Here is a 144,179-nt window from a genome sequence, read left to right on the forward strand (position 1 = left end):
CGCGCGCGCTTTCAAATCGCCAGTCCATGCACGCATTTTGCAGCAAGTGCAATGAAGCGCCCGGAAACTTTCCCGAACGGCGTTCACCGTTCACCGAACAGCACCAACCCCCGGGATAAATACGCTTTCCTCGATCTCCACCCCCCCCCCCATTGGATTCTGCCTTCTCTTTTTTTTTTAAAGTGGGAAATGGGAAGTAGATCTGAACTTGTGCGCTCTCCCCCCCCCCCCCCCAGCCAATATCTCATTGAAAAACCGGGAGATTCCTGCTTCCTCATTTATTCCCGTTCTGGATCGGATTTTTTTCCCGCTTGGCCATGCAAAATATATTTTTTAAAAAAAAATGCTGGCTGGCTGCTGCAATGCAATGCAAAGACCCTCTGGCCACGGGAGCCCCTTTTGCAAACGGGCCGGAGCCCGAGCTCCGCGCGCAGCTTCCCGGGCGCGCTCGCGCTTGCTCTCTCCTGCAAACTCCGCCGCGCACCAGCCGCTCCGGCTCCTTTATATAGCCCTCTAAAAATAGCTCCCCTTACACTGCCTTATAAGGCGGACGTCGGATCCAGCCCTCGGCCCAATCGCCGCGGCTCTTCCGTGCCCAGCCCCGCCTCCGCCGCCTCGCTCCGGGCCCCCATTGGGCGCCAGTGACTTCATGAGCGGCCCCGGCGGCCCGCCTCCCTCTTGCCTTACATGGTCACGCGCTGCCTTAATGGACAGTTTCCTCTGAAGATCCCACGGCTGCGCGCAGGGAGGAGGGAGGGAGGGAGAGAGGGAAGTATGGGAGCGCGCCTGGCTCCCGGAGCGCGCGCGCGCGCGCAAGGCGGAAAATGCAACCTCCCCAAAATAAAGAGCAAAGATTGCATTCAGCAGCGAGCAGCAATGCAGAAATAGATGGCAGTCTCGTGTCAGTGAGTTTGCATCCCCACCCCCCCTTCCCCGCCGGTGCAAGAGCTGGAGTCAGCATCAGAGCCCCGGAAGGCAATTGCTTTTTTACTACAAGTGGAGAAGAAGTGTGTCCCCCCCCCTCCTCCTCCTCTCTGGCTGCCTGGCTGACGGCTTGCACTGTACACGTTCGGGAGCATTTATCCCTTCTCTCTTTCTCTCTCTCCCTCTCTCTCTCTCTCTGGGTCGTTGATGGGGCTCCTTCCTCCCCCCGCTTTCCTCCGCTCCTGTTCCTGCTTTGGGTCCGTCCCTGAAAGTGTGACTACAAACAGCATATGCATATATATAGCAAACAAAAGCAAAACAGAGGACAAGGACAGCTGGATTGATTGCTCTTAACGGTCCTTCTCTCCCACCCCCCTTCTCCTCCTCCTCCTCCTCTTCCCCCTTTCCCTTTTTAATGAACAGAACTAAAAGCCCACCGCAAAATTGCAAACACAAACCTAAAAGGAAAGGGTCGGGGTTTGTTGTTTTCAGCAGAAGCAGCAGCAGCAGAAGCAGCAGCAACAGCAACATGGATGTTTTGGCTAGTTATAGTATATTCCAGGAACTGCAGCTTGTCCACGACACCGGTTACTTCTCGGCTTTGCCATCCTTGGAGGAGAACTGGCAGCAGGTGAACCATTTACCTTACTCCTGTGAAATCTCTTAAATGCAGGCGCTGGTGAATCAGAGCGGCTTTTCTGATTTTGTTTCTCGTTTTCTGTGATCTTGTCGCGTCCCCCCCCCCTTTAAAAAATAATCCACACTGTCATAAATGTTATCAATAGCCATGCAGTCCTGTTGAAAGCTGCTTGCATTAAATCCTAGATCATATAGTAATCAGGGAGCACCTGAGGTCTGGTGGAAGTTGTTCTTTTGAGTGTGGTTTTTTCATATTACATTGTGGTTCTGTTAATTTTTTCAAAATAAAAAAGTTGCTTCTCCTTTCATTGCTGTTCCCTTTAAAATAAAACGGGGGGGGGGGGGCGATTGCTTTCAACCAGTGTTAACAATTAACAGCTGGTGGAAGCTGAATAGATTTTTCAGATTTTTTGCAAGGTAATTGGTGTGTTCGGGGCAAGTCAGTTCCTTTATTGGAGAGACTTGATTGCAGAAGCCAAGGCGCACACTGCGATAATTTTTTAAAAAAGAAAATCCTTTGTGTTACTTGGCTTCCATTAAAAAAGAAAGCTTGTTTTCGCTTAGAACAATGACAGTTCAAGCACACGCAGAAGAGAGTTTAGACAGCAAAGGGGTTTAGAAATACAACCAGAGATGGAAATTGGGTAATGAGGTTAAACCGAACTGATTGACAATACGGTGGAGAGATGGGGAATCCAGAGAGAGATAGCGGACTGGGTGTGAAATCTCTGATTAGCCTAAATATGTACAAAGATGGGGAGAGGAAATGACTAGAAGATCGTTCGATGCAGCTGGAAGGGTTTTTTTCATTAGGGCAAAATATTACCTAAAGTCATGCTGCTATGAGTTGCCCTGCTGGGTTTGGTTACAAGTCTAAGATTATTTAGCCATTGTACAAACTACTGTGTCTTCATTTGGGGGGGGGGGGGGAGCCTGGCCTGTGTAGTTTAGGAGATAGATGTAGTTGAAGAAGCATGTGGCTGCAAATGTAACTTGCATACTGCACTCCCCCCCCCCCATGACAGCTGTAGAGTGAGTGAGATAATGAGGTGCCGGATTTTATCTTCCAGTTGTCCAAATGATATTGATTAGCATGATTCTACCATGTACTTTTAAAGGTGTGTTTTGTGTGTGTTTAAGGAGACCGCACACGTGCTCTAGCTGTCTGCATCTATTGTTGGATATTATTGCCGTGGAATTGTTAACCACTTTGATAGTTGACCGGCATTATTGTAGGGGTTTCTCAGCCTTGAGTTTCTGCTTTCTTCCTGGCAAAATACAGCGCTGGCAGGCAACGGGGGACAGTTCAGGTCTGCTTTATTCTTAAAGGAAGAGCAGCCTTTTGTTTGCCTGCTTCCTAGGCATAGTCACTGATGAGTCACATCTGGTTTTCTCCATGTTTCTCCTTTAAGGGACTGATTCAGTTGGAGAGGCGAATAATGCCCCACTTAACAGTTCTTCCAGTTTGCTTCCAACAGCAGTGCCCTTGCTGTTGAATCAGTTGCATATTAATAACAGTCTAGACAGTTCAATGCGAGATAATCTGTTGACATAGCCAGCATGCCTCAGGCAGATACTGTATGCTACACTTTGTGAGGTTGTCCTAGCGCACTGAAAGGAAGCTGACTCTCTTCTGCCACACGACTGCCAAATGCTACATTTAAAGGAGCAAGGCTTGTTCTTTGTATTTTAAGATCTCAGGTGTTTGACCTACATCTTTGTTTTATAATCACACGAACCTTTCACTCAAACCATTTTTGTTCCTTACATGAGCTCATCACGCTGTATCGTATTCTTTTGAGTTTTCCAAGTGCCCCATGTACATTATCTCATTAAACGTCACGGAAAGAAACAGAACCCGAGAGGCAGGGCCAGTGCACAATATGGGGTGTCTTGGGAGGGAGGCAAGTTAGAGAATAGTGGCTCCTCTAAAGCCTCAATAAAGCTGAAGAGAGATTCGAATTCAGGACACCACATTTCATGCCATTGAACATGTAGTCCCAGGCACGTCTACTTAGAAGTAAGTTGCATTGAATTCAGTGAGGTGTTCTCCCAGGTAAGTGGGTACTGGATTGCAGCCAAAGGCACTAAAAATAAAAAATAGGATGGGTACAGATAGGATGGGTATAGTGATTCAGCTGCACAGAAATAATTTGTAGACATTGGTGCCATGGTGGCAGGATTTGGGGAATGGGGTGGCAGATGTCCAGTGGCCCATTCAGCAGCCTGGGCCCCAATGCAGCAGGTCAGGCTTATTGTCACATTTTGCAGTAAGTGAGCATTGTCATCTAAAGAAGAGGGAGACATGAGAGAAGCATGTCCACAGCCTGAGATCACCAAATGGACCCATTCTTGTCTAGGCACGTGCTTTGCTTTCTCACTTTCCCCCAGGCACCATGATTTCCAGACATGTGTCCACAAAAATCACGACAAACAAGTTTCTAAGGTTTTTTTAACAGAGCAGGGCTATCGGCCATCAGCGACTCACTGCAAATTATGGGCTCTTAGCTAAGATCTCTTAGTAGGGTGACTTGTATGAATCTGTTCTTCTGTGGGGGGGGGGTTGGTGGGTGGAGAGCTTGAATGTTATTGTTCTGTATAATACCAGTAAAAGATAAATAAACAGTTTGAAAAAGATAATTATAGCTTTGTTTTTAAAGGGAGCGCCGCCATGGAATCCTCATACGCTTATGAAAACTGGGTTTTGGGGGGTTGGAGTGCAGCCAAATTGCCACAGTTGCTTTCAGTTTTACTGAAATTTATTCTAGGACAACCGTTATTCATTTTATATCTCTGTGCTTCTGGCCCACCCTTTCTGCCCAGTTAGGGCAGCTAACAATGCAGTAGAAAACCCCAACATTCAATAAAACTACCTTGGTAGGAGGTGGCAGAGGGGGCGAAGGAGAGAAGCAGGTGGGGGCGTGTCTCTGATTCCTTTTCCCTTCCTGCTGTCCTCAGCATGGCCAGATCTCAGCAGCATTTGAGGATGGTCCTCCAGGGATTAGAATGACAGCATTCATCCTCTACCACTCTATTCAGAAGTGAGCCCTATGGAGTCCCAGGTATATGGGTCTAGGATTGCAGTTCAAGTGATGTTTGCAATTGATTCCAGACATGGATTCCCAAAGCGCAACTCTTTCAAAAAAAATCCCCCACCATCCTTAGTTTGGTCCACTTCTTCCATCTTGGAGTTCCTAAATGGTGGAAGGTTACAGTTCTGTTATTGAAGGGCTGTGGTTTTTTATTCAGCTGTACGAAGCTTCTTGCTAAAATGAAATCTTCAACCTTCAGCAGGTAATAGAATGAGGGAAGACTCTGGTTTGAACCTTGAGGTCTTAAAATCAAAAGAAGAGCGTGGATCAGGCCAGAGGCCCATCTGAACCAGCATCCAGCTGATAGGCAGTTCTTAGGCAAGCCACAGCTTCTGTCTGCAACATAGACATGGAAACATGAAGTCCAATTACAGAGATGTTGTAAGCATGACTGAGAGAGTGTGCATGAAATTGCTTCTAGACTACCCAGGAAAAGCACTGTGTAAATACTAAAGGCACACTCTTGGCAAAGGTGAAGTTGAGGACTTGCTTAAATCTCTCCCACTGAAATCCATGGGACTTCAAAATACTTACATCTGTGTAAGTTGCATTCAATAAAATATGCTTAGAGGTGCAGCTTTTGTGCCCCAGTAGACATTTGGTTGTGATTGACAGCTGTGGAGAACTGTATCTTTCTTCTGCCTCTCTGCTTGCCTGCCTACTGCTTTGCAACAACTTTGTGAATACAGAACAGAAAAAGTTGCATGTAGTGTAGCTGTCATGTGTCATAACCTAAAACCCCTATAGTACTGTGTCTGCAGCAATAACCCAAGACAGTTGCTAAATAATCGCTGGCTGTCACCCATCCTCCTTTCTCTCACACACACACACACACACACACACTGCCGTTCCCTGTAGCTGAAGGAAGAGGAAGTTCTTAGGTCTCTGCTTCTGAGAATGTACAGTAGTTGCATGGAAAGTTACAATGAGGCAATTTCTGAATGACTTGTTAAATGTGGAGCAGGCAGACTCCTTTCGGTGGAAGAGAATTGATGTCCCTTGCACGCTGGTTTTAAGCCAAATTACTTTGGCAGGGGCTGTTGGTGCATACCTGATAGCAAAAGGTGCGACATAGATTGGACTGATGGCTTTATTTCAGCAGGATTCGGCCGAGCAGAATTCCTTATGGAGCGGAATGAAAAATGTGAATTCTTAGCCCTTGCAGAGTGAGCAAGTTTGGGGGTTTTGTTGTCGGAAGGATCATTTCGGCTGTTTCCAAATGCTCAAGGAGCCAGAGTAAGAGATTAGAGTAGCCCCTCGGACTTTGGCTGGGAAGAGCTAAGTTTAAATAGAATCCTAGAGTTGGAAGAGACCACAAGGGCCATCGAGTCCAACCCCCTGCCAAGCAGGAAACACCATCAGAGCACTCCTGACATATGGTTGTCAAGCCTCTGCTTAAAGACCTCCAAAGAAGGAGACTCCACCACACTCCTTGGCAGCAAATTCCACTGTCAAACAGCTCTTACTGTCAGGAAGTTCTTCCTAATGTTTAGGTGGAATCTTCTTTCTTGTAGTTTGGATCCATTGCTCCGTGTCCGCTTCTCTGGAGCAGCAGAAAACAACCTTTCTCCCTCCTCTATGTGACATCCGTTTATATATTTGAACATGGCTATCATATCACCCCTTAACCTCCTCTTCTCCAGGCTAAACTTGCCCAGCTCCCTTAGCCGTTCCTCATAAGGCATCGTTTCCAGGCCTTTGACCATTTTGGTTGCCCTCCTCTGGACACATTCCAGTTTGTCAGTGTCCTTCTTGAACTGTGGTGCCCAGAACTGGACACAGTCCTCCAGGTGAGGTCTGACCAGAGCAGAATACAGTGGCACTATTACTTCCCTTGATCTAGATGCTATACTCCTATGGATGCAGCCCAGAATTGCATTGGCTTTTTTAGCTGCTTTTTAGAGCTTTGCTGGTTCAGGTTGAAAGGCCCGTCTAGTCCAGCCTCCTGTTCTTACAGCAGCCTGGACGGAGACCTCTGGGAAGCCCACAATCTAGATTCTAGACCCAAGCCCAATAGTTCTCAAGTCTCTCCTCTTGGTTGCTCTGAGCAGGTCATATTGTCTCCTCGCCCACCCCACCCCCCGCCACCTTAGTCTGTCTGTCCTCAGATTTGTTGAAAAGAGCCAGCATCCTTGTTCGTGCAGATGTTCCCAAGGGAGATTGTCAAAGTCTTGTGCAAGACTGAAGCATCTCATTGCAACAGAAACAAGAGTGGGGCAAAGAGCAAATGGCTGTGCTGGGCAGGATACTCGGCTCAAATGTTATCTCTTGAATGAAATTAAATATAGACTTCTAAGATCTTGAATGAACCTACGTAGAAGAATATTTCACGGACAGGAAACAGCTGGTTATCTGCAGCTATCCTGTGGCTGTGTGTTCTGTTGGGCTCTCCACATGCCTCGATCATGCTTTTTAAAATTGGTTGGTGGGTTCAGAAAGCAAGCTTGGAATGTTTATAAAAGAGCGTGTGTGTATGTGTGAACTTTTGGCTGGAGTGTGAGATTGTTGCCTGTGATGTGGAATAATATGTTGGGTGCAGCTTGCAATTTGTTCATTTAAATTCCTTATTTGCTCCAACTCCTGGTCTCAGCGCAGATCTTTAATAGCTCCGTGATGTGGGTGAGACTCATAGCACAACACCTGAAAATTGGTTGCATTGGTTATATCATTGATCTGCTATCTGTTTAATGATCAGCTCATCTCCCACTAGCAAGCCCCTCGACTTTAATTTTAATGACACGTGTGCATCCTATGTCTACAGACACTTATTGGTGTTTAGGATCCTTGCTCATAGAATCATAGGATTGGAAGGGACCCTGAGGATCCTCTAGATCCCTTCCAATCCCATTCACCCTCTGCTTAAGAACCTCCAGTGATGGAGAACCCACCACCTTTTAAGGGAGTCCCTTCCACTGTTTTACTGTCAGAAAGTCCTTCCTGATGTTTAGTTGGAACCTCCTGCCTTGCAACTTGAAGCCATTGGTTCGGGTTCTGCCCTCCAGAGCAGGAGAAAACAAGCTTGCTCCATCTTCCATACGACAGCCCTTTAGAGACTTGAAGATGGCTATCGTATCTCCTCTCAAGGATGTTTAAAACAATACCGTTCTTCCTGTTCTGCACTGTTATGTTTGGTATGTTCTGAAAGGGTGGGAAGAGGATCTCTTGTGATAATGGAATTTCACAAACACAAGAGATGGCTTTTGCACAGCAGCCTTCCCTCCCTCCCCTTTCAGGCATGCAAAGGATAACCAGATATAACCTGCATGCTACACATGGGAACATGCTGTTTCTCTGCTCCTTGACACTTTGGTGAGTGGCACTTGGTCATGCTTACTCCAATGGGCAGCAGCTGTAAGGTCTTTCCCTGTCCCTGCTACCTGAGAGCCTTTCCAGCTGGTGAGGCCAGGGATTGATCCCGGAACCTTTTCACATTCAAAGTGTGTGATCTGTCACTGAGCCAGGTTCATACCTGGCTAAGGGAGCTGGGCATGTTTAGCCTGGAGAAGAGGAGGTTAAGGGGTGATATGATAGCCATGTTCAAATATATAAAAGGATGTCACATGGAGAAGGGAGAAAGGTTGTTTTCTGCTGCTCCAGAGAAGCGGACACGGAGCAATGGATCCAAACTACAAGAAAGAAGATTCCACCTAAACATTAGGAAGAACTTCCTGACAGTAAGAGCTGTTCGACAGTGGAATTTGCTGCCAAGGAGTGTGGTGGAGTCTCCTTCTTTGGAGGTCTTTAAGCAGAGGCTTGACAACCATATGTCAGGAGTGCTCTGATGGTGTTTCCTGCTTGGCAGGGGGTTGGACTCGATGGCCCTTGTGGTCTCTTCCAGCTCTATGATTCTATGATTCTATACGATGGGGCATCAGTGCTCTGTGTCCCTCACCAGGCTGAGCAGGAACAGAATAAATCATGCAAAACAATCCCAATATATGCTCATTTGCTGCCTGCATATTTTACACAGGTTAAAGGTAAAGGTACCCCTGCCCGTACGGGCCAGTCTTGACAGACTCTAGGGTTGTGCGCCCATCTCACTCAAGAGGCCGGGGGCCAGCGCTGCCCGGAGACACTTCCGGGTCACGTGGCCAGCGTGACATCGCTGCTCTGGCGAGCCAGAGCCGCACACGGAAACGCCATTTACCTTCCCGCTAGTAAGCGGTCCCTATTTATCTACTTGCCCCCCGGGGGTGCTTTCGAACTGCTAGGTTGGCAGGCGCTGGGACCGAGCAACGGGAGCGCACCCCGCCGCGGGGATTCGAACCGCCGACCTTTCGATTGGCAAGCCCTAGGCGCTGAGGCTTTTAACCACAGCGCCACCCGCGTCCCTTTACACAGGTTACTGAATTCCAAATTCAGCTACTCTTGGCACAGAATTTCGGCAGTACTGGTGTGCAACTGCAAGTTTGTCTGTTTGTTTTCCTCCTGGGGTCAGAGGGTATGTTTAATGCACAATTGTGTGGTTCCAGTGGACACTTGGCAACAATTTTGCACCATGTGCAAATGGGCAGCTACATGCCTTGCATAATACAGGTATTTGCGGTGTATCTTGCAACTTGCAGCAGCCATAGTTATGTGCATTATTCTACATGGCATGATGACTCGCAGTCAAGCACTGATCCCCTGTGAGATGTGCAAGTGGTCAAAAACAGAAAAAAAGATACAATGTGCACATTATAGGCAACATCAGGATGTGCACAGTTAGTAATACAGGTGTGTAAGTGATAATTTCTGGGTGTGTGAAAAGACTGTCTGTGTTGAGAAGCACATTGGGCTGGCTTGAGGTGGCATGATCTTTCCTTGGGTCTCTTCAAAACCACTGGACCTCCAGCATGAGGAATGAGGGACAGTATGAATGGACCAAGCTAATTCCAGGTGGTTGCTGCTCTTAAGGCAGATGATTTTTCAGACATTGTGCTGGAAGGCCTGTTAAGTAAAAAAAATGTTTGTTGGAAGGGAGGAGAGACCATTTGCATTGGCCAGGCTTAGTTTTGATTTGTATGCAGTGGCGTAGCGTGGGTTGTCAGCACCCGGGGCAAGGCAAGTAATTTGCGCCCCCTAACCCATGGATTTGCGCCCCCTAACCCTAACCCCCAGATGTTGTGCCCGGTGCGGCCGGCCCCCCCTGCACCCCCCACGCTACGCCACTGTTTGTATATGATAGGCCAGGAATGGTTGGACCTGTGTCTCTTTCAGATCTTACTGTACCACAGTCACCCTGGAGAGTATTCAGGAGTGATGAGGGATGCAGGCCAGTGGCTCCTGGAGAACCAAAAGTTTCCTAGCCCATGGATGGACCTTCATTTTAGAGAGCGTTTTTTTTATCTCCTGATTGTTTCTGTTTTTATGCACACACATTTCCCAAATAACTAGGTGTACGTCAAGTTAGCTAAGCGCTGACTTCATTCACATGACACGTCGTACTTTTGCAGAGCTCTCCCTGAGTTCAGTGAGGCTTGCTTGAGAAAACGCCACACTAGATTGCGTTGGTGGTTTTTTGTTTAAAATGGTCTGCTTAGTAGGTTCTCTGTGTTAAGGAAAAACAACGCGAGGATCATCCTATCTACACACACTGGGCCATATTAACACACTCTCTTTGGCAATACTCACTCACTTAGGGGAAGGGAGAGAGAGAGGTCAAGAAAGTGCCTCTGTTCTACCTTACCTTCAGAAGGCTAACCTTTGCCCTTTGAAACAAGAAATCTCAAAATATGCTTTTTCACGTGTCATGCAGGCTGCAGGTTCTAAGCACACTTCCTTGAGAGCAAGCCTTATTGAGCACAGTGGGACTTGCTTCTGAGTTAAGGGGCAAAGGTTTTTTCCTGTCAGTCCTATTGGCTGTTTGGGAGTGGCAGTCATAATTTTAGGGCAGCTCGTATTTCCCCCTCTTGAGGTGTTTCTGTAAAGTGATGGGAGAGGCTGTGAGGTCGTCTGGGGCTATGGAAGTATCACAATGGCAGGTCTAATCTAGCACAACTCTGTTAGCCATTAAGCTGACTTATATTTGGCAGACGGGGCCATTTTGCTGGCCGGTCGAAAATTTTCCGCTGCTACTGGAAAGGAATAAATCACGTGGCGGAACATTCCTTCCTTCATGCCATTCCCCATTGTTCTAGAATAATGGCATACTTGGCCACTCCATAAACGAAACTCATCTCCTTTAATATTGCTATTTCATCTTGGTTCCAGTCACAGCAAAACACATTTCTAAGTGCTTATTGTACATCACGCCCCGCGAGAATAGCTTGCAGGAAGAGTTGACTTCCAAGAACAAGCAGCCACCTGTGAGCTACGGAGGATTGGAAATGGCTGTTGAATAAGCTAAAGCACTTCCTGTCACACTTGCACACAATGCAGGATGTAAAGTAAAAGGGTTTAAGGTGATTTGTCTTTGACGTGTGTTTTGGCTGCAGAAACCCTGGTTACAAATTATGGTTTCTCTATGTTACAAGTCTCCAGGCCACCATGAGGGCACAAAGAAGGCAACTCCATATACTAACAGAGCTATAGATTGCTGAAATGTTGTTGTTGTTTAGTCGTGCCCGACTCTTCGTGACCCCATGGACTAGAGCACACCAGGCACTCCTGTCTTCCACTGCCTCCCGCAGTTTGGTCAAACTCATGTTGGTAGCATCGAGAACACTGTCCCACCATCTCGTCCTCTGTTGTCCCCTTCTCCTTGTGCCCTCCATCTTTCCCAACATCAGGGTCTTTTCCAGGGAGTCTTCTCTTCTCATGAGGTGGCCAAAGTATTGGAGCCTCAGCTTCATGATCTGTCCTTCCAGTGAGCACTCAGGGCTGATTTCCTTCAGAATGGAGAGGTCTGACCTTCTTGCAGTCCATGGGACTCTCAAGAGTCTCCTCCAGCACCATAATTCAAAAGCATCAATTCTTCGGCAATCAGCCTTCTTTATGGTCCAGCTCTCACTTCCAATTGCTGAAATCCATTTGCTAAAAGACCTGTGGGAGAATCTTCCATGTGAGCCTGCCTGAACTGTGGGATCCACAGGAGGGGGCTTCTTGTGCACCATTCAATCTTTTTAGAAATCTTATTAGATCTTGTAGATCAGAGCTGGGTGAAAGGTAGGTCAGGATGTACTGGTAGATCTCATGGTTGTTTGCAGTAGATCAGTGAGGGTTTCTGCCTCCCAATGATTTAACAGTGCCAAGTAAAATTGCAAGAAAGGAAAAAGAAAGCAATGCTGGCCTTGTGGGAATTACTTACTTGACTCTGTGGTCCTCTCCAGTGAAATATGAATATTAGTTGGTTGCCTTTGACTAGGTCTCTCTGCTGGTCTGCTCGCCTGTTTCAGGATTTGTGTTCGAACTGTAAATTTGAAGTAACTAAACTATGGATTTGTATTTGTATATGTTTATTGGACAAAGAAGATTGTCAGCTCAGGGGTAGTGTTAGAAACTCAGATATATAAGCTAGGCACTAAATGGCTCTTTAAACCAAGGTTACAGTGACCAAAATGGAATGTCTAGTTGCCATTGTCTAGTTGTATGGAAGTGAGAGCTGGACCATAAAGAAGGCTGATCACCGAAGAATTGGTGCTTTTGAATTATGGTGCTGAAGGAGACTCTTGAGAGTCCCATGGACTGCAAGAAGATCAGACCTATCCATTCTGAAGGAAATCAGCCCTGAGTGCTCACTGGAAGGACAGATCCTGAAGCTGAGGCTCCAATACTTTGGCCACCTCATGAGAAGAGAAGACTCCCTGAAAAAGACCCTGGTGTTGAGAAAGATGGAGGGCACAAGGAGAAGGGGACGACAGAGGACGAGATGGTTGGACAGTGTTCTCGAAGCTACCAGCAGGAGTTTGACCAAACTGCGGGAGGCAGTGGAAGACAGGAGTGCCTGGCATGCTCTGGTCCATGGGGTCACGAAGAGTTGGACACGACTAAATAACTAAACAACAACAGCAAAGTGCCATTTTGGGGCCAGACAACTCTAAAGTCTTATTTTTCACATGACAGACTGACTGTGATTATCAGTTGAACATCTGGCTAGTTCAGATGACAACCTTGAGCTGAGTGAAGAGCTTTGAGAAGAAAAGTCACTTGATTCCGGTGCAGTCTACACATAAACTGGCCTATTCTGACCTCCTTTTCTTAAGGGTGATACAGACCATTCATAATGTAGGGATACCCTTCACAACTGTGGGCAGGGCAGTGGGGTGGTCAAAGTGATGGCAAGCTCCAACAATTGACTATTAATGTTGTTCACCATTCCTGCTCAGGCTGCACAGAAAAAGCATTTTGGTTCCTGAAATTCGTTCCGATTGTGCAGATTATATATAATTGATTGAATTCTACATGATGTGGGATTGGTGTGTGAAAACAGTCTAGATCCAATGATCCCCAGGCATGCAGCTTCAGATGGTGGAGACGTCAGGCACCTTCCTGGCGCCCAGGCATCTTCTCTTGGTTGCAAGTGGCTCGTTGTTGTTGTTTAGTCGTTTAGTCATGTCCGACTCTTCGTGACCCCCATTGTCCAGAGCACGCCAGGCCCTCCTGTCTTCCACTGCCTCCTGCAGTTTGGTCAAACTCATGCTGGTAGCTTCGAGAACACTGTCCAACCATCTCGTCCTCTGTCGTCCCCTTCTCCTTGTGCCCTCCATCTTTCCCAACATCAGGGTCTTTTCCAGGGAGTCTTCTCTTCTCATGAGGTGGCCAAAGTATTGGAGCCTCGGCTTCTGGATCTGTCCTTCCAGTGAGCACTCAGGGCTGATTTCCTTCAGAATGGATAGGTTTGATCTTCTTGCAGTCCATGGGACTCTCAAGAGTCTCCTCCAGCACCAGAATTCAATTGGCTGATAGTCAGGTGCAAAATGTGCCTGGCCACCTGGCTAATTTTGAAGACTCTTCAGGGGGTGCAGGCAATATTTTGCATCTTGCTCTGGTCAATGGATATTGGGAGTTCTATGAAAAACACTAAGTCTGTGGTGTCGTGCTCAGGACAGAGCCTCCTCGGGGTTGGTGCTGTACTTACAAAGTTGCCACCCAGGTGAGTCTGCTCAGGCTCACCTGGGGCCCACCCTATTCCCCCTGACTTTAATTTGTGTTAATTGTTTTTAATTTCTTACTTTTAAATTGTACCCTGCTCTGGGGCTTGCTGTTGAAGGGTGGGTTATACATTTGATTATGATAATACTCCTGATTAATTTGAAATGCAAAAAAACCTGCCATATATTCCCTGTTTGTTATGTTTTCTTTGTTCCTGGTTTTTTAATAAGAATGATGAGCTAATGTGTTTTAACTTAAATAATAATAAAAAAATTCAACGGCTAGGATATTGGACTTGCACAACAAATGTCAGCATGGCCTCTAGCAAAACATCCTATATTGGTGTTTCCAGGCATACAGGGCTTGCTTTGTTGTTCAGCTTTTGTCAGGATTTCATGCTTCTTCCCTTGAGGCAAAGTTTCTGCCGCTAGAAAATCACGTTCTTCCTGTATTCAAACCTCAACGTTTTTGTCACTGTTGAAAGTGTGATTCCTCCCTTTTTTTCCTCCAGAGCAATAATTCTGAGCTGTGGCAGAATGTGGGAATTATTGTACAGTTCTAGCACATTTTGTGCCGTTTGCTTTACCTGAGTGTCACATTTTAAATATGTTTAATTATGACTACAGCATAGGCAGGGACTGCTTTTATTGTGCATCGTGATTATGTTCCCCACGCCACCGTTCTGGGCTTGCCTTTCCTGAAATTGTGGGACAGCTCCCACTCTGCAAACTGCAGGCATTGCAAAAAAGGTTTTTACCTGGAGTGAGAGAGGATCTCTCAGATGGAGGAGGTGCGATCTTCTCCTGTCTTGCTCCTTCTCTGCCTCGCAAATTGTACATGACTGCTTGGTTTGCGATTGCTGAGTGTAAACAAGTAGCTGGAATTGATTTAACCTCAGTAGCTAAAAGTGGCAGAAATGGAGGGGCGTTGGGCCAAGGTGGTTAATGAGGTATAGCAAGCTGTTAAATGCATGCCAGTTCCTAGGGCTGGTGGCGATGGCAGAAGCAAGTTTGCCTGCATTGGCAAGTCCTGGTGCTCAGTCCCTTATCTTCCCAAGCAGAACAGAACAGATTGCAGGGATGTGTAAGTGATTGGCATGGGATTCTTGCTCTGTCTTCACAATCCACAGTTGCCACAGGGCTGTGGATTCTATGACGTGACGTGTCTTCATTCCCACATACTGTAATCAGTATTTGAAACTCGGATCTATAAACCAGGCACCAAAGCGTTACCAAGGTTACAGTCACAAAAACGAAATGTCTAGTAGTTGTTTTGGGGCCAGGCGGCTCTAAGGCCTTGTTTTTCAAATGACGGACAGGCTGTGATTGATTATCAGTTCAACGTCTGGATAGTTCGCATGACAACCTTGAGCTAGATTAAGAACTTTGAGAACTTAAAGAAGAAAAGTCACTTGATCCGGGGATAGTCCACATATATATTGGCCCATTCTGACCTCTTTTTCTTAATGGTGACATGAAACATTCATAATGTAGGGATATTCTCTGCAACTGTGGGCAGGACAATGGGGTGGGCTAACTGAAGACAATCGATTATAACTTTGTTCACTGCTTCTGCTCAGGCTGCACAGAAAAAGCATTGAGGGTCCTGAAATTCATTCCGATTGTGCAGATGAAATATATCTGATAGAATTCTGCAGGAGGTGTTGCTAGCATGTGAAAACAGTCCAGATCCAATGATCCCCAGGCATGCAGCTCCAGAGGGCTGCAGCTAGTAGGGCTGTTTCCCATACTATTTGGTACCATGGGTCAATTTCTAACACTGTTGATCACCCTCTCCTCCTCCATGAATCTGTCTGATCCGCTTCTAAAGCCATTCAAGTTGGTGTCCATCACTGCTTCCTTGGGGAACAAGTTCCATAGTTTGACTCTGCTGTCCTGCGTGAAGGACTTTCTTTTCTCCCTCCTGAATCTTCCAACATTCAGCTTGGTTGGGTGTGCATGAGTTCTAGTGTTGCTCCAACATATACCGTATTTTTTGCTCTATAAGACTCACTTTTCCCCTCCTAAAAAGTAAGGGGAAATGTGTGTGCGTCTTATGGAGCAAATGCAGGCTGCACAGCTATCCCAGAAGCCAGAACAGCAAGAGGGATTGCTGCTTTCACTGCGCAGTGATCCCTCTTGCTGTTCTGGCTTCTGAGATTCAGAATATTTTTTTTCCTTGTTTTCCTCCTCCAAAAACTAGGTGCGTCTTGTGGTCTGGTGCGTCTTATAGAGCGAAAAATACGGTAATACATCCCTGCAGAGGCAGCAGGAAATCCCTGGCTTACTCAAACCTTTGTTACCTTCTGAGTTTTTTGGGCTCTCTTTTGTGCTGTGCCACTGCCAGTTGTGTTCCCTATGGCCAAGCGAAGGTGCAGGTCACTCCATGAAACCAGATGAAGATTTGTGTTGTAGGAGAAACAGGTTGTTGCTTCTAAATCTGGAGGCCTGAGACCCCAAGCTCTCCTTCCCGTCTGGAAGCTTCCCCCCTGCCAAATCCCAGAAGTCTGGGAGCTAACTAGTACAGTGGTACCTCGGGTTAAGAACTTAATTCGTTCCGGAGGTCCGTTCTTAACCTGAAGCACCACTTTAGCTAATGGGGCCTCCTCCATTAGCTGCTGTGCCACCGGAGCACGATTTCTGTTCTCACCTTGAAGCAAAGTTCTTAACCCAAGGTACTATTTCTGGGTTAGTGGAGTCTGCAACCTGAAGCGTATGTAACTTGAGGTATTAGAAAAGAGGATGGGAAAAGGCAGTCTCATTCCAAGGCTGCAGCTGCCCATTAAAAGCCGGTGTCAGACTGAACCCCTCCTCAGAACAAATGGTATGAGAACTCTTAGACTCAAGTTGCAAATTTTTCTTCAACTGTAGAATGCGCTGTGCCTACTGGGCGCAAAATGATAATGAAGCACAGTCGTACCTTGGTTGTTGAATGGATTCCGACTTCTGAAAACATTTGACAGCCAAGGCAGGCTTCTGATTGGCTGCAGGAGCTTCCATTTGCAAACCGGAACACTCACTTCCGGGTTTGCGGCATTTGGGAGTCAAAACGTTCGAGACGCAAGGCGTTTCGGATCAAAGGTACGACTGTACAGCTTCTTTGGGTGGTAGGAAAAGTAGCAACATTGGACATGTTGAAGGTTTTCTGCCTGCATAAGGAGCTGTCCCTTAGTTTGGAACTTCAGCCTTTACCGGATGAGAGCGAGAGCCGGTGAAACATTTGATAGTGGAATGAGGTTGCTAATGTGCTTTTTATGCAGCTGTGCCTGTAGGATCAAGCTCATGGCTTGGAGATGCCCACGGGTTCCGCCTGGTCACTGGGTTGCGCTGCAGCACCCGCAAAGCTGTGGCAGTAACCATTGTTGTTGTTTAGTTGTTTAGTCATGTCCGACTCTTCGTGACCCCATGGACCAGAGCACGCCAGGCACTCCTGTCTTCCACTGCCTCCCGCAGTTTGGTCAAACTCATGCTGGTAGCTTCGAGAACACTGTCCAACCATCTCGTCCTCTGTCGTCCCCTTCTCCTTGTGCCCTCCATCTTTCCCAACATCAGGGTCTTTTCCAGTGAGTCTTCTCTTCTCATGAGGTGGCCAAAGTATTGGAGCCTCAGCTTCACGATCTGTCCTTCCAGTGAGCACTCAGGGCTGATTTCCTTCAGAAAGGATAGGTTTGATCTTCTTGCAGTCCATGGGACTCTCAAGAGTCTCCTCCAGCACCATAATTCAAAAGCATCCATTCTTCGGCGATCAGCCTTCCTTATGGTCCAGCTCATTATGGTCCAGCTGGACCATAAATAAGGCAGTGACCATAGGTTCTGGCAAAATCGTACGAGAATTTGCCAAAATCGTGTGAGATCTTGTGCGCTGTGCCGGTGGCAGAGGTGGTGCGCCTCCTCCTCTAGGGCTTCCACAGCCCAAGGTGGCTGCCTCACCTTGTCTCAAGTGTGGGCCGGCCCTGTGCTTTGCTTTTCAATACATTGGACGCGGGCTGCCTGAAGGATTGCTTACCAGCTCGGCTTCTTGGGATGGCCGTATTCTGGGTGCCATCTGGAACTGGAAGTGAAGGCCTTCTCGGTGGTAGTGCCCTGGCTATACCTTGTTGATAGGAAGCAAACTCCATTTTGTTTCTCAGGCGTTTTCAGTCCATGATGAACTTGGTTGTGGTTCTGTTTTCTCAAGCTGCTTTACTGTTAGCTGAGCTACTGTGGTGCTTCTGTTGACTTGTATTTTGCTTTTGTGTGTCGCAAATCTTTCTTTAACTCAAGAAACAAACAATGGGCTTTGTGGGATAAATGTGACTCTTTGTAGACGGGCAGCTTATGGGGGGGGGGGAGAAGCACTAGGATCCTTCAACATTTCATTTTATCAGCTCTGCTCTTTAAAATCCGTAACTCAAGGACATCCTTAATTATTCCAGAGAAAGTGAAACAAAAGTGATTACAGAATGGAAAAACCTCCATGATGTGAATTTTGAAACATTTGCTAACTTTTTTTTTAAACATTCCCTCCTCCCCGCAATACCTGAGGAATGTAGGAGTTTGTTTTTGTCTTACATAAAATGTTTTTGAAAGGAAAGGAAATTCCCAAAGTGCAGAATCTCTGGCACTCTAAACCCCCACACACTCTGCAGACATGATGTGCTCTCCTAAAGACCCATGAATCCAAGATCTTCATACAGACAGGGCTTTAAATCGTAATTCCTAGTAAGATTTTAAAAGTCTAAAAATAAAATAAAATAAAAGGACTGCAAGACCTGAGAGATAATGTTGCAGAGTTCCTTCCACAAGTTGTCCTTACGTGTAGTTTTAAAAAAAGGGTTTCATGTACGTGGCTTTATTTTTTTGAGTATCACATAATTGTCAGGCAAATATTGAATGTTTTAGTTCATTAGATGTGCTTCTATAGGTCCAATATATTGTGGATGGTTGCACTATTGCATGAGTAGGCAAACTAAGGCCCGCGGGCCGGATCCGGCCCAATCGCCTTCTAAATCCGGCTCACGGATGGTCCAGGAATCAGCGTGTTTTTACATGAGTAGAATGTGTGCTTTTATTTAAAATGCATCTCTGGGTTATTTGTGGGGCATAGGAATTTGTTCACCCCCCCCCCCAATATAGTCTGCCCCCCCACAAGGTCAGAGGGACAGTGGACCAGGGCCCTGCTGAAAAAGTTTGCTGGCCCCTGCACTATGAGGTCTGCCTATGTGTGTGGTCTCACTGAAGTTGAGATACTTTTTCGGCAGCAGCATGGAAACTGCAACCAGGGGCAAATTTTGCAAACATGACGTCCAGTTCAGAGCCATAAAAACCAATGAGAGTTTAGTCATTGACTTCAATGAGGTGTGGATTGGACTCAGGGAATATCTGCTAGTCCTAACCATGGCAACCACTTTGGCTTGTATTTGCCTTGTTTCGAAACCAGCTTTTTCTTCGAAGGGCTCATGGCTAGTCATATGTCTTTTGCAGTGGCGTAGCGTGTGTTGTCAGCACCCGGGGCAAGGCAAGTAATTTGCGCCCCCTAACCCGTGAATTTTAGTAGGGGCAGAGAGCTGCGAGCGCGCCCCCCCCCCCAGATGTTGCGCCCGGTGCGCCCGGCCCCCCTGCACCCCCCACACTACGCCACTAGTCTTTTGTGCGCTCGCTCTCTCTCTCTCTCTGTGTGTGTGTGTAGCCATTTAATCTCGGAGTTGCTCTGGAAAATTTACATTGCCCTGAAAAGATTCCAGTCGCTAAGAGCTGCTAAATCGAACTCGTTGGTACAGCGAAGCAAGAAGGGGAGAGTGCAAAGGAGCATTTGATGCAAAAAAAACACCCCAGCATCTTTCAAATATTGCTTTGTCTTTGACATATAGCTGCTAGAAAAGTGGTGCTAACTGTCTAATGGAAGCCTGGATGAGTGCCACCTAGGACAAATTTTGCACGTTACTGAGCAGATTGGAATGGCGATGAAAAAACCTCCCGTCAGGCTTTCTTGGTCCTTTTTTGAAAAAACGCTGCATTTGAACATTAAATAATTATGGATGCTGTGTGCACTTGCAGACTCGCGCATTATTACTGTTTGTTTCAGGATTACTATCTGGGCAAGGCTGTTCCACTCCAGTGTCCTTGCTAAGGCTCTGAAAGACAGCCGGGAGTGTGTTCAAGGCTCTGTGCCAGCCTCTTCTGCCAGAGTCTCCATGTTGTGTGACGAGAATGAGGAAACGGGAAGACGTCAAGTCTCCAGGGGCTGGCGGCAGTGGCTGCTCTCGCTGTACAAGGTTGGGAGACTGGATGTCTGATATTCACTGGGCTGTGCTTACTGGAGAACATAAGGCAGGGGCCGGATCACTCCCACAGAGATCCTCTGTAGGCTGGACCGCCACAGTGCGACGCTGGAAATTGAGTTTGTGCATCTCCGCAGCGCCGGAAATCGCTTCCGCGCATGCCCAGACCCCGAAAACCGCGCCTGTGCAGAAGCGATTTCCAGCGTCTGGGCATGCGCAGAAGCGATTTATGGAGCCGAGGAAGAGAGTCCCGGCTGTACCGGTTTAGCGCAGCGCACGGGGACTCGCCAAGTGGTTCAGGGGTGGCTCGTGGACTGGTTCAACGGCCTCAGTGGGCTGCTTCTGGCCCATGGGCCTTAGGTTGCCAACTCCTGACATGAGGTTTCTGGGATGTTCACATGATTGTCTGCCCCCCCCCCATTAGATTAACCATGGAGACATTTTGGTTTGCTTGCTCGTTTGTCATTGTCAACCAAAATGGAAGAAGCAGTTGGTGATTTTGTGTGCGTAGGTGTGCAAATCTTGCCTGGTCGACAGCTTGTCTTTATTCTCACAGGTGGTCACCCAAAGGACTGTTTATAGGTACGATCTGTGGTTGATGTATGTTTGAAAGGAAGACCACATCCACGCCAATTCAGCATCGCACCAGTGCAACCTTCTGCTTTCCTGGTGGAACAATCTCCCCTTTCCCCACCCTTCGTTGGTTGTTCTGGGGGTTCTCTTGAGCCTCCAGAGCAGATTTGGGAAAGGCGCAAAGGATGTGCCAGGGGAGGAGAGTAGCGGGAAAGCCCTGTCGCCCTAGCCTAGCGGGAGTCCGTCTGCTGGTTTCTCCTAGCACCCCGGGTTGGTTGAATCCAGCCCTGTATGTTTAAAGCACTCTTATACCACTTTTAACAGTCATGCCTTCCCCCCAAGAACCCAGGGAACCAGTGTTAGAAACTGAGATATGAAAGCTAGGAGCTAAATGGCACCTTAAACAGAGGTTATGGGCGCAACAGCATAATGTCTCGGCGCACTTTTTTTATATAACAAAGAATACAAAGCTGAAAATGAATGAACTGCAGCTAAAATATTATGTTCATTTTTCATATGGTCTAGTCCTGCCCCTAAAAGGGACGCGGGTGGCACTGTGGGTTAAACCACAGAGCCTAGGGCTTGCCGATCAGAAGGTCAGCGGTTCGAATCCCCTCAACGGGGTGAGCTCCTATTGCTTGGCCCCTGCTCCTGCCCACCTAGCAGTTTGAAAGCACCTCAAAGTGCAAGTAGATAAATAGGTGCTGCTCCAGCGGGAAGGTAAACAGTGTTTCTGTGCGCTGCTCTGGTTCGCCAGAAGCGGCTTAGTCATGCTGGCCACATGATCTGGAAGCTGTACGCCAGCTCCCTCGGCCAATAAAGCGAGATGAGTGCCACAGCCCCAGAGTCTGTCACGAGTGGACCTAATGGTCAGGAGTCCCTTTACCTTTACCTAGTCCTTCCACTGCCCACCCCCCTAATATTCTTAAAAGGGTCTCTTATCTAGTCTTCAGAGAGTAACTGGAAGTGGGGAGGCAGAAAAGGGTTTTCCTTTCCTTCCACTCTGCAGTTTTAAACTGAAATCTTAGGTACAGTACTGCACCCAGAGCTCAGAAGCTGCTCGCGCTCACAAAATTCCCCGTCGCAAAATGCGCCTAGAACAATGGGGGTTTCAAACACTGCAGGGAACTGTAGTTTATTAATGTTCTAACGACTCTCCGAATCCCTTACAAACTATGGACTCCAGGGTTCTTTGGAGGAAGCAATGACTGCTAAAGGGGCATAAGACTAACATCCTTTACCTGCATGGTGCAGGTGGGACCCAGGTATCCTTGAATTCAACCAGGTGTGCAAGGAAATGCACAAAGGATCAGGCTGTTCGTCTCTAAGGTGCCATAGTAAATGTTGTTTTTTACAGGGAGTTGGGTCATGCCAGTTAATAGTCAGAATAGAAATATTTCTCATCCATAATTCCCTACTTATCAGAGACAGCTTTGTGACTACTGTGTTGACTGATCCTCTGTGATGGTAGATATGATGTTTCAGGCCTCCTTGCGAAAATATTTGTTGCTGCTAGATGTTCCTGTTTGCAGATAATCTTGATGTTTTAGGTTTTGTTCTGTTGTTTGAACGCAAGCAAAATAAAATGCTTACTATCTTATCATATAAAGGGACGCGGGTGGCGCTCTGGGTTAAACCACAGAGCCTAGGACTTGCCGATCAGAAGGTCGGCGGTTTAAATCCCCGCGACGGGGTGAGCTCCCGTTGCTCGGTCCCTGCTCCTGCCAACCTAGCAGTTTGAAAGCACGTCAAAGTGCAAGTAGATAAATAGGTACCGCTCCGGCGGGAAGGTAAACGGCGTTTCCGTGCGCTGCTCTGGTTTGCCAGAAGCAGCTTAGTCATGCTGGCCACATGACCCGGAAGCTGTACACCGGCTCCCTCGGCCAATAAAGCAAGATGAGCGCCGCAACCCCAGAGTCATCCGCGACTGGACCTAATGGTTAGGGGTCCCTTTACCTTTATCTTATCATATATAATATGAGAGAGAGAGAGAGAGAGGTGGAGAGGAGAGAGCAAGATACGGGTGCAATACATTGTGACTTGGAAGAATAGACACCTGAAAGCCAACTGATAATTTAATTGTTTTTGGTGTGTATGTGTGTTTGTGTGTTTTTGTAATGTGTGGGTTGAGAAGCATATGTAGGCACCTTGGTTCTTTAAAGAAAGCCTTGATTGTGGCTTCTTTATTTGAGACTCAATTTACACATCACCTGAGCATATGATGGTCACCCCAAAACTCTGCATATCAGCATTTGTAAGGGGCATTCGCACAAGTCCCCAGCATTACATGTTCAGTTGCATATAGAGGCATGGCACAGTGACCATGTGCCATTGATTTTTCAGCTGCTCTCGCATGGCAGGTGGCTTTTCAGCAGCTACCATGCTGCCTGGGTATCCTCATAGAATCATAGAGTTGGAAGAGACCACAAGGGCCATCGAGTCCAACCCCCTGCCAAGCAGGAAACACCATCAGAGCACTCCTGACATATGGTTGTCAAGCCTCGGCTTAAAGACCTCCAAAGAAGGAGACTCCACCACACTCCTTGGCAGCAAATTCCACTGTCAAACAGCTCTTACTGTCAGGAAGTTCTTCCTCATGTTTAGGTGGAATCTTCTTTCTTGTAGTTTGGATCCATTGCTCCGTGTCCACATCTCTGGAGCAGCAGAAAACAACCTTCCTCTATGTGACATCCTTTTATATATTTGAACATGGCTATCATATCACCCCTTAACCTCCTCTTCTCCAGGCTAAACATGCCCAGCCTCAAGGCTGTAGTTCTGGGACACGGAGGTGAGCCTCCTTAAGAAGGTGTAAGACGGTATTGAAAAGACATGAGCTGCTTCTGTTTCCCTCCTACCTCTTACTTTACATAAATTGATATAAAATGGATCTGGGAAAAGTAAGGATACCTATTAACTGGACCTGGATGTAGAATGCCAATTCTCTCTTCTGAATTTGTACCTCGGAGCCCTTGTGTCAACTGAGGAGTCTCGAAGTTACAACACGCTTTACTTTTTCTTTGCAAATTGTGCATGGCAGGGAAGGTGGTGGCGGATTGTCAACACAGTAACCTTCAGCGTCTCCTTAGTGGCCTTCGAAGACATTATCTTGACAAGGAAGAGGTCAATAGTGAAGATCAGGGAGTCCAAGCTCATGTCTTCCTATCGCTTGCCGGCATGTGACGTTATGAGGCACTTTTGCACATTTGCTTTGGCTGGCCTTCTTAGGCGTCAGTGGCGTAGCATGGGGGGTGCAGGGGGGCCGGCCACACCAGGCACAACATCTGGGGGGGGCGCTCGCACTCGCAGCTCTCTGCCCCTACCTGGCTCACTCACTCTCTCTCACTGCAGTGCTGGCTGTGCGAATCCGATCCGAGCCGCCGGGTCGCCGCCCACTGTGGAGGGGAGGGTGCCAGGCGTGTGGTGCGGTGCAGAGAGAGAGAGAGGGACTATCTGGGGGAGGGACAGTGCAGCAGGGGGGGGGCGCAAATTACTTGCCTTGCCCCGGGTTAGGGGGCGCAAATTACTTGCCTTGCCCCGGGTGCTGACAACCCACGCTACGCCACTGTTAGGCGTTTATTAAAACCACCAGTAACTTAAATCAGTGCTTATGTATTCAATTACGGCTGCAAGAATACCGATAGCCAGAAGTTGGAAATGTGAAACAACACCTACAATAACAGATTGGCAATCACTCATGCTAGAGTACTTTCAGTTAGTGAAGCTGACCGGAAAAATCAGAGGAGCCCCAAATCAAAAAATATTCAGAGAATGGAGACTATTCAAAGAATATATTATCCTAGCAGAACTGAATGATACTTGTATACAGTGGTACCTCAGGTTACATACGCTTCAGGTTACATACACTTCAGGTTACAGACACTGCTAACCCAGAAATAGTGCTTCAGGTTAAGAACTTTGCTTCAGGATGAGAACAGAAATCGTGCTCCGGCGGCGCGGCGGCAGCGGGAGGCCCCATTAGCTAAAGTGGTGCTTCAGGTTAAGAACAGTTTCAGGTTAAGAACGGATCTCCGGAATGAATTAAATACTTAACCCGAGGTACCACTGTATAATAAACAAATGGAATAAATATACTAGATGAATATACAGGAAAAGTTATAAAACAAACTGTGCGATAAAATTAAGACAATAGAAAAAGTACAATGAGAACGATTCTTTCTTTCAGAAGACTTTATTAGAAAAGGCAGGATGTTATAACCAATATTCATTTTTTATTAACTCTTTATTGCTTTTTATTTTTATTTTCTTTATCTTTTTCCTATTATATTTTTGTGTTTAATTTTGATGTAACTGTCTGTAATATATATGTAAGATGATATTTTAAATCAATAAAGATGAATTTTTCAAAAGAGTAACTTAAATCAGTTTTGGCTTTGCCTTGGTTACATTTGGAGAGATTCCAGGCAGTTTTTTATTTCTTAAATCGAGGGGTGCTGCCCTTCCACTGCCACAGCCTCCCACATCTGGTGGGAGGAGCACCCATGGGGGGCACCATCTCTTGGCTTTATGCTGCCTGAGTTGGCTGCCTTGAGCTTGGGAACCTTAAAACTGAGAATTGATGAACACCGCCTGCCCACCAGCTATAAAATCCGTGAACGGAATAATCTTGGAAAGCTACCAGCGGCCTCAGACATAGAAATTATCTTTACATAACTTCAAGGTGACACAGTACAAGTTCTTCTTTCGCTGACCTCCACCTTGATTTGCAAGATCGTTTACTCAGAACTTTGCCGGCTAATCTATATTCTCTCTTGAATGCATCCAGACCATAAATCTGCCTAGTTACGCAGGCAACGCTGCTTTTCCCCAAAGAAGATAATAAAACATGAATCCGCCGCCTTCAGTTTTGAACCAGACCATTGTAAAACCGCTCTTTAATACCCGGTTAGTTTCTCAGTCTTTCACTTTGAAATCTGTGTAAATATGGGTGTTCTGCTTTGATTAAAGATGGCTGGGATTCTTGCATAAGTATCCCGTGCTCAAGAAGACACGGAAGGCTCTTCTTGTCTGTAAGAGTTTCGTGAAGTTGGCCCAAACTGGCTGAGATAAGTACTCCTGTCGTCAAGAATGCATTTCTGAGCTCAAGATGGTGCCCTAAGAATGTGACCTTTTAAAAACGCGATGGTGCATAGCAGGAGAGCTTTGAAATGGCCTATCCTGACAAGCATCAGAATATTTAGCAAGAGTGGTAAATAAAGTCGTACCTTGGATCCGAAACGCCTTGGTACTCGGATGTTTTTGCTCCTGAAAGTTGCAAACCCAGAAGTGGGTGTTCCAGTTTGCAAACGTTCTTTGGAACCTGAACGTCCGATGGGGCTTCTGCAACTTCTGATTGGCTGTAGGAAGTTCCTGCAGCCAATCAGAAGCCGCACTTTGTTTTCCGAACGTTTTGGTAATTCATAGAATCATAGAATCATAGAGTTGGAAGAGACCACAAGGGCCATCGAGTCCAACCCCCTGCCAAGCAGGAAACACCATCAGAGCACTCCTGACATATGGTTGTCAAGCCTCTGCTTAAAGACCTCCAAAGAAGGAGACTCCACCACACTCCTTGGCAGCCCATTCCACTGTCAAACAGCTCTTACTGTCAGGAAGTTCTTCCTAATGTTTAGGTGGAATCTTCTTTCTTGTAGTTTGGATCCATTGCTCCGTGTCCGCTTCTCTGGAGCAGCAGAAAACAACCTTTCTCCCTCCTCTATGTGACATCCTTTTATATATTTGAACATGGCTATCATATCCCCCCTTAACCTCCTCTTCTCCAGGCTAAACATGCCCAGCTCCCTTAGCCGTTCCTCATAAGGCATCGTTTCCAGGCCTTTGACCATTTTGGTTGCCCTCCTCTGGACACGTTCCAGTTTGTCAGTGTCCTTCTTGAACTGTGGTGCCCAGAACTGGACACAGTACTCCAGGTGAGGTCTGAGCAGAGCAGAATACAGTGGCACTATTACTTCCCTTGATCTAGATGCTATACTCCTATTGATGCAGCCCAGAATTGCATTGGCTTTTTTAGCTGCACGCGTCAAGTTTGTGGTCATCAGGGATTGGCAAACTCGAATGTTGGTTCATACTATATCTCTTACTTCATAGTATGAAAACATCTACGGCAACATTTGTCTTGTTAAAAGGGCAATGATTTCATTTCTGAGCATTAAACAGACTGGATGGAATCTATTGCGTTGATGAACCTGAAACTCTGATTTCAAGATCAGCTGGGGGGGGGGGGATGTTATTGGCGGAATACTGCAGGTTAGTGGTGCTGGTACTGCTTCACTGGAATCTTCTAAAGTGTTCCTTGGCACAAGATTTAAAGAAATGCTGGTTAGTCCTCTTGGCTATTAGGGATTGGGGGTTTTCCTTCTCCCTACTATGTTGCACAGGGTCTTTGTGAAAAGACCCTCTAGTCCACTGCTAATCTGTCCTTAAAAGGAGGACTTGAAACTTGTCTGCTTATAGCAGGAACACTAATAGTGGTGTGTTTGTGTGTGTGTGTGTGTGTGTGTGTGTGTGTGTAGAAAGCCAATACAGTGGTGCCTCGGGTTAAGTACTTAATTCGTTCCAGAGGTTCGTTCTTAACCTGAAACTGTTCTTAACCTGAGGTACCACTTTAGCTAATGGGGCCTTCTGCTGCCGCCACGCCGCCGGAGCACGATTTCTGTTCTCATCCTGAAGCAAAGTTCTTAACCTGAAGCACTATTTCTGGGTTAGCGGAGTCTGTAACCTGAAGCGTATGTAACCTGAAGCGTATGTAACCTGAGGTACCACTGTATATTTTATACCTGGCAACCAATGCACCCCTTTGGCTTCAGATGGTACCTGGGTAGACGAGTCTGAAAAGCCGGGGACACAAATTTTCACAGTCCTCTAGTGGCTATGGAGGCTCATTCACCAAAAGTAATGTAAAGGTAAGGTAAAGGGACCCCTGACCATTAGGTCCAATCGTGGCTGACTCTGGGGTTGCGGTGCTCATCTCACTTTATTGGCTGAGGGAGCCGGCGTACAGCTTCCAGGTCATGTGCCCAGCATGACTAAGCCGCTTCTGGCGAACCAGAGCAGCGCACGGAAACACCGTTTACCTTCCTGCCGGAGTGGTACCTATTTATCTACTTGCACTTTGACGTGCTTTCGAACTGCTAGGTTGGCATGAGCAGGGACCGAGCAACGGGAGCTCACCCCGTCGCGGGGATTCAAACCGCCGACCTTCTGATCGGCAAGCGGTTTAACTGTGGTTTAACTCACAGCGCCACCCGCGTCCCTATTTAGTGTTAACTCTAAAGGTGTATACTCAGCTCTGACCAAACTAAATCTCCTAGAGCAAAATATATATCAAAAGTTTGGTCAGATTGTGTCCCAGTCTTTTTTGACTCTTCTGCTTATGTACCTTCTGAAGCCATAGGGGTGGTTAACAGGGGTGGATTTTTTTCCAGCTCTCCACTACTAAAAAGTGAGGTTTTGGTGAAAAAATACCAGCCTGTTGCTTTTTAAAGACAGGTAACTGTGATGAGCAACAAAGCCCAGGCTGAAAAGCTCCCATTATCTGTGGGCCGCAGATAATGGCATAACTTACACCTAAGTACATATAATTGTCGCATTGGTAATTGTTTGTTTTTCCTTCTTTTGCCTCCTTTTCTGTGATGGCTCTTCCACTCTCGCAAGTCCCTTTTAGCAGGGTTCCTGTCCTTGTTATGCTTAACTATTAAAAACGTGTACATTGGCCCAATGTATTGTCTGAATAGTAGGAGTTAATTAATAATAATAATAATAATAATAATAATAATAATTAAAAATAATAAGTGAACTCTGGGAGCAGGATGAAACAAGTGGGGATGAGAAATGGAAAGATGCAGCCTCAAATAAAGTACCGTATTTTTTGCTCTATAAGACTCACTTTTCCCCTCCTAAAAAGTAAGGGGAAATGTGTGTGCGTCTTATGGAGCGAATGCAGGCTGTGCAGCTATCCCAGAAGCCAGAACAGCAAGAGGGATCGCTGCTTTCACTGCGCAGCGATCCCTCTTGCTGTTCTGGCTTCTGAGATTCAGAATATTTTTTTCCTGTTTCCCTCCTCCAAAAACTAGGTGCGAGTTGTGGTCTGGTGCGTCTTATAGAGCAAAAAATATGGTACTTGTTTCTCTTCTTTCTTCTCCATCTCAACAACTGTAAAAAGCTGCAACATCATCTAGACTGAGATCCAAATGGGGTTCATTAATCACCAGCAGCAGCCAGGCTGAAACGGAATTAACAAAATCATGTGGTCTATGTAATTTTTCCAAACGGAAGAATTAATACTGACTATAACCAACCCCTCCCCCCCTTTGAAGTAAATAAGTAAATGCACTTAATGATTGGGGATAGGATAGCCCAAGGTTGTATATATTTATTTATATTTTTGTCCTGCTCTTCCTCTGAGGAATTCAAGGTGGTCGGCTCCCCCCACCCCATGGATACTCACAACAGCCCTGCTGTATAAGGTAAAGGTAAAGGTACCCCTGCCTGTATGGGCCAGTCTTGACAGACTCTAGGGTTGTGCACCCATCTCACTCAAGAGGCCGGGGGCCAGCGCTGTCCGGAGACACTTCCGGGTCACGTGGCCAGCGTGACATCGCTGCTCTGGCGAGCCAGAGCCGCACACGGAAACGCCGTTTACCTTCCTGCTAGTAAGCGGTCCCTATTTATCTACTTGCACCCGGGGTGCTTTCGAACTGCTAGGTTGGCAGGCGCTGGGACCGAACAACGGGAGCGCACCCCGCCGCGGGGATTCGAACCGCCGACCTTTCGATCGGCAAGCCCTAGGCGCTGAGGCTTTTACCCACAGCGCCACCCGCGTCCCTAGCCCTGCTGTATAGGTTTAGGTGTAAAACTAGCAAGATTACCCAGTGAACTTTGTGGCGGAGTGGGGATTTGAACCTCTCTTGTTAGTCTGATATTCTAACTTCTATGACCCCCTGGCTATTCCTGTTTGGTTAGGTAACTTGTGTATATCTATTGCACTCTTCTTCACTTTTCTAGATATTTCTCTTATTGTATCTGAGTTTGAGGAGCAACTTGGGGAGAAATTAAGTTTGGCTAATCCGTCGGGCTTCTGAAAACATCTAACATGGTCAAGATTTGATCTGTGGCTGGGTCTCTAGGCATTGCCACAGGATGAATATTGAACACTTTTGTGTTTTTTAAAATTTATTTTAGCCTATAAATAGCTGTTTTCTTTACCTCAGCAATTTCTGTTGATCTTTCCTGGAGGTTTGCCAGCTTGTCAAGATCTTTGCTCTGCAATGAGGTGCACAAATCTAAGTATAGTATGGCAGGGAAAGGCAGGTAGAGGAGGACCTAATTTATACTGCTATTATCGATGGCCATTTTGCCTAGTATAGTGTGGTATCAGTTTCCATTGCCTTCAGTATTATTATATTATCTAAGGTTCTGCTTTTTCCATTGCTCTTGAATTTGTTGTTTAGTCGTTTAGTCGTGTCCGACTCTTCATGACCCCATGGACCAGAGCACACCAGGCGCTCCTGTCTTCCACTGCCTCCCGCAGTTTGGTCAGACTCATGCTGGTAGCTTCGAGAACACTGTCCAACCATCTCGTCCTCTGCCATCGCCTTCTCTCTGTGCCCTCAATCTTTCCCAACATCAGGGTCTTTTCCAGGGAGTCTTCTCTTCTCATGAGGTGGCCAAAGTATTGGAGCCTCAGCTTCAGGATCTGTCCTTCCAGTGACCACTCAGGGCTGATTTCCTTCAGAATGGATCGGTTTGATCTTCTTGCAGTCCATGGGACTCTCAAGAGTCTCCTTCAGCACCATAATTCAAAAGCATCCATTCTTTGGCGATCAGCCTTCTTTATGGTCCAGCTCTCACTTCCATACATTACTACTGGGAAAACCATAGCTTTAACTATACGGACCTTTCTTGGCAAGGTGATTTCTGTGCTTTGCTTTGCTCTTGAATTGGGAATGGACAAAAGTGTTAACTTCCGTTTCTCTGTCATTTTTTCAGTCTTAAATTCACCATGCCCCAGTTCTGTCTATATTTGTGAATTCTCTCTCATACACACACAAGCATCCCTGAATTTCATGGGGTTGGACTAGATGACCCTTGGGACGTCACTTCCAACTTCTACAATTGTCTGTTGCCTAGTATATTTATTTCTGCACCACAAAATTCAGGAAAGGTTTTTTGTTTTGTTTTTTGGGGGGCGATACATTTCATTTTTTCCCATTTCCTCTTTCTTGAGTTTGGAACCTACTTGCAGTAAGACCATCTTTGGAATACAGTGGTACTTCTGGTTGCAAACGGGGTCCGTTCCGGAGGCCCGTTCACAACCTGAAAGGAACGCAACCCGTGTCTGTGTGGGTCGCGATTTTCCACTTCTGCGTATGCGTGTGACGTCATTTTAAGCGTCTGCGCATGCGCGAGTGGCGAAACCCGGAAGTAACCCTTCCCAGTACTTCCGGGTCGCCACAGGACGCAACCTGAAAAAAACGTATCATGAAGCAAACGCAACACGAGGTATGGCTGTAATGTTTGATTTGAATGCGTGCTTGATTTATAAAGGAGATAACTCCAACTTGAAGTATTCACAAGTGGTGCATTCCACACCCAAAAGATGTTCTTGGCCACAACCTCACCATACATTTTAGAGCGCTGTGATGCTCTAAAGCAGTTGTGACTTCCCCCAAAGAATTCTGGGAGCCGTGGTTTGTTAAGCGTGCTGTGAGTTCTTAGGAGACCCCTCTTTCCTTCACAGAATTGGAATTGTCAGAGTAGTTTAACAGCAAATCCCTTTTCCCGGGGAACTCTGGGAATTGTAGCTGTGTGCAGGGAATGGGGTCTCCTAACAGCTCTAAACACCCTTAGCAAACTATAGCTCCCAGAATTATATGGGGAAAGCCATGGTACTTAAAAATGGGGTCCTAGTGCTTTTAAATGTATTAATGTGGCCCTTGTCACTAATTATTATCATTATTATTATTAATAATAATAATATTACCACACCCATCTGGCTTGGTTTCCCAGCTACTCTTGGAGGCTCTCAACTGAATATTAAAAACACAATACAATATTAAACATTAAAAAAAAACACCTTGCACATAAACTGTAGGAATGGCATTAAAGGTAAGGGGACCCCTGACCATTAGGTCCAGTCGTAGCCGAATGTGGGGTTTCGGCGCTCATCTCGCTTTATTGGCCGAGGGAGCCAGCGTGCAGCTTCCGGGTCATGTGGCCATCATGACTAAGCTGCTTCTGGCGAACCAGAGCAGCACACGGAAACGCCATTTACCTTCCTGCCAGAGTGGTACCTATTTATCTACTTGCACTTTGACGTGCTTTCGAACTGCTAGGTTGGCAGGAGCAGGGACCGAGCAACGGGAGCTCACCCTGTCGCGGGGATTCGAACCGCCAACCTTCTGATCAGCAAGTCCAAGGCTCTGTGGTTTAACCCACAGCGCCACGTGCGTCCCTAAGGAATGGCATTACTGAGCCTTAAAAAACACCGCAAGGCATTGTTATCTATAGAAAAACTATTAGAACGGGTGGAACAAACTTGATTCTTTATGCTCCGACCATCTGGAACTGTCTAAAGCAGCTCTGTTAGCCTGGTGGCCTCCAGACATTTTGGACTACCACTCTCTCAGAGGCCTCGGACAACATGTCCATCTGTTGTAGTCCAAAACATCTGGAGGGCACCAGATTGGTTTGGTTCCTCCGGTCTAGGTCTAGGTCCAGTTCTTCAGGAATTCCCTCTAGACATTGCTCTGTACGAGAAATGACCTCTCTGCGGGAGCTACCTGTCAGACGTGACGATCCCGGCAGCGGTCAGGCCATCGCTAACTCCAACTGCGAAATAAGCAGCACTTAACGGGGATATATAAACCGAGAGAGTGCTGAAAGCACATGAGCTGCTCACATGACTTAACAACACCCCTTCCCTAATCCACACTGATTTCCATTTAATATCTGGCGGGAGGAGCAGAGAGCCTAAGGGGATTGTAAATAACTATAACACCAGCCAGCTGCTAATGACCAGAGAGGGATATCCAAGCTAGATGTGAAATGCAGTGTGAATAATTGTCTTTAGAAGTTTGACTGCACAGTTTTCTGTTGAGCTTACTACAGTGAAGACGCCTGGCCAGTCGGACGAGGGGGTTTTGGTCCTCCGACTCTGCACATTTCAAAATTGCTGTGATTAGGGAAAGACCCCAGGCTTCAAGTTTGGGAGGTTTTAAAAGGGATAGCAATATAATTAGTAGAGTTGGTGTAAGGGAACCCTGAATCCAGTGAATGCTACAGGGAGTGCTGCATTCTTTAAATTTTTATTTTAAATATATTTGTATAATTCTCAGCATAAGATGGGACTGTCACTCATTAGGGTGTCTGGAGATTGTCTGTTTGCTGAAGGCAGAAAATCGGAATGGTGCTGTCCTTCAGCATGGAGGTAAATGCCATAAAAATATGCCTATTATTATTATTATTATTATTATTATTATTATTATTAACATAGAATAGAATAGAATAGAATAGAATCATAGAGTTGGAAGAGACCACAAGGGCCATCGAGTCCAACCCCCTGCCAAGCAGGAAACACCATCAGAGCACTCCTGACATATGGTTGTCAAGCCTCTGCTTAAAGACCTCCAAAGAAGGAGACTCCACCACACTCCTTGGCAGCAAATCCCACTGTCGAACAGCTCTTACTGTCAGGAAGTTCTTCCTAATGCTTAGGTGGAATCTTCTTTCTTGTAGTTTGGATCCATTGCTCCGTGTCCGCTTCTCTGGAGCAGCAGAAAACAACCTTTCCCCTCCTCTGTGTGACATCCTTTTATATATTTGAACATGGCTATCATATCACCCCTTAACCTCCTCTTCTCCAGGCTAAACATGCCCAGCTCCCTGAGCCGTTCCTCATAAGGCATTGTTTCCAGGCCTTTGACCATTTTGGTTGCCCTCCTCTGGACACGTTCCAGTTTGTCAGTGTCCTTCTTGAACTGTGGTGCCCAGAACTGGACACAGTACTCCAGGTGAGGTCTGACCAGAGCAGAATACAGTGGCACTATTACTTCCCTTGATCTAGATGCTATACTCCTACCACCCTGCACCCCACGGTCCCAGGGCAGCTTACAACAATTAAGACACAGTATTAAAAATGGTTTAAAACAACTTAAAATTTCAGAAATAGGGTGGGTCCTAAAAAAAAGGCACCTCAGGTGTCAGAAGCCCAGGTACAGAGATGCCTTAACATCTGATGCCTGAGGCAACACTGTCTCAACTGCCTAATGGTAGGGCTTGTTCTGATTATGATTCTTAGGCTCCTTGGAACTCTATGTGTGGAAGGGCGCTGAACCAGACATTAATAAAATAAAAAGGAAATCCTTTTAAACCTTTCATAAACTATACCGCTCTACTGTAACTCCATGTTCAAATGTATAATTCCATGCAAAGTCAGGGACCTACATTACAACATAGCTTGCAAACATTATATAAACCTTTAAAAGACACAACATTGTCATTTCTGTTTAGTTCCCTGTAATCCAGAAATGCAGACTGTATTTCATTATAATCCCTTTATCTTATTTCCTCCATTCATTTTCCTGCCTGCTCAGCAACCTGAGCGCAGCCGCACAGAAACTCCTGGGGTATTTTTATCCTTCCTTCCATACCTGAAATAGCATTCTCCTTCCAAGCGAAAAGGCTTGCCACAACGAGGGCTCTCTGGAAGCTGGTCGGAGAACCCACACTGGAAAACTCGCCTGAAATGGCACCCTTAAATTGGAACTCATAGTCTATTCGTACGAAAAAGAACCTTATTAAAACCCACAGTCTCTTTTCCAATAGAGAATCGTATGTGTAAGTTTTGCCTGGCTCTTTCCATATGACTGGCAATTAGCAGTTCTGAATAAGCCTCTCTCTAAGCCAGAGGTTTCCAACCTTTTTGGGTCTACGGCTCCCTTGACCAACTACGTTCTTTCTGCAGCACCCCTGTGGGGCTCAGGAGCCCAGTTATATCACCCCTTGCCTGCAGAGCTGGCAGCCCCTCACCCTTTTCTGAACACCCTCCCTAGTGGAGTTTTCCCTCGGCCTCCTCTCTTCTCCCCTCTCCTTGGGAGTCCTCGGGGCAGCCGCAGCTGCCCCTGGTCTCTGAGCTGCTCCCCACCTGCCCCAAAGAGAGGTGCCTCTTCACACTGCCCCATAGAGGCCTGGGAAGCACCCCCTGACCAGCCTCAGAGGCACCATTCCCCTGCGGAGCTTGTAGCCAGGGCTGCTGCAACAAACAGCTGTGCAAGCCTTTGGGAGGCAGAGATGCAAGAGACCGGAAGAGGGACAGAGGTCAGTGTCGCCAGCGGCACCCCTGAACATCATTCAAGGCACCCCAGGGTGCCACGGCACACTGGTGGAAAACCACTACTCTAAGCAATAGAGCCTATAAAGAATGCAATGGGTTTTTCTTCTTTTTATAATCCATTGATACCCAAGGCAAGATTTTGAGGATTGCTGGTCACTGTAGCAGAGCAACTTAATCATCTTCTTTTGTCTTCCTTTCCATACGTAACAAATCTAAATCTAAATCGGATGTTTGTATTTTCATCATTTCATATCGTGCAATAACAAATAACTTTCTCTAAACAATGAATGTTTGGCTCGTTAGATGCTGCAAAGTCATTTGGTCTAAACAACCTATCAGTTGATGGTTTCAGCAACTGTGGGTATATTGCCAAAGAAGGTCTGGAGGCAGTAAATATTTCCAGCTCCATCTTTTACGTCAACTCAGAAATAAGTTCCACTGAGTTCACTGGGTACTCCTAGGTCAGTGGTTATAGGGCTGTTGTAGCCTAAATCTGCAGTCATTTTAGGTGATCACAAGCAATCCTGTTTATAATTCACATCTTCAGTACTTGATTCTCTAAGTTATTTTATGTATCGAAAGAGTTTGCCCCCAATTTCTAATTTAGGGTTACACTATAACTCTCTTTCTCTTTGTATGTGTTACTTAATCAATAGTACATTTTTGCTACTTATTTTCTGGTCATGCATGCTACATCAATTGTAGCTGAGATTTCATGTTAAAAGTATCTGCCGTAAAAATGCTTACTCATAAGTTCATGTCAGAGAAGATGCCAGAAATCAGTGTTTGAGCAAAAGTTGCATACAGTGGTGCCTCGCAAGACGAAATTAATTCGTTCTGCGAGTTTTTTCATTCTACGAGTTTTTTCGTCTTGCGAAGCACCGCTGTGTATTGACGGTTTCCCATAGGAAATGCATTGGCGGCTTTAAAAAAAAGGCGCAAGACGTTCCGTCTTGCGAAGCAAGCCCATAGGGAAATCCGTCTTGCGAAGCAACTCAGAAAATGGAAAACTCTTTCATCTTGCGAGTTTTTCGTCTTCCGAGGCATTCGTCTTGCGAGGTACCACTGTATTGTGGTCTGTTGAAGCAATGATCTGCTCCAAGGAGGCTGAGCTGGAATCCTAGCTGCAGACTGATTGTTCTTCTCAAGATCTAGGATCTGGCCACTTAATCCCTTGGAGCGTACAGGGCACATACTCAACATACATGCATTCTAGATTTATTTCAATTTATTTCAATTTATTATCTTTGCTTCTGTACTTGAAGGGAAAGATTTTTCAGGACTTGTTCAACCTTCCACCAGCTATTCAAAAGCACATTTGCAGGGGGTGTTTGACAAGCAGTGCATATATTGGCGGCGAGGTGACGAAACAGAGTTGTGCAACCTCTTGCCTGTTACGGTTACTATGGATGCTCTCCTCCTTCCCTGTGGCCTTGTAGATTCTAGCTTCATTTCCTGGAATCTAATTGCCCTGGACCAGCAGTAGATGTTTCTCCCCCTCTGGGGAACGCATCTACCTTTAGAGATTGCTGTAATTCAGCACCCTGGGCCTGATGGCATGCCCATGCTTCCTTTCAACTGGTGTTTATCTGCACCGTTTTCCTAAGCCTTTAAACGTGTATTTCTAATAATTAAGGAAACGTTTATGAGGTGGGAGGTTGGCTGGAGAGAGGTAGCCTTGCTTTATGGTCTTGCACTAATAGTGTGTGGCAGAGCTTGTAATGAGAGACCCTCTGGTGAGCAGCTTTGATTCAGCTGTTGAAACTTCAGTGTTTGATTTTATGGGCTTTTATGGGACCAGATGCTGAAAATGCCATAAACTGACACAGCTTCTCAGACTTCAGTGGACCTTTCTCGTAAATCTGGGTGGTTATTGGTTTGTTGTTGTTGTTTTTGAGGGGGGGGGGGCGTTGCTTCTGACTAAACAGTTTGGAAGCACCTGCTATGAAAATGGGATGGGGCAAGAAGCTGCATAAAGGCACCAGAGAAAGTTGCTGAACAGCAAAATCACACAAGATATTGTGTGATAGCAGGCAAGATGCAGGAGGCTTTTTTATTTTTAAAAAAGGGGGGTGCAACTATCTCGTCTTGTGTACTATAGGCTGTATTGAGAAAGTGTATCTGCTTTAGTCTCTAATCCCCCAGTATGAGTCAATATTTAAATTGTAGGCAAAATCTTACTGAGAGCAAAGTCGTAGTCTCATTGCTACTTAGGTTTCAGCGGGGGGATAAAAAAGGCAGGCAGGCAATCAGTAGCTTAGACGAGATGGTTGGACAGTGTTCTCGAAGCTACTAACATGAGTTTGACCAAACTGCGGGAGGCAGTGGAAGACAGGAGGGCCTGGCGTGCTCTGGTCCATGGGGTCACGAAGAGTCGGACACGACTAAACGACTAAACAACAACAACAGTTCAGAATACAGTGGTGCCTCGCAAGACGAAAAGAATCCGTTCCGCGAGTCTCTTCGTCTTGCGGTTTTTTTCGTCTTGCGAAGCAAACCCATTAGCGGATTAGCGCTATTAGCGCTATTAGCGGTTTAGCGGCTATTAGCGGCTATTAAAGGCTTAAGGGATTAGCAGATTAGCTGCTAAAAGGCTATTAGCGGCTATTAAAGCCTTAAGGGATTAGCAGATTAGCTGCTAAAAGGCTATTAGCGGCTTAGATCAGCTGATAAGAGGCTTAGATCAGCTGTTAAGCGGCTTAGCAGTCAGCTGTTAAGCGGCTCAGGGGCTTGGGAAAAAGGGGGGGGGGGAGGGGAAAAAAACCCCAGGAATCGCAAGACATTTTCGTCTTGTGAAGCAAGCCCATAGCAAATTTGTTTTGCGAAGCACCTCCAAAACGGAAAACCCTTTCGTCTAGTGGGTTTTCCGTCTTGCGAGGCATTCGTCTTGCGGGGCACCACTGTACAGCAGCTGGATTAATAACCAGGACTGGGTGTTATGATCATAACACAGTAGTGCTGCACCAATTGGGTTTTGAGAAAGTGCCTTTTAAACCACCTTGCTTTGACTTTAATGCCCTTTATGGCTTTGGCATGCCTGAAGTGCCCCTTTCTCCATATGTGGCTACCCATAGAACCCCTGGACGCTTAAGTCCAGTCAACGGCGACTGTGGGGTGCAGCGCTCATCTCCGCTTTCAGGCCAAGGGAGCTGGCATTTGTCCACAGACAGCTTTTCCAAGCCAGCATAACTAAACCACATCTGGTGCACTGTGACAGAAGCCACAGCACATGGAAACACTGTTTACCTTCCCACTGCAGCAGTACCTATTTATCTACTTGCACTGGCGTGCTTTTGAATTGATAGGTTGGCAGGAGCTAGGACAGAGTAACCGGAGCTCACCCTGTTGTAGGGATTCGAACCGCTGACCTTCTGATTAGCAAGTCCAAGAGGCTTGGTGGTTTAGACCACAGCGCCACCCGCATCCCTGGCTACCCATATGTTAAGCTCTTCATAAGGGATCTGCAGGTGCCCCCATTATCCACGCCAGGGACGGGGCCTTCTCAGTGGGGGCACCCAGCTAATGGAATGCCCTCCCCAGAGAGGTCCACTGAGTGCCTACTTCATTTTTAACAATGGGAAATGAGTTTTTGAATATGTGTTCAGGACTCTTAGGCTTAATCTTTGCTCTTCTGATGGTCACCACTTGGCTTGAAATGATAAAATGGTTACTGTTTCCTGTTAAGTGGGAATCAGCCTGAGTAAATCGGGAGAGGACGTTACTGTGGGAGTGTCTGTTTATGTAAACAGGGATTGTTGCAGCAGAAGAAATATTCTGAATAAGCCACCTTGAAATAACCTTGAGTATGCCAGGTGGTGGGTACAAATTGTCCAAGCTATTAACACTTTCATTTCATGGTTTTTAATTTCTAAAGACTGACCAGGGCAACAGATACAGATTTCTTCCTTTCTTATCATTCTTTCTCCCCAACCCCAGCAGGATATGTGTTTTTTTCTGGCAGGATTCTTCTCCCTTTGGATATTTCTGCATTTCTCATGCTGTTCATAAAGTGTCACCATTTTAAGTGATCCTCTATATTAACTAAGCTTCAACTTGCTGATATTGGCTGTTTGGAGTTTTTCCTAGTCTCTGACTCGTGCTTTCTTATTTGTTCATCCTTAGGTTTCTTTCATATTAACTTCCAGTGTGTCAGGGAAAATGTCTCTGATGAAACAGTTTCTGCAGAGACAATTATTTCTAACCCCCAACCCCTCAGGCAAATTCTTAGCGGTAGGGGGTGGGGTGGAGGTAGAGAGAGATGCACTTTTTTTCTCTACCTCTCAGGCTCAGCAAAGCTTATAAAGTGGTTTCCCTCCTTTTCTCTATAATACAGTATTGATTTCAGCTAGGCTTTCAGGCAGTAGGTGTAGTTCCCTCTAGTTTAAATGCTTGTGCAGTTTTAAAATGCGTTTTCCATTTACCTTTAAAACAAAGGATGTTGGGTTAAAATGCGCAGTCCTTTTATAAGAATTCAGGTGTCCAGCTTTGCTCCTCTGAGAACTTCCTGCTTTGAATTCCTTTAAGAGCTCCTCCGAACATTCGGAAAAAGTGCATGGCTGGTACAGTTCTCCCAGCCGCATTCTGAAATGGAGCGGTTCTGTGAGGACTGTACCACGTGCTTTCTCTGTACTTCCGAACTGGAATTAAGTCAAGCATCAAGGTTAACAGATGATTATAACAAGATCTGATTCCGTGCCCTTGAGAAGCTCCTCAAGGAGGCAGTTAGTGAGTGCTTTCTGCTTCTGGAATGTGGATAAACATGCCCTTACGGGAACAGGAGACGTGAGCAGAACAACAGGAGCAGAATGGTGTGAGAGAAAATGTTCAAGGTATTTTATTTTAAAAGCTGCTTCTCATGACCTTGCTTGGCAGATTACTCTACCTGAGAAGCTGCGCTAATAACAAAATTGTGGATAAAACTTGTTCATATGACTGTCTGCCTATTGACAGCTTTCTTCAGTCAGGGACAGGACCAACGTTTTTGGTGGCTTTTTAAAGTTTTGTGTATGGAACATGAACTAAAAACAAAGGGCTTTAATTTCAGTATTGCCAAGCCCTTGCTGAAACGGTTGACCTGGCAGTTAAGATGCATTCTGCGTGGACCGTGAGAAGCAGTAGCCATCATGAAAATATATATTGAGGCAATTTTCACAATGGTTGTCCTGCAGGATATTCTTCGAGGGCCAGTTCAGACATTCAGCTGCAGCTGGACTCCTCTGAAATTAAAGCACACATGCGACTAACAGTGTGACGCGGCAGCTAAAAAAGGCAATGCAATTCTGGGCTGCAGCAATAGGAGTATAGTATCTAGGTCAAGGGAAGTAATAGTGCCACTGTATTCTGCTCTGGTCAGACCTCACCTGGAGTACTGTGTCCGGTTCTGGGCACCACAGTTCAAGAAGGACACTGACGGGGGGCGCGCGTGGCTGGGGGGGGGGAGATAAAAAAAAAAAAAAAAAAAAAAAAGAAGGACACTGACAAACTGGAACGTGTCCAGAGGAGGGCAACCAAAATGGTCAAAGGCCTGGAAACGATGCCTTATGAGGAACGGCTAAGGGAGCTGGGCATGTTTAGCCTGGAGAAGAGGAGGTTAAGGGGTGATATGATAGCCATGTTCAAATATATAAAAGGATGTCACCTAGAGGAGGGAGAAAGGTTGTTTTCTGCTGCTCCAGAGAAGCGGACACGGAGCAATGGATCCAAACTACAAGAAAGAAGATTCCACCTAAACATTAGGAAGAACTTCCTGACAGTAAGAGCTGTTTGACAGTGGAATTTGCTGCCAAGGAGTGTGGTGGAGTCTCCTTCTTTGGAGGTCTTTAAGCAGAGGCTTGACGACCATATGTCAGGAGTGCTCTGATGGTGTTTCCTGCTTGGCAGGGGGTTGGACTCGATGGCCCTTGTGGTCTCTTCCAACTCTATGATTCTATGATTCTATGACTACCTGATCTGCTCCTACACAGAAGCTTGTTTTGTGGCCTAAGAGAGAGGCCATGTTTATAAAGGTTTCCTGCGCAGCTGCTTTGAGCCGATTCTTCCTTATCTCAGGTGTGCCCAGGCAAATAATTTTACAAGCCTGGTTTAAGCAGAGGGCGCCAACAAAAGCCATGGGAGACAACTTGAAATTAACGTAATCTTCATCATGCTTGAGATACCTAAAATAATATTGAGGCTTCAAACCTGAAAAGGCCCTGCCTGCTGGTTCCCTTTTAAGACTTCCTTGGTAGATTAAAGCAGATTTTGTCAATGCCTGTATGGAAGATGCTCTCTGAGACATTGCAAATGGAGGCGCCGTGTTATCTACCTCCATAATTAATGACTCTGTGGCATTTCTCATAAGAGCAAATGTTCATGCTGTTATTCATTGGCCTAAGTGTTTTCCTTAGTCAAACTATTAGCTCTGGAAATAAAAAGCAGAGACTGGGGGTGGAGAAAGGGGAAAAGAGAGAGCATTTATTTTATGCATTCAGACTCTAATTTGGGTGGGCATGTGCAAAGGCATCTGAGTGTTTACCTTTTTTTAATAGGTTGTTATGATGCTTTTTAATTCAGATATATGTTCAAATCATTCTCCGTTCTTTCTAGGTTCATTCGTTCCTCCCCACTGGTTAACTCAGTGGGAATACCATCAGATCTCTCCATGGAATTGTTTCTTGTATTTGCTTTACTACTTGTAGAGTCCAGTGGGTAGGAACTGTAGACTGAGAATGGTGGAAACTCTTGACTTGGTCCTCCACCGTTCCTTGTTGCGGGATCATCTGGGCTTGACACTGGAAGGATCAAAAATGATGTTGTATCGAGCCTTTATTGTGGTATTTTGAAGCCTACAGAGGTGGGGCATGAGAGAGGTCTTGAGAAATGGAAAAGGATTGAAAAGCAAGAGATCTGGGTTGATTGTGAGCACCAGCAGCTTCTGAATCTTCCTACTGATGTTGGGGATCTGAAACAGGTTTCCTTTCCCTGTCCTGACAAGGTTAACATGGCTGGCTATGACTGAAGTATTGGCACACGCCGGTTCCTCAAAAGACACATTGAGTGAATTTAGAGTACACATTTTGCAGCTGTCCAAGGTGCTCAACTGCCTGAATGTGAAGGGAAACAGCCTCACAGCTCCATTCATATACAGTCGTACCTTGGAAGTCGAAAACCTAGTTCTCGAAACGTTTTGGCTCCCGAACGATCGAAACCCGGAAGTGAGTGTTCCAGTTTTTGAACGTTCTTTTGGAAGCCGAACATCCGATGGGGCTTCCGTGGCTTCTGACTGGCTGCAGGAACTCCTTGCAGCCAATCAGAAGCCGCCCTTCAGTTTTCGAACTTTTTGGAAGTCAAATGGACTTCCAGAACGGATTCCGTTCAATTTCCAAGGTACAACTGTATAATATAGATACTTTTCTTTTGTTCCTTAGTAATGTTAAGAATGAATACATGCAATGGAAGAATGTGCTGTAATTGGCACAGTTCTAGTGAAATGCACAGACGTATTTGATTGGAATGTGGTGAATCCAATGCAGTTTTTCCCAACACTGGGACGCCAAATATCCCCAGCTTGCTTGGCCAGTGATGATGGGAGATGTAGTTGAATAACCTATGGGAACCCAAGTCTGGGGAAATTGTGTGAAGGGGCTGCTATGCTAGTACCGGGAATGTTTTTTTTTCTTTGCAGAAGACCTTGCTAGCATAAGGAAATCTAGAGGCAGGGCCGATCCTGGCAATGTGGGCTAGGAGCACAGCCCTGCTCCTCAGGGTACCCTGCAAGACAAATGCCTCGGAAGACAAAAAACTCGCTAGACGAAAGGGTTTTTCGTTTTCTGAGGTGCTTCGCAAGACGGATTTTCCTAAGGGCTTGCTTCACTAGACGAAACAGCCCTGCCTCTCCTGTCATGGCGACGGTCACTGCACGCACGCACGCTCGCTTCCCCGCTCCTCCGGCTCCCTCCCACCTTCCCGCTGATGGCCGACCTTCCGGCTGCCTCGCGCCGCTGCCCACCGCCCTCACGCGCTCCTCTGAGAGAGCCGTTGCCACCAGCGTTGCAGCCGGAGTCGCGCTCCTGAGCCCCGCCGCCCTCCAGCAGCTGCGTCGCGCAGTGGCCACAATGCGCGGGTGAGTCCGAGGTACCGGCTGTGGCAGCTGCCCTGCTTCTCCCCGCCCCTCCCCGCCGTTGTTAGTGTTTAAATGCAGTGGTGCTTCGCAAGACGAAAAAACTCGCTCAACGAAAAACGAATTAATTTCGTCTTGCAAGGCACCACTGTACTCCTCTGTTGCCCCTTTCATACCTGTTCACAAACAGCTGCTTTTACAGAAGCTTCCATGCAACCAGAATACCCAGTTACGTTGGCATCCAGGTACCAATGGTTTGTGCTGCCTGTTGGTCAGTCTCTCCCTTTCTCTCTCTCCCCCTGCAGATGGCCACACTGACACATGGGTACCCCTAGATCAGGGCCAATTGCGGGCTGTGTGCCAGGAGCTTTCCAGACCATGTCGCGACATGTTAGTGTGTCGGCTGCAGTGTGTAGGTGTGTCGTGCAAACGCTCCCTCCACTCCTCCCGGGGCTGCAAAAGGGTTAGTTTAACCTCCGGTTTGCTAGTAAAACTGAATTACTGCCTCGCAAAATGATGCATGTCTAAATAGTGTGTCATCAACATGAATGCCTGGAGGCGGTTGGAGGATGGATGGCGGCTAACAGATTGAGGTTGAATCCTGACAAGACAGAAGTACTGTTTTTGGGGGACAGGGGGCGGGTGGGTGTGGGGGACTCCCTGGCCCTGAATGGGGCAACTGTGCTCCTGAAGGACCAGGTGAGCAGCATGGAAGTCATTCTGGACTCACAGCTGTCTATGGAGGCACAGGTTAATTCTGTGTCCAGGGTGGCTGTCTACCAGCTCCACCTGGTATGCAGGCTAAGACCCTACCTGCCTGCAGACTGTCTCGCCAGAGTGGTGTATGCTCTAGTTCTCTCCTGCTTGGACTACTGCAATGCACTCTACGTGGGGCTACCTTTGAAGGTGACCCGGAAACTGCAATTAATCCAGAATGCGGCAGCTAGACTGGTGACTGGGACTGGCCGCCAGGGCCACATAACACCGGTCCTGAGAGATCTGCATTGGCTCCCAGTACATTTCCGAGCACAATTGAAAGTGTTGGTGCTGACCTTTAAAGCCCTAAACGGCCTCGGTCCTGTATACCTGAAGGAGCGTCTCCACCCCCATCGTTCTGCCCAGACACTGAGATCCAGCGCCGAGGGCCTTCTGGTGGTTCCCTCATTGTGAGAAGCGAGGTTACAGGGAACCAGACAGAGGGCCTTCTCAGTAGTGGTGCCCACCCTGTGGAACACCCTCCCTTCAGATGTGAAGGAAATAAGCAGCTATCCTATCTTTAAAAGACATCTGAAGGCCTGTTCAGGGAAGTTTTTAATATTTTATGCTGTACTGTTTTTAACATTTGATTGGGAGCTGCCCAGAGTGGCTGGGGAGACTCAGCCAGATGGGTGTGGTATAAATAATAAATTATTATTATTATTATTATTATTATTATTATTATTATTATTAAGCTCTGCCTTAGGGCATCCCTGCCCCTTCCTGCCCCTAACACATGACTTTGCGGTTCAGGCATGTCATTTGAATGGGGTGTGCAGATGTAAAGCATACAGTAAAATTGGGCATCCTCTGCAGTATGTAGGAATTTCATGGGAAATGTTTGGGGATTTCTCATGAAATGAACTGAGGATTTCTCACCCAACCAACTGATGAATCAAGTTTTCCCTGTAGAAAGTTTGATTCATTCTTCATGCAGCATCCAAAAAGGGTTGACATTGGAAACTGTGTCTACAGTATAACGTGGTCATTTCACATAACAGATCTGGGGCACTTTTGCCCTTTGCAAATCACAAATGTGTTTCCTGTGTGTAAACTCTATTGCACATCATAAAGCATGAGCAAACAGGTCACCCACTTTTGCAAGGCCAAATCTGCATAACAGGATTTCAACAGGTGCTGTCATGAACAAGGATCCAGCCGCGTAAATTGGGTTCTTCTCCTCCCCACCCCCCAATTTTCTTTGTCACTTTACTGAGATATTTAGTGTGGCCAAAGCCCAGTCATTTATAATTTCACAGTTTTCAGGATGCTGATGCGAAAGTAAGCAATCATTTCAACAGAGCCGTATACTCTAAATTCAGCCTTTTAGATTTCTGCTGAGAGGTTTTTTAACTTTGTATTTCTGCTAAGAGTTCAGTTCTTTACTGGATCACTATGGACATAATTGGAGAATGCGCATGATGTGAAGAAGAATTTGAATTAGCAATCACTAATAGTTTAAACTATCTGATGCCTTCCTAAGGAATCACATTTGGCCACAGAAAAACATTGCTTAGTTTCCTTGACCTCATCTGCTAACTTTTGTTTTCATCTCACCTTCTTCCTGTCTGCATAGTCTCTTTGTCTTTTGAAGTTTTGATCTTTCAATTTTCCCTGAAACATTCCCAATTTTGGGATATGTGTGTGTCATATATGCTTCTTAAAGGAATTCAGTGCTCTTTTTAATTGCTTCCGTGCTCCCAAACCTTGGGGAATCGTGTTTTTCAGACATTCTCTTGTAACCTGAAGAGCTAGAATGTAACTTTTTTTTTTTAATGAAAGCTGAGGTTCTTTTCTAATTGCCTGCCTGGTGCCTGGGGCATTAATAAAAACAGCAGATATTGCAATAGAAGTGATAATATTGCAGCACTGATTCCTAGGGCTTTGTATTATGCTTCTTGGTGCTCATGTGGTCTCTGCCTTCAACATCCACAAGGGTAAGGCAAATCTCTCATTGGCTTCTTAAAAGCTGCAATTGGAAGTTATCACCTGGGATTTTTGCAGTGATTGGTGTGACAGTCACATGAAGCACATGGCTGTCTGGCTTTCCTTTCTTAGAATCATAGAATCATAGAGTTGGAAGAGACCACAAGGGTCATCGAGTCCAACCCCCTGCCAAGCAGGAAACACCATCAGAGCACTCCTGACATATGGTTGTCAAGCCTCTGCTTAAAGACCTCCAAAGAAGGAGACTCCACCACACTCCTTGGCAGCAAATTCCACTGTCGAACAGCTCTTACTGTCAGGAAGTTCTTCCTAATGTTTAGGTGGAATCTTCTTTCTTGTAGTTTGGATCCATTGCTCCGTGTCCGCTTGCCCTTGTGTGTTTCACTTGAAGGCCACCTCCTACTCAGCGAAGAGCACCGATAACCACTTGAAAATGGGATATAAAACACGCACGATTGGTTTGCACCATTTAAATTTCTGTAGCTATAATAATTTAATAATAATAATAATTTATTATTTATACCCCACCCATCTGGCTGGGTTTCCCCAGCCACTCTGGGCGGCTCCCAACAGAATATTAAAAACACGATAAAACCTCGAACAGTAAAAAATTCCCTAAACAGCTTGCTAAAAACATTAGGGGCCAGATTCCACGAAGTAGTTCCAACTAAGGTCTCCTGCTAGTGGAATGGGACTTGCTACCCTCCTTGCTTTCTTTTCTGGGGGGACGCAGGGGGATGCACACCCCTAAACATTTTGTGAATCTAAGTTTGGCCTCATTGAGGGGCAGTATTTCAATATGAGGAGGAAAATGAGAGTACCCCTAAACATGCAGGGGGAGGGGAGGAGAGGTTGTTCTGTTAGACAAGCAGAAATTCTTGCTCAACTATAACGTTTGTTTTAGTGCAATACAGTCATACCTCGGGATAAATGTGCTTCAAGTTAAGTATTTCCGGGTTGCGCTCTGCGGCGATCCAGAAGTAACGGAGTGCATTACTTCTGGGTTTTGCTGCGTGCTCATGCACCGACGGTCAAAATGATGTCACACACATGCACAGAAGCGGCTAAATGCGACCCGCACACGCGCAGACGCGGGTTGCGTTCGCTTCAGGATGCGAACGAGGCTCCAGAACGGATCCCATTCGCATCCCGAGGTACCACTGTACTAAATTCCTTGCTAGGTGTGTACCCAAGATGTGCTAAGCATGCTGCAAAAATGGATGGATGTGGAATGGGTGGATGTGACCAGCACCTGTTTCCAGACATCATGTGTATCATACTAATAGACTTACAAGGAGACAGCAAGTGGTTGTGGATCCCTATAAATGGTACTCTTCAAGCCAGGCCTAAGTTTACAGCTGCTTATATGTGTCTAGACTACCTGTGTTTCTTCCTTCGGTTTGGGCTCCATAAGAAAGATTTAAGAGAGTGCTTTTATTGCAGCTGGTTTTAAGCAGCAGTTTGAGGCCTGATGTGAAACTGACACTCCCTCCCCCAAAAAGGCCAATGTGTTACCATCTTTGGGTTGCTTCTTTGCATGAGGCCAAGAAAAGCTCCTCCTGATGCTCTTAACCATGAATCTTCCTCCCTTCCCCCAGTACTAGGAAACTCAGGTGCTTGACTGGAGATAAAAATGATGGGCAATACTGAATGGGGCTGCTGGGAAACGAGAGAGGAAGCGTAAGAATGCTCAGATGAACCTTGAGTTATGCAGAAGTAAAAACAGCAACACATTTCTTTCACACCTAAAGGGGCAACCCTTGCAAAGAAAAGCCCAGTGCAGATTAAGCAGGCTGAGTCCATGGAATGTCAAATCACATCAACCCTGCCCATTGGCAGTCTGGCTGGGGCGCTGAAGTTCAGTGGCGTAGCATGAGGGGTGCAGGGGGGGCTGGCCACACCGGGCGCAACATCTGGGGGGAGCGCACGCTCGCACTCGCAGCTCTCTGCCCCTACCTGGCTCACTCACTCTCTCTCACTGCAGTGCTGGCTGTGCGAATCCGATCCGAGCCGCCGGGTCGCCGCCCACTGTGGAGGGGAGGGTGCCAGGCGTGCGGTGCGGTGTGAAGAGAGAGCGAGGGACTCTCTGGGGGAGGGACAGTGCAGCGGGGGGGGGGGGCGCAAATTACTTGCCTTGCCCCGGGTGCTGACAACCCACGCTACGCCACTGCTGAAGTTCAACACCTTGGGAGAGGCACCAGTTCCCCAACCCTGTCTTAGACTTCACCACTGTCGATCACACTCCACCCCCTGCTCTGTGAGGTTCCACCCCAGCCATCTCAGGATCTGAGCCTCAGAAGGCCTACATACTGGCGGTGGGGGTGGGGGGGGTGGAGGCAGAAGATGCTAAGGTTGGTAAGGACCTTCCTCAAAGACAAGGTAAAGGTAAAGGGACCCCTGACCATTAGATCCAGTTGTGACCGACTCTGGGGTTGCGGCGCTCATCTCGCTTTATTGGCCGATGGAGGCGGTGTACAGCTTCCGGGTCATGTGGCCAGCATGACTAAGTCGCTTCTGGCGAACCAGAGCAGCGCACGGAAACGCCGTTTACCTTCCCGCCGGAGCGGTACCTATTTATCTACTTGCACTTTGACGTGCTTTCAAACTGCTAGGTTGGCAGGAGCAGGGACCGAGCAACGGGAGCTCACCCTGTTGCGGGGATTCGAACCACCGACCTTCTGATCGGCAAGTTCTAGGCTCTGTGGTTTAACCCACAGCGCACTGAGCTTTAACTTCTGGGAAGAGGGGGCATTGGGCGAGGGTTCTCACCCATGCCCCCAGAATGGTAGTTCCCACAGAGAGATAGGATCTCTACCCACCCCCCGCAAGCTGGAACAATCAGGCGCCTAGGGTTTCTTCTTCAAACCCTGTCCATCACGCCATGCAGTGACTCTGGCAACGAACAACATCTATCAACTTCTCTTTATCTTGTAGCAGCTGTGCCACGTCATTTATCTTTAGGTGTCTTTTGTTCGGTATCAATCTTCACAGTACAAATCTGTCTCCTCTTTCAGCTTGCTGCGTGCTAGTGTAACGTGGAGCTATGGTTTGGATTTTGGTTTTTTACTAGAGGCTGTAGGTGCTCCTTCCCCACCATATAACGGGTCTTTGGTATGATGCACCAGTGATACAGTGGTACCTCGGGTTACAGACGCTTCAGGTTACAGACGCTTCAAGTTACAGACTCCGCTAACCCAGAAATAGTACCTCAGGTTAAGAACTTTGCTTCAGGATGAGAACAGAAATCACATGGCGGCAGCGGGAGGCCCTGTTAGCTAAAGTGGTACCTCAGGTTAAGAACAGTTTCAGGTTAAGAATGGACCTCCAGAACGAATTAAGTTCTTAACCCGAGGTACTACTGTATTTGCCAAGGCTCAAGTTGGATTTAGTGTACAGTGGAAATAGTACCTGTTCTTAACCTGAGGTACCACTTTAGCTAATGGGGCCTCCCGCTGCGCAGCCGCCACACAATTTCTATTCTCATCCTGAAGCAAAGTTCTTAACCTGAGGTACTATTTCTGGGTTAGTGGAGTCTGTAACCTGAAGCATCTGTAACCTGAAGCATCTGTGACCCAAGGTACTACTGTATTTTTAAGTAAGGCTTTTGTTTTGAAGCACTGAGCCGCAAAACCTTCTCCAAAAATATGGCTAATCTCTTAACTATCTTTGGTGTTGCTGCTGCCAACAATTCCAAGTAGATTGCAGAAATTGGTGTAATAGAGATCTGCAAGAAAATTGACAGAGAACTTTGTGCCATTCCAGGTTACTTTGTGCAGATCACTGGCATACATTAGCGCTTTCGAGCCCATTCCAGACACAGTGAATATCTGTTAGGCATAACGTATCCTTGTATTCCATCACCAGGACTTCTCTGTTTTCGGAGCCTCCTATGTTGGTTCTAGTATCTAGCACGGAATATACCGTATTTTTTGCTCTATAAGACTCACTTTTTCCCTCCTAAAAAGTCAGGGGAAATGTGTGTGCGTCTTATGGAGCGAATGCAGGCTGCACAGCTATCCCAGAAGCCAGAACAGCAAGAGGGATTGCTGCTTTCACTGTGCAGAGATCCCTCTTGCTGTTCTGGCTTCTGAAATTCAGAATTTTTTTTTTCTTGTTTTCCTCCTCCAAAAACAAGGCGCGTCTTATGGTCTGGTGCGTCTTATAGAGCGAAAAATACGGTACATTTCCTGAGAATATCACCAGCTTCCCTACTCATAACAGGCTTATAGCTTTGGTGGTTATGGAGGAAATATGGCCCGTAACACTAGCAAGTTTCCTAGGAAAATGGGATTTGGAAAATTTTCCTATACAAATTAGGATACTTTGCATTGGAAAACTTTCTGGGGCCCAAGAGTGCTTTAATTTGTTGTGTTCGGTTTACATGTATTTAGCAAGCAGAGCTAGAATGTTGAAGCTTGTCTAATGTTATAGTTTCAGTTGGCATGCATTCATTGTGACTAACGAATTTACGAAATAAAATTTCCCACGAAGAAACAGATAAAGCACGTTTTACAAGTAATGTTTTCTGGGGGGGGGGGGGAATAATCACCCCACGTTGCTAACTAGCACACCCCAAAAGGTGGGCCTCTTGAACAGCGCAGTGAAATGCAACAGAAAAAGCCAAGTGGGTACGAGTAGAATTGGACAGATGAGTCTTAATGCATTTCTGAATGTTTTGTGCAATAAAAGTTTCTATAGCAGAATAGAAAGTTTCTAGTGCAGAATATGGCAGCAAGGCTGCTCAAGAAGGTGACTAACACTTGTTCTGAAAGAACTTCACTGGCTGCCAGCATGCTGGTGTATCGTGTGTGTGTGAGGGAGAGATTTTTTTAATACTAATAATAGCATAAAGCACTGTAAACACCAAATAATGAGTAGCAATCACCAGGAATAAAGCAAAATACAGTCATTTTACATACACCTCAGAAAATAATAGCAGCATGTTAAATTAAATCACCAAGCCAAAAAGATGCATGAGTCCCACAGGGTCTGGGTAAGATGGTGCGTCAGGTTTAAGGTCTTCCACCTAGCAGTTCAAAAACACATCAAAGCGCAAGTAGATAAATAGGTACCACTACAGCAGGAAGGGAAACAGCATTTCCGTGCGCTGCTTAGTCATTCTGGCCACATGACCCGGAAGCTGTCTGCGGACAAACTCCGGCTCCCTCGGCCTATAGAGCGAGATGAGTGTGCAACCCCAGAGTCGTTCGCGACTGGACTTAACTGTCAGGGGTCCCTTTACCTTTACCTATTAGCATATTTGGGACTCTGAACAACTTGGGACCGGATTACCTTCAGGGAGGCCTTACACTTTTTTATACCCCTGTGTGGTCACTTCTGCCCTTGCAAGAGGCCCTCTTAGTAGTTCTGTTTTCTCCCGAAGTTCACCTCACGCCTACTAAGAGCAGGGTCTTTCGTGTGGTAGCACCTGCCTTTGAGAATATGCTTCCAATAAACAGCAGACCATGCACCTTCCATCCTGGCATTTATGCTCACCTGTTTACTCAAGGCTTTCACTGCAAGGTGATCCATCTATGTTGATACAGTAATTTGATACTCCAATTTGCAATGTATTTTGAATTTGTTTTATGGACGCAACTGTTTTATGGTGTTCACCACCATGGTGGTTTTCGTAAGGTTGACGGTAATTTTTGCAAACAGATAAATAATAAAATAACAACACCTCCTTCTCATGCCCCATTTGGGGGCCAGGGTGGTGGTGTTATGCCAACAAATTTGTTTTATAACATAAGCTTGGCAACTGGAGATCTTGTTTTTTTGTGTGTGTGTTTTTTACTTGTGATGTCGGACTGAGAAGGAAGAAGGTTATGCAAGGTATTTGATGTTTTCCGGAGCAGCAAAATTGCATGTGAAGAAAGAATCTCTGTAATGCATGAAAAAGCGTCAACTTGTAGCAAAGAGCAGGTGGATGAGAATTGGGGTTCAAAGGAGGACAGCCCTTCCTCATTTTGTTTTGCAGATATTTTATCTGTAGTTCTTCTCTAATGGCACAGACGAAATGTTAAAGACAGAAGAATTCTGTGAACTGGAAGGCTAAAGATAACAATGCATATTTGGCTTCATATAATTAATTTGCAGAGGACCCCTGGGAATGTAGCAGGCAGGTTGTGCTGCTTTCACAACAGTCTTCCAGCACAATCCCACACAGGTTTACTCAGAATTTTGTCTTGCTGTGTTCAGCGGGTTAGTAAGTGTGCAGCCTAATTCAGTAGCAGCCACCGGCAGCACCTGGGGAAAAATACTGATATCTGAACTTCGAAATCATAGCAATCAAAATGCAACAAATTGTTTCATTCGTTCCCACCTCCACTTGATAAGCATTGTGCTTTAAAACGTAAGCAATCTCTTAAAAACTTCTTTTTTTTAATGGATACTTTCTGTATCCTGAAAATAAACCCAGCCTTATCAGAACCTTGTCTAGCCATGGAGTGTGTTGGGGTTTTGTTCCTGTTGTTGAAAGCTGTATCTTTTCCACTCTGCCCCGTTCTTTTTCCCTCCCCACCCATCCAACCTTTTGAGTTTTCTCCCCCTCGCCACCACCCCATTTTTTTATTTTTTAAGGGAGATGGCCTTGAGGAGGTGGTTTTGTGTTTCAGAAGCAGAAGGCAAGGCTTGACCAGCTGGTATCTTGAACGGACACAGGTGCAAGGACCACAGGGGGTGGGATACAAGAATAATTATAGGTTTCTGAAGCATCAGGCCTTGCCTCGAAGGGGGCTTGCGGAGAACTGTTCTTTATGGAAAATTAATGACAAGGCTCGAAGTCTGTCAGGACCACTATGGTTGTCATAAGAGGAGTAATGCCTTAAAGGGACAGCTCCCCCCCTTGCCCTCTCCACAGGACGTTCAAAGACCAAACCCAGCATTTTAATGTCCAGGCAGTGGAGAATTCAAATGACTGGCGTTAGACATAGCCTCCACACTTGCTAACCTAGGGATTACGTGCTCTTAAGAGTTTTCTGTGCAGCAGAGAGTAAACTGACGCCAGGAAAAGAGAGGGGGGGGCAAATATTTCAGCCCTGTGATAGAAAGAAGGAACATCCTAATACAGTAAGCCCTCAACTTACACAGAGGCAGCGTTCCAGGGATAGCGCCTGAAGCCAAAATCAAGTGTAGTCAAACCGTATTGAGTGCAATGGCGGGTGGGGTTGCCAAAGAGTTTTTTTCTCCTCTGCTCAGTCCCGCTTTTTATTTTTTGTTTTGTTTGTTTGCCAGGCATGTAAAGCTGAATGCACACACATTAAATGTGCATAGAATACTTACTGAATTCTACCGGGGGGGCGGGGGAGTGGACCTTACACTGGTTTGTATGTTATAGCAACTCCTATTTTCTGGGTGTTTTTTCCTTGACTACTTAGCATTGCGTGGAAAGGCTAAAATGTAAAAGGCTGGACTATATAAATGGACTGTTACAGCACTTTAGATACCCCACTTTTCTGTCCCGGTGGCCTGGCATTTACACCAACAGCCAGCGGTTCCGAGCAGAGCCTCAAGGAGCTTTCCCTGCTGTTTCCTCTTGCCCTGCTGAAAGGAGCTATGAGCCACTGGGCCGAAAGCAACCTGGTTTGCACTGCAGAGGAGCCCTTCCTGTGCCTCCCACCCCACAGAAACTAAAGCTTCCCCTGTTTGGCACAGAGGTATTTGTGCCAGGACCCCAGAGAAGATGCAACTGCAGCCTGCGAATAGTCTGCTTGTGTGCTAAGCAAACATTTTGGGTGGATTGGGGAGGGGAAGGAATTTGACTGATTGTGGCGCAGCCTCCTAACGTTTGGGGGTTGGTTCACAAGTGGTTGCTCCTGGGGTTGCTAGGCAACTGGAAAGGGCCTCTGCTGTCCTCCATCTTCCTCCCAGAATGGAGAAGTGGCACTTGCAGCTGTTATTCTGTAGGGAAATTCATAGAATTGTGGAATTGGAAGGGATCTTGAAGGGTCATCGCGTCCAACTCTCTGCAATGCAAGAATCTCTTACCCAACATGGGTCTTTGAACCAACCACCCTGAAACGAAAAGTCTTGTGCTATACCGACTGAGCTATAGCACAGCAGATAATTTATTTCTCCTTCCTTTTCTTATGACTGTTTTGGCCTATCCATATGCTTCCGCCAATTAGGGAAGGGATGGGGCAGCTGTGGCCCTCCAGATATTGCTGAGCTACACTTCCCATCATTCCCTTTGGCCTTGCCAATGATGGGAATCGAGTGGTACCTGGAGGGCCATGGGTTCCTTATTCCTGTGTCTGTCTTCTGTTTCAAGGCAGTGGCAACTGTTGGGTTGGTTGAACTAATGACGTCTTCCTTCTCTGTCTGCAGACATGCCTTGAGCTGGAACGCTACCTTCAGACGGAGCCCAGGAAGATATCGGAGAGCTTTGGTGATGATTTGGACTGTTTCCTCCACACTGCCTCCGCTCAAGACACAGAAGACACCATCCAACAGCTAGACCCCCTCTTGTTACCTGTAGACATGAGTCCTTGCGACAAGAATTCCAACATGGACGTTATCGTCTCGCGGGACAAACTCTTGTCCGAGACTTGCCTCAGCTTGCAGCCTACCAGCTCCTCCACAGAGGGCTATACTGCCGTTAACCAGGCCCAACTCAACGCAGTGACCTCACTAACGCCTCCCTCCTCCCCTGAGCTCAGTCGCCATCTTGTAAAAACCTCACAGACTGTCTCCGCGGCGGATGGCACAGTTACGCTGAAGTTAGTTGCAAAGAAGACCGCCCTCAGCTCTATCAAAGTCGGTGTGGTAGCACCGGCCAGCACAACAAAGTGTGCGCTTAGCGATAGCGAGCAAGGAGGGACGGGGGCAGATGCTTTGCCGGAAAACAAGAAGAGGGTTCATCGCTGTCAGTTTAATGGGTGCCGGAAGGTTTATACAAAGAGCTCGCACTTAAAAGCGCACCAGAGGACTCACACAGGTACTTACGTTGGGTGCTTGGGTCTCGTGCTTGCTTGTTTGTTTGTTTGTTACTTTCAGAGTTGGAAGTCCCTAGATGAGAGTTGTCTATTGGAAGATGGTTTGGAGCAATGTGTTCCATGTGTTTCTGAAGTGCGGGGTGGGAATTTGCTATCTGAGTATGACCTTGCTTGCGTGGAGGACCCATGAAAGAGTCTCGGGTTTCGCTGCATTTGGTACACGTTTCAGAATTCCCCCAAAACACTGGGGATTCAAAGCCTGTGTTCACATGTAATGCTCTGCCACATCTTCTGGTTTACTGTGAGCAAGCAGCATTTGCAAAACACGATCTCCAAGCGAACAAAGCAACCAGGGCTTCAACCATGATCGTGAGTTTTTAGGTAATGGAAAGCCAAGGTTTACTGGTTTGTTCACCCCACACATGCCAGGGGAGGAGCAAAGTGAGAGCATGTTGGGAGCACATTGTTTGTGGAATCTGGATTACTGTTTCATGCAAACACAGCCAATGTGGTGCACAGGTCATCGGATGTGAAAAGCTTTTTGCTATTTGAACCATCTAGATTTCCATATCTTGGTCACAGAAAGCACCTCCAAGTATAGCATATATTCTCTCCGTGAATGATGCGGATTAATGTAGTAGGATTAATGCACTGTCAATGCTGTTAGCTTGAGGGGGTGAGTGAATTGGCTTTATTTCACACCTGGTTTATGAGTCTGGCAGTTCTTTGATGGAATGAGTTGAGGACAGAAGAGTGGGCTGGATTCTAATCAGTTTAGCTTTGTAATGGTCGCATGCATTTCAAGTGGTGAAGTCTGTGAACTAATAGGATTCTGTAAAAAACCTTGAGGGAAACGGCTTTAGTCCCATTGTCAAGAGAAATGTAAACTTCGAAAGACCTGCACCCTGGTTCCCATCCCACAAACAGTTGACGTCTGGACAGCAGACTTGGCAAACACACAGGTCACAGACTGGGCTGAGACATACTGTATTTCTGTTTAAACTATAGTGATTATTTATAAAGGTGCATATATATGCTTAGGCTGGTAGTTGAAATGACACTGCTCAGTGTGCTTAGAAATGTCACTTGTGCCGGGATCAAGGAATTTTTCTGTGCGGTGGTGTTTCTATGCCTTTGAGCTGGGGCTTCCTCTCAGTATCTTAAGAGTACTTTTTTTAAAAAAAGGTTTCAAATAATTGCAAAGAAACACCCCAAAACTTGAGATGTGCCCTTTCCTAGGAATAATTTTGTGCTGTTGATTTTGCATCATCATCATTACCATGCCATCACACTTGTAAAACACCCAGTGGCGTAGCGTGGGGGGTGCAGGGGGGCCGGCCGCACCGGGCACAACATCTGGGGGGGGGGGCGCTCGCACTCGCAGCTCTCTGCCCCTACCTGGCTCACTCACTCTCTCTCACTGCAGTGCTGGCTGTGCGAATCCGATCCGAGCCGCCGGGTCGCCGGCCACTGTGGAGGGGAGGGTGCCAGGCATGCGGTGCGGTGCAGAGAGAGAGCGAGGGACTATCTGGGGGAGGGACAGTGCAGCGGGGGGGGCGCAAATTACTTGCCTTGCCCCGGGTGCTGACAACCCACGCTACGCCACTGAAAACACCACCCCCTTAATTCTTTCCAGAGTAATCTTGCAAGGTCATTGCTTCTTCCCATGCTCAGATATGGCAGCTGCCATAGAGTGTTTTGCCCAAGGCCACAGATACCTATGGCTGACCACAGGTTTGAATCCAGGTGTCCCAGTCAGAGTTTAGTTTTTTGTCTAGCAAATTGTATCCTCTTCATGTAGAGCTTTTCGCTGTGTGAGCTACGTCACATTAGAAATGATTTTAGACATTCGAGGAGGCCCAAGGTATAAACCTCTAGCTGAACTCTACAGTCTTAGTATGCACAATGTGGATTGCAAAAGAATTTCTCAGTGGAAGAAGGGAGAAAATGACATATTGAAATGAGTGAGCTTTTAAACACCCAGTTCTCCATCAGTTCTTTCCCCTCTAAATATTCAGATTACATGAGTTGAGCTATCCCGTCTTCTTTCTCTACACTCTCTCTACTCTCAGAACATTTCTCAAAATAATTACCGTATTTTTTGCTCTATAAGACTCACTTTTTCCCTCCTAAAAAGTAAGGGGAAATGTGTGCGCGTCTTATGGGACGAATGCAGGCTGCGCAGCTATCCCAGAAGCCAGAACAACAAGAGGGATCGCTGCTTTCGCTGCGCAGTGATCCCTCTTGCTGTTCTGGCTTCTGGGATGCAGAATATTTTTTTTCTTGTTTTCCTCCTCCAAAAACTAGGTGCGTCTAGTGGTCTGGTGCGTCTTATAGAGCGAAAAATACGGTACTCTGCAATTGATTAATGTCTCTGCTCTCTTTCTCAGCTTTCCTCATGAGGATGATACAGTTCCATGACTGCTGTGCTATTTTTTGCTTCTATCGGAACCGCTGAGTCAGTTTCCTCAATTTTGCTGTTGAACATGCAGTCTTTGATGATAATGCCACCATGCCATTAACATGTCTTTATACAAGAGAGTTCCTAGAGATAGGTTTCCACCCTTATAAAGATAAATTTCCTGGACTAGTAGAAATTAATATTATGCAGAGGGTTTTCAAAGACTGAACTATTCGCTGTGCCGTAGAGTTTCTGCATTGTAGTGGCTTAAAATCATCTCTTGTTCAAGGACCACCTTGGCCACATGCTTTCCATGTGGTGCTGGGGAAACTGTGGGTTCCTTTCCAGCAGCACACCAAACCATGGTTTGCTCTAATAATAATTTAAAATCCAAACTATTAGCAAAATGATGCTCATAACTATGTTTTGTCAGTTTGGACATCACACACCAAAGTGCTCATCATGGAGCTGGCAGTTGATGGCATGATGGGAGTTGTAGCCCAACAGCATCTGAGGGCTAGTGGTTCCTCAACCCTGGTGTAGATGACTGAACTAGATGGACCGATGGTCTGAATCCATAAAAGGCAGATTCTTGTGTTCCTAACGTAAAGTGAAGTTCTCTGAACTCCCTAAAGTGCTATATAATCCATGTTTAGTATTAGTGCTTCTCATGCCACAGGAGGTAATAATTTCAGTTTACTCATAAGTTGTAGATGAGCACTGTTATCTGATTGTGGCACACTTTGGTCCATCATCTTAGGTTGATATTTGAATGGTCTGGTGTGAGAAGAGCAAGGGGGTTGGGTTTCATGGACATTTGGTGAGTCTAGTTTTCAAACCTGATACTGGTCAGATCGAGACTTCCTGGCAGCAGTCAACTAGCAGCGGAAAGCTGTGTCGTGTTCTAGGTCATCGGGAGGCAGGCTTCAGACATGCAGGAGTAGAACTTCTTTGAACAAAAGGTGAAACCAGGTGTAAAAGAATGACTTCGGGGAGTGGACACACCCTTGAAATTAAGGTTCTGGCATGATTCCTACTGAGCTTGTACTCAGAAGTAGAATCAGTATTTAGTTTCAGAACTGAACTCCGTCTTTCCTGGCCCTGTTCTAAGCTTTGTTCATTTCATTTAGTGAGGCGAGATGCTTTTTGTAGCTTTCAGTTGGGAATTTCCCTTGCCATTCAAATGCAAATCACCCAGATCTCTACCAGTGAATCCCAATCTACCTTCTGGCTCCCCCAGCTCTGGGCCACACCTTTCAGCCTTGAACAAATTCATCGGAAAGAGAAAGAAGGTCAGTGGCTATGTGCAGGATATAGCCCTCCTATACGTGTTGTCCCTGACACCTTCACATGCTAGATACATAGAATGAAGCACCCTCTCACCTCACTTGTGTAGTTACATTTCTGGACCTATTGCAAATGAGATACTGGGCTGGGTAGGCCCACAAGTCTGACCCAGAACAGCTGTGCTTATGTTTACATGGCTTGCCTTTCTCAATCTGCACCGTCTGATCCCTCTCGACAATAAAGCTAGCATTACTTATGCAGGAAGAGAGCTAAATTGCCTCCAAAACCAAAATAGGAAGTATTAAAGGGGTGTGGTTTGGAAATTTTGGGGTGTATTGTCAGGATCCCAAGCACACGTACCCAAGATTACAGCCACGGAGCAGTTATTTTGCTGGCTCCTTTGTCTTTCCACGCAGCCGTAGCTTCTTGGAACCATCATCAGCGTAATACACTGTCAATTGTGAACATGCTTGGCAGTGCCAATGGCTGCCAGCCACTTGGCTCAGTTGACAGCTGAACTGAAGGTCTGAAAAGATTGTGAGATATTATTTTTCCCTTTGGCTGCTGGTAGCGCTCTCATGTGCAGGAGAAGAGGAGGCTCTGTGTGGCTTAATTGCTCCGCATCTCTACAATAAAGCGGAAAGACAAAGGCTTCTCTCTCCTTGAACATAAGTGGATGGGTTTCTTCTGCCATGCAGTGTCTCAAGCAATCATCTTGCAAACTCTGGTGGACGGATGAGATTTGCTGTAGGGCGGCCTTGGGGGTGACCACAGAATGCACCCTTGATTTTGCCTGTGAAGATCCATATGCATTCCACCGACTGCAAAGTTGACAATCTCTGTGCAGGGGGAAGAAAGCAAAGCACAAAACACCTGGTCCCTTGCTGTCAAGGGGACTGAAGCAGGCAGAAGGAGACGGGAGAGGACAGAGAGAAGGGGAGGATTTTCCCACTTGATTTGATTTATTATATTTCTGTGCTGCTTTTCATTCAAATGAACCTCAAAGCGGCTTACTGACAGCAAAGAACGAGAACCCAACGGAACACAGTAAAACATCACAAATACAGCTTAAACCATATAGAATGAAACAATGACAATCTATAAAACACTGTCAACAATTTTAAAAAGTAAGCTGAACGTCACAATTAAAGCAAAAGTCATATGATTAACAGATCAACACAGCATTTATAATCTATAAAGCAATGCTAACATTCAGAATATAGCAATCAGAAAATAAGCTTAAGCGCTGTTAAGTTCATACACACCCTCTCCACACCCCTATGACTCGTAGTCTTCCGCTCTGTTAAAACGCAGACACACATAGCTCAACGGTAGATCATGTTGTGCAAACCAAGGGTCCAAGGTCCAAGGCAGGGCTCTCAAGTGACTCACATCTGAAACTGGTGTGCCACTACCAATCACTATGGGCCAGATGGATCCATGGTCTGACTTTGGCACGAGGCACAGGGACGCGGGTGGCGCTGTGGGTTAAAGCCTCACCGCCTAGGGCTTGCCGATCAAGAGGTCGGTGGTTCGAATCCCCGTGGCGGGGTGCGCTCCCGCTGTTCGGTCCCAGTGCCTGCCAACCTAGCAGTTCGAAAGCACCCCTGGGTGCAAGTAGATAAATAGGGACCGCTTACTAGCGGGAAGGCAAACGGCGTTTCCGTGTGCGGCACTGGCTCGCCAGAGCAGCGATGTCACGCTGGCCACGTGACCCAGAAGTGTCTCCGGACAGCACTGGCCCCCGGCCTCTTGAGTGAGATGGGCGCACAACCCTAGCGTCTGTCAAGACTGGCCCGTACGGGCAGGGGTACCTTTACCTTTACCTTTACAGTTGTAATATTGTAATTTCTGAATATTGTAATTTCTGGCAAATGAAGAGTTTGGGATGCAACTGTTTGGTGGAGCCACTGTGTTGTAGGGAAAGGAGTTTAATTCAGCTGAGCAGAACAAGAAGCAGATCCTTCTTTTTAATTATTTTGTTGGTCTCAGTTAACTGAAGGGGTTGTTTTTTTAAAGTGGTGGTGCTAATTTATGTTGCGCCAAGGAGACGTTGCTAAGGACGAACGTGCAAAAAGGTGGGACCAGATTTTGGCCCGGAGTAAAATGGAGAAGTCGCTTGTCATATGGGAAGAGATGTGCGAAAGAGCACTCTAGGTGGCAGAGGAAAGTGAGGTCTGCAGTCGGGAGGAAAAGCACCTATTTCGTGGGTGTGAGGAACTGAAATAGAACTGGTACTTAATTGACTGGGGGCATAAATCTAGCTTTAACACATTTGCCCCCTGTTTTAATTGCATGGCAGATACTTCTGCAAGCAGTGACAGTTTGGCTTCTTGGGGGGGGGGGTGGAAGAGAATTTTCCAGCCCCATCTCAGCAAATGCCACTGAATCAAGTGACAGAAGGAGAGCTAATTTAGGTTGAACAAAAGCAAAAAAAAAATAATGTAATTCACAGAGTATAAATGTGTCATTGTCTAAGAAGGGAAGCAAGATATTTTGATGGGGAAATGTGCCTTAAAAATTAAATGAAGACCCTTCTATGGAAGGGTTAATTTGGCTCGAGCCTCAATTTGAATCCGAAATGATGCTTAGAGCAGCACCTTGTAGAGACTTGCAGTGCTTTTGTTGCAGAAACAAAATGGAATGGGGAGGCAGCTTGGGGTCTGGGCTTCGTCTATTCAGAAGCAGCAACGTGATGGAAGAGTGGGGTGACTGATGCAACAGGGAAGCAACACTGGTTCAAGAAAGAGTTAATGGCAGCAAGGAGGGGGCAGGCAGGGGGGAGCAGTCAGCTGAGCCCCAGGTGAGGCAGGCCTGTCAAGATGGTTGATGAGGAGCCTTATCCTGTTGGGATCTGGAATCCAGAGTGACCACCTAGGGAGTCCTAGCAGGGGATGGGCGCCTGAAGATGTAAAAAAGAGAGAGAGAGAATGGAGAGTAAAGGGGAGGTAACGAACATTAATGGCGTTTGTTAAAATGGCATAAATTATGCAAAGGAACCAGGCCTTGGGCTCAGTTGCCAACATCTATGATTCCTTGAAGATGAAAGGGACTTGGGGTGGGTTTTTTTGCTTCATTTTAACTCACACGGCGGCTCAAGCAGCATAACTAATTCCAATAAACTTTGGTGCAAACGCAATGCACTTTTGAAATGGCTGTGCGGAAAAGGAATCCTTGATGGGATGCAGAAAAATGACTCAGAATCGTTGTGCGGATTTTTGTTGTTGTTGTTGTAATATTTTTATTAGGGTTTTTACATAGAAAGAGAAAACAAAAAAAGAAAATACAAAAATACAAAAATACAAGAACAACAACACAGAAAAAACAAATAAAAACTATTCCTTGCATTTACTTATTTCCCAGACTTCCCCACACCTCCCCTCACTGTATTCCAGTTCAAATATTTAGTCAGCAAATTCCTTCCCTCTATCTTAACTTAGTCTTTATCTTAATATCTTAATGTGTCTTAATCTTTTCTTAATATCTTAATATATTAAACCTTTTAATTTTACACCTTTTAACCTTCGAATTTTCCATAGTCCTTCACCACTTATTGCTAATAACCTTTTAACCTCCATCCGATGTCATTCTAACATTTATTAATCTTATAATATTTCTGTAAATAGTCTTTAAATTTCTTCCAATCTTCTTCCACCGTCTCTTCTCCCTGGTCTCTGATTCTGCCGGTCATTTTTGCCAATTCCATGTAGTCCATCACCTTCATCTGCCATTCTTCCAGAGTGGGTAATTCTTGTGTCTTCCAATGCTGCGCGATAAGTATTCTTGCTGCTGTTGTGGCATACATAAAGAAAGTTCTATCCTTCTTCAACACCAAATGGCCGACCATGCCCAAGAGAAAGGCCTCTGGATTCTTCGGGAAGATGTATTTAAACACCTTTTTCATTTCATTATAGATCATTTCCCAGAAGCGTTGTGCGGATTTTATGCCCTGCAAACCCGTATCTTTGCACTAGGGCACTTGCCTCCTTAAGCGCTCAGAGAGGCATGTGTTGATGGTCACACCAACAAAATGTCCATTAAAAATGGGGCGTTGGGGTGAAGGGGCCGTTGTTGGTAGGGCTTACCTTCCATGTGCATAAGGCCTCACATTAAATTCTTGGCATCCCCAGTTTTTTAAAGGCACACAGAGCCGAGGGTGGGAGAGCGTTCTCTCTGCCCAAGACCCTAGAGAGCTGCGTAAACAAGAAAGACAACTAGGACTCAGCTACACAGCTTCCAATAAAACATTTAAAGTGTGTTTTGAATGCAATATACAATGTGACGCTAGATAGCAATGGTGAGTCTTATGGGAAAATTCAGTGTGGGTTTTTTTAAAAAACAATAACGCTTAAAAAGAAGAAACATTTTCAGAGCGGTTTTTATTTGTGTGTAGATTGCACCCTACTCTGACCGTGTTAGGCAAATAAAACTGATCAAGAGTTTTGGATTGGGGAGAATATATTCATGGGGCCGAAACCATCTCTTTGGGAGTACCAGTGGCTGCCAAGAATGTGCCGTAATGGGGCAAAGATTCTGAACTGCAGTGCGTCAGATGCCTCCGGTGAGCAGCGCACAGTTGCTTCATGTTTTAGGGAAGCCACATTTGAACAAGTTTCCTGCTATGTGTATTATTCTGTGCATCAATCTAGCGTGTTCAATATGGGGCAGTGGATACTGGTAACCCTGCGTAGCAACCTCGCCACATTGGTAATATTTAGTCTTTTGTGTTCGGTCTGATGATTGCATTTTTTCAGACACAGATCCACAAAATATTGGTATCTGCTTTTAATGCTGAGCACTGCTTGCTAACAGACAAGGTCATAAATAGACTTTTGTTGGATAAAATGAAAAGAAAAATGCAAAATCATATAAAAATCTATATTCTGGCTTTTTTTTGTGCCTACGTGCTACTCAGGGCAGTTAACAATTGAAACCCATCACAACATACCATAAAATTCCTCCTAAAATGCATTATAATAAAGGCAATTGCAGTGAATAAGATGGACATCAGATAAAAAGCATATCTATCCAATAAAACAGACGCTTGCCTAAACAGGAAGGTTTCTGCCGTGTGGTGAAATAATGTAAGAGTGGTGGTCCAAGCTAGCGGTTACCATATTGTGAATGATATTCTAAGAAAAGCTTATACATTGGGCTGAAATACTGACATCTCGCTGCTCCTTATTTGCTGGTTTTGCAGCTGTTGGCTTGTCATATATCCAGAGCTCTTAGTGCTAAAGCGATGTTGAAACTAAAAGCTCTTATTCCTTTTTTTTTCCTTCTTAAGTTCTCCTAACCTCTCCAGGGACAAAAAAATAATAATGGCAATTTAAAGCAGCAGAGAGTTGTCAATTAGGGCAAAAGAAAAGAAAGTAATGGTTTGAATGAGGGATGGGGGGGGGGAGAAATGTGAGGGAAGAGTGTGTCGCAGACAGACTTTTGCATCCTGTTGCTAGGAAACCACATCAGCATTAAATACAGTGTGCTAATTGGCTAGCTTGTCAGTGCCTGGGTACCAGCCTGGGCCTGCTACACAGCTGCTTCTGCTGTCTGGTTGCTAGGCAACTGCATCTTCTCTCCCCCCCCCTTTTCTTCTGGCACCTAATTGTCTACTTTTGCTGCTGGTGTTGCTGCTGGGTACCAGTCTGGGCCTGCTGCTCTGCTGTTCTCCCGAGGGGCTGAGTTGGAGGGGGGGGGAAGGATATGTCAGCAATTAATGGAGCAGAAGGGCACATTCTGCAGAAGGCCTGGCACCTGTGTCTCCTAATTCTCTCTCCACCCCCAACAAAATCCTTCTGTTCTTAACGCACATCAGGTGCCTCAAGCTTCTTTTTCTGCTAAGCTTACAAGAACGGGCTTTAAAAAGGAATTGGAATTGAGGAAGCTTTGTCCCTTTCATGAAGTGACTAGCAGGAGAGGATAATGTACCTTTTCTCAGTGTGCGTTGTGTCAGTGGGCTAGGCGCGATGAATCGTTGCTTTCCTGCGTATGGGCTTGTGAGGGGGTGTGATAATTGAGTGCGGGTAGCTTAAGCCCTCTGAGACATTTTACTCTTTCTAAGAAGCCTTCTTTGCCCATATCGAGGGAGAGTCTATTTTTCCTTATTTCGTTCTCCTTTTCATGCTTCACATTATATGCAGAATGACATGTGAAGGTTGTCACGGACACTTAAGTGACAGAGCCACTTAGGATGTTGATGTAGGTAAATTGATTGAAGCAGCTCCTTTTCATTCCTTAAATGGGAACGACCGGTAGCTGCCACACAAGGGGCCGCCTGTCTCCACTCAGACGTGCGCATTGACCATTCCATGGCTGCAGCATGAAGCAGTGACTGGTGTTTGCGAGCTCTCACAAATCCAATTCCCACAGAAAGGATAGCATTCTGTCCCCTTATGTAGAGTTTTTCAGTGGAGTCGATTCATTCAAATGTTGAGTAATCAAGTACAGTGGTACCCCGCAAGACGAATGCCTCGGAAGATGAAAAACTCGCTAGACGAAAGGGTTTTTCGTTTTCTGAGGTGCTTCGCAAGACAGATTTTCCTAAGGGCTTGCTTCGCTAGACGAAACAGCCCTGCCTCTCGTGTCATGGCGACGGTCACTGCACGCACGCACGCTCGCTTCCCCGCTCCTCCGGCTCCCTCCCACCTTCCTGCTAACGGCTCCTCCGGCTCCCTCCCACCTTCCGGCCGACCTTCCGACCTTCCGGCTGCCTCACGATGCTGCCCACCGCCCTCGCATGCTCCCCTCAGGAGCCGTTGCTGCCAGCAGCCAGCGTTGCAGCCGGAGTCACGCTCCTGAGCCCCGCCGCCCTCCAGCAGCCGCGTTGCGTGGTGTCCACAAGGTGCGGGTGAGTCCAGGGACCGGCTGCGGCAGCTGCCCTGCTTCTCCCCACCCCTCCCCGCTGTGGTGCTTCGCAAGACGAAAAAACTCGCTCTACGAAAAAACTCGCGGAACGAATTAATTTCGTCTTGCGAGGCACCACTGTAATGTGTGAATTAACCCCAAACGACAAAGCGAAATTGGCTGCAGCAAGGCTTTATACCCGTGCTGAAGGGCTCAGAGAAGGTGATGTATAGGTATCCTGCCCCCATCCCCAGAAGGAGTCCTGGCTTTCTATGGTTACAATCTTCCTGCCACATGTATAAATCGCAAGATCCCACAAAGTAGCATGCTTGAAAGGAGAGAAGGCATTTTCTGGAGCAGAATTCCGGGGGCTCGATTCATAATACGGGTTACCAGCAGGATGATGCAGAGTTCTTGCCATTCCTGTTTTGTAGTCAATCATACTATTCATTTGTTGTTGTTTAGTCGTTCAGTCGTGTCCGACTCTTCGTGACCCCATGGAGCAGAGCACTCCAGGCACTCCTGTCTTCCACTGCCACCCGCAGTTTGGTCAGATTCATGTTTGTAGCTTCGAGAACGCTGCCCAACCAACTCGTCCTCTGCCGTTCCCTTCTCCTTGTGCCCTCCATTTTTCCCAACATCAGGGTCTTTTCCAGTGAGTCTTCTCTTCTCATGAGGTGGCCAAAGTATTGGAGCCTCAGCTTCACGATCTGTCCTTCCAGTGAGCACTCAGGGCTGATTTCCTTCAGAATGGATAGGTTTGATCTTCTTGCAGTCCATGGGACTCTCAAGAGTCTCCTCCAGCACCATAATTCAAAAGCGTCAATTCTTTGGCGATCAGCCTTCTTTATGGTCCAGCTCTCACTTCCATACATCACTACTGGGAAAACCATAGCTTTTACTATACGGACCTTTGTTAGGAACTTTGAATTCAGAACAGCCTTTCAGGCCAGTGTTAAGCATGGGATGTTGCTGCTAAATCTGCCTTCAATGGGCATTTTTGTGGCTTTAGGTGCCATTGATCTGCCTGTCAAGTCTCTCAACTACAGGCTGTGTGATATTCCATCTCAGGTAGGCGTTTTGATTCTACAAAACTGTGTGGGAGCAAATACGTTGACGGAAAAGATGGCCGCAGTGGTGGTGTGCTGCTTTTCCTCTCACACGTCTGCCATGTTTCTCGTCTTCATTTTTCAGATTAATGTGCATGCGTGAATTGCTGTTGATGGTGTTTGCCAAAATGGTACCGTACACCATTTCTCTCTCTAAATAGGAATGGTACAGTACCCCAGCCACCTTTGTAAAGAATTGCACTTTTTCTTACCTGATGAAATCAACTAGAGGCACATTCAACAATGAAAGAATCTCAAAAGAAACCGAAACAGATTTTTCTATTAGTTTCACTGTGATTGGTTCAAGAATGACACACATACCTTATGCTCGGGTTATATTTTTTATCTCCAAATCTATCTCTCTTTTAAACAGCTGAATTTGTTTGTTTGTTTGTTTGTTTGTTTGCTCTTTCTCTCTTTGTCAAAAAAACAACAATTTGTTCCATCTATGAATCCTACTTTTACATAATGTGTTTTAAGATTAAATGCAAGTCCCGGGGGATTTCACATCCAGGATATTAGAGGGAATGATTGCATCGTCAATCATTAACTTACTAGTACTTTGAAAAGGTGAAATTATTTCCATTTCTAGCTTTTGGAAATGGAAAACACTAAGGTTATAACATAAAACTGCATACCTTCAGATTTTTAAAACTCAGCTGTTTGTTGAATTTGTTTATAAATCCATTTATGGCAAAAACTCACTTCAGAGGGTTTGGGCCAAGATATAAATCTGTCATGAGTATGAATGTTAAATATATTCTGGGGCACACCAAACTAGAATAACCTTAATACTTCAAGATAATTTGGAGCAATTTTAATTTATAGAGCTTCCATTTTGGTACATTTGAAAGACTGTCTTCCCTCCACCCCTATGTTGGCACGTATATGCTTCAAACAAGCCATAGTTTGGCTTGTTGTGTCATCCAAAAGTGGACTTTGGTTTACTTCAAAACCTAGAAAGCCAGAAATAAACGAAGAATTCTAAGGACTGTGCAGGCAGTCACATTCATGATTAAACTATGGTTTATTACAAACTTTGGTTTATTGCTACATATGAACACGACTCTTACCGATAAGGCAGGTGAGTATTATTTCTGCGTTGCAGGTAGAGGGTCTGTGCTGGGCTCTTGAGTGAAGCAGAGATTCAAACTGAGATTGCCTTAGCTGGCTGAGTATCTTAGCTGTTACACTACGCCATGTGATGATCGGCTGAGATCACAGTGAATCACGAGGGGTGTTCTATATCTCTGGTGCTACTTTATCTCTTCTTTAATGCCTCCTTTTAATTGATTGTTTGTATACGTATTAGAGGGACGCGGGTGGCGCTGTGGGTTAAAGCCTCAGCGCCTAGGGCTTGCCGATCGAAAGGTCGGCGGTTCGAATCCCCGCGGCGGGGTGCGCTCCCGCTGTTCGGTCCCAGCGCCTGCCAACCTAGCAGTTCGAAAGCACCCCTGGGTGCAAGTAGATAAATAGGGACCGCTTACTAGTGGGAAGGTAAACGGCGTTTCCGTGTGCGGCTCTGGCTCGCCAGAGAAGCGATGTCACGCTGGCCACGTGACCCGGAAGTGTCTCCGGACAGCGCTGGCCCCCGGTCTCTTAAGTGAGATGGGCGCACAACCCTAGAGTCTGTCAAGACTGGCCCGTACGGGCAGGGGTACCTTTACCTTTACCTTTACCTATACGTATTAGCTGTTTTTGTGACCTTCGTTGGTTTATTTTTTTCATTATCTTGAACAAAAGCAGTAGCAAATAAATGGCTCAATAGTGGGGGTTTTTTAGGTCTTTGATCTGAAAAGTGCCCTTGTTTTGGCACCAAATAGAGTCTGGTCTGGTGAGTGGAGGAGGAAGAAGAGCTGTCTAACAGAGTCTCCATGGCACTTTACTGTCTGCTAGAAAAAAGCAGCATTAATCTTGAATTTTGAACAAATGGAGCTGCCTTATACAGAACCAGACCATCAAATTCAGTATTTTTCACACTGGCAGTAGCTGTACAAGAAATCTAGTTGAGGGTCTCTCCTCACAGTCCTCCTACCTACAGACTAACTGGAGATAAAAAGGTAAAGGGTAAAGGGACCCCTGACCATTAGGTCCAGTCGTGGGCGACTCTGGGGTTGCGGCACTCATCTCGTTTTATTGGCCGAGGGAGCCGGCGTACAGCTTCCGGGTCATGTGGCCAGCATGACTAAGCCGCTTCTGGCGAACCAGAGCAGCACACGGAAATGCTGTTTACCTTCCCGATGGAGTGGTACCTATTTATCTACTTGCATTTTGACGTGCTTTCGAACTGCTAGGTTGGCAGGAGCAGGAACCGAGCAACGGGAGCTCACCCCGTTGCAGGAATCCGAACCGCCGACCTTCTGATCGGCAAGCCCTAGGCTCTGTGGTTTAACCCACAGCGCCTCCCGCATCCGCGTCTCAGGTATCTGGAGATACCTGAGATTAAATCTAGGCATATGCTCTGAACTTAATGTTCTTCTTTTACCAGAAAGCTACAGATTGTGTATGGATGTGGATAGAAAACAACTGCGTAGAGGGTTCCCCCATTTTTAAATAAATTGTTTAATTTTGTTAAATATATACCTGAAGAGCCTTGCATTTTGGAAACTTGTGTCCTTGCTTGTCCTGCTGTGCTCATGCAGAGGTGGACAGCTGGGCAGGCGAAGTTAGTTAGAAAAAAAATATCTGTAGAATAGCAGTAATGATGAGCTTGCTTCTACAGAGTTGTTGGGATGGCAAACACAATCTTCAAAGCTCTTTTTCAATTGAAAGCACAGAAATTATAAATAGATCAGAGCCGCTTCAGTTCTAAACAGGTGGGTGTAGGTGGATATTATATGAAAGTAACTTGCCCTCTTTTAGCTTCCTGATTTTATCCCGCAACAGCTCAGAAAAGTAGTACAGTATGTGAGAAAGCAAGAATAGATGTTGAATGTTCAGCTCCTAGGCCCTTCATGAAAGCAACTGCTTCTTTTTCAAGATGCTACAGAATGGGACGTGGGTGGCGCTGTGGGTTGAACCACAGAGCCTAGGACTTGCCGATCAGATGGTTGGCGGTTCAAATCCCCGCGACGGGGTGAGCTCCCGTTGCTCGGTCCCTGCTCCTGTCAACCTAGCAGTTTGAAAGCACGTCAAAATGCAAGTAGATAAATAGGTACCGCTCCGGCGGGAAGGTAAACGGCGTTTCTGTGCTCTGCTCTGGTTCGCCAGAAGCAGCTTAGTCATGCTGGCCACATGACCCGGAAGCTGTACGCCGGCTCCCTCGGCCAATAAAGCGAGATGAGCCCTACAACCCCAGAGTTGCCCATGACTGGACCTAATGGTCAGGGGTCCCTTTACCTTTACAGAATGGCTATATTGTGACTACAATAAAGCAACCTCTCAGAATCCATTTTCTGCACTCGTTCCTTAAATGTTTATTTCTTCTGCTCCTTTTCTGTAAAACACAGCACAACAGTACACAACGTGACAAGATACGAGAAGGTCCCAAAGATTTAGCACTTATGAAACCCAGATTGCAATCTGTGGGATGCACTCCTTGCCATAAGAAATTTAAATTTAGATTATTATTTTCCTGAAGGCCATTGCACTTATCAGAGGGTGAGATAACCAAGTGATGCTTTCTTTAATTGTTTTCAGGGAAAGGAAAGCATTAATGAGATATTATGTAATGAGATGGTCACTGTTCCTTTTCCTTGCATTTTGCTTTGAAGTTTTGACGAGCTGTCAAGGGGGGCAGGGAGCAGCAAAATCTTGGCTGAGGTCTGAGGGTCAAGGATTCCTTTAGACAGCGGCTTTTAAAGGTCACATTTTCCTTTGTCTTTCTGTTTTGTCCTCTGCACTGCATACAGTATGCAAGCGTGCAGCGCCGGGGAACACAAGAGACACTGTCTGACATTTGGCAGCAAGGCAGCTCCTGTTACAAAAGAAAAGAATCTGAAAAGAAGGCTAGTCTCAGTGCTTGGCAAAGCTACTCTGGAATGCCCCGGGAGCTCAGCTATCATAGATGTTGGAGGGATATCTGACGCTCAAATAAGTCAGAATACACTCCAGAAGGCTTTAACAGCGTCCGTGCAATGGGTTTCATGCAGCACTGCTGTCAAGATTATCCATCTTGGGTCCTATTTTTCAGCTGGTATCGCTGAAGGCCACCCCAATTAGTGGCAGCAAGATATTTTGTTTGTTACGTTAGATCTTGGATCGTTGAATTGGATACCAAGGGAATTATTCACTTCCATGGCAAATCAGTGTTGGAAAATCTCAAGCCGCTGTAGAAAACGATGGATCCTTTATCCTAGAAGGAAGATGGCTAGGAGCTGGGTTGCTTCAGTTTCTGGACTAGATGGGGTCTGATAAGCTAGCCTGGTCAGGAACTACACAATGCTGTCTCCAGCGCCTTCCCTTTATGAAAGTTGATGCTTTTATTCATGTCTTCATGAGAATAGGTGTGCATTCTCCTTAGCGAGATATATCTGGCAGGGAAAAAGACCGCGAATAAAAATGAAAATATTGGTAGATAATAAAGAGAGAGGGGGCTTTTCCCTACTGGATTTAAGCATATACTATGAAGCGACGTGTTTATTGTGGCTCAAAGATTGGATAAGATTGGAAAATAGAGACATCTTGGACTTGGAGGGCTTCGACAGTAGGTTCGGGTGGCACGCGTACTTATGGTACGGAAAGGTGAAGGCCCATAGAGGCTTCCTGAACCATGTCTTTAGAGGACCAATATTCCAAGCATGGGAGAGAAATAAAAACCTGCTGGAAAGGAAGACACCTTGGTGGATTTCGCCAATAGAGGTCCTAACTGTTAAAAAAAACCAATATGGAAGGGAAGAATGCCACCTACGAAGAACTTATACGGAAAACTGATCAAGGCATAAAACTCAGACCATATGAAGAGATAAAAAATTGATTTACTGGGTGGATTCAATACCACCAGGTAAATGATTTGTTAAAAGAAGACAAAAAGAACGTAGGGTTTGAAGATAAAAAAAATCTAAATTTAGTATAGAAATCATAGAAGGTAAAAATAAAATACTGGCCAAGCTTTATGATATCCTACTGGAGTGGTACACAAAAGACGAGGAGGTGAAGGAGGCTATGACTAAATGGGCAGTGGATATTGGGTATAATATTGAATTTGAGAAGTGGCTGGAATTGTGGAATATTAATATGAAGTTCACGGCGTGTATGGTACTAAAGGAAAATTTATGGAAAATGATATATAGATGGTACCATACGCCAGTGAAGTTAGCCAAAATCTATAGGTTGAAGAACAAGAGGTGTTCATGAGAATAGGTGTGCATTCTGTTATTTTGACTGATGACCTGTCCTCAATCCCAACAGGTCAGGGAGCAGTAGGGTATAAAACCATGCATCTCCCTGCTTCAGTAGGTTGGCAGTTGAAAGGCAAGTCCGTGCTTCATGTAGCTGATGCTGTTCCTGGATACATGGTGTTAAGCAGTTATTTTCTGCATAAGATATAGTTTACATAATAGGTGCATCTTTTATAAACCAGTGTCAGAGAGCCACCTCCCAGGTCATTTGTTGCACAAGGCACTGGAGTAAATAACGTGTTGCTGGAGCAGTTGTGTGCAAGGTGTATAATATACAATTTCTGCCCCGCTTCGACATTATTCTGCTTTTTTAAAATTATTCAACCCATATGAAAGTTGGCATTTTTATGTGTACTTTTAAACTTATTTTAAAATACTGGAAACCCAGCCAGATGGGTGCGGTAATAATAATAATAATAATAATAATAATAATAATAATAATAATAATAATGATGTCTTAAAACATGCATTTCAAAGTGTGTTTTGAGCCGGAAACTGTGTTACAACATTTGGGAAGGCGTGAGGTCTGGCCTAAAAATGAGCAATCTGTTTGTCCTCGCTGTTCTGCTTTATTTTAAATTGCATTAAGACACATACCTTTTACTGTACATAGGGGAGGGCATTCTTCTCATGCTCAAAGGCACTCATGAGCACATATGTATTGACATGTATTTTTAAAAATATATATATAAATTTTTATTAGTTTTTTAACATAGCATTTTCAACAGTAATTAAACATACTTTTATATCTTATTCAATTTTTTTGACTTTCATCAATCCTGCCTGAAAATTTTCCAGTCTAATCTCTTAGTATGCATTTCTTATCTTCCCTATTACATTTCAAACACATAACCAATATCTCTTTGTCTACTTTGTAACACTTCATATATTTCTCCTTACAAAACTTCTTGTAGTCCTACTAGCATAATTTGTTGATTACAGTTGCTCTTCAAATAATTCATATACTTCTTCCAATCTTCTATAAATCTCTGGTCCCGCAGGTTTCGAATCCTTCCTTTCATTTTGTCCAATTCTGCATAGTCCATTAATTCCGTCTGCCATTCTTCTTTCGTCGGAATTTCTTCTTGTTTCCATTTCTGGGCTAACAATACTCTTGCCGCAGTTGTTGCATATAAAAACAACTTAACATCTTGCCTATTAATGTCCTGACCTATAATACCAAGTAAAAATGCTTCTGGTTTTTATAAAAATGTATATTTCAGCATATTTTTCATCTCATTATATATCATTTCCCAGAAGTTCTTTACTTTTTTACATTCCCACCACATATGATAAAATGTTCCTTCTTTTTCTTTACATTTCCAACATTGTATGTATTGACATGTCTTAGCAGTTTTGAGCCATTGAGAACTCAAACAACAACCTAGAACTCTACCCCCCCACACTTCCCCCCTCACTTTCCCCTAAGGTTGTTGTTGTTTAGTCGTTTAGTCGTGTCCGACTCTTCGTGACCCCATGGACCAGAGCACGCCAGGCACTCCTGTCTTCCACTGCCTCCTGCAGTTTGGTCAGACTCATGCTGGTAGCTTCAAGAACACTATCCAACCATCTCGTCCTCTGGCGTCCCCCTTCTCCTTGTGCCCTCCATCTTTCCCAACATCAGGGTTTTTTCCAAGGAGTCTTCTCTGGTGGCCAAAGTATTGGAGCCTCAGCTTCACGATCTGTCCTTCCAGTGAGCACTCAGGGCTGATTTCCTTCAGAATGGATACGTTTGATCTTCTTGCAATCCATGGGACTCTCAAGAGTCTCCTCCAGCACCACAATTCAAAAGCATCAATTCTTTGGCGATCAGCCTTCTTTATGGTCCAGCTCTCACTTCCATACATCACTACTGGGATGCAAAATGGAACAGGGTTGCTGCATCTTCACCTGTTGTGTGGAAGGGTGAGGATTTCAGCAGGTGTAGATGGAGTCACAAGCTACACCTGCTGAAATCCCCTCGTCCCCCATAACTTTAAAGGCACAGGAACCTCTTCGCATGATCCGGCTACCCTGCTTTCTCATTTATTGCCTTGAGAGACGAGATCACTTGACTGATGGGCTGGTGGATCAATGGGTGTTTGGCTTTGCTACACCTGCTTCAATTTTGTATAGAGTTTCCTTTCTGCATTGCTCTGCCTTTCAGTTTTAGATCACTCTCTCCCCCTTTCATTTGGAAACCCATCTGAGCTGAGGATAAAAGGCTCCGGTTGCTGAACTGTAGGAGATATCTCTGCCCATTCTCTTCATCTGCCTGTGCCAGATTTCCACTTTATCTTTGGAGTAGCAGAGCCTAGCTTGCAATCAGTAATGTTTCGTAAATGACTAACCACAGAAAAGCCTCTCTCTTTTTGCCTTCCTTGGGCCCTGATGAGAGATGCTTATGTTAGCTTCATTATAATTGGGGGGCTTAAACTGGAGATTAATTTGGGCCTGTTTCTCCCGTCTTCATTTGCCCACTCCTTGGACATGTGGTTTCTCTTAGATTTGGGCTATAAAGCAATCAGATCTCCCATTTCTCTCCTTGCTCTTGCTAATAATAAATAACATCAGTGTTTAGGATTCAAGAAGCCTGTCACTTGAAGGCAGTGGCTGTGAATGAGCTTTAAAGGGCATCTTTAAGGTGATTTCCAGTATTTAAAAAAATATTTTCCTCTTCCCTGGTGCTGACAGTTCCTTATTAAGGAAGCAACAATGAAGACTGTTCTTCTTTTACTGTGTACTCTCTTTTGCTATTGGGCCCACCTTTGTTCTTGCTGAGCTGCATACTGAACGTATAGCTGTGTATTGAATACTGTGTGTGTTTGGTTTCAATATCAGGATTCTTTCTCATGTTAAAATACGCAGATATTGGAGCCGTCCACTGTCTGCAGCTAGGTGCTGTCTGAATGACAACTAGATTGGAGAAAGGAGATCTAAGCTGAAAGGATGCTGTACCATTCGCGGGTCGTCCTCCCTCTGGTTTGGATTAACACCATCTTTCAAAGAGCAGAATGCTTTGTCAGTTGTGATGGTGACAAGCACCTTGGCAGACTTTTGCAAGAGCAGGGGAGCAAACATGAAATGACAGTATCTCTCTGAAATATCTCTGTGGTACACCTGGTTTCATCCCACAGAAGAAGCATCATTGCCTGCTGTTAAAATCATTTGCTTCTGTTGCAAATCAGGTCTCATTTACCGTATTTTTCGCTCTGTAGGACGCACCGGACCATAGGACGCACCTTGTTTTAGAGGGGGAGAACAAGGGGAATTCTCCCCCTCTCTGCTCAGCGCCCCTTCAGCGAAGCTGCAGGAGAAACAGAGCCCCTTCCATTTCTCCTGCCGCTTGGCTGAAGGGGCGCTGCGCAGCTCTCCCTCTCTGCTGAAGCCAGGAGAGTCTTGCTCTCGTGGCTTCAGCGAAAGGAACCCGAACGCTGCGGAGCGCAGCGGGAACTCGCACTGTGCTCCGAAGGCTTCAGGCAGCTATCCCTGAAGCCTGGAGAGTGAGAGGGGTCGGTGCGCACTGACCCCTCTCGCTCTCCAGGCTTCAGCGAAAGCAATGCGAAGCCTCTGGAGCGCAGGGGGAGTGCTCCCTCTGCGCTTCGGAGGCTCTGCATTGCATTGCTATCGCTGAAGCCAAGGAGCCTGCATTCGCTCCATAGGACGCACAAACATTTCCCCTTAATTTTTGGAGGGGGGAAAGTGTGTCCTATAGAGCGAAAAATACGGTAGCTGGGGTTAAAACATAACTGCACCATCACCTAGCACCAGTTCACACATACATATTTCGAACCTAGACCTAAACTACTAGATGAATGCAATTTTCATGTGTGAATGGGCCCATCCGGAATAGATGAAACTGGGCTGTTGGTCAGATTTTATTTTTTGATATTTTTTTTGTAAAAAAATAAGAAATCAATTACAGTGCTAATCATTGAAAATAGAACCAGTGCTTCCTGTAATAAATGAGCCACTTTCATAAGTGTCATAAGAGTGTCACAGTCTCAGATTTCAAAGGCAGCTTTAAGGGTCTGCTACAGAATATCTTGGTTCCTGCACTAGTTTCTTATTACAGGCCTATTTAAGCATGGGTTATCTTCTGAGGCACTGTGCATTTAAGTGAAATTGCGTATATTGGGAACGCCATTGAAAAAGCCCTCAAATACCCTCTAAACTTCTGGAAGCCCTTGAAGAACCCTTTAAAAAAAAACACCCAAAAAAATCCGCCAAACTCCACCACAATCTTGACCCCGCCCCCAATCCCTTGATTTCAGAAGGAGAGATGATATCAGGAGGGCTTGGAAATTGAAATCTCCTGCTTTGTTCAGGGTACATAGACAACTTGGAGAGGCCATGATGCTCTGGCAGCAATACAACCTTCTTCTTTAGCGTGTAAAATGTTGGTGACCACACACTCCAGCTTTTGGTTGACACTGACTATTAAGTTGTGGGTGAACATATCAGACGACACAGCGATTCTTCAAACAGCTCTTGTTTATTCACAGGCCAGAACAGAACTGAACTGAAGGGCTCAGCCAGCCTGCTTATATAGAGCTCCAGTACAACGTAACTGTAACAACTTTCTGTAACTATCCAATCACTGAACGTCACTTTTGATCCCTTATTTGCATATGTGGACCTGAACTGTTTACAGTATCCCCCTGCTGGCCCAGGGTGAGAACTTCAGTACGTAACACTGACAAAACTTCTTCCGTCTTCTTTGCAGGTGAGAAGCCTTACAAGTGTTCGTGGGAAGGGTGCGAGTGGCGTTTTGCACGAAGCGACGAGCTCACGCGACACTACAGGAAACACACGGGGGCGAAACCCTTCAAGTGCAACCACTGCGACAGGTAACTTGCATCCCACCTATTGGTTCAAGAGCTGCCCTCGAGGCAACTTGGAGGAAAATCTTTTTTTAAAAAAGAAACGTTTAATGCAACAATGGCTGCTTATTTTGGAGGAAGGGGAATCAGTCACACAAGAGCCCCCGTGATTGAGCTATAGGGTTACCTTTCAGCCATGCACCTCCAAACATTTCAAGGTTGATTCCACTTCCTTGGACAGAAAGGGAAACAGGCCCTGCCCAGTAACCAAACAAGGTTTCCAGTTCAGTGCCTGGAATCTCCAGTTAAAACAGTCTCAGATATTAACAGCTGGGAAAATCTCTCTTCCGGAGACATTCAAAAGTTGTTTCCAATCCTCGCAGGCAATACTGGCTTAGACAGTGGTGGGGCTTGGCTTGTTCGTTGCCGATACATTAACAGAGTGCTCATTTCAAAAGCCCATAATTCTGTTGCAGATATAAATATTTTACTCGCGCAGATGTGAATATTTTATTTCTTTCCCTATTAAGCAAGACTGGCTTACCCCACTGGGTAGAGTGAGCATTTGTCCGGAGTCCAGGAAAGTGGAGCACGCTTTCATTTACAGGAATTGCATGCTAGGAAATTTCTTGGTATTTGCACCAGACCATCAGCAAAATGCACAGGTACAGATGAAATGCTATGGTGCCGGCCGGCCCTCTTTCATAAACAAACAAGGAAGTTTGGTGAGGGTGGCCGTGTGTGGTTTTTCCCCTTTCCCCTTCCTCGTTCATGTCTAAAGCTGGAGCCTGGGGTAATATTTGCAAAAGAACGCATATGCTGTAAGGGAAATGAAACTTTCCCCCGTCTTCCTCTCTGCTTGCTATCACTTGACATCCTTTTCTTCCCAGAAGAGAAGAGTTTGGATTTGATACCCCGCCTTTCACTCCCTTTAAGGAGTCTCAAAGCGGCTAACATTCTCCTTTCCCTTCCTCCCCCACAACAAACACTCTGTGAGGTGAGAGGGGCTGAGAGACTTCAGAGAAGTGTGACTGGCCCAGGGTCACCCAGCAGCTGCATGTGGAGGAGCGGGGAAGCGAACCCGGTTCACCAGATTATGAGACTACCGCTCTTAACCACTACACCACACTGGCTCTCCTAGTGGCTGATCCCAGCTCAGATCGCTTCCATTATGAGAGACAGACTGGAAGCAAAAACAAACAAACGGGAGCAGTGGGAGGAAAGGGGAGATATTGGGGGGGGGAGTTGGCCTTCACCCCCAATCTGAGCACATCTTTTGTTTAAAAACACTCTTTGAGTTGGGCAGGCTTGCTTGGTTGTTTGAATTTGTTACCTGCCCTCCACCGCAAGGTTCCAAATTGGCCGCTTGCCCGGTCACGGGGCGGGCGACAATTGCGTGTCGTGGTCCCCAGGGCCACCCCAATAACTCACACATCACACAGAATTTTTGTTTAAGGTTTTTGGCATAATTTTGGCCACAACTTTATTAAAATACAAAAATGTGAGTGGTTGCTTAGGCATTGGTTGCGACTATCTGCCCCCACCGTGGGGGACAGACTGACATTCCGCACAATGCGAAAGTCAGAAAAGGGGAACACACTTGGGGGTAGCGACGGAGCAGGGAAGCTGCCCTCAGCCCTCCCCAAATGCAACCAGGGCTTCATTGCTATGGCCAGAGCCCCCTTGACAGAGTGGACAAGCAATAGTTAGCCCCTGATTCCTTTAACAGAATCCCTTGCAGCAGCAGCATTAGAGGGGCAGGCACAGCCAATTCATGCCCCTCAACCAACCAAACCATAAACCAATGCCTAACTGCAACCTTACAAGTTGTGACGCTTTGCTACGCAGTAGGCAAAAACCAAATGGCCCCAGCCAATCAGCCAGATGGACAAAATTCCTACCAGGCCCCTGCCCCAAGAGCAGGCGACCCCATGGCAGGCATAGCAAGGTCAAAGCGAACAACCCTAATTCTAGGGAGGGGGGGACGGGCAATCTGATGCACGGGCGAAAAGAGGAAGCCCTAGCCTCATGCAAGGAGTTTTAGCATTTCTGGCTGTCAATCAATAAATGGCAACATTAACTTCCTCCCAACAACAAGTGAAGCCCCAATCGCATCAGTGGCCAACCATCAATTAGCCCGCCCCCAACTTTGGAGTGTCCTGGCAGCCCCCACCGCAACACGTGCTCTCCATGAAGGAGAACACGCGTTGCGGCTTGTCGCACCAAAATCCTACCGCTGGGAAGCAACACCACAGCTAGGCGATCGTCTGTTGGGGAATTCCTAGGCCGGCCACTGGGCTTGACCACCATGTGTTTATTTGAATCCTGGACAGCCAGGCCAAGTGGGCAGGGCTTGGGACCCGGGCAGGTGTGGAGGATTCCCTGGTCCTGAATGGGGTAACTGTGCCCCTGAAGGACCAGGTGCGCAGCCTGGGAGTCATTTTGGACTCACAGCTGTCCATGGAGGCACAGGTCAAATCTGTATCCAGGGCAGCTGTTTACCAGCTCCATCCGGTACGTAGGCTGAGACCCTATCTGCCTGCAGACTGTCTCACCAGAGTGGTGCATGCTCTGGTTATCTCCCGCTTGGACTACTGCAATGCGCTCTAAGTGGGGCGACCTTTGAAGGTGACCCGGAAACTACAACTAATCCAGAATGCGGCAGCTAGACTGGTGACTGGGAGCGGCTGCCGAGGCCATATAACACTGGTCTTGAAAGACCTACATTGGCTCCCAGTACGTTTCCGAGCACAATTCAAAGTGTTGGTGCTGACCTTTAAAGCCCTAAACGGCCTCGGTCCAGTATATCTGAAGGAGCATCTCCACCCCCATCGTTCTGCCCGGACACTGAGGTCCAGCTCCGAGGGCCTTCTGGCAGTTCCCTCACTGCGAGAGGCCAAGTTACAGGGAACCAGGCAGAGGGCCTTCACGGTAGTGGCGCCCGCCCTGTGGAACGCCCTCCTATCAGATGTCAAAGCAATAAACAACTACCTGACATTCAGACGATATCTGAAGGCAGCCCTGTTCAGGGAAGTTTTTAATAGGTGACATTTTAGTGTATTTTTCATCTTTGTTGGAAGCCGCCCAGAGTGGCTGGGGAAACCCAGCCAGATGAGCGGGGCACAAATAATAAATTATTATTATTATTATTATTATTATTATTATTATTATTATTATTATTAAAGACCGGGTGCTGTCAGACAAAGAACCATTTCAGGGAACCTACATTCAATGAAACACATTAAATAACATTAAAACCAAAAGTACAAAGTTTACTGGGAGCCAGTGTGGTGTAGTGGTTAAGAGTGGTAGTCTCGTAATCTGGGGAACCGGGTTCGCTTCCCCGCTCCTCCACATGCAGCTGCTGGGTGACCTTGGGCCAGTCACACTTCTCTGAAGTCTCTCAGCCCCACTCACCTCACAGGGTGTTTGTTGTGGGGGAGGAAGGGAAAGGAGAATGTTAGCCGCTTTGAGACTCCTTAAAGGGAGTGAAAGGCGGGGTATCAAATCCAAACTCTTCTTCTTCTTCTATTACTGCGCAGAAGCAGGGAAGGACCAGTCCAGTCTTAAATAACTCGGCTGCTCCCTAAAGCCTGCGCAAAGAAGTGTATCTTGGCTACCTGGGGGGGGGGGGAATACGACGACTGTGCCAGAAGCAACTCTGAGGAGAGGGAGGTCCATAATTGAGGCCCACCGGACAGAACAAACATGGTTCCCCTGTCATATATATATAGTATGACCCTGAGAAGGTGACATGAGAGGGTCTTTGGAAAGTCAGCAAAGAAAAAAAAGAAAAAGGAGGGAGAGAGAGAAAGAAAGAAAGAGAGAGAGAGAGAGAGAGAGAGAGAGAGAAAAGCCAAGCCTCTAAACAGTGTTAAGATAAGTCAGTTTAATTAGACATCTAAGGACGTGGGTGGTGCTGTGGGTTAAACCACAGAGCCTAGGACTTGCCGATCAGAAGGTCGGCAGTTCGAATCCCCACCACAGGGTGAGCTCCTGTTGCTCGGTGCCAGCTCCTGCCAATCTAGCAGTTCGAAAGCACATCAAAGTGCAAGTAGATAAATAGGTAGCACTCCAGTGGGAAGGTAAACGGCGTTTCCGTGCGCTGCTCTGGTTCGCCAGAAGCGGCTTAGTCATGCTGGCCACATGACCCGGAAGCTGTACGCCGGCTCCCTTGGCCAATAAAGCGAGATGAGCACCGCAACCCCAGAGTCGGTCACGAGAAAAAAGAGCAAACCACATTTCAAACTATTTGGCATAAAATTATTTATATCCCCATTCGCAATCACAAAAATAAAAGCAGGAATGGAAACAAATCTAATCCATTAATACAAAATAACGGCTTGAAGAACGTAAAGCATGCCTAAATTGAATAGTTAAGTCACAAAGCATCCACATCTAATAAATAAAACGTAAAAAAATAAAACACAACAGAGAGGACTGCAGGCGTATTGTGCTTATGAAGATTTCTGTAGCCGCCACAGCCTTAAAGGAAGCACAGCTAAAAATGCACTTTCAAGCTATTTAGCCTTCTTACAGTGTATTTATATAAAGGCAGATAACTGCACAGTCACTTTTTACCTTTATAGGCAGCTGTTATTTGTGGTTGCCTTTTACGCTCAGTTTCCTTAGAAGCTATGGAGCTCTTGGTTACTTTTGAAAACTTGCTGTAAGATTTAACAGATCTTACAGACTGGAATACTTGGCTCAGTGTACTTTAGGCTATCTGACTGTTAGCATAGCATTGGCAAAATAAAATCAGACTTCCCAGTAATAAAACCAACTAGCACTGTCATTGCCAAGCAGTAAACCACCTAATTTGAGAGACTGGCCATGCGCAGTCTAAAGCTGAGATCTTGCCGAGGCAATAATCAAATAATATCTTACATCTGGCCATGCCATCTTCTGAAATCCTATTTATATATGTAACTTTGAGAGCAGGTTTTGGAAAATTACCCGTCCTTTTAAAGCAGCCCTCAAGACTTCTTTTGCAATGAGGAAATGCTTTTAATACAATCAAATCTCTCTTTAGTTCCTGAACACATTTAGATTGCTGGGGTTCACGTATAGAGAAGAGGACGTAAACAGATACCTGCTCTCTAACAGGGGAAGAAATATTATCATTTTTCACATTCTGTCTGTTGGCTGCGCCCATTCATCCCACCAAGTTATATAATAATAATAATTTATTATTTATACCCCGCCCATCTGGCTGAGTTTCCCCAGCCACTCTGGGCGGCTCCCAATCAAGTATTAAAAACAATACAGCATTAAATATTAAAAACTTCCCTGAACAGGGCTGCCTTCAGATGTCTTTTAAAGATAGGATGGCTACTTATTTCCTTCACATCTGAAGGGAGGGTGTTCCACAGGGTGGGCGCCACTACCAAGAAGGCCCTCTGTCTGGTCCCCTGTAACCTTACTTCTTGCAATGAGGGAACCGCCAGAAGGCCCTCGACGCTGGACCTCAGTGTCCGGGCTGAACGATGGAGGTGGAGACGCTCCTTCAGGTATACAGGACTGAGGCCGTTTAGGGCTTTAAAGGTCAGCACCAACACTTTGAATTTTGCTCAGAAACGTACTGGGAGCCAATGCAGATCTCTCAGGACCGGTGTTATGTGGTCCCGGCGGCCACTCCCAGTCACCAGTCTAGCTGCCGCATTCTGGATTAATTGCAGTTTCTGGGTCAACTTCAAAGGTAGCCCCACGTAGAGCACGTTGCAGTAGTCCAAGCGGGAGATAACTAGAGCATGCACCACTCTGGTGAGACAGTCCACGGGCAGGTAGGGTCTTAGCCTGCATACCAGATGGAGCTGGTAGACAGCTGCCCTGGATACAGAATTAACCTGCGCCTTCCTGGACAGCTGTGAGTCCAAAATGACTCCCAGGCTGCTCACCTGGTCCTTCGGGGCACAGTTACCCCATTCAGGACCAGGGAATCCCCCACACCCGCCCGCCCCCTGTCCTCCAAAAACAGTACTTCTGTCTTGTCAGGATTCAACCTCAATCTGTTAGCTGCCATCCATCCTCCAACCGCCTCCAGGCACTCACACAGGACCTTCACCGCCTTCACTGGTTCTGATTTAAAGGAGAGGTAGAGCTGGGTATCATCTGCATACTGATGAACACCCAGCCCAACCCCCCTGGTTTTTCCTCTGACAAAGCTGCCTTCCTTTTTATTTCTGGACATTTGGCCGTGCTTTAGTTTGTTCAGAATGCGGGATAACATAACTTAGAGGGAGATCTCTGCAGCCTTGTGTGATGGTTCTAGGGGTTGCTTGTGCGTAAGTTGCCGTTACTCCTGGCTAGGTTGCCTGGTTGAACCCTTTCTGTCTGGACAGCCTCAAGTTCCGTGGCTGCCTCAGTCGCTGGCAGAATCCGTCAGTGGGCGTTTCTTAAACCTTTTCCAGCATAGAAGCTGTTTGACGCCCAGTCTCCTCCTACTCTGCCTGCGCGGACGTCTTCTGCACAAAGTGGGTGTGGGCAGCGGAGTACTCGTGCCCTCTCCGCTGGTCTCCGGCGAAGAGTCCTGGAGCCACCTCTCCGATTCCCCCATCTGCCCCCCTTCTCCACTGGTGTTACGCTGATTTCCTTCCCCAGCAGATGGGCTACCTCTCTCCCTACTGGGACCCTCTTCGCCATCCCTCTGGAGCCTCCTCTCTGCTTCCAGCTCCGATGGCAGTTCCCTGACACCTTGCTTTTCTTTGCATGCCTTTTGTCAACCCAAGGAAAATGTGTTGTCTTTGTTGGCAGTGAGAGACTCCTTAAACAATTGTTGTTCTATTGTTGTCACTGGAACTAGCTTAGTTCTTCGCAGTTGGGGGAATTGTCTTCTTGGAGTGAGACCGCTGCTTTCTTGTAATCTTTTAAGGAGAAGCTGACAAGTTTCTGACCTTGGGCTGAAACCGTTCGTTTCATTTCAGCGTTGCGTTTCGTGCTCTACAGCAGTTTAACTCCCTTTCCCCCAACCTTAGTTATTTATCTTGGTTAGAGTTGTGCCCTTAAAAACCACCTGCCCTGTTTGTGGGTAGAGAAGTTGGGAGGAACCGTTTCACAAGATCTCCCCAGGGGCAGGAAGAATTTTCCAATGGTTTCTCAGGGGTGAGGCTCATCATTAGCAGCGGAAGTAGCAGAACCAACATGTTCCTTTCCCCCTAAGAGTGTGTGTAAGTGTGTACAGCTTGCAGCAGCAGCCTGTCCATCATTTAGCATCATCTAACTAGCATTGGGTGGCTAGGACTTGCTGATCAGAAGGTCAGAGCCTAGGACTTGCTGATCAGAAGGTCAGCGGCTCAAATCCCCGCAACAGGGTGAGCTCCCGTTGCTCGGTCCCTGCTCCTGCCAACCTAGCAGTTCGAAAGGACATCAAAGTGCAAGTAGATAAAGAGGTACCACTCTGGCGGGAAGGTAAACGACGTTTCCGTGCGCTGCTCTGGTTCGCCAGAAGCGGCTTAGTCATGCTGGCCACATGACCCGGAAGCTGTAAGCCGGCTCCCTCAGCCAATAAAGCGAGATGAGCGCTGCAACCCCAGAGTCGGCCACGACTGGACCTAATGGTCAGGGGTCCCTTTACCTTAACTCGCATTGTTCCATGACATTGTGAAGGGGAAATGGTAGCCCACTACCAAAAAACCCCAGAAAATGTTGGGGAAAATTCTTCAAAGTGGCCTCCTCCTAAGAGGGTGAAGGAAAAGGCCTCATATTTTCAGAAGAAAAGTGTCCTGATAAATTTCAGCTTGGCTCTTGTTGTAATATTATTCAGCCCATTGAACAGGCTGATGTCTCTGTTTTCTCCTGGCTTGTTTCCAAAGACAAACGCAACTAGTCCTTCATGCCCAAGGCAGATACAGGGTTGTCTTTCCTGAGCAGAAGTCCTTCCGTGGCTTGTGGCAAGTTGCATTTGAAACTGAGGGGACATGATACAGAGCGGGTGTGTGAGCTTTCCACAGTTGCCTTGGGCTTGCCTAAAGTCGCTTTTTGGGTAGTGGTCTTTTGGGATTTGGGTGTCAGAAGTACTCAGCCTGATGTATGTGAGGGATGGGGGGGGAGTTGCTTCTGTCTCTCTCCCTTTTTCTTTCTCTTTCTCACCCACACCCATACACCACACACACACACACACACACACACACACACACAATACCCTGTTTCCAGGGCAGCTGTTTACCAGCTCCACCTAGTACACAGGCTGAGACCCTACCTGCCCGTGGACTGTCTCGCCAGAGTGGTGCATACTCTGGTTATCTCCCACTTGAACTACTGTTAAGTTGTGGGTGAACATATCAGACGACACAGCAATTCTTCAAACAGCTCTTGTTTATTCACAGGCCAGAACAGAACGGAACTGAAGCCTGCTTATATAGAGCTCCACTAGAACGCAACAGTAACCATTTTCTGTAACTATCCAATCACTGAACGTCACTTTCAATCCCTTATTTGCATATGTGGAAACTATCTACAGTAGATAGTGAAAACTATCTACAGTATCCCCCTGCTGGCCCAGGGTGAGAACTTCAGTACATAACAGTCTCTCCTGATTCAGATGTGGTGGAGAAATAGAGCTGCGTGTTATCAGCACTCTTTAAGTAAACACTTGATCTCCAAATGCACAGGGGGTGAGAGGGTGTAATGTAGAGAAACCTTGCCATATGGATAATCATACAGTGGTACCTCTAGTTGTGGACTTAATTCATTCTGGGGTGCCATTCGCCCCCCAAAAAGTTCACAACTAGAGCGCCTCTTCTGCGCATGTGCGTTTCCGTGCGTGCGTGAAGCGTGCAGATCGCTTCTGCGCATGTGCAGGCGGCAAACCCAGAAGTAAACACTTCTGAGTTTGCCGCGTTCTTAAGCTGAAAGTCTGCAACAAGAGTGGAACGCAACACGAGGTATTACTGTACATATTTCATTACTCTTCTTCCTTCCCTATTCCCAGGAGTATGCAGCAATAATCTCTTTTAAGCTCTCATTTGTGAGAGAAAATAAGTCTTTGATTAGCTGAATAAGGATGCTTTCATGAACCGACAACCTAGCTGATAAACGTCCTGTTTTTCTTTATATCCGCAAGGTGATTTGTGATGGCTCTTGTTTTAACCTCTTCCTCTCCGCCCTGTTTTGGTCAGCAGAAGTTTAACTGACATGTGACACTGGAAACTTAAATGGCACGGGGGGGGGGCCTCTATGTGGGCTTTCAGACTTTTTGTTTAAACTACCTTGCCTTTGGGGATAGAACCTGCTCATCCTGCTGCACCCAGAGAGGAGGGGATGTTTTCAAACAAAAGAATTGTTAACTGTGAAGACCAAAAAGGGTCATTTTCTTTGTTTGTTTGCCTGTTCAAATACCTGAATAGGTTTTGGTGATCTTGAGAAAGGCAGATGGGCAGCATAGCCCACCATGTGGGGTTTCTGTAGGCTAAAAAAAACCCTCACTGGTTTGAGTTCCTTGGAAGAAGTGGCAAGGTATACAGATATAAAATGAAAATACAGTGGTGCCTCGCAAGACGGAATTAATTCGTTCCGCGAGTTTTTTCGTTGAGCGAGTTTTTTCGTCTTGCGAAGCACCACTGCAGTTAAACACTAACAACGGCGGGGAGGGGAGGGGAGAAGCAGGGCAGCTGCCGCAGCCGGTACCTCGGACTCACCCGCGCCTTGTGGCCACCGCGCGACGCGGCTGCTGGAGGGCGGCGGGGCTCAGGAGCGCGACTCTGGCTGCAATGCTGGCTGCTGGCGGCAACGGCTCTCTGAGGGGAGCGCGCGAGGGCGGTGGGCAGCGGCGCGAGGCACTAACCATCAGCTGGAACGTCGGAGGGAGCCGGAGGAGCCGTCAGCCGGAAGGTGGGAGGGAGCCGAAGGAGCGGGGAAGCGAGCGTGCGTGCGTGCAGTGACCGTCGCCATGACACGAGAGGCAGGGCTGTTTCGTCTAGCGAAGCAAGCCCTTAGGAAAAATCCGTCTTGCGAAGCACCTCAGAAAACGAAAAACCCTTTCGTCTAGCGAGTTTTTCGTCTTCCGAGGCATTTGTCTTGCGGGGTACCATTGTAATAAATTTCCGCTAACAATGACATATGACCATGTGAAGATGAATGTGCATCATCATTCTCTCCAGAATGTGGTTGCCGCCCTATACCAGTCACACCAGGCATCCTGAGCTTCCTTGCTATGTGGTTTGTTAAAGAGATCTGATTCTGGGCATGTTGAAAACTCAGAATTTTGTGCATTGCATGTGTGTACCAGATAGGTGCCCTCATGTTGTCAGAGGGCTTTTTGACTGTGGCACTCCTTTAAAAAAAAGTGTACTGCCCTTAATCTGAAGATCGCAGGCATTTCACAACATAAAAATATAAAATGAGGGCACAAAACATATAATAAAACAAAGGCAAACCAATAACCCCTCACCCACAACCACGTTTCAGAGTCTATAGAATGTTAATCAAAGGCCAGGTTGAACAGAAAACTGGTGCCTAAAGACATGCAATAAAGGCGTCTGATAAACCTCCCTGGGGAAAGCATTCCATAAACGGGGAGCCACCACAGAAAAGGCCTGTCCTTGTGATGCCACCCTCCAGAACTCTCAAAGAGGAGGCACACAAAGAAGAGCCTCAGAAGATGATTGCAGGGTCCGGGTCAGTTCAGATGGAAAGAGGCTGTCCTTGAGGTATTGCAATCCTGAGCCATTTAAGGCTTTATAGGTCAAAACCACTTGGGATGTGGGTGGTGCTGTGGGTTAAACCACAGAGCCTCGGTCTTGCTGATCAGAAGGTCGGCGGTTCGAATCCCCGCAACAGGGTGAGCTCCCGTTGCTCGGTCCCTGCTCCTGCCAACCTAGCAGTTCGAAAGCACGTCAAAGTGCAAGTAGATAAATAGGTACCACTCCGGTGGGAAGGTAAACGGCGTTTCCGTGCACTGCTCTGGTTCGCCAGAAGCGGCTTAGTCATGCTGGCCACATGACCCGGAAGCTGTACGCCGGCTCCCTCGGCCAATAAAGCGAGATGAGCGCCGCAACCCCAGAGTCAGCCACAACTGGACCTAATGGTCCCTTTACCTTTTTAACCTAGACATTGCCAGAGCTTAGACGACAGAAGCTAGGTTATTCCGGTCCAGATAGGGGTGCAGCTGGGTCATCAGTCGAAGCTGAAGGAAGGTTCTTTGCACCACTAAGGCTACCTGAGCCTCAAGCCAACAGCAAAGGATTCAGGAGTGCCCCCAAGCTACATACCTGCTCCTACAGAGGGAGTGTAACCCAACAAGAGCAGGCAACCTCCCAGCCATCTGATCTAGGGAACTGCCCACTAACAAGTGCCTCAGTCTTAATCTGGATTGAGATTCGGTTTGTTGGCTCTCATCCAATCCATTACAGTTAAATTGATGGAATATGCTGAAATGGCAAAATTGACGATGAAACTGAGAGGAAGAGACGACAGTTTATTGAATTCTGTTTATTACGTATATACAGGAGCAATGTACACAGGTTAATACATTAGTAGGGTTTTAAGATCACTTGTGATTTTTTCATGAATGAATAATGTGTGATTTAAATATGATATAAATATAACAACAAACATGCAGTAAGTTGATAAACAGTAGAACCAAGGAAGGTTTTAGAGGGATGTCAAGGGATCCTAGGAATCCCACAAGTGTGGTTTTTTGTTTTTGTTTTTTAAGAAATATTTTTGTGAATGTATGTTTTTGTTTCTTTGTGTTTTTTGTTATCTTTGGAAAATCAATAAAATGTGTTAAAAACAAAACAAAAAAACAATCCATTACAGAGGCAAAGCACTGTGTCCATCACATCGCCTGAACGCTCTGTTTCTGGAGTTTTCTTGCCCAGCGCATGTTATTTCCCCAGAATTTTAACCTTTGAGTATGTAATACAAAGGGACGCAGGTGGCACTGTGGGTTAAACCACAGAGCCTAGGACTTGCCGATCAGAAGGTTGGCGGTTCAAATCCCCGTGACGGGGTGAGCTCCCGTTGCTCGGTCCCTGCTCACCTAGCAGTTCGAAAGCACACCAGTGCAAGTAGATAAATAGGTACCGCTCTGGCAGGGAGGTAAACGGTGTTTCCGTGTGCTGCTCTGGTTTGCCAGAAGCGGCTTAGTCATGCTGGCCACATGACCCAGAAGCTGTATGCCGGCTCCCTTGGCCAATAAAGCGAGATGAGCACCACAACCCCAAAGTTGGTCACGACTGGACCTAATGGTCAGGGGTACCTTTACCTTTACCTTTATGTAATACACACAAGCACACAATTTGTGTGCTGTGATTCTTCATAGCACTGCCTATTCCTAATGGAAGAAAGAGAAACCCGCACAGCTCCACCCCTCACCCCCACCCCGCAATTCATTGTTCCACCTGTGTCTCGCATCTCAGGTGAGGCATATTGATGTAAGCTGGCAAAGTGTCATGCTGATTAGCAGCATCAGCATATGTACTGCAAATGGGGTGTGTGTGTGTGTGTGTGTTTTGGCAGCTAGGCTGAGAGGAAAGGGAGCAGAGGTGGACCCCAGAGGGGACTGAAAGAGAATCCCTTGGGTGTCCTTTCTATAAGCTGGCTACTAGCTTTCGCTAGGTATTTCTGTTGAAGTGCTCTGTAAGCAGAGAGTTTTCCATCCCGTTTGACGATGATCTGGTATACAAAATCGGAAAAGTTTTCTATTGCCCAACCCTGATATATTTTGTATTTATTTCTGCAGGTGTTTTTCAAGATCTGATCACCTCGCCCTCCATATGAAGAGGCACATCTAAATAATAGATCTCTCAGCATGGCCCAGATGCAGACAGACCTGAGCATCCTGGGGGGAGGAGAGCTGCTTGTCTCTTGCTGCCTTTCGGAGGAAGAGAACGTGATCACCTGTACGCAAACCATGCACTAAATGCCGTCATGCACCCAGCTATACTTAATTACATATGTGTCTTCGCTACACCTTGCCCAGCTGGAAGGCAGATGACACCCGAGGAGGAGGAGGAGGAAAGGGGTGCGAGAAGATGTCAGCAAGGCACGGATGGTGCTTCTTACAGCACTTCAGGACCATAGGATTTTTGTTCCCTGTTTATTGCCAATGGAAATGAAAGCAAACGGGAGAGCATTCCCTGCCGCAGTATGAGAAGGAAATGTAACTTGCTTCTCAACGCAACTTGGATGATAGGGGATGGGGAACATGACTTTTGGAGTTGCATATTTGTAGCACTAACTTTTCTTTTTAAATGGATTTTGGAGGGGAAACTAATGACCTAGAAAAACCAAATCCCAGTTTGGTAGCCAAAACGTTAATGTCTTGGTTCCTTTCTGTTTTTGTTTTCGAGACTCCCTTATGTACAACGATGCATCAAGGCTCCTCACAGACACTTTGACCTGCTCCGATGATGGTTCTTCTTTATAGAACTGAGCTGTCAAGATCCCTTCAAGTCAATACCAATGGCCTTAATTGGCAGTAGACTGTGCAGTGACACCTAGGACACGCCTCCTTTTTCCGCTTGAGATGGTATAGACTTCGTCAAGGATATTTTCTTTGATTTTGGCTTTGCTTTTCGTTCCTTAAATTTTGATATTTTGTTATTGCACATCATGTGTGCGCTAGGGGACTGTGAAAACTACTGATGTTCCTTCACAGTGGTTGGCCAGCAATGTCCCTGAGCAGCACCACAGTATATCTTTGGAGCCTTCACCACATTTCCATAGTTCGGACTTCCTATTTAATTGCCTAATGAAAACTTGAACAGCTTCTCTGGAAGCTTTGAACCTTTTTCTCCATGTTCATCAGAACTCATTTACTCACCTGGATATCTGTCTTGGATTCTGTCACTCAGGCATGACTTCAGATTTTCCTTCTTCACCGTGGGGAGCACGCTTGCTGCAACCCGCGACGATTGGTTAGCAGCTCAGGCCGCTTTTGACCCTTTGACCCGGTCAAAAGCCTGGTTACTGATTTGTGTGTCTGGCACCTGCAAAAAGATATATTTTGGGTTGAGCAGATTTGTAGAAATACGGTGATCACCATGAATGGAAAAGTGAGAACCTCTTTCGGTTAAAATAACCCCATGCGGCATTTTTGCCCTGAAGATGAAACCTACTTAAGGTTCTCCTTTCCCATTTATCAAGGTGATGTGACTTCCCCACTCTTCTGACATGATAAGGTTAAATGAAAGGGATTGGCTTTTTGGTGAGCACTGACGTCCTACCAAATGACAAGTTTAAGCAAAAATAACAAATAGAAAACACATGGGTCCACACTGACCAATGGTTGAACCATTTAGTGATCAATGGAGGTATCAGGCTCACCTTTTGAATCTTGTAGATAATTTGATGGTTGTGACTCAAAGTGGATTAATTTCCCTGTACTTTACACACACACATACACACCCTATTCTATATATACATGATGTCTACTTCTAGTTATTTGGAGCTGGCACTGATTCCAAAGACTGCCTTTTCAAACTATCTCTCATGCAGGTGGAGAGTTAGTCATTGGGAATGGTTGTGTATAGTTAATCATGCAGGACCACCCGTGCAAGATGTGCCGAGAAATGAAATGGGCAGGTTGATTTTCCCTTGGGTTGCTGCTCTTCCACTCTCTAAACTAGCTCACTGCCCACCCTTTTGACTGTTTTTTTGACTTGCCGACTGTTCAGTAATTTCCTAATTTATGTTTAGGATGCAAAAACTTTAAAAGTTCTTTTTTTATATACAGAATATCTAAAATTGTATAATATAAGTACAGACACAGGGATTCTTAGCACTTGGCCTTATTGGCTTTCTTTCCATCTTTGATTTCGTCAGTCTTAACTGAGTTTTCAATTAATACTCTCTTTGCATCAGAGTTATTTCAGACGCTGTGGCTGTCAGTGCAGATACAAGGCCCAGGCCTTTAACAGTGGGATGTGAAAAGGACCAAAATCTAACCACCTGTGTGAGGGCAAAGAACGAGAGCATTTAAGGAGGAGGGAGGAGAGATCTAAGTTTTATTCCAAAGATTTATGGTTAGCTATGATTTAGAAAATATTGGAGCACTGCTTGCTGACAATCTTGGTAGTTCTCTGTATCTGTGTTCACATATTTTCTATGCCACCCAGGGGTTGAGTGGGCATATGAGAGCCCTGGAGCTCGTTATTTGAATATTGTATGGCAGTTTTAGACTATCAGCTGAGGTGGATGTCGGAACATCCAGACAGTGTGTTAGCTGAAAAATCTATACTGTCCAAGAAGTTATTCTTGTAGCATCCTACATAATCTGCACACATATCTGTCATCACAGTAATCACTGGGTACCAATATCCATGAATGTCGTCATCTGAAATGTTGTTAAATCCTATTGCCTCTAGAATTCTTAGAGATCATCTATAAGACTTGGTGACAAATTTAATATAAGCCTGTATTTTAAATAATTCAATGTGGGTGGGAGTGGGGGGGGGGAATATGGGTATGGAAAAGAACAATGTTGATTTACTTCCCCAGTGTCATTTGTGGTCTCGCTTAACATCTCTGCTTCAGAATGTGAAATCTTCAATGCCCGCCCTTTTGCAGCAGATCAGAACCCTAAACTGGCCCGCTGTCTAATGGCTTCACGAAGTTAGTGATCTGAAAAAGCACACACATTGGAAAGTATGACCTCCTTGAAATAAATAAGATGTGCTTCTGAGCAAATATGTAAAGCCAGCCCAAGTGTTGAGCAAGGAAGAAAGAGACTTTAATGGCGGGGATTGCAAGATAGGGCAGAGGAATACTAGGTTCCAACCATGCAACTGTTAATTGGCAGACTGCACCCAACATGGACCCATGGCATCAGTGGCTCAAACACTACTGCTGGCCAGTCAGAATCTGAGCCCCGTGCTGTCACCATCACTTTACGGCCATCACCACCACGGAGGCTACCTGGTTGCTCCCTCCCCTTGGTCATCACTTAGGTGCTGCAACCTCTGGCTTTTTCACCTGCGAACCATGCCTGATGGATGTGTTCGCCATGCTTTTGAGGGCTTTCCTTTTTCCATATTACAAATCCTGAAGAAATTGAAATGGTGGAGAGTTTGTAAATAGTTCGAGAACTTGATTTCGGCCCTTGCCCCATTTCAACTTCGCTTCTCTGTCCTGTAGAAGTTGGGATTTTATTTTTTTCTTTAAGGAGAAGGCTTTCTTGCTTCATCGGCAATGGTGGACGCCTTTGGTCCTGGGGCTGCTCTTTGTGCAGTGCTCTTAGTATGAGAGGGAGCTGGGCATCGCCTGGTCTCCTAATCCAGCACAAGTAGGCACGGGAGGCAAAAACACAGGAAGGGCCCAGGGAGGGGCAAGGACTCCGTGGCATTCCAGTTGGCCATCAATATTTCAGAGCACTGCCTGAATCACACTGGTAGAGAGAGGCGCACAGTTAAGGAGCAGCAAGGCAGGAGAAGGGGTAGACGTTCTCGTTGCTTCTGCCTCTCAATTCTCAGTGCGCCAGTGTGCAAGACCGCTGGTCTCTGGTGGGTCCCATGTTACAATTTGACTTGAAAGACAACTCTCTATTTTCCCTCCCAACCTCTAGTGGGCACAGTGAGGTTCCTTGTATTTTTTCTGAATGGCGATAAAGTGGCCCTAAGCTTATTGTCTCCTTTTTTTGCATTTATGTTTTTTTTATACAGTATATATAATGTCTTCATTTGAAGTGGCAAGATTTGGCATGAAACACCTTTTGCCACTCAGAATCTGGCATTCTCTCTCTCTTTATTTTCTTTTTAAGGGGAGGAGAGCAATTTCATCCCTTCCCCCCCCCAAAAAAAAGGATGGAAGGAGGAACATATCAAGAATGTATTTATTACCTGTTCTGATTGCAAATGCGGGCAGTAGTGTTGTGTTTTCTTTCTTTCAAATGCTTATACGTGGCATTTTTGGATTCAGAAATGTAAGATTGGCCTACTCGTTTTGTTTTTTAATTAAAATACGTTGACCGCCAGATCGCCCAAGCTGCTGAAACACCAAGTGAATTAAGGATCAGCATGCTATCCATTTTGCATTTGCAGGCCCCAATCTCTGAGGTTCCCCAAAGCTTCCCCACAAGCCAGCTGTCCTGCCATAGAGGTAATAGGCAATTGTGGGTGGGCAGGGGGCATTGATTTAGCGTAGAGGGAGCTTCAAGAATGTAGCAATGGGCTTCCATTCTGCTGCTGCATAGCTTTGATTTCGAATTGAGGCCAAAATTGTGCATCTAACGACCTTTGCTACACACAGGTGTCCCCCAACAGCTTTCCTTCCATGCAACAGAAGTGAGTCACAATATTGGATTGGACTTGCCTGTTCTTTACGATCTGTTGCCTCCTAAGCTAGAGCAACGTGGCTTTTGAGATTTCAGCAGCCTGATAGGATCAGTTGATCTCCCGGAACAATTTCCTGGCCTGGGATATTTTTATTTTAAGAATAAGGTTAGAAGGCACCAAGCCAGGAACCAGAAGGTGTGTGTGTGTGTGTTTCCCCCCAGCATTTCCCTCCTAAGCAAAGGCTTTCGCGCATCGCCTCTAGCAATCATATAAACCCACCGGAGTCCCTGTTTTGTTAGAAAGGGGTGTGCGTCTGTGCGTTTGTATATACTTATATCTATATATAATTTCCTTTTTTGTGTGTGTGTTCCAACTTGGGTCATTCATTTGAAAAGAAGAAGAGAAGCAATGCCCACATAACAACCAATAAACACTTGAAGGACTTTCATTTTGCACTACAGCACAGCTTCCCTTGTGCCAGATGCGTTTGCCAAGTGCGTTTGGAAAACCCTTCCGTCTCGTTCTCTCAGGCCTTCTCTGGTATTTCCAGTATATCGCGGAAGTACCCAATCCTGTAGCCCTCGGTTCTGCCTTTTTTCGGTTGACATTTTATTTTTTTTAAGCTTTTTTATATATAAATATATATATAATGAATATATTACTTTGTCAATTTTTTTGGCTGTACAAAAGTCTTAAGATTTAAAAAAAAAAATATTATTTGTATTATATGATGGTGGTATGTTAATGTTCCAAGATTATTAATGAAGAAGATTTATTTTTGTTACTGGTCTGTTTCATAATTCTTTTTTAAATTGGTATATTGTAAGATATCTATGCAAAAAAAAAAAAAGTTATGTGACGCATTTTTATTTAAGAATGTAATATGTGTAATAAAAAGTAGAATGTGTTTGGCCTGAAAATGGCTCAAGGTGTGCTGGAAATCTCCTTTGGGGACATAAAGAAAACAGATGGAAATAGAAATATAGGATGTGGGGGCCACATCACACTAGAGTGATGCTGCTGTACCGTTTTCTGGGTAGCATCTTGGCGGTAGGTTTGAACTAGCAGAAACTCTTATACACAGGATTAAGCATTTGAATTTCACCATTTCATTACCATTTAATGGCAGCTTGCCGAGCCCCAAATGCCTATTAGTACAGGTGAGCCCCCAAATCTCAGCTGAAGCTCTCATGGGAGTACAGTGGTACCTCGGGTTACATACGCTTCAGGTTACAGACTCCGCTAACCCAGAAATAGTGCTTCAGGTTAAGAACTTTGCTTCAGGATAAGAACAGAAATTGTGCTCCGGCAGTCTGGCGGCAGCAGGAGGCCCCATTAGCTAAAGTGGTGCTTCAGGTTAAGAACCATTTAAGGTTAAGAACGTGCCTCCGGAACAAATTAAGTAAGGAGTGCCTGGCGTGCTCTGGTCCATGGGGTCACGAAGAGTCGGACACGACTAAACAACAACAACAAGAAAAAGTTGCACTGTTTCTAAAGGTGGGCAGTTGCTGCCCTATATTCAGGGGTGTGTCTGTTCAGACCACAAGTGGAAGCTTCTGGAAGATTAAAAGCACTGACTTCCTCCTCCTTTCCTAATAGTAGAGCCAGCCCTTTTTGTGGTGGTCTCTACAATGCATCAGAAAGCAAATTTTCAGTGCAGCAGATTATCTTACATATTTATTTATTGCTGCATTTTTTCACTGCAAAGGAAAGGGAAGGTTTGTGAGATATTCTGCCTCAAGAGACACAATAGCATGACCAGGCTTTGATATTATGAATCTATTTGCTGCTCTGCCCCAGGGAGCAAAATGGTGGCATGATAGCAGCTAGCAGGCAAGAGACCACACCTAGCCTCTTTATCCTTAGGGTAAAAGCTTTAGCTCAGTGGTAGAGCACTTGCTTTGGGTGCAGAAGGTCCCTGGTTCAGTGACTGCTAGATGCCAGGATGACCGTGGCCCTAACTGCCATTTATGTACATGTCCCATAACATAAGCTGTATTTACACAGCCTCTGGCTAGGTCCCAGGATGCGGGTGGTGCTGTGGGTTAGACCACAGAGCCTAGGACTTGCTGATCAGAAGGTTGGCGGTTCGAATCCCTGCGATGGGGTGAGCTCCCGTTGCTCGGTCCCTGGCTCCTGCCAACCTAGCAGTTCAAAAGCACGTCAAAGTGCAAGTAGATAAATAGGTACCACTCTGGTGGGAAGGTAAACGGCATTTCCATGCGCTGCTCTGGTTCGCCAGAAGCGGCTTTGTCATGCTGGGCACATGACCCGGAAGCTCCCTCGGCCAATAAAGCGAGATGAGCGCCGCACCCCCAGAGTCGTCCACGACTGGACCTAATGGTCAGGGGTCCCTTTACCTTTACTAGCTAGGTCCCACCGCTGATGTTTGAAGCAGGTGTAAGCCACATTGCATATCTATCCTGTCGGGGTTTCTTTTAGCAATACTTCTTTTTGATGCTTTCCACCTCAAACTAGCTTTCATCTGATCTGAAAACCTAAGCTGCAATTAAGCAAAGGTGTATACGTTTCAGATATCATCATCATCATTTATTACTTATACCCCACCCATCTGGCCGGGCCTCCCCAGCTACTCTGGGCAGCTCCCAACAGAATATTAAAAATTCAATTAAAACATCAGACATTGAAAACTTCCCTAAACAGGGCTGCCTTCAGATGTCTTCTAAAAGTCAGGTAGTAGTTTCTTTCCTTGACATCTGATGGGAGGGCATTCCACAGGGCAGGCGCCACTACCAAGAAGGCCCTGGTTCCCTGTAGCCTCACTTATTGCAGGGAGGGAACTGCCAGAAGGCCCTCAGCGCTGGACCTCAGTGTTCGGGCTGCCATTGCCATCATAAGGTAAGGTTAAAAAAAAAGAAGTAAAGGACCCCTGGACAGTTAAGTCCAGTCAAAGGCGACTATGGGGTGCGGCACCCATCTCGCTTAGAACAAGAGAAGCATTCATGGTGAGTTTGGGCACCTCTTTTTCTTGAAAAACGGCACTGCAGGTGACACTGAACAGGAATTTAATGTGAGGAAACAAGACCACTGGGTGAAGATATTCCCATTCCCTCTCTGGTGCGTACAGAAACATTTTAAAAGGCGATTTAAAACACAGCAGCCGGGGGGTGGGGTTCTGTGAGAAATGACCTTGCTCCCTTGTAAGCTGCCAATACGCACCCTAAAAATAGGCAGCAGCCACAGGGAGAAAACAGGTCGTTGGTTCGGAAAAGATGGCGGCCCCAGGGCAGCTGATTAGAGGGAAAAGCTCACTCATTCTATTAGTTTGGCTAACACCGATTTAAACCTCAAAAAAGGTCAAGTGCAATATACCACATATGGAGAAAGCAATCTACAGTTCCCACAATTCTTTGGGGTAAGTCATGTCCTTAGTTTAAGGCATGGTGTGGAAGTATTTTTGCTGGGTTTTCCACTGCACTTTTAAAAGTTGGGATGAGCCTGGAAAAGGGAGGCTGAGATTGCAATAGGGGTGGTTGAGGCCACCAGGTGATGAGGAGAACAAAAGCACACCTTTTAGCAGTCTGTGCAAAACCCAAGCATTCTCCCTCGCTTCACTTAACAGGTTGTCTAACTGGAAAGGAAACGACAGTTTAGTTCAAGAACTCCTAGGATGCGACCATTCTTATCTCTTCGTCTCCTTACCGTCCACCACTATTACGTTCGCTTTCCCTTATCATGAAGCGGGTATGCATTTTTCTTTTATTCCTGTTCTTAAAACAACTGGAGATAATTGAATTTTCAGCAGGGGGCGTAGAAACCTTGCCGGCGAGGATCGAAATAATCTCACTTGTCATTTTCTCAGCAAAGCTAAGTGTTGCTTCTCCTGGGTGGAGATGTTGACAGCTTCTACACTCCGTGTTATGAAGGAGGTTGGGGTTTTTTCTCTCTGTCTCTCCCTTTCCACAGCAGAAGCCTAATTTCCTGCAATTCTTGGAGAGCCCAGGCAGGAAGCGAGGTCACTACCCACACAGCTCAGGCAGTGATTAAGAGTGGACACATTTCTTTCCTTTTCCTCCACTACCATTGGAAAGATTTTTGCGTTCCCATGTTTGGGAATTTCTGCATTCCTCCCTCACACATAACACACAATTAATTATGTGAAAGATTTTTTTTTGTTTTGTTTTTCAGCACCTCCCACGCACAATGAATGTTGCACATCAAATCCTCTTCCCATGCAGTTTTTGTTCCTTTTGTTGCTGTTTGGTCTCTCAAAACAGGATACGGCTGAGTGAAGAGGATCTGACAGTTTCGTGGCACTTGTTTCACTTCACAGGCCGAGGTCTCTGCTTCCACCCTGGCTATTCCTAGCGTTTAAAACACCTCTGCTTAGCGGGCGTCAGTGGCACAGAGGACGGGCCTGCCTCAAATAAACTGCGCCGTGGCATGTTGGCATGTTCAGCTTCCAGAAGTCCTCTCCCGCCCTGCTTTCCTGCACACTCAGTCTCAGTGGCCTGCGCCCTAGCTTGAGGGCAAGTCTTCTCCAATTCAGAACGTGGTGGTGTGGCGACACCAAAGTGGAAATCACTGTTCACGACGGGCTCCCACAGCCTCCAGATGCGAGATTGCAGCATGTTTTCTGTTTCTCATTACAGTGCAGTGAGCTTGGACACTTTCCCCATACCAATTGGAAATCCCCAAAGGGCTGGAGAGCACTTTAACAGCTGAAGCAAAGCTCCACAGGAAATGGACTCCATGTGTTAGGTCAGTCCTTTCACAGAGTATGCAAAGAGGGCAAGTTTCTCTTCCCATGTTCTCCTTCAGTGACCTCAATCTGCGTCCTCCATTCTTTGTGGTCTCCCTCAGCTGCACAGCTTTCTCTCTTTTGCTGAGTCCCCATTTCCTTTTTCTCAGAAGACTGGTTACTAAACAGTTATTGAGAGCGTCCGCTCTCCAGTTATTTTCAACTGCAACAGCTATTAACCCCTGGTGTGCCACCCTCTCACACAGTGGCGTAGCGTGGGTTGTCAGCACCCGGGGCAAGGCAAGTAATTTGCGCCCCCCTAACCCGGGGCAAGGCAAGTAATTTGCGCCCCCCCCCCCCGCTGCACTGTCCCTCCCCCAGATAGTCCCTCGCTCTCTCTCCGCACCGCACGCCTGGCACCCTCCCCTCCACAGTGGGCGGCGACCCGGCGGCTCCGATCGGATTCGCACAGCCAGCACTGCAGTGAGAGAGAGTGAGTGAGCCAGGTAGGGGCAGAGAGCTGCGAGCGCGCCCCCCCCCCAGATGTGGCGCCCGGTGCGGCCGGCCCCCCCTTCACCCCCCACACTACGCCACTGCTCTCACACAACCTAACACACTGGCACACCCTCAGGCTGCTTCCGACCTCTGAAGGAGCCATTACTCAGAGACGACCCATTAAAATGAATGGCTATGTGAAATAATTGGGGTCAATTCATGTCAGCGTGTCTGTGCTGGGCTCAACTTGAGGCTCGCACACACTTTGCTTGTCCCACACCTAGAAAACACGGGTCCAAGAGGTTTGCTGCTTGTCCTGGGCTTTCCTAGGTGTGGGTCCAAGCGATTTTTGCTTTCCCCAGTGAAACGCGCTGTTTGTCGGTGAATTGGAACAAACAGCGATCGGTGGGAAACATGATTGCTGTCTGGATTACATGGAACTGGCGGAAATGACTGGCAGAATCCAAGACCAGGGAGAAGAGTCGGTGGAAGAAGATTGGAAAAAAATTAAAGCCTATCTACAAAAACATTGTAAAATTAATGAATGTTAGAAGGATGCTGGAATGAAGTTATATGGTTTTAGCAGAAATGTAATAAAGAATTAAGTAAAAGTAGATTGATAATGGGATAAAATGAAAAATTTAAGGTTAGGCCGTTAAGATAAATTATAGAACAAAAATTGAGTAAGATGGAAAGAATTTGCTGAAATAGTTAATTGAAATAGAATACAAAAAAGGGAGGTGTGAGGAGGTTGATTAAACATGTTAATGAAAGGTAAAGATATGGAATATTGGATGTGTGTGTTTAATGTGTTGTCCCTTTTTTTCTTTTCTTTTTTGTATTGTTGTATTGCTTTTTTATTATAATTGCAATGTATGTTTTGTTAAACTTTTTATTGTTTCTCCTTCTTTTTTCTTTTTTCTGTAATTTCCAAATTTCCAATAAATATTTTTTTTTTTTAAAAAAAGAAAGAAACATGATTGCTGTCTGGCCCAAATCAGCGGTAAAATCGTGTTTCCTTGGACGGGTCAACCAAGGTATGGACAAGCCCTTTCTTGGGCCTTTGCAAGGTGGAGAGAGCCATGGCTGGTTCTTGTATTCCTCCTTTGATGCCCTCTGACCTTTATTTCAAAGCATCGGCAGCCATTTCCTAATTTGATGGGAGGATAATTTGATTGGGGAACGGGTGTTGTGCGGAGGGGAGTGTTTCTAACCAGTCTTCCGCACCTAATGGCAAGTGTAAATAACCCTTCTCACACACCACACACACACACACACACACACACACACACTCCAGCCTCAGTGCTGCTTGTCTGCTTGGTCATTTGCCTTCCATCTCCACCTGGTGGCTGTTTTGTATAGGACCAGAAACAAATGGGCAAATGATTAGAGCAGGGACGCGGGTGGCGCTGTGGGTTAAACCACAGAGCCTAGAGCTTGCCGATCGGAAGGTCGGCGGTTCGAATCCCCGCGACGGGGTGAGCTCCCGTTGCTCGGTCCCTGCTCCTGCCAACCTAGCAGTTCGAAAGCACACCAAAAATGCAAATAGATAAATAGGTACCGCTCTGGCGGGAAGGTAAACGGCGTTTCCGTGCACTGCTCAGGTTCGCCAGAAGTAGCTTAGTCATGCTGGCCACATGACCCGGAAGCTGTACGCCGGCTCCCTCAGCCAGTAAAGCGAGACGAGCGCCGCAACCCCAGAGTCATTCATGACTGGACCTAATGGTCAGGGGTCCCTTTACCTTTACCTTATTGGTGGGCAAAGGTGTTAGTTTTGCATCTCCGGGTTTTCTATTTCCCCACCCTTAAATTCAGTTCTCCACATATACATTAATAAAAAGATCTTCATCAAAATTGATCAGCCTCTTCGAACAAATGTTTCCCCAACAAACCGATTTTTGTATGTCGCTTTTGGCTAATATACACATTTTTGCCAGTGGTTTTCCCTACTATGACACACACACACACACACACACACACACACACACACACTAATACAAGCATTCTTATGCACACTTTACCCTATTATATGCTTTTATGTATCCATTGCTTGGCTAGAAAACCGCACTGCAAAGTTCAGAGAAATACAGATTTTTAGGAGTGACCATGCAGCCTGCAGCCCACGGCAGTCACGGCCCAGCAACAAGCAGAGGACAACAGGTGCCGTGCCATGTTTCAGCTGACGCATGCATGCGCCACAAGAGGCATCATCTCAGAAAGGGTCTTCCTTTCTCTTTGAGAGAAAAGAAGAATGCCTGTTTTAAGATGGTGCCTGCAATTTGCCATTTTTTTTGGCACAGTCTCAAGCAGAATTTAAATCTTCTGGCCTATTACTGTATTTTTCGCTCCATAAGATGCACCTGATCATAAGACGCACCTAGTTTTTAGAGGGTGGATGCAAGGGAGAAAATATTCTTTAAAGGGAGCGCTGAGCAGAGCCTGTATGCATCCCAGGCTCTGCTCAGCGCTCCCTTTCACGAGCCGCGTGGAGCGTGTGTGTGGTGCTTAAAGGTAAAGGTACCCCTGCCCGTACAGGCCAGTCTTGACAGACTCTAGGGTTGTGCGCCCATCTCACTCAAGAGGCGCTGTCCGGAGACACTTCCGGGTCATGTGGCCAGCATGACATCGCTGCTCTGGCAAGCCAGAGCCGCACACGGAAACGCCGGTTACCTTCCCGCTAGTAAGCGGTCCCTATTTATCTACTTGCACCCGGGAGTGCTTTCGAACTGCTAGGTTGGCAGGCGCTGGGACCGAACAACGGGAGCGCACCCCGCCGCGGGGATTCGAACCGCCGACCTTTCGATCGGCAAGCCCTAGGCGCTGAGGCTTTTACCCACAGCGCCACCCGCATGTGGTTCTTGCAGCCCCAGAAAAGCCCCCAAGAACCGCACACACACTCCGTGCGGCTCTTTAAAGGGAGCACGGCTCTTGAGGGCTTTTCTATGAGGTGGGAGAAGGGAGGCCCATCAGTCCCTTCCCCCACCTCCCAGAAAAGCCTTCAAGAGCTGCGCGGAGCGTGTGTATGGCTCTTGGGGGCTTTTCACCGAGGAGGGAGAAGGGACTGACGGGCCGCCTCAGTCCCTTCTCCCTCCTTGGGGAAAAGCCCCCAAGAGCCACACACACTCCACACGGCTCTTTAATGGGAGTGCTGAGCAGAGCCTCCCGCCTGCATTCGCTCCATAAGACGCACACACATTTCCACTTACTTTTTAGGAGGGGAAAAATGCGTCTTATGGAGCGAAAAATACGGTAGCTGAGAGAAGCTCTTTTTAAGTCCCTCGAACTTATTTTAATCTGTGGATCTAACCGATTGTTCAGCCCTAGCAAATTTGGACTGCGTTGGTGTGATTTATTCCATTTCTTCCGCTAAGCCTGGGGTGAGGCACAGAATTATGCACATGCTAATGGCAGGCTCTGTGTTAACTCTTATTGATAGCTCTGCCAATGGTGCCCATGAGGAAGATTTGGGGGAAGGAACTATGAAGCGTGAGAAAACAGCCGTCTTGTGAGGCCTATAGACATCCTTCTACTACCAACCTGGAGCTCGTGGGTATGGCAGCATAGCATAACACCTGAGCTGTGGACCAGATAATTTCTATTTACAGGGAGTGCATAAGCTGTCCTAAATGAAGCGAGAGACTTTTGCACCTACCTAAAACACCTGGGGGGGGGCACCAGGTTGGGGAGTGCTGATCTACTATGACTCGCAGCAGCTTGCAAGGACTTCTGAAATGGGTTCCCCCATCCCTACTTTGAGACGCATTTTTGTGAAATTTCGTGTATTTATTTTAACAAATATACCATGTTTTTCCATGTACAGTGGTACCCCGCAAGACGAATGCCTCGGAAGACGAAAAACTCGCTAGACGAAAGGGTTTTTCGTTTTCTGAGGTGCTTCTCAAGACGGATTTTCCTAAGGGCTTGCTTCGCTAGACGAAACAGCCCTGCCTCTCCTGTCATGGCGACGGTCACTGCACGCACGCACGCTCGCTTCCCCGCTCCTCCGGCTCCCTCCCACCTTCCGGCTGACGGCTCCTCTGGCTCCCTCCGACCTTCCAGCTGATGGCCGACCTTCCAGCTGCCTCGCGCTGCTGCCCACCGCCCTCGCGCGCTCCTCTGAGAGAGCCGTTGCTGGCAGCAGCCAGCGTTGCAGCCGGAGTCGCGCCCCTGAGCCCCGCCGCCCTTCAGCAGCTGCGTCGCGCGGTGGCCACAAGGCGCGGGTGAGTCTGAGGTACCGGCTGCGGCAGCTGCCCTGCTTCTCCCCGCCCCTCCCCGCTGTTCTTAGTGTTTAACTGCAGTGGTGCTTCGCAAGACGAAAAAACTCGCTCAACGAAAAAACTCGCGGAACGAATTAATTTCGTCTTGCGAGGCACCACTGTATAAGACTAGGTCCCCCCCCCAAAAAAAATGTCAAAAATTGGGGGGCATCTTATACACAGATATATCTCCCCCCATTTTCTTAAATCTGAGTCTTATGCATGGGGGCATCTTATAGACAGAAAAATACGGTGGGTGGGTGGGTGTGTATAACAATATAACTTGAGTTCTATACAGAAGCTGCAAATGAGGTTTACATTATTAAGTTCCTTTCAAAGTTTCTATGTCCACAGTTCACTAAAACCAGATTTTTCCCCTGTGATATTTATTGGGTATTGGCAAATGACTACGTTTGGTGTCAATTTGACAATTTTAGCAATCTCTGTGCTTGTTAAAAAGCCATTCACTCATTTTTGAAGACTATTGTTTATGTCCCCGAGTAATGGTTGCAAACCATCTTTAGGGCCATCTTTAAATTCATTATTCATAAACCATCTTTAAATTCATTATTATAATTTACAGTTTCAATCAACAAAATTAAATTAATTAATACCTAATTCAAGCCCAGGTCACATCTCATTATTTCAGATACTATGGTTAAAACTATGAACAATCTGACTGGTACTTCTACAGTTTTGCCTAGGAAGAATTACTTTCCCAACGTTTAAAGTGTATTTCTGAAAAAATAAAATCTCATGAGAGTCAAATATACTGTGCTTCACGCACCAGCAGTGACCTATTGGATCCCAATTCTGTTCCTCAATTGTTATTAAGTTGTCTCCGTCCAGTTTAGAGACCTTGAGCTATCATTGAAATATAGATTGACCGAAGAACACAATACAAACACATTTTTAACAAACCGTAACAAAGTGATCAATGCCATCTTGAAACCTATATCTAAAAGAGGTCTATCGTGTGCAAGAAAGAAATTATTCCACAGTTCAGCAAGTCTTACCTTTCCAGAATGATTGATGTTGAGGAAGTGAGTGCTTATCTTGTCGATTCCGATTCCCAAAAGCAATAAAAGAAGATTCCTAGCAGAATAAAAAGAGTTCTGTTTAACCAATGTCTTCATGAAATAAATTCCATCTGTGAGTTTCTCCATCACTGCCAAGGTCCACATCCTTTTTGATTGGGGGAAGGTGGCAGGAGAGGCCATTGTGCAATGCCCTGAGCACATCCAACGAGTGCCAAGCAGCATCCCTTCCTCAGTCCAGGATATCTGAAGGAGCGTCTCCACCCCCATCGTTCTGCCCGGACACTGAGGTCCAGCTCCGAGGGCCTTTGACAATTGACAATGGCCACCACCTCTGCTTCTTGGGGGAGAACTGGATTAAATTTGAATGCATATTAGGCTATGTGTGGTGGATAAATCCTATCAAACTGCAGGCACATAGGTGCAGAGGTTTTTGTGTCGAGTCCATTTAAAAGCTTGTTATTTTAAAAGAAGGACATGTCTAAAACCTTTTGATTGGATGAAAATTTCAGGTAAGGTATCTCCTTCTGAGGGCACAAATCTCCAAATTTTCAGAAGAAGAGCTGCAGTGGTTTCCGCAAAACAGCAGCCATTACAGTTTGGAGATCTACTTCATTTCACAACCCACATTTGCTACTGTGACATCAAAAATTGCTATACCTCCCCCTCCTCTTGACAGGTGTGAATGAAATTTGCAGGCATACTGGCTCCTCCAGAGAGGTCCAATGCTTATCTAACAGATACATTTTATTTAAAAAGACAGAAAAAACATCGAGAACTTTTGTCATCACAGATTTGCATGAAATTTGCAGGCAGGCTCCTTCTGAGGAAAGCTGCTGTGGTTTTTGCAAAAGGGCAGCACTTAGAGTTTTAGGGTGGATAAAATAGGAATAATTTAATCTCCCCAAGTGTTTTGTGGGCCATCATTCTGAAAATAGCAGGCATGAGAGAGGTGTCCTTAGGTAACAAACCTGCCAAACTACAGAGAAATAGTTTCAGGGAGTTTTGTGGTTGTTGTTGTTGTTTAGTCGTTTAGTTGTGTCTGACTCTTCGTGACCCCCTGGACCAGAGCACACCAGGCACTCCTGTCTTCCACTGCCTCCCGCAGTTTGGTCAAACTCATGCTGGTAGCTTCGAGAACACTGTCAAACCATCTCGTCCTCTGTCGTCCCCTTCTCCTTGTGCCCTCCATCTTTCCCAACATCAGAGTCTTTTCCAGGGAATCTTCTCTTCCCATGAGGTGGCCAGAGTATTGGAGCCTCAGCTTCAGGATCTGTCCTTCCAGTGAGCACTCAGGGCTCCTTATGGATCACTGCCTTGCCGTGGTGAAGGGGCTTGAATAACTCAGAGAAGCTATGAGCTATGTCGTGCAGGGCCACCCAAGATGGACAGGTCATAGTGGAGAGTTTTGACCAAACGAGATCCACCTGGAGCAGGAACCGGCAAGCCACTCCAGTATCCCTGCCAAGAAAACTCCATGGACAAAGACAACAGGCATATAAAAGTTATGACGCTGGAAGATGAGCCCCTCAGTTTTGTGGTAGAAGTCTTTAAAGGTGACTTGAACGTTCAGTAGAGGGAGGTGGCATGCCAGGAAGGGAGAACAGCTGGTCAACAGTAGAAAAACCTGGAGACTAAAGGTGCTAGAGATGGCAAAATAACTCACGACAAAGAGTATGTTTTTTAAAGGAGGAATCTGAAAGACGTATCATGTAGGTGTTAAGGGAGAGAGCTCCAGGCACAAATGCCAGCCATGAAGAATGTGTGAAGCTGGTTAATATATCAGGAAACTTTTGAGGGTTGAGGATGATTAAGAGGTTCAAAAAGCCACGATTGTGCAATGGCCTCTCAAGCCACTCCCTCGGCACTGGCTGACTGGAATCTAAATCTGGGATGAATATATTTACTGGGAGCAGACTCAGATTGCAAAAGTTCTCTGGGGAGAAGGGTAGATTCCCTGGTACATATGGCATTATTCCGCCTAACAATAAAATGTTTGCCATTTCGGAACTGAAATGGGTTGCCTTAAATAAGGTGAAGGTTTCTACCCATGGCAGTAGAATGACTTGCATATTTGTTTGTAAATTAACAGTTATTTTTTTAAAAAATGAATTTAAAAAACCATGAGAATGGAATGGAGTGCAAGAGAGGTAACTCATTTTGGTGAGTTTTCAGATTGCATGCTGAAGTACTATGGGTTTGGGTTGTTGTTGTTTTCAAAAGTTTGATATGGCACCATTTGTATGATATAGAAAAAGTTCTTTGTTTCTCCAGCTTAAGACTGTTGCTCAGAATAAGGACTCGATGTAATTCAAAGTGTTGGCTTCAGCAATTTTAGCATTTTATACTTGTATAGCTGAAGGAGCGTCTCCACTCCCATCGTTCTGCCTGGACACTGAGGTCTAGCTCTGAGGGCCTTCTGGCAGTTCCCTCCCTGAGAGAAGCAAGGTTACAGGGGACCAGGCAGAGGGCCTTCTCAGTGGCGGCACCCACCCTGTGGAACGCCTCAAATCCTTAACAGCTTATTTTATGTCCTGGAGGTATGGGTTCGAGTCGGGGAGATATGCACCATAAGGAGACAATTCTTTGCATTGCAAGCCTGTCTGAATCTGAGCACAAGCTTTTCTGCATGCTCCCTCTTACTAGGGGGAACAGGGAAAATAATAATAATAATAATAATAATAATAATAATAATAATAATAATTTATTTGTACCCTGCCCATCTGGCTGGGTTTCCCCAGCCACTCTGGGCGGTTTCCAACAAAGAAAAAAAATACACTAAAATGTCACACATTAAAAGCTTCCCTAAAAGCTTCTGAATGTAAGGTAGTTGTTTATCTCTTTGACATCTGATGGGAGGGCGTTCCACAGGGTGGGCGCCACTACCGAGAAGGCCCTCTGCCTGGTTCCCTGTAGCTTTGCTTCTCGCAGTGAGGGAACCGCCAGAAGGCCCTCGGCGCTGGACCTCAGCGTCCAGGCAGAACGATGGGGGTGGAGAGGTATACTGGCCGAGGCCGTTTAGGGCTTTAAAGGGCAACACCAACACTTTGAATTGTGCTCGGAAACATACAGGGAGACAGGTCTTTCAAGACCGGCGTTATGTGGTCTCGGCGGCCGCCCCCAGTCACCATTTCAGGTGGCCAGCTTTGGGCAGGCTTGCAAAGCACAGAATCATTTTAGCAGAAGAACAGAAGGAGAGGCCTGCTAAATCAGTCCAAAGACCCACCCGATCAAGAATCCTGCTTTCACAGGGGGAAACCAAATGCCTCTAAGAAGTCCACAAGCAGAGACATCCTCCACCATTTTGTCTTATCCTCTTTTAAAGCCACCCAAGTTGGGGGCCTTCACTAACCTGGGAACAAATCTAATAGGGGAATGTGAGATTAAAATCTCAGAATGTTTCTTAGGGGAGGGGAAAATACTTTCTGAGAGATGTCGGCTCCACTCTAGTTGTGGGCTCTTGTTTAGTTCTATGGTCTCAAAGAAGCAATATAAGCTAGAAGTGTCTGTAGATCATTGGAAAAATTCACAGGAAAACATCAGGTAGATTAAGTTTTCTGACAACAAAAGGAGGGACTGAACATAGTGAAAAATGTTCAGAATGACAAAAATCGATGAGATGCCTTCATACCTGTCTATAAAGGATAGGCAAGACAAATTAGGCCATTGAAGTAAAAAGTTTTGAATTTTAAAAGGGCTATTGGTTTGACCCTGGAGACTTCATGCTGAAGTAAAAATTCAAAAGTGAACAAGTTAATCATTAATAACAATTGCACACTATTCTTAATTTTGGCCATAGAAAAAGGTTTCTACTGTTAATTGGTTAATTGTAACTCATTGTGGTGAGTTTTTAGATTGCATGCTGAAGTACTATGGGTTTGGGTTGTTGTTTTCAAAAGTTTGATATGACACCATTTGCATGATATAGAAAAAGTTCTTTGTTTCTCCAGCTTAAGACTGTTGCTCAGAATAAGGACTCGATGTAATTCAAAGTGTTGGCTTCAGCAATTTTAGCATTTTATACTTGTATAGCTGAAGGAGCGTCCCCACCATCGTTCTGCCTGGACACTGAGGTCTAGCTCTGAGGGCCTTCTGGCAGTTCCCTCCCTGAGAGAAGCAAGGTTACAGGGAACCAGGCAGAGGGCCTTCTCGGTGGTGGCGCCCTCCCACCAGATGTCAAAGAGTTTAACAACTATGTAACTTTTTGTAGACATCTGAAGACCTGTTTCGGGAAGCTGTTAAGGCTAGATTCCCACCCACCCCCCTTTGTATTTTTGTTGGAAGCCACCCTGAGTGGCTGGGCAACCCCAGTCAGATGGGTGTGGTGTCAGAAATAAATTATGATGATGATGTTATTTCCCCAGCCACTCTGGGCAGCTTCCAACAAAATATTAAAAATACAATAAAACATCAGACATTAAAAACATCCCTAAGCAGGGCTGCCTTCAGATGTCTTCTGAATGTCAGGTAGTTGTTTATTTCCTTGACATCCGATGGGAGGGCATTCCACAGGGCGGGTGCCACTACCGAGAAGGCCCTCTGCCTGGTTCCCTGTAAGCTCGCATCTCACAATGAGGGAACCACCAGAAGGCCCTCAGCGCTGGACCTCAGTGTCCAGGCTGAACGATGGGGGGGGGGGGAGAAACTCCTTTAGGTATATCAGTCCTAAGCTATGCTCTCCAAGAAGCCTTAAGTTAGATGTTCACAGTGTTGGCATCTCCAGGCTACTGAATGGTCTTTTTGAAGGTGCCCCCTGCTTGTAAGGCTGTCCGTTCCAAATCTGGTTTAAAGTTAAGGAACTGTAGAAAGGGAGAGCAGAAGCATGGAAGTTGGGAGCACCAGTCCAGCAGAATGAGGAGCCAAACAAGTTCCCTGGTGCTTGGCCACTCTAGCGGTATCTGCTGCATATCTATTTAAACTAAAACAATAATTTTTAAATTTGCATTCATATACATGAACATTTGCAAACCTTATGCAAACTGCTGTTCTCTTTTTAATGATGCAAATCTATTTCTTTTTCTAAACAATGCTTAACTGAGCAAGAGTTGTCGCAGATTTTTGCTAGGAGATAAAGGACACAAATGTATGATTGTTTAATAGCTTGTGGGTTGGTATGGTCCATACAAAAAAAACAACAACCCTTGTTAATATTTCCCTTTGCAAATTAGCCCTAAAACAAGGGTAGGGGATGTTTGGCCCTGCAGATGTTGCTTGACTCCAACAGCTAGCATGGTCCATGGGTCAAGGATGACCTGTGTTCCAGAGAACCATCCCCTGTCTCCCCTATTTGTTGTTGTTTAGTTGTTTAGTCATGTCCGACTCTTCATGACCCCATGGACCAGAGCACGCCAGGCACTCCTGTCTTCCACTGCCTCCCACAGTTTGGTCAAACTCATGCTGGTAGCTTCGTCCAACCATCTTGTCCTCTGTCGTCCCCTTCTCCTTGTGCCCTCCATCTTTCCCAACATCAGGGTCTTTTCCAGGGAGTCTTCTCTTCTCATGAGGTGGCCAAAGTATTGGAGTCTCAGCTTCAGGATCTGTCCTTCCAGTGAGCACTCAGGGCTGATTTCCTTCAGAATGGATACGTTCTTCTTGCAGTCCATGGGACTCTCAAGAGTCTCCTCCAGCACCATAATTCAAAAGCATCAATTCTTCGGCGAGCAGCCTTCTTAATGGTCCAGCTCTCACTTCCATACATCACTACTGGGAAAACCATAGCTTGAACTATACGGACCTTTGTTGGCCTTTGTCTCTGCTTTTTAAGATGCTGTCTAGGTTTGTCATTGCTTTTCTCCCAAGAAGCAAGGGTCTTTTAATTTCGTGACAGCTGTCACCATCTATGCTGTCTCCTCTATTTAGTGTTGCCATACATCTGGGAAAACCTGGACATGTCCTCTTTTTAGGGGGCCAATATGCCTACCTGGGCGGATTCCTACATTTTAAAGGAAATGTCCAGATTCGGGGGGTTGGGCTCAGGCCCAGACAGCTTGTGTTTGGGCGGCTTGGGCTGCTCTATACACCACAGCTGCTGCCAGCCTGAGCCGGAGAAAGAGGCATCCGTGTGCCTCTTTTCCTGGCTTGGGCTGGCAGCATCTTGGGCTGCCCTCTTTTTTGCTCTTCAAGATATGGCAACCCTGCTTCTATTTGACTAGTTCTTCAGGTGCGCCTTGGAAAGCTTCTGTCAAAGATCTTTTGCAGGGAGGATCAATTGAACTTTCTCTGTGTAATTGTTCTTCCTGAGATGTAACATACTTAAGAAACCTAAACAGGCAGTGCTTTTCTTTGTATAATAAAGGCAGAACAGCCACCGCTTTGTCCTGTATGAATTATAGCCTCTCAAAGCAATGATAGCTGCAGGGGGGGAAGGCAAATATTGACACTTCAATAATGTTTGCCTAGCGATCAGTGGACAGTATACAGCACTCAGATTGTCTGTGTTACATGAATCAATTAGGGAAATGGAGATTTGATGTCCTCCAGGAAAAAAAGCACATAGTGAATGCTGGCAATCACTGACCATATTCACCTTATGCTTAATTCTCGAAGCACATTTATGTGATGCATAATCATTTATATTTAGATCAGATCCACATGCTGCCTCTTGGCAGCTACAACACCCAAGAACGCCATTACAACATAATGTGCGTTAACTTACTTAGTTTTTTAGTACGAGAATTATGGGACGAGGGCATGCTTCCTTCTCAGCATCAATGGAGATCAGTTCAAGATCAGTTGAAGAAGGACACTGACAAACTGGAACGTGTCCAGAGGAGGGCAACCAAAATGGTCAAAGGCCTGGAAACGATGCCTTATGAGGAACAGCTAAGGGAGCTGGGCATGTTTAGCCTGGAGAAGAGGAGGTTAAGGGGTGATATGATAGCTATGTTCAAATATATCAAAGGATGTCACATAGAGGAGGGAGAAAGGTTGTTTTCTGCTGCTCCAGAGAAGCGGACACGGAGCAATGGATCCAAACTACAAGAAAGAAGATTCCACCTAAACATTAGGAAGAACTTCCTGACAGTAAGAGCTGTTCGACAGTGGAATTTGCTGCCGAGGAGTGTGGTGGAGTCTCCTTCCTTGGAGGTCTTTAAGCAGAGGCTTGACAACCATATGTCAGGAGTGCTCTGATGGTGTTTCCTGCTTGGCAGGGGGTTGGACTCAATGGCCCTTGTGGTCTCTTCCAGCTCTATGATTCTATGAGATGAAGGAGGTAAGTCCTTGTAGCCACAAAATGGCAAAACAAAGCGAAAGTTTGTTGAGACAAAGCCCTGGATCACACAGAGGTGGTCAACCTGTACCTGGGCGACAACACTTTAGATTCCAGGTGGGATAAAGGAAGGGGAATGAGCCAGTTTGTTCTGCCTGCAAAGAGATTGGACAGAGCAGGCCAGGAGCGAATGCATTTCAGTGGACTTCCTAACTGCTGCCTTTTCCTTTCTTTCTTCCATCCATTAGTTGGGTTGTTCCTGTTGCTGCGATCGATGAAACAAGAAGAGTCCACAAATCCCTCTTGTAGCAGCAAACTGTGCTTTAATACAGCTGCCTTCTCTTCCTTGAGTTTCTACAACAGGCCAGCCTCTACCTATAGAGGCTTGCCATAGGTCCTCTTTTTCTAGGACATGTCCTCTTTTTCATGGGTATGTAAAATGGGAGTGGGTTAAACACAGAGCCTAGGACTTGCCGATCAGAAGGTCGGTGGTTCAAATACCCGCAATGGGGTGAGCTCCTGTTGCTCGGTCCCAGCTCCTGCCAACCTAGCAGTTTGAAAGCACGTCAAAGTGCAAGTAGATAAATAGGTACTGCTCCGGCAGGAAGGTAAACGGTGTTTCCATGTGCTGCTCTGGTTCGCCAGAAGCGGCTTAGTCATGCTGGCCACATGACCGTACGCCTGCTTCCTCGGCCAATAAAGCGAGATGAGACCACAACCCCAGAGTTGGCCACGACTGGACCTAACGGTCAGGTGTCCCTTTACCCTTTACCTTTAAAATGGGAGTTGTCATAGCGATCCATAGTTAAAAGCAGAAGTTGGCAAAGGTGCCCTCTTTGTTGCACTTCAAAATATGGCAACCCTACAAATCTAAGCAGAAACCTTAACCTAGTTGTTAAAGCTAGTGTGGCAATTCTCATAAACACTACAATGTCACAGAATCACCTGTTGAGGGGCAAAGGCGTCAAGGAATCTGCTCTTGATTCCACCTGGCCAATGCATTTCTTCCTGCTCTGTGACAGTGTTGCACACTGTAGCAGAAGTTTCGCCCTCAAAGGAAAGCCCCACAACAGTTGTGCAATGAATTTTTTCACAAAACAAGTGTCGCAAACAGAGGAGGAATGGCACCCCTAGGTGGCAACCGGACCTGGGCCTATGTGAGAGTCCCAGACAGAGAGTTTTGCCGTCTCTTTGGGCCTAATGAGGCATTCTTCATAGTTCTTGTAAATGTCACACATGGGAAATTGAACAGGGCTGAGGACTTCATTACAGCCAAGGCTAGACTTCTCGGACCAACTAGGAACAGCAAAAAGCAAAGCGAAACTGAACTAACTGCTTTGTTCCTAAGCGGCGATGTCAAAATTACTAAATTGTGCATCTGGGGAGCACCCTGAAATGCCCTCAGGAAATATGTCTCGTAATATAATAATTGCTCTGAAACAAAGCAGCGCAGGCAAATGAAGCAGAGACAAAGTGACTGGAATCAGAGCACTTGGGAAATAAAGCTTTGTTTGCATTTGAGAATCTGGGTGTTTTTGGTTTTTTTGCAGTGCCTGTTCCTAACTTTGAAACAATCTCCAGTGGCCTTTTGTTCTTGTAAAGAAATTGCCAGGAAGAGAGAAGGGTGGCCAAGGTCTCCCTGTCAATGGAAATGTTGCCTGGTTTTGCCTCCAGGCTTGCCGTTCAAAAGGCACCATTCAAAAGAACCATTAATTGGTTCTCTTTCTTTCACGTCCTGCTCCTCTCGCCCAATGAAGTGATGGGGGCGGGGTTTTAAGAGAACTTCTGTGCCTCTTAATCACTTCGCCTTGGTGCTAGTGAGAAAGCAGCTTTATGCCAATGGGTTTTATTTAATGCTAACTGGACATAAATATAATTGTTGGCAGAAACCTCACATACCAGCTTTGATAGGTAAAGGTAAAGGAACCCCTGACCATTAGGTCCAGTCGCGGATGACTCTGGGGTTGCGGCACTCATCTCGCTTTATTGGCCGAGGGAGCCGGCGTACAGCTTCCGGGTCATGTGGACAGCATGACTAAGCCGCTTCGGGCGAACCAGAGCAGTGCACAGAAACGCCGTTTACCTTCCCGCTGGAGTGGTACCTATTTATCTACTTGCACTTTGACGTGCTTTTGAACTGCTAGGTTGGCAGGAGCAGGAGCAGGGACCGAGCAACGGGAGCTCACCCCGTCATGGGGATTCGAACCACTGACCTTCTGATCGGCAAGTCCTAGGCCCTGTGGTTTAACCCACAGCGCCACCCGTGTCCCTACCAGCTTTGATAGATACTGGATTACTCCAGAACCCCGGCACATATGCATGTAAACTTTTGCAGGGAACTTATCAAAGGACACTTCTGTGCTCCCGGTGTCATGCAAATACTTGCCCAAAATACTCTGTGAAAAGGTAGCAGAAACTGCTTTGCTTACTTTAAAATTTAAAGGTGCCTGGCACAAAATCTCTTGAATCTATCTGGCTGAAATTTGGCAGGCTTCATCCATGCAGAAGATTTCCTCCAATTTTATTTTTTGAAAATGTTACTGGCACATTGGTGATTTCCCCATTTCAACACAAAGCACAGTTTATGAAATGAAGCAATCCTATGAAGTGGGAACAAAATGATGTACTTATACCTGCAAGTGAACAAAACACAAGGCGGCTTCCCAAAAAATCTGAATACCATCCCCCTCTTGCCCTCCTGCTTTTGCAAAGCCTTAGAGAGACTCTTGATCTCAAGGTCGTGGGTTTGAGCCTCACATTGGGTGAAAATTCCTTTTTTTAAATAATATTTTTATTAAGTCTTTTACATAGAAAAAAGAAAAAGAAAGGGGGGGAAAACAAAATACAAAAATAAAAAGAAAAACAGATAAAAACAATTCCATTTTCATAGTATTTCTTACATTTGCTTATTTCCCAGACTTCCCCACACCTCCCCTCTCTGTATTCCAATTCAAATATTTAATCAGCAAATCCCTTCCCTCTATCTTATCTTGATCTTTATCCTAATATATTAAACCATTAATTCTTCATCTTTTAACCTTCGAATTTTCCATACCCCTTCACCAAATTATTGCTAATAGCCTTTTAACCTCCCTCCGATGTCATTCTAACATTCATTAATTTTATAGTATTTCTGTAAGGAATCTTTGAATTTCTTCCAATCTTCCTCCACCGTCACATTGGGTGAAAATTCCTGCATTGCAGGGGGTTGGACTAGATGACCCTTGGGTCCCTTCAGCTCTGCAATTCCATAACTCTGTGAATTCGCTCATCAATGAAAAGGCCCTTGTTCTTCACCTTTCTCCTTCCTGGTTTCAAAGCCTTTTCAGTTCTGGCACCTATCCTATGGAAGATTTGAACCACCAATGGCTTGGTCCGTTGATTCTTCCTATACCCTGGGCTACAGGGACCCAGATGGTTATATCACATTTCCATCATTTGTGCCTTTGTGTCACCAGGGAAGCCATTCATTGTGAAAAGATAAATCTACTTGGGGAGGGAAGGAAGGCGTTGCTGTGAACCATAAAAAGGTAAAGGTAAAGGTACCCCTGCCCGTACGGGCCAGTCTTGACAGACTCTAGGGTTGTGCGCCCATCTCACTCAAAGAGGCCGGGGGCCAGCGCTGTCCGAAGACACTTCCGGGTCACGTGGCCAGCGTGACAATGCTGCTCTGGCGAGCCAGAGCCACACACGGAAACACTGTTTACCTTCCCGCTAGTAAGCGGTCCCTATTTATCTACTTGCACCCGAGAGTGCTTTCGAACTGCTAGGTTGGCAGGCGCTGGGACAGAGCAACAGGAGCGCACCCCGCCACGGGGATTCGAACCGCCGACCTTTCGATCGGCAAGCCCTAGGTGCTGAGGCTTTAACCCACAGCACCACCCGCGTCCCTATTTGAACCATACTTCACGCCAATAGCTTCCTTATTGTTTTGGGTAACAGCACTGCAAGATGTTTTTACCCAGAGGATATGTACTGTATCATGAAGTTCAATGGAGTCGAAAGATGACGTTCATTAGCTTCACATTTAAGACAATTAGAGCGGAGAGGGCCATAAGAGGAGCACTTCTCTCGCTGCTTCTTGCAAACCAAACAGCTTGGAGTCCCCTCGCCAAGTTTAATGGCTCCCTTTTGAGTCCTCCCGCTTAGACACTATCGCCACGGATTGTCAGCCTTGGAGAATGGAGATGGATAGTATCTGAAGGTGGAGTGTCAGCGAGCCCAGGTGACCTCTGTTGCCCATAAGGAGAATGCATAAAAAAGATGTTTGAGCTGGGCTGGAAGGGAAATTTCGAGGTACCATAGAGACCAAGCCGTTGCTAAGGATGTGATCAGAGCTCTGATTGCAGCAGAGATAATTGCAGTGCCCTCGTTCCAGTTCTCAGGGGAATACCTGGAGGCGAAAGGGGGAGGTTGGTGTTTTAAAAATCCATCTGCAGCTGTGTGCAGTGGTACCTCGGTCTACAAGCAGCCCTGTTAACGAACTATTCGGTATACGAACTCCACAAAACCAGAGGTAGGTGTTCCAGTTAGTGAACTTTACCTCGGTCTACAAACAGAAGCCGAACGGTGGAAGGGCACCAGCGGCAGGAGGCCTCATTAGGGAAAGCGCACCTCGATTTAAGAATGGCTTTGGTTTAAGAACAGACTTCCAGAACGGATTAAGTTCATAAACCGAGGTGCAGTGGTACCTCTGGTTACATACTTAATTTGTTCTGGAGGTCTGTTCTTAACCTGAAACTGTTCTTAACCTGAAGCACCACTTTAGCTAATGGGGCCTCCTGCTGCTGCCACCACGCCGCCGGAGCACGATTTCTGCTCTCATCCTGAAGCAAAGTTCTTAAACCGAGGTACTATTTCTGGGTTAGCAGAGTCTGTAACCTGAAGCATATGTAACCTGAAGCGTATGTAACCCGAGGTACCACTGTACCACTGTATTTGAAAAGGCTAGAAATTGCAACATTGAACAGTGCGCCCTGGCATGTTTGTGTGTGTTTTAAGCACCCTTCTCTTTTATTTCTCTATCCTCTCTACACACACACTTTTTGGGGGAAGGGGGCGATGAGAATTCCTAAGCATCCAAGGAATAGGAAGGAACCACGAGCCACTCTGACAGCTTCCAACAGGATTTTTAAAAACAAAATAAAAGATCAAAAATTAAAAACGTCCCTAAACAGGGTTGCCTTCAGATCTCTTCTAAAATTCAGAGAGTTGTTTATTTCCCTGACATCTGGTGGGAGGGCGTTCCAAAGGTTGGGCACCACCACCAAGAAGGCCCTCTGCCTGGTTCCCTGTAACCTCACTTCTCGCAATGAGGGAACCACCAGAAGGCCCTCGGAGCTGGACCTCAGTGTCCAGGCTGAACGATGGGGGTGGAGACGCTCCTTCAGGTACATTGGTACCTCAGGTTACATACGCTTCAGGTTACAGAATCCGCTAACCCAGAAATAGTATCTCGGGTTAAGAACTTTGCTTCAGGCTGAGAACAGAAATCGCGCGGTGGCAAGAAACCAAGATCTCTCCCACCCACCCACCCAAGCATTTCTCTATCCTCTCTACACACACACACCTGTGGGCGACACTTTATTGTGGTTCCTTCCTATTCCTTGGATGCTTAGGAATTCTCACCGCCCCCTTCCCCCAAAAAGCCTTTCATTTCAGCTATTAAGCTGAACGTGGCTCAGGGAAAGGAATGGGAATGTCTGGCAAGAAGAAAGATAGTCTCATGAAAGGGGAGGGGGCTGGCGTAGCCTGAGGTAATAGAGATGGATCACTTAATCTATCCACAGTCTCAAATAAAACCAGCTGAATTTAACATGTTAGGTTACAGTTAAAACAGCCAAGTTATTTTGCTCCCTGTATCACCGTTTCAAATGATCATGGGGAGTCATTTTTTATTTTCACATTTCTAAGGGGACACGGGTGGCGCTGTGGGTAAAAGCCTCAGCGCCTAGGGCTTGCCGATCGAAAGGTCGGCGGTTCGAATCCCCGCGGCGGGGTGCGCTCCCGTTGCTCGGTCCCAGCGCCTGCCAACCTAGCAGTTCAAAAGCACCCCCAGGGGCAGGTAGATAAATAGGGACCGCTTACTAGCGGGAAGGTAAACGGCGTTCCGTGTGCGGCTCTGGCTCGCCAGAGCAGCGATGTCACGCTGGCCACGTGACCCGGAAGTGTCTTCGGACAGCGCTGGCCCCCGGCCTCTTTGAGTGAGATGGGCGCACAACCCTAGTGTCTATCAAGACTGGCCCGTACAGGCAGGGGTACCTTTACCTTTACCTCTATCACCGTTTCGAATGATCATGGGGAGTCATTTTTTATTTTCGCATTTCTAAGTCATTTTTCAGTCCCCTGTGAGGATGAGAGTGTATTTATTATGTTTGTCCCTGCTGCTGTGTGATCTATTAATATCAAAGAGTGGGGGAAGAGATGAAAGCAATGAAATGATCTGGTGTCTGAAATTATTTTCAAGTTTTGCTTTCAATGTAGCTATGTTTAGAAAAGCGTTCCAGATCTCTTAGGCAGCTTCCTCAAGTACGTTTCCAAACTCTTCTTTTGCGGGCCTCAAAGTTTTAAACCACAGAGCCTAGGACTTGCCGATCAGAAGGTCGGCGGTTCGAATCCCCACAACGGGGTGAGCTCCTGTTGCTTGGTCCCTGCTCCTGCTCACCCAGCAGTTTGAAAGCACGTCAAAGTGCAAGTAGATAAATAGGTACCGCTCTGGCGGGAAGGTAAACGGCGTTTCCGTGCGCTGCTCTGGTTCGCCAGAAGCGGCTTAGTCATGCTGGCCACATGACCCAGAAGCTGTACACCGGCTCCCTCGGCCAATAAAGCGAGATGAGCGCCGCAACCCCAGAGTCGGCCACGACTGGACCTAATGGTCAAGGGTCCCTTTACATTTATCTTTAAGTTTCAAAAACGTAGGCTCCGTTTGGCAGAAGCAAAACGAAATAGCCGATTGATGCAAAGTAATAAACATTTATTGAACTCTGCACCTCTCCCTCTATTAAACCACATGGTTCCATCTAAACCCTTTGCTTTCACAGCCTCTGAAACAAATTGACTCTCGCAGGACAAGCAGGTGGCAGAATTGCACCTTATCCAGTGTTTCCAATGTTGAGAAGATGAAGAAGAAGAAGAAGAGTTTGGATTTGATATCCCGCCTTTCACTCCCCTTCAGGAGTCTCAAAGCAGCTAACATTCTCCTTTCCCTTCCTCCCCCACAACAAACACTCTGTGAGGTGAGTGGGGCTGAGAGACTGTGACTGGCCCAAGGTCACCCAGCAGCTGCATGTGGAGGAGCGGGGAAGCGAACCCGGTTCCCCAGATTACGAGACTACCGCTCTTAACCACTACACCACCCTGGCTCACTTGAGACTACTTGAGAGTTAGTTTGGACCCTGGGAGAGAGCCCAGAGGAGGAAGGGTGTGTCAGAAGGAAAATAAATTGATATTGACATATCTTTGCTGTTTTTATACCTCGTGACATTTCCTCTTTAAGACCTGTATTTTATCTTACACCATTTCTCCTCCAGTAAAACAAGTGCTAACTCAAGCAGTTACTAACCTTCCCCCAATCAGCAAAAGCCACTGTGGAAGAGCCATCATGTTAACTTTCAAAGTATAGATTATCATTATTGAGCTTGTATTACTTTTGGCTGGCAGCCCAGCATGTCCTTGCTAACTCAGGGTCACCAAAAAAGAAATGAATAATACTCTGTTGCTACTCTATAATGGCATGGGATTCATAGGATTAAATTGTTTTTTGCATTCAGACATTCTTTCAACACCACACTCTAATTAGATTTAAAGTGATTTGGCTGCTAGTGACCCTAAATAGCTGTTAACCTCTTGCAACTCTACATGCCCTTACTGGACATCTCTATTAATTCCCTTTTGGTCAAGAGTTCCCCGTGAAATGCAAAAGACTATTAAACAACTCTGGGAATTGCAGCTCTGTGAGGGCAATAGGGGTGCCCTATAATCTCTCAGTGCACTTAACAAACTACAGCTCCCAGAATACTTTGCGGGGTGCCATGGTATCGTGGGTGGTATGGATGTGGCCCATGTTAAAGAATATTTTTGATTTAATTGAATATCTAGAAGTGCATTAAGTTATTTCTAATAAGATTTGGTTTGAATTATTATTAGTGAATATCAATACAGTGGTACCCCGCAAGACGAATGCCTCGGAAGACGAAAAACTCGCTAGACGAAAGGGTTTTTCGTTTTCTGAGGTGCTTCGCAAGACGGATTTTCCTAAGGGCTTGCTTCGCTAGACGAAACGGCCCTGCCTCTCCTGTCATGGCGACGGTCACTGCACGCACGCACGCACGCTCGCTTCCCCGCTCCTCCGGCTCCCTCCCACCTTCCGGCTGACGGCCGACCTTCCGGCTGCCTCGCGCCGCTGCCCACCCCCCTCGCGCGCTCCTCTCAGAGAGCCGCTGCCGCCAGCGCCTCTCTCTCCCTGGAGTCGCGCTCCTGAGCCCCGCCGCCCTCCAGCAGCCACGGCGCGTGGTGGCCACAACGCACGGGTGAGTCCGAGGTACCAGCTGCGGCAGCTGTCCTGCTTCTCCCCACCCCTCCCCGCCGTTGTTAGTGTTTAAATGCAGTGGTGCTTCGCAAGACGAAAAAACTCGCACAACGAAAAAACTCACGGAACGAATTAATTTCGTCTTGCGAGGCACCACTGTATACGTATCAAGGCTTGGAGATTAGACCACCGAAGAAGCCCGAAAAACTACCTCGGGAGGGTGTGCTACCTGCAAGCCCCAGTAAAAGGGCCCCATTGGGGGTGAACAGCGGCCTCTTGATTACTTCGACTGCCAGGGCGAAACAGGTGCAAAACGCCAGCACCCTGTCTACAACTTTATTAACATCCATCTACAAGTTCACTAGCATCTCTCAGTACTGTGAACAACACCAAACTTGCCTTTTGTTGGTATCTTCATGAACTTACCATACCTAAAAAGATAAAGAAAACTAAAGACTGAGTTAAGCACTTGAAAAATCTATTGAAATCAGACATTATAAGTTCATCATAGGTTGGGTAGTTCACAAGTCTCTGTGGCTTTGCATAAGGTTTTGTATTTTTCTCAGAAGATTGATAAAGCATGTATAATCATTTTGGTAAATATTGTGTGTATATTAGTCGCCAACATGTTGCATGAGTCGTACCACATGTTAAATAAAAGGTAAAGGGACCCCTGACCATTAGGTCCAGTCGTGACTGACTCTGGGGTTGCGGCGCTCATCTTGCTTTATTGGCCGAGGGAGCCGGCATACAGCTTCCGGATCATGTGGCTAGCATGACTAAGCCACTTCTGGCAAACCAGAGCAGCGCATGGAAACGCCGTTTACCTTCCCACTGGAGCGGTACCTATTTATCTACTTGCACTTTGAGGTGCTTTCGAACTGCTAGGTTGGCAGGAGCAGGGACTGAGCAACGGGAGCTCACCCCATCGCAGGGATTCGAACCAGTGACCTTCTGATCGGTAAGTCCTAGGCTCTGTGGTTTAACTCACAGCGCCACCTGCATCCCTTACATGTTAAATAAACGGGCAAATAAAAATATTTTAAGCCGTTCTGCAAAATATTGTAAAACAAGCTCCACTTGCGAAAGCTGCCTCTGTCCAATTCTTCACAATTCTCCCATGTTGCAAATCCCTCGGTGCTTTGAGCAGTTGCTCCTTGCTTTCTCCGGGAGCAGATAACACTTCACTCTCTTCTCTTTGCATCAGACAAGGGGAACCCAGCTCAATTCAGCCGAAGGAGGTAGCTCCACTTTAGGGATGGAATCGGAATTCAATAAGCCACGGTTAACACCATGATTCCTAGTTCAGACACAATGAGATAACGTGGTTGGTTGAAAACTAAAGCCTTTGTTCTTTGAAATATTTGGAAGAAGATAAAAGACTTTCCTGTGACGCACTATTTAATTGGGATCCGCCATTATGGAATAGACTGCGTTGCAGAGATAAATAGTCATAGGGGGAGGCGAGCTCTTAATTTGTTATTATATCTGTACAGTGGTGCCTCGCAAGACGAAATTAATCCGTTCCGCGAGTCTCTTCGTCTTGCGGTTTTTTCGTCTTGCGAAGCACGGTTATTAGCGGCTTAGTGGCTATTAGCGGCTTAGCGGCTTAGCGGCTTTAAGAAAAAGGAAACAAACTCGCAAGAACTCACAAGACGTTTTGTCTTGCGAAGCAAGCCCATAGGGAAATTCGTCTTGCGGAACGACTCAAAAAACGGAAAACTCTTTCGTCTAGCGAGTTTTTCGTCTTGCGAGGCATTCGTCTTGCAGGGCACCACTGTATTTCAAGTCCTATTTGGCAAACCTCCCCTGGAAAGACTAATGTTTGATGCAACCTGTCTGTGAAAATTAATGAGCAAACGCTTAGATTTTATTTCATCGGAACTGAGAGAAGATGGCGTCTGCCACAAGAGAAGGACTTTTGGATTGATTCGGCATAAACACCAGCGTGTGAGGACATACTGCTAATAATAGACTTACCAGCTGGGGGGGGGGGGAAGGAGAGTCACACAAATTTCACACAGAAGTATATTATTGTTCACTCCAACTCGCCTGTGGAAATAACTCAGAGGCCGTGAAAGAAAGAAGGATAACAACAGGAAGATTAAAAGAAGGAACTTTTGGAAACTCAAGGCAGTAGAAACATAAGATGATTGGACCCCACTGAACTTGAAGCATCGGAAGCCCCAACAAAAAATTATAATTTTGCAAAATATTTGGACTTTATGATATGTATTTGTATAATTTGGAATATTTAATGTGATTTGTTTGGATGGTTAAAATGGAAAACTTAATAAAAATTATTATTTAAAAAAAGAGAGATAATGTGGTTGGATGAAAATGGAGCGAGCGCTTCTGATTTCCTTGAGAGCCAGTGTGGTGTAGTGGTTAAGAGCGGTAGACTTGTAATCTGGGGAACCGGGTTCGATTCCCTGCTCCTCCACATGCAGCTGCTGGGTGACCTTGGGCTAGTCACACTTCTCTGAAGTCTCTCAGCCTCACTCACCTCGCAGAGTATTTGTTGTGGGGGAGGAAGGGAAAGGAGAATGTTAGCCGCTTTGAGACTCCTTTGGGTAGTGATAAAGCAGGATATCAAATCCAAACTCCTCCTCCTTGTGGCCAAGCTGGATGAAGAAGGGGAGAATGGAAGCGTATAAGTCCAGGTAAACTAGGCATCAATGTTGGAATTAAAATGCATACTTTACAGGTAGGGTTTTTCGTTTGCTTTTAATTAAGTGGATTTTCATGTTTGGGTCCCTACTAAGCAACTCTCAGCTTGCACAGGGGTTAAGTTCCCAGGATAGTGCATAAAGCCAAAATCACATCTAGTCAAAACACATTGGGTACGATGAGTGCTTTTTTTCTGAGGGGGACGCAGGGGTACACATGCCCCTAAACATTTTGTGAATCTAAACTTGCCTCATTGAGGGGCAGTATTTCGATATGAGTTGGAAAATGAGAGTACCCCTAAAAAAGTTTTTAGAAAAAAAGTACTGGGTGCAATGGTCGGTGGGATTGCCAAAGTCTTTTTTTCTAGATCATAGAATCATAGAGTTGGAAGAGACCACAAGGGCCATTGAGTCCAACCCCCTGCCAAGCAGGAAACACCATCAGAGCACTCCTGACATATGGTTGTCAAGCCTCTGCTTAAAGACCTCCAAAGAAGGAGACTCCACTACACTCCTTGGCAGCAAATTCCACTGTCGAACAGCTCTTACTGTCAGGAAGTTCTTCCTAATGTTTAGGTGGAATCTTCTTTCTTGTAGTTTGGATCCATTGCTCCATGTCCGCTTATCTGGAGCAGTAGAAAACAACCTTTCTCCCTCCTCTATGTGACATCCTTTTATATATTTGAACATGGCCATCATATCACCCCTTAACCTCCTCTTCTCCAGGCTAAACATGCCCAGCTCCCTTAGCCGTTCCTCATAAGGCATCATTTCCAGGCCTTTGACCATTTTGGTTGCCCTCCTCTGGACACGTTCCAGTTTGTCAGTGTCCTTCTTGAACTGTGGTGCCCAGAACTGGACACAGTACTCCAGGTGAGGTCTGGCCAGAGCAGAATACAGTGGCACTATTACTTCCCTTGATCTAGATGCTATACTCCTATTGATGCAGCCCAGAATTGCATTGGCTTTTTTAGCTGCCGCGTCACACTGTTGGCTCATGTCAAGTTTGTGGTCAACCAAGACTCCTAGATCCTTTTCACATGTACTGCTCTCAAGCCAGGTGTCCCCCATCTTGTATTTGTGCCTCTCATTTTTTTGCCCAAGTGCAATACTTTACATTTCTCCCTGTTAAAATTCATCTTGTTTGTTTTGGCCCAGTTCTCTAATCTGTCAAGGTATGCATGAAGGTAAATGTGCTTAAGTTGCACACTACCTGTATGCAACTGTTACATACTGAAGATAATCATGGTGAGTTCCCTTGATTTCTGAAGGCCAGGAGTCTGCAGAGAACAGCAAATAGCATAATTCACAGTCATTTTGGCACAGCCAAAGGGGGAAAAAGGGCAAAGAAACTCAGATCCAGTATATGAAGCCATTTGCTTGCATAAAAGTCCCTCAAAGAAAATAATCACGAAGGAATGCAGGACAAACAACTGACGGAATTGCACCCTAAGACATCGACATGGCAAGTTCAAAAGTTCACCTCCCTCAGATCTCCCTTGAGCATAATGCGCTTGCAAGGCATGTCTGGCTCCTTGCATAACGTTAACTAATCTGTGCAGAAACATAGTGCCTCTCTTGCTTTTTCACAGCATAGGAATGGATCCCCCAGTTCCATAAAACCACCTCAGAGCTGTGGCTTGATTTAAACAGCAACAATGTGTAGGTCCGCCCCATCTGGATTTCAAATATTCTTGGTCCTTTTAGATAAAAATCACAGGAGGCCAAGTTGAGCCATTGGTGGGGTGGAAACAGAAAGGTAATTCCTTGTGCCTCAAATAATGCAAAGCAGCAAGAAAGCTTTTGAGTTCCTCAGAACCCTTCTTCAGCAGAGAGAGACAAAGAACGGTGAAGAAGAAGACGAAGAAGACGAAGAAGACGAAGAAGACGAAGAAGACGAAGAAGACGAAGAAGAAGAGGAGGAGGAGGAGGAGGAGTTTGGATTTGATATCCCGCCTTTCACTCCCCTTAAGGCGTCTCAAAGCGGCTAACATTCTCCTTTCCCTTCCTCCCCCACAACAAACACTCTGTGAGGTGAGTGGGGCTGAGAGACTTCAAAGAAGTGTGACTGGCCCAAGGTCACACAGCAGCTGCATGTGGAGGAGCAGGGAAGCGAACCCGGTTCACCAGATTACGAGACTACCGCTCTTAACCACTACACCACACTGGCTCTTTGTGACAATGCCAAGTGTACTTTTTGCAAGATGGAGTGGATTTGTGCAGAAATTATTTATTTATCTAAAACATCTTAGTATTTTAAACAACCTATAAGCAAATGTTGGGACGCGGGTGGCACTGTGGGTTAAAGCCTCAGCGCCTAGGGCTTGCCGATCGAAAGGTCGCGGTTCGAATCCCCGTGGCGGGGTGCGCTCCCGTTGTTCGGTCCCAGCGCCTGCCAACCTAGCAGTTCGAAAGCACTCTCGGGTGCAAGTAGATAAATAGGGACCGCTTACTAGCAGGAAGGTAAACGGCGTTTCCGTGTGCGGCTCTGGCTCGCCAGAGCAGCGATGTCACGCTGGCCACGTGACTTGGAAGTGTCTCCGGACAGCGCTGGCCCCCGGCCTCTTGAGTGAGATGGGCGCACAACCCTAGAGTCTGGCAAGACTGGCCCGTACGGGCAGGGGTACCTTTACCTTTAAACAAATAACAACAACAACAACAACAACAACAATAACGTATACCCGGGCCAGGCCTCCCGAGCCACTCTGGCAGCTTCCAATGGGATTTTTAAAAACAAAATAAAAGATCAAAAATTAAAAACGTCCCTAAACAGGGTTGCCTTCAGATCTCTTCTAAAATTCAGAGAGTTGTTTATTTCCCTGACATCTGGTGGTAGGGTGTTCCAAAGGTTGGGCACCACCACCAAGAAGACCCTCTGCCTGGTTCCCTGTAACCTCACTTCTCGCAATGAGGGAACCACCAGAAGGCCCTCGGAGCTGGACCTCAGTGTCCGGGCTGAACGATGGGGGTGGAGATGCTCCTTCAGGTACATTGGTACCTCAGGTTACATACGCTTCAGGTTACAGAATCTGCTAACCCAGAAATAGTATCTCGGGTTAAGAACTTTGCTTCAGGCTAAGAACAGAAATCGCACGGTGGCAAGATCCAAGATCTCCCCCACCCACCCACCCAAGCATAGTCTCACCTAAGCCGAGACCACATAACACTGGACCCGAAAGCCTTACACTGGCTCCCAATACATTTCTGAGCACAATTCAAAGTGTTGGTGTTGACCTTTAAAGCCCTAAACGGCCTCTGCACAGTATACAGTGGTGCCTCGGGTTAAGTACTTAATTCGTTCCGGTGTTCCGTTCTTAACCTGAAACTGTTCTTAACCTGAAGCACCACTTTAGCTAATGGGGCCTCCTGCTAGAAAAGGTTAAAATGAAGCAGTGAAAGATGGAAAGAATTTGCTGACTTAATTATTAACTGGGATACAAAAAAGGGAGGTGGGAGGAAGTCGAGGAAATAAGTCATTGAAGGATAGAATTGTGAAAAAATGGAAGGGTTTTTAAATGTTTTTGTTCTTTTTCTAGTGGGGTGGAGGTGTTGTTTTATGTATTTTTAATTTTTTTTTCTTCTATTTTTGTTTTTCTCTTTTTTATTGTACCTTTTCTCTTCTTTCTTTCTTCTGTAACTATTAAACTTTTAATAAATATTATTTTTTTAAAAAAAAATGGGGCCTCCTGCTGCTGCCGCCGTGCTGCCGAAGCACGATTTCTGTTCTCATCCTGAAGCAAAGTTCTTAACCTGAAGCCCTATTTCTGGGTTAGCGGAGTGTGTAACCTGAAGCGCATGTAACCTGAAGCGTATGTAACCCGAGGTACCACTGTATTTGGACCAATATGGTAACTGATCTTGAACTGGTTCCCATGGACTCACGAGAAATCGCGAGGCGCAGGCCGCATCAGGGACTCGGCCAGCGCAAGGACAGAGGAAGCGGCTTCCGTCAAGCCAGACACGAGGGCTTCCATTCAGAATCTTCCCCTATAAACTGCAGTTGACCCCATGGCTGATGCTTAATACGGACCTTCCTGGAAGCCTTTTGCCAGTCTGCATTAGGGTTCTGCTCGAGATGGCGCTGAGCGGAAACCGAGAAGCTTTCACGCAGCAGAGTGTTATCAAAGAGGAGCAAAACCCTGCAGCTTTAACCCTTTGCGCACTGGCCTACGCTTTCCCCTCATGGGCCGCAGCCTAAAGGGCCTGCATATCACCCCAGTGTTTTTGCCATCAGGAGATTGCTTCTTCCTGGGGGGGGGGGGGGCTGACTCGTCCTACTTCTCTGTGCAGGATCTGTGTGAGCCATCACTGTCAGATCCCAGGAATGGTAAGGACAGGGAGATGATGTCCACTGCTGGCAGCCTAGCAGCGACTGCAAGGACACCTTTCATTCTGGGGAATCCTTTAAAGGAGCTTTTTCCGAAGGCTGAGCTGTTTTGCTGCCCTCTTTCCCTGTTTCAGCGACATGTTAAAAGTCTCCTGCATCAAGTACCGTATTTTTTGCTCTATAAGACTCACTTTTTCCCTCCTAAAAAGTAAGGGGAAATGTGTGCGCGTCTTACGGAGTGAATGCAGGCTGCGCAGCTATCACAGAAGCCAGAACAGCAAGAGGGATTGCTGCTTTCGCTGCACAGTGATCCCTCTTGTTGTTCTGGCTTCTGAGATTCAGAATATTTTTTTTCTTGTTTTCCTCCTCCAAAAACTAGGTGCGTCTTATGGTCTGGTGCGTCTTATAGAGCGAAAAATACGGTAACTGAGGCTAATTTGCCTTTCTTCCAAAAACTTTCCCCTTTTATCAAATTTAAGAAACAAGGGATGGAGGGCAAGGCTGGACGTATACTCGACTTTGGGTAGGCAGCCTCCAAAAGCCAATGCCCGATTTCGTTTCCACAAGGTGGCAAGGACCGCTTGAAATCTAGTGAGAAATATTTTAAAGGGATGAGGGAACTTTGCACAGCTGTTTTTCCTCTTATTATGGTGCAGCACCACCTGGTGGCCATGGGAAGTGCTTCGTTACATGTTTAAGAAAACATTTTACCCACAAGGCAAACACTTAAAAAAATATATGTCTTTGTGGTCTACAAGCTATTCCATTGTCTGAAAACAAACAAACAAATGACTCTCCCACAAAAATAGCAGTAATAGGTCGACTTAATGATACAAGTATTTTCTTACTTTCATTCGTTTTTTAAATGGAACAAACTTTCATTATGTCTTACAAAACATTTCAGGCCATGTCTCCCGTACTGAAAATTCAGTGAAAAGTGCCACCCATTCACTCTTCGACATGCCGCAGTGGCAGCAGCGTTGGAAAGGGAAAGTGGAATATTCCGGGATCAAATCAGAAGCCGGGATGGCTTCTGTGATTTTGGGAATGTCCCGGGAAAATCGGGACATTTGGAAGTGTATGCAATATCAGGAGGTGGTATATTTCTGGATACCAGGTGTTCTTTCACATTTGGTGGATTTGTAAAAGGGTAAAAGAGTATTGGGAAATAATCCATAATGAATTGGGGAAAAAATGTTTAAAAGTACCTTTCCAAAAAACAACCCAGAGTCCTTTTCATTGGGGTAATTCAGACGGAAATTCCCAGGAGTCAGAAAAGGTTATTTATGTATGCCACTACTGCGTCCTGTGTTTTATTAGCTCAAAAATGGAAAACGAGAAGAATGGCAACTTAAACTGATGGAATATGCGCAGCTTGCAGACTTAACATATAGAATAAGAGAACAAGAAGAACAAGACCAACTGACACTGGTCCCTTGAGCCGGCAATTGTGTCCTCCTCCTAACCGACTAGTGTTAAAGAATGTTTCTAAATGATTACAAATCCCTTCTCTGCACAGGTCCATCTTTCCATGGCCCTAGGTGGACCTCTTTCTTTCCTAGATTTGCAGTGCAAATATTCCCTAAGGCCGTGATGGCGAACTGGTGGTTCTCCAGATGTTGTCAGGCTACACCTTAACTCATGCCTGACCTTGCTGCCTGGGGCTGATGGGAGCTGGAGTCCAGCAACACCTGGAGGACCACAGGTCCCTCACCTCTTTTGTGATGGATGCTTTCATCATTCACGTCCCCTGCAATTCACCAGGACTCTCTGAGTTCACTTTGCAAAGGAGGATCCGGTTCACTTCCTGGCCACAGATATATAGCAGCAACCTGGCAGGTCCCTCCAAAAATGCAGCCTCCTTCCATTAGCTCTAATTAAACATTAAAAGTTACCAGATATCGTCAAGCATCCTTGCTTCTTGCAGCTAGCAAGCCTTACAAGATTAGCGGGAACAACAAAGAGAATCTATTTTCTCTGACAGGACTTGTCTGCTTCTCAGTGGGGAACAGTCACTTTAGATAGAGCAATCTCGCCAGAGCAATAGAATAGAGCCTCGTTGATGTCGGATAAACTCTTCTTTTATGCCGGAAACAAACATCTCATCCTGTATTTGGAAGTTTTATTTCCCATAAACGCTCCCACTTGCCTTGCTCGGGAGGGAAACAATCGAGATGGATAATGACTGTCTGTCCCCACTGGCATTGCATTTTAATTACCACCCATAGAAAACCATGCCAACTAGTCATATTGCTGCCAGATGGCTAGCCCTTATTTACTGATAAAACCTTTTACAATGGCTATTTTGGAGACAGACAATTTTTAAAAAACACTTCGGGAATATGGATGAGGTTGTTCAACAGATACCACGCAAAAGTCATTCTGCGTGGCCTAATTTGAGCAGGCACATTTTCCAGAGTGAGGGGGTATAATCTGACCCTTCAAATGAAGCCCCTGTGGTATGGTTGGGCTTCCTGACATTGTCACAAGGTGGAATAACCACCACTAGTGTTCATAACTAGTATTCTTCATTTGTTTTTGGAGTTAAAATGGCATGAGCAAGCACAGCTGAACTTCTATGAAGCAGTCATAGGCCATAGTAAAGGTAAAGGGACCCCTGGCCATTAGGTCCAGTCGTGCCCGACTCTGGGGTTGCGGCGCTCATCTCACTTTATTGGCCGAGGGAGCCGGCGTACAGCTTCTGGGTCATGTGGCCAGCATGACTAAGCCACTTCTGGCGAACCAGAGCAGCGCACGGAAACGCCATTTACCTTCCCGCCGGAGCGGTACCTATTTATCTTTTTTTTTTCAATATAATTTTTATTCGGTTTACAAATAAAACAAATTAATACAATTCATACAGTTTTTTAAATCCATTCTCTTTTTTTGACTTCCCTCAACTTGGTTGGTACTCCTTCCCTTCTTACTTTCCTACACATTTCTGAAATCTCATCTAATTTATAAATTAAATCTTGTTTCATTCCAATTCTAATCTTTCTTTTTTACAAAGCTTCATTAAAAGTTACAAGCGTTATTTGTTTTTCACTTAAATTATGCATATATTCTAAGAACTTTTCCCATTCTTCAGTAAATCTCTGATCTCGTCGCTTTCTAATTCTTCCTGTCAATCTATCAAGTTCTGCAAAGTCCATCATCTTCATTCTCCATTCTTCCAGTGTTGGTAGTTCTTCTTGCTTCCATTTCTGAGCTATCAGTATTCTCGCTGCTGTTACTGCATATAAAAATACTTTCCTATCTTTCTTATTTATCTCATTCCCTACAATACCAAGTAGGAATGCTTCTGGTTTCTTAACAAAGGTATATTTAAACATTTTTTTCAATTCATTATATATCATTTCCCAGTAGCTTTTTACTTTCTTGCACTCCCACCACATATGGTAAAATGTACCTTCTTTATCTTTACATTTCCAAGCTGTACCTATTTATCTACTTGCACTTTGACGTGCTTTTGAACTGCTAGGTTGGCAGGAGGTCATAGGCCATACCTCCTCCCAAAATAGTGATTTTAAGTCTTTGGAGCTTTTTCCACTGTGTTGCCATACACCCGGGGTTTCCCTGACATTTTGCCGATTCTGCAAAATTCCCCCTGGTGCCATTTTTACACATGAAAACCAGGACATATCAGGAATTTTCCTCACATATGGCAAGCCTAGGACTTCAACTCCCATCTTCCCTGGCTGGGGCTGATGGGAACTGGAGTCCAACAAAGCCTGCTAGGCAGCCACAAGTTCCCCACCCCAAGTTGATTGCCACGTCTTGATTGGCCCATGCAATGTGAGAAGAAATTGTGCATTCAGAATAAAGGCAAGGTGCAGTACTCCTAATTTTGAACTCACACCTTCGAAGCTTGGTGCCTGGACTAAAATCTCATGACACTTTGGCCCCTGAACTAAAGGAAATGAATGGAACAAACAGGTGCCCTTCGGAGTAGGAGTCATAGAATCATACAGTTGGAAGAGACCACAAGGGCCATCGAGTCCAACCCCCCTGCCAAGCAGGAAACACCATCAGAGCACTCCTGACATATGGTTGTCAAGCCTCTGCTTAAAGACCTCCAAAGAAGGAGACTCCACCACACTCCTTGGCAGCAAATTCCACTGTCGAACAGCTCTTACTGTCAGGAAGTTCTTCCTCATGTTTAGGTGGAATCTTCTTTCTTGTAGTTTGGATCCATCGCTCCATGTCCGCTTCTCTGGAGCAGCAGAAAACAACCTTTCTCCCTCCTCTATGTGACATCCTTTTATATATTTGAACATGGCTATCATATCACCCCCTAAACCTCCTCTTCTCCAGGCTAAACATGCCCAGCTCCCTTAGCCGTTCCTCATAAGGCATCGTTTCCAGGCCTTTGACCATTTTGGTTGCCCTCCTCTGGACACGTTCCAGTTTGTCAGTGTCCTTCTTGAACTGTGGTGCCCAGAACTGGACACAGTACTCCAGGTGAGGTCTGACCAGAGCAGAATACAGTGGCACTATTACTTCCCTTGATCTAGATGCTATACTCCTATTGATGCAGCCCAGAATTGCATTGGCTTTTTTAGCTGCCGCGTCACACTGTTGGCTCATGTCAAGTTTGTGGTCAACCAAGACTCCTAGATCCTTTTCACATGTGTTGCTCTCAAGCCAGGTGTCACCCATCTTGTATTTGTGCCTCTCGTTGAGTCTCAGTAGAAAAATGGCCCCATGAAGAAGCTTAGACCTTCTAGTGTCCTGACCCTCTGGCCTACCTGGCAGCCAGACAGTGCGCCAAGACCAAGTCCAAAATCTGAGGGTTGATCAGCTCAGCAAAGTCCACAGTCCGAGATCCAAAGTGGAAAGGTCAAATGTCAGGAGATGAGGTTCAGGCAGTCCAAGTCCAAAATCAGGATGCAGTCCAGTGTCAGGTCCAAAGTACAAATCTGTGGAGGTCCAGGAGCATCCAAGACAAGGTCCCTCAACATGGGCAGTTGAACAGACACAGCACCTCAGCTCTGCTGATTGATTGCAGCATCTGGGCTTGATGAGGCAAGTGACCCTCACCTGTGCTCAGCCTCCTCCAGCTGAGTAATCACATGCCTGCTTCCCCACCTGGCCAGGTAGTTAACTGGGCTGCAGGCCCTGGCCTGCCTCTGCTTCCTGGAGTGCGTCGCCTGAACCAGCATTGTTCATGGGGACGTGGTCTCCTCTGGCTCTGGTGAGGGATCCAACTGCTCGGCTTTCTGTGCACTGGCCCCCGTCCTCTCATCATCCTCTGTGAGTATTGCCTGCACCAACCTCTTCTTCCCCATCCCCAATTTGACCCGTGTGTCCCAGTCCCGGCTACACCCCTTGCCAGTATCCTCTAACTCCTCCCCGTAGTCCTGCCAGTTCGTGACATCTAGAAAGGTTCTGGAGCAGAATCCTTTTAGCCCAAGGCAATGGGGAGTTTTTCTATATCTATACACTGTCAAAGGATGTGGTGGGTCACTCATAAAGGAAGGAAATGACTGAAGAATTGGGTCCTGTCCTATAACCCTTCACTTTTCTGATACTGAATTTCTGTGAACTAGCAAAACATCCTGGAAATTGGGAATAGGCTAATTGTACCCAGATGTTCCCTCCCCTCCATTGTATTTTTTTCATAATATTTTATTAAGATTTTCACATAGAAAAAAGAAAAAGAAAAATACAAAAATAAAAAGAAAGCATGTAAAAACAAGTAAAAACAATTCCATTTTCATAGTATTACTTACATTCGCTTATTTTCCAGACTTCCCCACACCTCCCCTCTCTGTATTCCAATTCAGATATTTAATCAGCAAATCCCTTCCCTCTGTCTTATCCTTGTCTTTATCTTAGCGTGTTATACCTTAAATTCTTCATCTTTTTAACCTTCGAATTTTCCATTCTCCTTCACCACATTGTTACTAATAACCCTTTAACCTCCATCCAACATCATTCTAACATTCATTAATTTTATAATATTTCTGTAGGTAGTCTTTAAATTTCTTCCAGTCTTCCTCCACTGTCTCTTCTCCCTGGTCTCTGATTCTGCCAGTCATTTCTGCCAATTCCATATAGTCCATCACCTTCATCTGCCATTCTTCCAGAGTGGGTAGTTCTTGTGTCTTCCAATACTTTGCGATTAGTATTCTTGCTGCTGTTGTAGCATACATAAAGAAAGTTCTGTCCTTCTTTGGCACCAATTGGCCGACCATGCCCAGGAGAAAGGCCTCTGGTTTCTTTGGAAAGGTGTATTTAAACACCTTTTTCATTTCATTATAAATCATTTCCCAGAAGGTCTTAATCCTTGGGCACGTCCACCAAAGGTGAAAGAATGTGCCTTCCAATTCTTTACATTTCCAACATTTATTATCGGGCAGATGATAGATTTTTGCTAGCTTGACTGGTGTCATGTACCACCTGTATATCATTTTCATAATATTCTCTCTTAAGGCATTACATGCCGTGAATTTCATACCTGTGGTCCATAACTGTTCCCAGTCAGCCAGCATTATGTTATGTCCCCTCCCCTCCATTGTATATTTGCTACTTCCTCACAGCTGCTTCCATATCCAAGAGACATTCGCACTCACCTCAAGTGCAGGCAGTCATAATATGCACATTATCTAAATCCGATGGGTGAATTATGCAAATACGATCCACTACATTAGCCTGTTTAATTTGTGTGATTTCCACTTCATGTACTATTATGGACAAGGGAAAGCATTATTTTCCTAGTGGCATTCCCTGTCTGCAAAATTGTGGTCTGTCGTGTTGCTAAAAATCATGGAAATATGGAGGCTCACCTCCCAATCCAACGCATGTCTGCTTAGAGGCCGTGGTGTGTTGTGGGCATAGTAAGGTAAAGGTAAAGGACCCCTGGACAGTTAAGTCTAGTCAAAGGCGCCTATGGGGTTGTGGCGCTCATCTCGCTTTCAGGTGGGGGTCAGACAGTTTTTCTGGGTCATGTGGCCAGCATGACAAAACCACTTCTGGAGCAACGGGACACCGTGACGGAAACCAGAGCGCATGGAAACACAATTTACCTTCCCGCCACAGTGGTACCTATTTATCTACTTGCACTGGTATACTTTCAAACTGCTAGCTTGGCAGGAGCTGGGACCGAGCAACGGGAGCTCACCCTGTCACGCGCGGATTCGAACTGCCAGCCTTCTGATCAGCAAGCCCAAGAGGCTCAGTGGTTTAGACCACAGCGCCACCAGCATCCCATGAAAAAGGAGCAATCACGCTACTCTGGTTAAGATAAGAAATGGTAATAGAAGCCTCAGTTCTAGATATATGGCGGTTGGTGTAGGGGTTAAGGTGTTGGGCTAGGACTTAGGAGAGGGGGGTTCACCTGAGCCCAACCTACCTCACAGGGTTGTCGCTCAGAGGGGGAGAAGTACATTTGCTGCCCATGGTGGAAAGGTGGGCTATATATGTAATAATAATATGTAATAATAAATGAATAATAAACAAGAAAGGTAGCATATAGATGTAATAATTAACAAACCAATGCACACCTATGATTCTTCATTTTTTAAAAAAACATGTGCTTGCTGCTACTAATTGACTGAAAAAGAAGAAAAAACACCCATCCCAACTATTGTTGACAAGTAGGGAAAAATTCACTTTGTTGCAGCCTTCTCCTTTAAGCAGAAATGATTAGGTTTGCATTGCTAACAGGTTGTTATAACAGCCGATGTGTCAGCGCGAGAAAGCCTTGTAGACGGAGGATAAATGTTTTGCTGCTTGAATATAAATACATCAATTTCACTTTCCATAAATGCTCCAGTTTGCTTTCCTTGTTGACTGGAGACAATATCCGGCATAATGTCTTTGACTTCCCAATTGACATTACATCTTAATTATGCTAAAGGAGAGAAATGCCTGCAAGTCAGATTTCTGCCAGATGGCTAGCACTTATTGACTGATAAACCTTTTACAGTAGCCATGGTGGACACATAAATTTTTATATTTTGTTTTATTTTAACAGTACCACTGAAATTAGAGACTGCCTGCTCATTTATGGTTATCGGCTAGGTTTACAATCGTGGATGAGGCTCATGACAATGGCTAGACATTCAACAATCTGTCTCTCGAGGTCCTTAATTGGCATGAGAAGTCTCCGTAAAGTAGATCACTTCCACAGTGAAGCGATCAGCCACACATGCCAACCTAGCAGTTTGAAAGCATGCCAATGCAAGTAGATAAATAGGTACCACTGTGGCGGGAAGGTAAACGGCATTTCCGTGCGCTCTGGTTTTCGTCATGGTGTCCCGTTGCGGCAGAAGCTGTTTAGTCATGATTACCTGGGACTTATAGGTTCATGATAGAATCTTTGGGAACATCAGCTTTTATTGTAGAACCCAGAACTATGTTTTGCGAGCTCCTATTATTGCACAGAAAAAAACAGAAATGCTGATTAACGGCTGAGGCTTACTCAGAAGCACAAAAGCTTAATGGCGTGAGAACTAAATGGCGATTTAAAATATATACGCAAGCTTCACAATTTCTAAACTCACTGCATTGATTCTGAGGGGGTGACTGATGGATATGAGCATTTGGTGTGAGATGCACCACGGATCTGGGTTATCTCAGCCAGTTGGCAAACTCAGCTGGTGAGAGGGCATGGATCCACTGTCCATATTGCCAGGACTGTTTTTTTAAACCCATGAAATTGAAAGGCCCTCTCAGGCACGTAATAATAAAATGCATGCAGAGAAGCCACATTTGGCATTTGACAGCACCCTTGGTGTTCAAGCAAATGTTATGCAAACTGTTAATTATGTTAATTAAAGTATGCAAATCAGATGCTATCTTCCAGTTTATGACACATTTCAAGCCCGATCAAGCTGGCCACCTTTGAGATACTGTACTGTCTGCTAACTCCAGCAAGTCGTCTTCTTTTCACAATGATCTGGTTTTGTTTTGTTTTTTCCAAAAGAAAAAGAAAAGCTTTTTGTCCAGGTTCCAGGGGATTTGAGGGCTGAAATTTTGTTCCGCCTTATAGTTTCAGCCGCTCACAAAAGGAATCCTCAACAACCAGTGACTGTGATCTGGATTAGTTGCTGTTTCTACTCCTTTGGCAGACCCACGTTCTGCCATGCCCCCTATAAGTTGGCATGGCAGGGGTAATGCCAGTCTTGCCTTATCACCCACTAAAGGTCCCTTTAACCCCTGGGCAGCATCTCAACACAGAATTACCGTATTTTTCACTCCATAAGACGCACCCGACCATAAGACGCACCTAGTTTTTAGAGGAGAAAAACAAGGAAAAAAATATTCTGAATCAAATGTTGTTGAAGAGGCTTTGCATGGCTATCCCTGAAGCTAGACCAGTAAGAGGGATTGCTCTCCCTCTTGCTGTTCTGGCTTCAGCGAAGGCAACGCAGCCTGCATTCGCTCCATAAGACGCACACACATTGCCCCTTACTTTTTAGGAGGGGAAAGGTGCGTCTTATAGAGCGAAAAATACGGTAAGTGACCGGCAGGATTTTGCTCTGGATTTACACATAAGGATTATAGGCTTCACCTTTCATTGCGTGGACGGAGTCCTCCAAACCCTGGGCAGCCCCGAAGTGGAATAACGACTCAAGGCAACATGCTATGGGATTAAAATTGGCCACAACTTTATTATGCTTTAGATCTAGGTAGACCTTGGCTCAGGCACTGGGCGTTATCCCTCCCAGTCCCCCACTGGGGATCTGGGGAACATTAGGGTTATCCAGAGTGGGGGGGGATGGGCTGGCTCTGGAGAACGTATGTTCAAGCAGAGAGCCCACCCCCCTGTTACGCTGCCATCACAGGGGAGAGCAATGACATCCTTTCTGCCACTGGGGACATGAGTAAATAAAGATCTTTTTTTTAATATAATAATATTTATTAGTTTTCCAACAAATTGAACACAAACTACAAAAAAAAGAAAAAAGAAAAAACATACAAAAATACAATACAATACAAAAAAGAAACACTACAAAACACTAGCATACAACTAACAAAACCCATTTAAAACACAATCCAATTTCAATATCTTGTCTTTCTTTCACTAATTTCCACGACCTCCTCACACCTCCCTTTTTGTATTCCACTTCTATTAATTGTTTCAGCAATTCCTTTCCATCTTCCTCTGTTTTCTATCCTGTAATTATCTTAACACATTCTAACCTTATTTTACTTTTAAAAATTCCATTAACCTATTTATACTTAAATCCTTATAACATTTCTACTAAAGCCATATAACTTCATTCCAACATTTTAACATTCATTAATTTTGCAGTATTTCTGTAAATAATCTTTAAACTTTTTCCAATCTTCTTCCACCGACTCCTCTCCCTGGTCTCGGATTCTGCCAGTCCTTTCCGCCAGTTCCATGTAGTCCATCAACTTCATCTGCCATTCATCCCTGGTGGGTAAATCATGTGTCTTCCAATATTTCGCGATGAGTATTCTTGCTGTTGTTCTTGCATACATAAAGTTCTATCCTTCTTTAACACCAATTGGCCAACCATGCCCAGGAGAAAGGCCGAGTAAATAAAGATCTTAAAGCATCCAAGCACTAAAGAAATAGAAAGGCATAAAGCACACAGATGTATTCAAATAAGCCTTTGGGTGGTTCTGTTAAAAACATCTTTTTGCTAATGCCTTACTTGTAATAACCTCATGGAATTTTGTATGTATATGGAAGCTTATTGCTATCATCTTGCCCGTAAAAGAGCAACCCATTATTATTCTGTACCAGTCTAAAAGAGATTACTGCAATGCACTGTGTGATAACCAGCCACTTAAGTTTTTATAGGTTTTTATCACGAGCAATAAAACTGCATATTAACTATTTAAGCACAGTATAAATGACAGCAGTTGAAAAGTCTGGGATATTAGCACAACGCCCAGGCAATATATTTATTCTCTGTGTAAATTATCTGCTCATGATCTGTTCAATTTAGCAGAATGTTTATTTTAACTCTCAAGCCTGCATGCATTCCACTGCTTGTGAATGATTTGGGTTCTGTCTACAGAGTTCCCTAGTGAATATTTTCCAACAGCAACACATAAAAAATTCAGAATTCTACAAAAAATCAAATAAGCAGATCCAAAGTTAAGAATAAGAAGGGGCTAACTTTCTGAAAAGGGACGCAGGTGGTGCTGTGGGTTAAACCACAGAGCCTAGGACTTGCTGATCAGAAGGTCAGCGGTTTGAATCCCCACGACGGAGTGAGCTCCCATTGCTCGGTCCCTGCTCCTGCCAACCTAGCAGTTTGAAAGCACGTCAAAGTGCAAGTAGATATATAGGTACCACTCTGGCGGGAAGGTAAACAGCGTTTCTGTACACTGCTCTGGTTCACCAGAAGCAGCTTAGTCATACTGGCCACATGACCCAGAAGCTGTACGCCGGCTCCCTTGGCCAATAAAGCGAGATGAGCACCGCAACCCCAGAGTCGGCCACGACTGGACCTAATTCTGCAGATCAGATATCTTGCTGCCGTAGGTATCCTGAAAGGAGGGTTGCAGCATCGGAGTCCTGTTTTATCCCAGTGAAGAGCTAAGCATAAGGCAGGAATGCAGAGGCTTGACAACAAGGCGTTCAAATGAAATGGCTCCCTACCACAGGCTTCTGACACAATATTCAGTATCTGCTGCCTGCCTGACGGCATCCGCACGAAGCTGGCAGGCAATAAGGTGTTTCACTTCCGCAGTTTCCACCTTGCAGCAGAGCAGGCTCAGTCCATGGCTGCTATGGCAACTGGGTTTCTTGGGGGTTTGCACAGGAATTTCTTTTATGCAACTGGCAGCCGCGCAGGAATCTTTGCTAATGTTACGGGCTGTAACAAGCTCCTACAAAACATGTCATTTCAGCACAGAGCTGCTCCAAGGAAACAGAACAGAAACTCACTGGGAAGCAAATCTCATTAAATTCAGCACCACTTTCTCTGGGTGTCTTCAAAAGGCTAGACAGCAAGGAAAGTAGTTTAAAACCTGAAGGAGGAATTCCATTTGTAAATCCGCAAGCAGCAGATTCTGACAGAAAATGTGCCTGCACAGCATTATTAACAAGTGAAGACTTCAGCTCTTTTTTTGACTGTGCTTCTTTCATTGCTAGTGGCACTGCAACATGGGCTTTGTAATCTTAAAAAGCATCTTACAAGAGGGAATTATTATGTCTGTGTATGTTTCATGCAGAAAAATGAAGATAGCTTGGGCTCCAATAACCCCAAAAGGAAGATTTTATAGCGCAAAAGCCAAAATGTTGCAAGAACACAGGCTGTCATCCAAATTCCTGACTGGTTTTTTAATACGGGCATTGCCTCTGCGTTAGGATGGAGCCCCAGGCCGCACGATACACTGCAATGCAAAAATCACACCTAGCTAACAGCCTATTGTTTCTCCCCTTCCACTTGCTCTCCACTCTACACTGCAATGCAAAAATCACACCTAGCTAACAGCCTATTGTTTCTCCCCTTCCACTTGCTCTCCACTCGGCCAGAGTTACTCCCAGGCAGCTTTAGAAAACAATCATCTAGTTGCCAAGAGTAGGTCAGAAACCAGAAACATCATAGCCAGACACTGGGGTGACCTGTCAGGAGTAAGCATGGACCAATGGTACCAAATAGTATGGGAAACAGCCTTACTAGACAGGAGAGCAATCCTGAAGCGTTTTGACTCTCCCAATGACCTCAAATATTCCTCTGCAGTAAGAGGGGAAAATGGGGAAAGCTTTCCCATTCTTTTTGCTTAAAAATCCTGTCTTAAGGGGTATTTGTGTATGACTAGGGTGAGCCCTAGTCATACACAATGGGATGCGGGTGGTGCTGTGGGTAAAAGCCTCAGCGCCTAGGACTTGCCGATCGAAAGGTCGGCGGTTCGAATCCCCGCGGTGGGGTGTGCTCCTGTTGCTCGGTCCCAGCGCCTGCCAACCTAGCAGTTCGAAAGCACCCCCGGGTGCAAGTAGATAAACAGGGACCGCTTACTAGCGGGAAGGTAAACGGCGTTTCTGTGTGCGGCTCTGGCTCGCCAGAGCAGCGATGTCACGCTGGCCACGTGACCCGGAAGTGTCTCCGGACAGCGCTGGCCCCCGGCCTCTTGAGTGAGATGGGCGCACAACCCTAGAGTCTGTCAAGACTGGCCCGTATGGGCAGGGGTACCTTTACCTTTTAAGGGAGGAAAATGGGGAAAGCTTTCCCATTCTTTTTGCTTTAAAATCCTGTCTTAAGGGGTATTTGTGTATGACTAGGGTGAGCCTGTGACCTGGATTCAAGAACTAGAGTATTAACCATCACAAAAGAATGCCCAGGCTGCCCAGGTAATGCAACCAGTGACCATTATCAGGTATCCTGGCAGACAGGATTTCTGCTGTAGACCACCTCCTATGATGTATGAATGATGATTTTGCAGTAGTCTTTGGCTAAAGGGGTTGGGCAATGTCCAAAGTCTTTAAAGGTTCCTGCACACTTTTAATCATGGTCGCTCCCTCCTTGCAAAGAACTCATAACCCACCTGCAATTCTGGGCTGCATCAATAGGAGTATAGCATCTAGATCAAGGCAAGTAATAGTGCCACTGTATTCTGCTCTGGTCAGACCTCACCTGGAGTACTGTGTCCAGTTCTGGGCACCACAGTTCAAGAAGGACACTTACAAACTGGAACGTGTCCAGAGGAGGGCAACCAAAATGGTCAAAGGCCTGGAAACGATGCCTTATGAGGAACGGCTAAGGGAGCTGGGCATGTTTAGCCTGGAGAAGAGGAGGTTAAGGGGTGATATGATAGCCATGTTCAAATATATAAAAGGATGTCACATAGAGGAGGGAGAAAGGTTGTTTTCTGCTGCTCCAGAGAAGCGGACCCGGAGCAATGGATCCAAACTACAAGAAAGAAGATTCCACCTAAACATTCGGAAGAACTTCCTGACAGTAAGAGCTGTTTGACAGTGGAATTTGCTGCCAAGGAGTGTGGTGGAGTCTCCTTCTTTGGAGGTCTTTAAGCAGAGGCTTGACAACCATATGTCAGGCGTGCTCTGATGGTGTTTCCTGCTTGGCAGGGGGTTGGACTCGATGGCCCTTGTGGTCTCTTCCAACTCTATGATTCTATGATTCTACTTTCAGCAGCCAGAAACACCATAGCCAGACACTGGAGAGACCTGTCAGGAGTAAGCATGGACCAATGGTGCCAAATAGGATGGGAAACAGCCTTACTAGAAAAATTAACCAATAGACTGAAACTGACACAGGGACAAATAGAAGAAGATACCTTCACCCCGGTATGGCTTCCCTTTATCACATACACAGCCCAACAAGACAACGACAAGAATCTACCAACAGCATATGAATCAATATGGCTAACCTGATTCAAAAACACCCACCCACCCCACTCACACACGAAAACAAGGTTTACCACAGCCAACCACAAACAAACAACCACACCCTAGGCCAACCCCAACCTCTCTCACCACCATAGGAACACAAGTGACTAGCAAAGAGAACAAAGGACATTGACACAAAACCCCACACATACATTAAGCAATTGAGAAACATCGCCTCCCGACCCCCCCCCGATCGCCTTTCCCCCTCCACCTCTCCCCCCCCTTTTCTTCCTAAAGTAACCCTAACGTCTCAACACATGAAACTGACCTATGGAAAATGGAACTTGAAAAAAGAAACATTGCACATACCTTTGTAAACCAAGAAAACTTTAATAGAAAATTGAAAACAATCCACTGCTGTTCCATTGCAAAACACGGGGGACCAAAAGCAAAAAAGAGGTGCTGAAGGATTGGCGCATCCCGATACACACACAGATCATTGTAAGTGGCACAATGATAGTTAAAGGTAAAGGGACCCCTGACCATTAGGTCCAGTCGTGCCCGACTCGGGGGGTTGTGGCGCTCATCTAGCTTTATTGGTCGAGGCAGCCAGCGTACAGCTTCCGGGTCATGTGGCCAGCATGACTAAGCCGCTTCTGGCGAACCAGAGCAGCGCACGGAAACGCCGTTTACCTTCCCACCAGAGAGGTACCTATTTATCTACTTGCACTTTGACGTGCTTTCGAACTGCTAGGTTGGCAGGAGCAGGGACCGAGCAACGGGAGCTCACCCCGTCGTGGGGATTCAAACCGCCGACCTTCTGATCAGCAAGTCCTAGGCTCTGTGGTTTAACCCACAGCGCCACCCGCATCAATGATAGTACTCTCTGCAAATTTGATTCGGTTTAGCAAACCACATGCCCACCTCCCGGTTTATGCTGTGGGAGTGGACGAGAGTGGACACATTCCCATGGCAAATGGGGTGCTGCCCCACCAACTTCAATCTGCCCTCAGTCTCCACCCGTTGACTTAAATCCAGTGCAATATTGGCTCTGCATGTAATTCAGCACGGAGTAGGACTTAGAATCATAGAATCATAGAGTTGGAAGAGACCACAAGGGCCATCGAGTCCAACCCCCTGCCAAACAGGAAACACCATCAGAGCACTCCTGACATATGGTTGTCAAGCCTCTGCTTAAAGACCTCCAAACAAGGAGACTTCCCCCTAGCTGTTAAGCTCCACATTATATCCACATTACACCTGAGCTTTCACATGACGTAAAAGCCACTTCTGGAACTATCATGGAATACAGCTTAAGTTGGATACTCATTTCCGTGTTAGTCGCATCTGGAGACACAGTTCTGTGATTACTGGGCTTGTGGGCTAATTGTGCAGTTGCCTTAAAACTGTGGCTTCTGTTATTTATTTCAGTATTTATATTCTGCCTTCCTATGGAAAATATTTAAGGCAGAAACTCTCTAGTGATCCTGTTTGAAGGAGGATATTATATAGCAAAAAGGTTGGCGGAAATGACTGGCAGAATCCGAGACCAGGGAGAAGAGTCGGTGGAAGAAGATTGGAAAAAATACAAAGTATATTTACAGAAATATTGCAAAATTAATGAATGTTAGAAGAATGCTGGAATGAAGTTATAGGGTTTTAGCAGAAATGTTATAAAGAATTAAGCAAAAACTGATTGTTAATGGGTTAAAGTGGAAAATTTAAAGTTAGATTGTGTTAAGATAAACTATAGAACAAAAATTGAGAAAGAGGGAAAGGATTTGCTGAATTAGCTAATTTGAACTAGAATACAAAAAAGGGAGGTGTGAGGAGGTCGATGAAACTAGTAAATGAAAGGTAAAGATATGGAAATAATGGATGTGTTTTAAAATTTGTTTTGTTTTTCTTGTTGTTTTGATGTATTGTTTTTTCTGGTTTTTTTCATATTTTTGATGTATTGCTTGTTAATTTTTTTATTGTTTTTTCCCCCTTTTTTCCTTTCTCTTTGTTCTGTAACTATTAATAATGGTTTTCTTTTTTAAAAAAAATAATAATATTTAAGTCATAAAATACCAAATGAACCAATTTAAAATGCATGGCGAAACAAAAAACATTTTCAGTAGGTAACGGAATATTACGTTTGCAGGTGTGTCTCTTATTCCAGTACCAACAGGGCTCCAAAATACTGGTGCCACAATGCTATAAGCCTTTACCTGCATAGAAACTAAATGAACACAAGACAACTGTGGGCCAGTTACAATGAACATGCAGAGTTTGGGAGCAGAGCCTACCACTGCAATGCGTCTCTCTCTCTCTCTCTCTCTCTCTCTCTCTCTCTCTCACACACACACACACACACACACACACACAGCTGCAAAAACATTCTCATTGTTCACATAAATAATGTGTGGCAAGAGCTAAAAGCTTCTTGTGATCAGCTTAGGAATGCTGCCTGATGCCATGCAGGCATGCAAGACTGTGCAATTAAGCATATTTAAAACCAGGTGTGCCTAACCTAACCTACAGTCAAGCTGCTACAGACAGAAATCAACCACTGTGCAGAAATATTTTCTGTATCAGGACTTCTGTACCAAAGTACAGTTAATAGGAATGCATTATTTTCATTTGTTATAGTACACATGTGCATTTATTTTATTGCTGAAACCCCTACTACACTATAAGTATTTACCTAATCCTTCCCCCCCACACACACACCTGTGTTGAAAAATCAGACTTGCTACTTTGATCATTCAGCAGTAATTCCAACCATAGCAAGGAAACCAGCGTTTCTGTCCCCTATGATCGGAATTACTGGCTGGGAGTAATCATCCGAAGAAATATCCTGCATATTATCTTGGGTGAACCTGCGTATCACAGCATCAAGATGCATCAAAAGTAGTCTCAGGTAGATATACCTGGGGATGGTAATGAGAAGAATCTGTGGAGTGGTGGGTTTTTTGGGGGGGAGGGGGGATACTGCAGTGCCCAACTTTGAATCTGTCTTTTTTAAAAATGTGGCACGGTTCTTATTATCTTTTTATACCCAATAACCAGCTTTTCAAGCCTTTTAACAATGGATATTAGTTGTGAGCAGA

At 45.9% G+C, this 144,179-nt stretch overlaps 1 protein-coding gene across 1 annotated transcript; it reads left to right on the forward strand.

Annotated features, from left to right (window-relative positions):
* Positions 1-783: 783 nt before the first annotated feature.
* KLF7 (KLF transcription factor 7) lies at positions 784-94,505 on the forward strand. The gene is made up of 5 exons (XM_083402722.1): positions 784-905; positions 1,348-1,555; positions 53,982-54,591; positions 76,274-76,397; positions 89,053-94,505. The coding sequence occupies exons 1-5, from the start codon at positions 889-891 to the stop codon at positions 89,102-89,104; spliced, it is 1,011 nt and encodes a 336-aa protein (XP_083258848.1). The 5' UTR covers positions 784-888; the 3' UTR covers positions 89,105-94,505.
* The last annotated feature ends 49,674 nt before the right edge of the window (positions 94,506-144,179 follow it).

This window comes from Podarcis tiliguerta (genome assembly GCF_965153285.1).
Source record: "Podarcis tiliguerta genome assembly, chromosome: 1".
In the NCBI taxonomy this organism is placed as follows: domain Eukaryota; kingdom Metazoa; phylum Chordata; class Lepidosauria; order Squamata; family Lacertidae; genus Podarcis; species Podarcis tiliguerta.

Coding starts and splice junctions, on each gene's coding strand:
- KLF7 (XM_083402722.1), top strand. Junction 1,556..53,981: donor TGGAGGAGAACTGGCAGCAG/GTGAACCATTTA, acceptor CTCTGTCTGCAG/ACATGCCTTGAGCTGGAACG. Junction 76,398..89,052: donor AAGTGCAACCACTGCGACAG/GTAACTTGCATC, acceptor TTATTTCTGCAG/GTGTTTTTCAAGATCTGATC.